Source organism: Melitaea cinxia, chromosome 9 (assembly GCF_905220565.1).
Source record: "Melitaea cinxia chromosome 9, ilMelCinx1.1, whole genome shotgun sequence".
Lineage (NCBI taxonomy): Eukaryota > Metazoa > Arthropoda > Insecta > Lepidoptera > Nymphalidae > Melitaea > Melitaea cinxia.
In genome coordinates this window covers 5,095,330-5,239,508 of record NC_059402.1, presented here as the reverse complement: position 1 = coordinate 5,239,508, position 144,179 = coordinate 5,095,330, and the positions used below count along the sequence as shown (strand labels likewise).

Genomic DNA, 144,179 nt, shown 5'->3' with positions numbered 1-144,179 from the left:
ACGTTTTATTGCGCCACGGTGTACATCAACAGATTGTTAGCAATCGAGAGGTCACCTTCATACATTGTCAGTTCTTTAGCACTCGATAAGTCCCTGAAATCGGCAAAACTTTCCGCGAGAACGAGCGTCTGTCACTTATTCACAAGCTCAATTACTGGTAACAAGCGAGTTGCATGCATTGAACAATGAATTAAGTTTGAAATATATAATAATAAAAATCACGTGACTTGTGGCTTATTTAAACTGTTAAAATTTTTATTATATTAGTATTGCGCGAAAGCCTTTCATAGTGTTAAAGTTGTTTAAAAAACATGCATATTTCTAATATATTTCTTAAGGTTATACAATTACAAATACAATAAAACTTCCAATGTTGAAAGAAAGAAAGCGTTGATAAAGCAAAGTTATGAACAAAGTCTCGTTTAGTTAGAATAATGTCAAGATGTCATAAACAAAGTATATTTTAATACCTGATCGATGAGCTGTGCCAAGACCGATGATTCGTGGCGTGCCGAAAGAGAATTCGTAAGAGACAAAAATTGCATGTAAAATGAGTTACAATAAAAGTAGTTTTTTTTAATAATAATAATAAGTAGTAGTTTACATATGTTTGCGAATATTCTGCTCTTCAAAAATTAAATTACATACATGTTTGTTTTGTGTTCAATAAATGCACTTTTTACATCGCTATCTAATAAACTAGTTTAATAAGCTTTTTAAATATAAAACTATATCTATATAAAAAACGATTTGATAATATAATTTTTCTTCAAACTCAAGAATAAACAAGTAATTTATAATTATAATGTATATATGTGTTTACATGTATATGTAAATACGAAAGACACTGCGAATATTAAAGTTTTTCAGTAAACATCTCGATAATTTCAACTTCATGCTCTTACAGTGCCCAAGACAGGACGTATGTCGAGTAAATTGAGTTAAAGAAATCTCAATGATAGGTTGATTTTTCAATCTAGATCAAATGAATGAACTGACCTAGAAATAGACAGATAGGTATATAGATAGACAAGAAAAACTTAGTAAGAATGCAATCATATTCGTAGTAGAAAATGGTAATTTATGAATAAAAAGGTGAATGTATATATGTAATTGAAAATAACCAAAATTTTTGTTAATAACATTTAAACTACACTGGACCGCAAAGTAAAAGGTTCGGTTAGAAAATGTTGAAAAGCACCTGACCTAGCTTCAAATACTAAAGACTAAATTAAAGAATATTTAATGCCACAAAAATAATATATACCTTTTTACTTTATCCTTTTTATTTCATTTTGATAGTTGTACAAAAAATTGAAAATGTAAAATAATGGTCGTTTTTTAATTTAGTACCAATAATTCAAATCAATTGTTTCGCGTTTCTTTTAGTCTTGTAATAAAAAATTATAAATATGGTGTTTCTACCTTACAAATTTTATTATTCTGAAATCATCGTGTCGTTAACCACTGAAAAATGTACTGGGATCCTGACAACGATTGAAGATGGGTACAGTCAGCGAAATACAGCGATAAAATTTGGTGTGGATGTTTCTATAGTTCAGCTAGTACTCTAGCGTCCCATGAAACTGGATCCCATCTTCGAGGACCAGGAAAATCGCTTCCTTAGGGCTTTCAAAGTAAAGAATCATCATTTAGAAGCTAGAAGAAATAATCTGAGTACGGATACAGTAAGGCGTCGTCTGGTTGAAGCAAATTTAAAGCCATTAAGACCTGCAAATGGCCCAAAACTAGAAAGAAATTACAGAAACTCAAGGTTGAGTAATGGTACAGAGCACAAGAATTGTACTCTGAATGAGTGGCTGTGGAGTGGGGCTATCCTCAATCCCCCCGACTCAGCAACGCGCTTGTAATGCTTCGGCTATTGCAGACGTCTATAAGCTACAGTAATCGTTTATCATCAGGTGAGTCGTACGCTTGTCTGCCGACCTAGTTATATAAAGAAAATAATCGGAAGTCTCAAAATAACTTGAAATCGTTCATAAGATTTCGAAACGTTGTTTTCGTCTTAGTTGTTTATTATTAATTTATTTTTTATTTATAGCTGGAAAATGTTACGTGCATTTAGTAATTCAAATTTATTTTATCAGTCAAATGAACAATTCGATGTAGTTTTAAATTTTACGGTTGCCTTATAAAGCTACAAGAATCTTTTCAACTTATATCTAAATTGAATTCCCGCGCCAGAAACTTGCTGAAATACTTCGTTTATCGGGAATGGGAAAATTGTAAGATAACTTGTTTGTGTGTTGTAATAAAAAGTTTTGCCGATAAAGTTTTTAATTCAATCTCATATATAAAATTCTCGTGTCACAATATTAGTTACAATACTCTTCCGAAACGGTTGGGCCGGTTTTTATGAAACTTTGTGTGCATATTGGGTACGTATGAGAATCGGTCAACATTATTTTTCATACCCCTAAGCTATAAGGGGGGATTAAGGGGGTTAATAACATATATGGCAAAACAACGTTTGCGGGGTCAGTTAGTATTATTATAAATATATATAATCTTTAATCGTTATTTAAAAAAATGTACACTTACATATTACGAATGTTACATAAACTCAATAAAATCTTAAGCAAAATAAACGAAATTAAAACTTTGTTTTGTTTAACATAACAGCAGATACAGTAATATTTATAAACTGAAGTGGTTCAATTTTTTTCTGAAAAATTATCAGGTAACAATCCGGAAACAGTAAACAAGTTTTTGTTAAAAACATTCGATTTGTTACCAACGCAACATCATACAGGTCTGATAGCTTCTACCGTCGATCGTTTTATTTCTAGTCATGAAGCCATAAATCTAAAAAATAATTTGACGCACAAATTCACACAGGCAGGTAATGCGAAGGAGCTATTTTATAGCGTATTTTTATGATATTTTCAATAACCGGCCACAATTAACGTGTCGGCAGGAAACAGTAAATCAATCAATACTTACTCATTAATATCGTCTGAAGGTCGAACCGTAAATAGCCTTTATCGATAAAGCTACCAAAATAAAAACCGTTTATGAATTGCGTGACCGTGAAACGATTTCTGTTGAACTACTGAAATTCTCCTTCAAATTTACATGGAAATGCACCGACAGTAAAAATCGAATAATCGAAATCAATCGAATCACTACATCGACTTATAACACTGACTGACTGACAAAAGACACAAAAACTCACGTCACTCTCATAAGTTTGTTTGTTATGTAGTAGACGCATTCAGAAATTTGTTTAGAAGGTGCAGAGTCTAGTCTCTCTAGTCTAAAATTTTTTCAATCGAAGATGATGAAATTAATAATGATGATAAAAAAAATAGCTGAATTGATTCAACCTGTAACATCATATATCATCAATAATAGAATTAAAGTCTAGTTTATAAACGTATTCCAAAAAAATTTTATATTTAAAACATTTTATTACTAATTGATTCATTCGAATTTTATTAGAATCGTAAAAATACTGTCTTCAAATATTCACAACAGACTTAGAGGCTTCAAAACTATTCAATTAATGGTCTTTCGATACCATTTATCTGTATTCAAATGGTGTAAGGAAATTTCTTTTTCACTTCACTTTTCGAAAATTCATAGCCATTAAATAAAACATCTGCAGTGACGCGTATTGACGGACGATACAAAGAATTTTATGTACACATTAACAAACACACCGAAATATTATACGCATTTTTCTTCCTCTTTTTCTCTAAGTATTTTTAGATCATACACATGCAATTTGGTAGTCATAAGAAGATCCTTAAGAGAGAACAACTGTAACTTAGAATGGTAGTAGCATTAAATCTGCATCCCTCAAGGGAGATTTTTAGACACCTGTCCGTTAGTTCACAATAGAACAGCTACTATAATATTAAGCTGTATAAGGAAAAAGGTATTTGGAATGCAGTGTAATATTTACAAAATCCAATACAATTAATGGATGAGCAAAATTTGTATTACAAAATTATTCGATTCATCAGAGCATATTATTTTACAAAAAGTTTAAAATTTTAAATGAATTAGTAGGTACGTGGTAAAATTATGATAACAACATATGTATATTTATCGAATGAGGTTGTTGTCAAAGGTTTTTAGAATAAGAACAGTTAAAAATAAGAGTTTCAAATCTACACCAATCTACATCTATATGTCTATATGCATCCATCTACACCTGTCTCCATCTACACACATAGTTCTCTAATTGGAGTTTATGAGTTTGATATTAGGGCTAATCTTCCAAACTATTTATCTGACTCTGATAATTCGTTTACGAATCAAGTTGGAGGAAAATTGGTTCCCTCGAAGCTTTATCGAGTTATAATACCTTAATCATTCTATGTAGGTGTTTGAGTGTGTGAGGTATAATAATTTGATTAGACCTTCAAAAAATTAAAAAAAAAATCATTAATAAATAAAATTTAAAAAAAAAAGTCTTTTCAAGTGTTTTGCCAATAGCTTTGTCGAACCGAAGACGCTGCTGCCCGTCTTCAGCCTGTGTATTTCTTAGCCAGCAGTTAGATGGTTATCCCGCCATCGGTCGGCTTTTTAAGTTCCAATATGGTAGTGGAACTGTGTTATCCCTTAGTCGCCTCTTACGACAATCACGGGAAGATAGGGGGTGGCTATATTCTTTACTGCCGTAACCACACAGCAATTATATTTAGGTAGCACTAACTTTATTTTGTCGCTATTTAAGTTAAAAATGTCAAAACCTTGAATATCAAGCCAGCTCTTTCCGCTTTCATGGCCTATGAAAACACGCGCCCATTTTATTAAGTGAGCATCGTTTTGTGGTAAACTTTCGGCACGCAACGATCGGGAAGTTAATAATGATTGATACTTTTGATATATTGTCTTTATTTTAACGTATAGTAGTTTTATACATGGCTAGATATATTTTTTATGGTTTTACTTGCTTTCAATTTCGACTCAAATCAATTTAGTGTACATTTATGATAATTTTCGACATGATAACGTCTTATAAATCGATGAACACCTACACGCACGAAAAAGTATCTCGTTCCGCCTGAGCTTGAGCGTGCAAGCGAGAGCGCGGACATTCGGAGGCATGAAATTGATGGATGAGTCAAATTCTCTCTTTGTATGTCTCCGAGTGCTGCATGTTATGTGCGATGTTGCATAAAATTTCGAAGTACTACCGTATTGATATTTTTAAGTGTACAGGTCATAATCTTTGATATTATTTCGATTTATTTCGCTGACTGTGTATTTATTGAATTTTTATCTTGTTTTAGCCTTTTCAGTTAATTTACTATTTTTCTATTACACGACTAGAAAAAAGGTCAGGCTCAACCAGATCATGTATCTGGACCGGACCAGGATAGAAATGAGGTATGCCAGATCCGGCAAACTCTATCAGGACCCGGTCCGGTCCAGATAAGGACAGCCTAATGAAAAATATAATCAAGTATGGTACGGCATACTGGACCAGGACCTGGTCCGGTCCAGATAAGGACAGCCTGATGTAAAATATAATCAAGTATGGTAAGGCATACTGGATCAGGACCCGGTCCGGTCCAGATCAGGATAGCCTGATGCAAAATATAATTAAGTTTGGTAAGGCATACTGGATCAGGACCCGGTCCGGTCCAGATCAGGATAGCCTGATGTAAAATATAATCAAGTATGGTAAGGCATACTGGATCAGGACCTGGTCCGGCTCAGATCAAGATAGCCTGAAAGGAATTACGCGAACTTCGAATAATCTTATTAAATGTTTTATAATAAAAAACTTAAATATATTTCTGGTATCCTAGATACAAAAATAGAGATTAGAGTAAATGTAAACAGGATAGTTAGATAATATATTCATACTCTCATTGTAATTAAAGTTATAAACTGTAGTGTTAAGATCGGTAAAAATTTCTTACCGTTGCGTTGATACGATGTGGTTACAGATAATGTTCAACTGTCAGCGATCACACTGCGCATCGCCGGATAGAGCTCGGTCGGAGACGGATGCCCTTGTAGGTAGTATGTAGGTTAATATAGACATGCAGTAGCAGTTTTGTAACTTTGATATAACTTATTTTGTATTTTTAAGCGATGCCTCTGATGTCTTTGTTAATCACATACTAAAATATTTTTTTTACTAAAGTATGCAAGTTAATTCGTTTTACTAACAGCTGGAAGTAGAATATTAGGACTTGGTTTATTTTATAACTTAGAGGCTTATAGATAAAGCATTGTTTGAAATTCGATCGCGGTTACCCCGACTATAAAAAAGGTCAGTCTCAACCAGATCATGTATATGGACCGGTTCAGGATAGAATGAGGCATGCCAGATCCGGCAAGCTCTATCAGGACCCGGTCCGGTCCAGATCAGGATAGCCTGATGTAAAATATAATCAAGTATGGTAAGGCATACTGGATCAGGACCTGGTCCGGCTCAGATCAAGATAGCCTGAAAGGAATTACGCGAACTGAGCCTGAATCGCGCTATCAATGTTTTTAAGCGCACTTAGTATATCAGGCCTGTCTAGCAGGGAGTCCATTTCTACACAGTGGAGCAATCGTAAGTAGTAGGAAGTAGTTAACTAGTAATTATTATTAGAAGTTAATAAATAAAATTAATAATTTATTAATAATGTAAAAATGTTGTGTGGCTACGGCACTAAAGAATTTAGCCACCCCCTCTCTTCCCGTGGGTGTCGTAAGAGGCGACTAAGGGATAACAAGGTTCCACAACCACCTTGGAACTTAAGAAGCCGACCGATGGCGGGATAACCATCCAACTGCTGGCTTTGAAATACACAGGCCGAAGACGGGCAGCAGCGTCTTCGGTGCGACAAAGCCAGTACTGCGGTCACCAACCCGCCTGCCCAGCGTGGTGACTATGGGCAAAACACACGAGTTCACGTTATTTTTGGCGTAAACTTGTGGAGGCCTATGTCCAGCAGTGGACTGTATAGGCTGTTATGATGATGATGATATGATGAATGTAAAAATAATTAATATTTAAAATAAAAACATAAATAAATAATACATTGGAAAAAATAAACGGAAATTAATATCATAATAATTATGTTAAGTAACATATTTATAATATCAATTCGCTTTTTTTATTAAACATTTTTTTCAAGAATATATATACATTCGTGTTTTTTAAAAGCACCGGACCGAACCGACTGATCAGGATGAGATGAGATTTCCTGATCTGGACCCGATCAGGAAATCTCATCTCATCCTGATCAGGTCCAGACATATCTTCTGCGATACATACCTTATCCGGTCCAGATCAGGCATGCCCGGTCCGGTCCTTCTAAGGATAACGAAAAAATTTCTACGCGGGTAGTTGTATTTCACGCAGGGGGGTTTTTTAAAAATTATTATTATACTTTTACTTACTTAAACGTAATGTAGACGTAATATGATGTTACATACCTAGTAAAATTCTTCTTCGTTTTCTTTATCTGTTGGTTAATTTAGCGAAAATACTTTTATTACTCAATTCATTCATACTTATATTATTGACTTCCATTTGTACCTAAAAAGTAGTGATGATTTTAACAATTTCATATATGAAAAGATACAAACAAGATTAATCTGGCGGTTGAGATAATAATCTCAGTTAAATTTTGTAGAAAGTATCTTTTTATTACAGATAATATCATACAATGCATACATTTAACTACATTCTTTCATTTATTCATTCAGCGTATGAAACTAGTGTAGATAAAAAAAAACTGTCAAATAATTTTCATAAAAGATACTTCTAGTGGGTATAACAATTTATTGGATTTGATATATTTTTAATATACTTCAATTTATATTCCGGTTTCCGTACTTGAAAAGAATGGACTATATTTGAAATATATCACTTATAACAATTGATTGAAACAATTGAATGTCCTTAGAATCGTCCTTATTATTAAAGAGTTTTATACACAATTGTGTAGTCAAAGCAATATTTTTACAGTTGTGTTTGCTTTCAAACGAAAAAACTACCCGAATCAACTTCAATTATATCAAATAATACAACGTAGGTAGTCGAAAAAATAGTCAAAAAATACACTTTTTAAAGATTACTCAAAAAGTACTCATCAGATCTCAATTAAATTCAAATGGGACCACATGACACGCACTAGCTTTCGAATAAAAAATAAGTTATCGAAGTCGATTAACCCAGTAAATATTTATGCGGTATAATACAACGTGGATCGACGGAAATAGTCAAGTAAATACACATTATTAGTGTTAGCTCAAAAAGCACTTGTTATATGTATATGTTGCAGTCAAAACTCTTAACCAGTCAAAAGCACTATTGACTAGCAAAATCAGTCAGAAGTACTTTTGACCGTTTGCTTTAGTCAATAATACTTTTGACTAAAATAACAGTTAAAAGTACTTTTGCCCAATGGAGCTGGTTAAAAGTACTTTTGACTAAATGATTCCGTCAAAAGTGGTTTTGACTGGTTGTATCAGTCAAAACTCTTAAAAAGTAAGGTGGTCGATAAAAATAACGACGAACGCACATATAAACTTTTATATTACTCATTATTAGTGGAGAACGTGCTGATATTAGAACAAAAATGAGTGACTACGAAAAGAAAGAAGGCTTTTTGCAAAGAATTTTAGCGATGGAAGATATGAAAGATAGTCATTTCAATGTGATGACAAAAGAAAAATTTGAAAAGTTTGCAATGGATGTGGAAGACGCGAAATTTAATGAAAAGGAAACACCATTACTGCACACTGAAATGAACAGCCGCTGCCAAGTCGATCTAATTGACATGCAGTCGCAAGAAGATCGCGGGCATAAATTTATTATGGTTTATCAGGATCATTTGATTAAATTTATTCACATCTAACGAGTTAATAGTGCTTTTGACTGACGCATTTTTGCAGTTAAAACTATTTTTGACGGAGAGCGTCAGTCAAAAGTATTTTTAACCGCGAATTTGCAGTCAAAAGTCCTAATAACCAATAATTTTCAGTCAAAACCACTTTTGACCAACTTGTCCAGTCAAAAGTACTTTTGACTGATTTCGCTAGTCAATAGTACTTTTGACTGGTTAAGAGTTCTGACTGCAACATATACATCTATACAAATAAATAAAATTGGAGGGTATGTTTTTAATATTAAAATAACCGCTTTTTACCAAATGCATTTGGGTGTATACACGGTACATATACCAAAATAACATTTTTTTAAATTTTTGTCTGTATGTCTGTCTGCTTATTCCGGCTAATCTCTGAAACGGCTGGACTAATTTTGACGGGACTTTCACTGACAAATAGCTGATGTAATAAGGAGTAACTTAATCTACTTTCATTTTAGAAATTTATTTATTTTATAACTCTGCGAACTGAACAATATTTTTTTTGTTCCACGCGGACGAAGTCGCGGGCCCAGCTGGTACATGGGACCACGTAACACGCACTAGCTTTTTATAAAAACCATCGAAATCGATCTAACCAGTCAAACATTTTAAGGTAACATATAAAAAAGTACATTAAATCTCTGGGAACCTCCTCCTTTTTTAAAAAATCGTTAAAATTTATAATTATTTATTGTTTATCCACTGTTTTGTTTGAAAAATAATAAAATCTATTTTACCATGCTGAATTAATTTGTTTGTTATCGTTAAAAAGTTTATATAATATAAATGAATATTGAAAATAATTAATTAAAGTCGACGTTTAAGCTTCCTTATCGGCAGATGGTCTGGTTTTAGGTGTGTCTTACTAATTGAAGTTTTATAATAAATTGCCATAAAGTTAGAATGCTATAAATTATATTATAGGCAGGACTTATATTAGTTATATTACATTAAAAATCTGTGTGTGTGTGTCTATTCTATTTATTTATGTTTTTACTCTAAATATTAATTATTTTTATTTATTTTTATGTTAGTAATTAATTATTATTATTATTAATTAAAAAAATGAAAACTATCTATAAATATTTAGTTCTTAAGTTGTGAATTGTAAATATGTATAATGTTTAATAAACTATTGTTATCCACATTAAATTTTATTTATTAATTTCTGATAATTAACTACTAATTAACTATTTCCTATTACTTACGACTGCTCCACTATGTAGAAATGGACTCCCTGCTAAACTGGCCTGATAACTGTATATATACTAGTGCGCTTAAAAACATTAATAGCGCGATTCAGGCTCAGTTCGCGTAATTTCTTTCAGGCTATCCTGATCTGGACTGGACCGGGTCCTGATCCAGTATGCCTTACCATACTTGATTATATTTTACATCAGGCTATCCTTGTCTGGACCAGACCTGGTCCTGATAGAGCTTGCCGGATCTGGCATGCCTCATTCTATCCTGAACCGGTCCATATACATGATCTGGTTGAGACTGACCTTTTTTATAGTCGGGGTAACCGCGATCGAATTTCAAACAATGCTTTATCTATAAGCCTCTAAGTTATAAAATAAACCAAGTCCTAATATTCTACTTCCAGCTGTTAGTAAAACGAATTAACTTGCATACTTTAGTAAAAAAATATTTTAGTATGTGATTAACAAAGACATCAGAGGCATCGCTTAAAAATACAAAATAAGTTATATCAAAGTTACAAAACTGCTACTGCATGTCTATATTAACCTACATACTATCTACAAGGGCATCCATCTCCGACCGAGCTCTATCCGGCGATGCGCAGTGTGATCGCTGACAGTTGAACATTATCTCTAACCACATCGTATCAACGCAACGGTAAGAAATTTTTACCGATCTTAACACTTCCTACAATTTATAACTTTAATTAGAATGGGAGTTAATATATTATTCAACTATCCTGTTTAAATTTACTTATCTCTATTTTTATATCTAGGATACCAGAAATATATTTAAGATTTTTATTATAAAACATTTAATAAGATTATTCGAAAGATTTTCTACTAACTTAAGATAATTAGAGAAGAGAAGCTTCTATATTTCCTTATAATGTTCATAAAATCGGAATTAAGCTATAGTGTCAATGTATGGGCTCACAAGCTAGGTCTTTGTCATTTCACCAGTGCAGCTCAAACAAAGATCTTTTTCCATTAAGTTTGCGTGGTGGGTGTGTACGTACGAAGGGATAGATTTTTTTTCCAAACCATTAGATTAAGGGATTTGCTCCACATAATTGTTAAATGTGGATTAGAACCACGAAAACATCAAGATGAAGCTTCTGTAGAACATAATCTGACGCGCTCGAGTTATCCTACCAATCGATTATTTTTACAAATCTGATTTATACAAAGGACTCATGTATGGTTGGAGTACTTCACTTGTGAAAGAGTTAAAAGAGTATATATGCGTGTGTTTGTCAAATACATGGTAGAGTGTGTATTTTTTTTTTTTATTGATTTAATGTATTTTGACGCATAATTAAAAAAAAAACATATTAGCATTCTGCACTCCTTCTCTATATACTCGTAAACTATAAGTGTGCGAAATTTCATACTCCTCCGTCTGGGCAATTTTCGTAAAAAGGGGTACAAAGTTTATTGCTTCACATATTAATATATAGATTACCCGTCGTTGTTCTGCGCAAAAATATTAACTACATTATTTTGAAACGAATACTATTGTTAGTTTCTCTTCATACGTTCAATAAATATTATTAATTAAGTGAATACAAAGTATTGGAAAATACGTAACAAATGGTATTATTTAAATGCATGAAAATTTATTAATTTTGTATTATACTTTACGTTGAAAATACTGTTGAACAAATAATTCAATTGAAATAACTTATACATTAACAATTTATTTATTTAATTTTCATAAAAGTAATTAATTAATTCTTGGCAAACGCAGTGTGGGACGTCCTCCGGCCCGTTGGACCGACGATCTATGTAAGATTGCCGGTGTAGGCTGGATGAGGATTGCGAAAGACCGGGATGTGTGGCGCGAACTTGAGGAGGCCTATGTCCAGCAGTAGACTGCGATAGGCTGAAGTGTATGTATGTAATTAATATTGGACTAAAGAAGTTTTTGAACGTATTTATGGTCTTACTTATTTATATAAGAATCATGATTCTCATCTATATTAGGGGTTACAGTATGAAATTGCCGATTTGTACTGAAAAATTGAAATTCTTTTTTTTTTAATTTAACATATTTATTTGATCAAAATAGTAACCATTATAATCTATACATTGCTTTTTTGTCCGAAAAAATATTTCATTGCCTTCAGCCTGGCTTGAAATATCAAAAATCAGACACTTGCCAGTCAGTTTGCCAGCAACAACAAATGGGCAGGACGCATGTCAGTTTTTTCGCGACGGTTAAAAAAGATCGTCAACTATGTGCTTCAACCAATTTCGATTTCATTACCTACAGCAGATTGTTCATGTTAAGTAGTTATAGTTTTTTTATAGTTTTGGTCTCTAAGTATTTGAAATTCGTATATTAATATCTATAATTATTATTATTTAGGTTGATCGATTAATTAAAAAGTTCTAGAGATTATAAATAAATTAAATCCAAAGAAAGCTCCTGGACCTGACGGTATTAAAGTATGTAATATTAAAATGATAGGCAAAGAAATTGCAGGTGCTCTAGCTAACCTTGTTAATTTTAGCATTATTTCTGGAACATACCCGGACAGTTTAAAGAATGGATTTGTGAGACCAGTTTACAAAAAAGGTAAACAAAATAATTATTGTAACTACCGCCCTATAACTTTACTATCGTCGGTGGATAAAATAGTGGAGAAATATATTAGTAACCTAATATATGACTTTTACAATAAACATAATGTAATATACGAATTTCAATATGGATTTCAAAAAGGTAAAAGCGCAGAAAGTCTTTTAAGTAATTTTACTGATGAAGTAAATAGTTATTTAGACAAAAAATATCACGTTTTAGTTTTATTTATTGATTTTTCTCGCGCTTTTGACACCCTAAATCACAATAAACTAATAAGCAGGCTTAACAGCTGCGGTATTCGAGGGCCAATTCTTAAATGGTGTGAAAATTACCTTAGTAACCGCACTTTCAACGTGAAAATTGGAAATGACCTGAGTGATACTGTAAATATTACAGAAGGTACAGCCCAGGGATCTGTGTTGGGGCCGCTCCACTTTTTATCCTACGTTAATGGTATGCACAAGAGCATAAAAAATTGTATTTGTTATCAATTTGCGGATGATACTTGTCTAATTGCTGCTGATAAAAACCCTCAGACTGCCCTTAGCTTACTGCAATCGGACTTCGACTGTTTAACAAAGTGGTGTCATGATTCTGGTATTATAATAAATCCAAATAAAACAAAACTATTACATATAAAATCTCCATATTTTCGTCCAGTTCCCATAAAACATATCATCGCTCACACCCATAGCTGCCTACATATTTCTAGCTCTACCACATGTCAAAGCTACTGCAACTGCCCAAATGTTGAAGAGGTGAGCACTTATAAGTACCTCGGATTGATAATAGATAACAGCTTTAATTGGAAGTGGCACATTGAATACGTCTGCAACAAACTCCGCCAGTTTTTAGCTAATATTTTGACACTAAAAAAAAGAATACCGCTTAAAATCAAAATTTTATTGTACAACGCAATTGCTGGATCTCACATTAGATACGGTCTAAGCAGCTACGGACGGACTTATAAAACATACACTGAAAGAATCTTGAAACTTCAAATAAAAATAATTAAAGCTATTTTAAATTTTAAGGATAGACATAAACACTGTGATGATGACCTAAATTTTTTTAAACATTGTAATATCTTACCAGTTAATATTCAATTTAAGTATATAATCTTAAAGGAAAATTATTCAAATCAAAAATTCTGGCAACATATTAAACACCCTACTTACACCCGTGCTATCGCAAAAAACCGATTATGGACTACTAGGCGCATACACAATACATATGGTGAGCGAACTACCGCTTATTTAGTGCCTAGACTAATAAATGACTTACCATCAAAATTGATTGAAAGTATTACACCAATTAACTTAAAAAATAAACTTAAAAATTACTTTCTTGATACTATTGTGACTTGACATATTTAGTGGTGTGCATCTTTTTATTTGAGTTTGCCAGCTTGCTTCTAATAGGAGGGTGGATAATTATGTAATTATTTTATATATATATTTAGTTCATTGGTTACTAAATAGCATTGTCATAAACCTGCGTGGTTTTTAATGCTATTTATATTAAATATGTACAATATTGTTTATTTGATAAATAAATTAAAAAAAAAAAAAAAAAATTGCCGAGTAAAATCAAAAACAGCTTTGAAAATTCTTTACCCTCACTTTCATTACCATCGATTACCTTCAGCTATGAAGGTGACTGTAATGCAATACAAATGAAGGTAATGAATTTTTCATTTATTTCTATGTGATATTATATTTATCCCTTCATATGTTTTAAGGTTCTATACGATAAAAAGAGGTCCTTAAAACCTTGCGCGATCTAAAGGTGAATAAAACCTGATTCCCCCTCCCCCTACCATCATCCACATCCACAGTTTTCATTACCATCAGCAGTACAGATTTTCATTAGTCGATATCTATTTATCTAATGCGTATAATTTTGTATAAATCACGTAAATAGTTTATATTCTTGGTAAAGATTATTGTGAGTGTTGAAAAAAAGCTTTTGAAAATTTTCTCACAAATCTGTCCGAATTGCACCAAATCATAGAAATAGCCTAGAACTCTGGTGATCTAGATTCGACAAACTGTGTGAAAGCATTTTGTACTGCCTCCTGAGAAGAAAACTTTTTATAACGTAGAAAATTGTCCAAATCACGAAAAAAATGGTAGTCCGTTGGAGCAAGGTCTGGCAAATACGGAGAGTGACGAATGGTTTCTAATTGCAGTTCCTGTAGAGTTAAAACAGTTTCTTGTGCTTTATGAGGTCTCGCGTTATCATGGAGCAATAAAGGTGAAGATCGATTCATGAGTCGGGGCTGTTTCACTGCTAGTTTTGCTTTGCTAGTTTGCGTTCGGAGTTCAGCACAGCAGACATCTGCTGTTATTGCGTGACCAGATTGGAGAAGGCTATAGTGAATAACACCATACTGAGACCACCAAACAGTTACCATTGCCTTTTCATTGGTAAACGTTGCTTTAGGACACTGTTGCGGCGTTTGACCTAGGGTCAGCCATTGCATTTTGAAGTTTCAACACGCGTTTCTTTCTGCAGATCAGTCAAATCATGAGGCACGCATTTTTCATATTTTTTTATTTTATTGATTTGACGCAAATGAGTCAATATTGTTGGTAAGGTAACGTTAAACCATGCCGCTAATTTTTGTGTAGTTTGGCTCGGATCGGCTTCCACCATCTCTTTCAATTCATTGTTATTCACCTGTGTTGGCGGTCTTCCACGTGGTTCATTCTTTAAATCAAAGTTTCCATCACAAAAGCGTTTAAACCAAAATCGCACGGTGCGTTCATTAGCAGTCCCCTCTCCAAATGCAACATTGATATTGCGAGCTGCCTCTGCCGCGTTAGCTCCGCGTCGGAACTCGAATTCAAAAATCACTCGAATTTTCGAAGTATCCATCTTTCTTATCTAGCTGAATAGAAAAACAACTGAAAGTTGATAATCGAATGTTGCACATAGCTACATAATTACATAGGTACCATGTGAAAAAAGTTTCACTCAAAAATCTCAAACCATGAAGGTTATATGTCAATTCGAAGTACCTATTACATTAAAACGGCAATTTCATACTTTAACCCCTATTATTATTTACACTAGCCGTATCTTCCATTTCCGCCACAGTAACATGCCAGTGCATAGTAGTAACAATTTGTAAGTAATTGTGTAATAATAGCTTTAATTTGCCTTAAACTCTCTCTCAAACCTAGAAAAAAAAAACAAATTCCATATTTATAATATTAAAACGACAATTTCCCTTTACTTTCTTCCGTATTTTAACTACCTAAATCCTGATTTTTCAAAAAATTCTGGCGCTTATCAAACTGACGTCCATCTCTGCTTAATAATACTAGATTTTGACAATTATCAAAATCCGGATGACAAGTAACATAAATTGGGTCAATTAAAAAAGTACATATAAAATGAACACAGACATAAAAATCAAATTTCCGAACAAACATTTTACATAAAGAGACAAACCGGACCCGACTGTCGCATGTATATTACTCGTAAAATATACACAATTTAAACAACTGAAACAACTGAACTGTTTTTTAATACTATTCAAAACTGTATGCGAATAAAATAAATTTTTATGCAACTGGTTATAAGACCGTTATTCCTTTAGCACGCCTGCTTTCTATATGATATTTACTCACTGAATTCTTTAGTCTTTGTTTAGTATATAGAGCATGTAACTTACCAGCGCATGTATGATAAATTATGTAAAATCTTGAATAAAACTAGTCCAGAAAATAAATGATTACATCTTACCTAATTAACTCTTCGTTTTAAAAAACGTTGAAATAAATATTAAATGGTAGCTCTGTTTAAACAACTGAATATGAGATAGATGACGCGTTGGAGCATTAGTAACTGCAATTGAGTGTGAAGTTTTTATTTGTTTGTATAAAATCTAAGAAGCCAGTATAAGTATCTAAGTTATTTTTTTTTATGTCACTAGGTCGGCAAACAAGCGTACGGCTCACCTGATGGTAAGCGATTACCGTAGCTTATAGACGCCTGCAACACCAGAAGCATCGCAAGCGCGTTGCTGACCCTTTCCCCAATCCCCCCAGGAGCTCTGGTCACCTTAATCACCAACAGGAACACAATACTGCTTGAAAGCAGTATTATTTTGCTGTGATCTTCTGTAAGGTCGAGGTACTACCCCAGTCGGGCTGCTCCATATTTTGAGCAGGAAATTCCTGGTAGGGCACACCTCAGTTGAATCTAAATAAAATCTAATCTAAGTGCTCATTTACAAGTTTTGTGTTTGATAGGTTTCACTTATGAACTGGAGATGAGATAAATAATATAAAAGAGTACTTTTTCTTGTGTATATGTTATGTTCTTGCCAATTGGCAATGAATATGTGATTGGAACATTTTACAGTTTAAATAATTGTTACATCATATTTAAAATTTAATACTATTATAGTAGATTTTACTCAATGTTGTCTAATATAACAGTATTACTTAATACGTAAAAGAAAGATATTTTCTGTCAATACAATAAACCAAAACATTATTAACTTTTATTCATATACATATGTAATAAAATTAGTATTTTTAGAAATTGGCGGCGCTGAAAAATATTAACCAAATATTAAAACGCTTAAGTATTTTACCGTCTACTGAATTCATTAACATCATCATCATCACTTCAGCCTACCGCAGTCCACTGCTGGACATAGGCCTCCACAAGTTCGCGCCAAAAATGGCGTGAACTCATGTGTGTTGCCCATAGTCACCACGCTGGGCAGGTAGGTTGGTGACCGCCGGACTGCCTTTGTCACACCGGAGACGCTGCTGCCCGTCTTCGGCGTGTGTATTTCAAAGCCAGCAGTTGGATGGTTATCCCGTCATCGGTCGGCTTTTTAAGTTCCAAGATGGTAGTGGAACTGTGTTATCCCTAAGTTGCCTCTTACGACACCCACGGGAAGATCGGGGGTGGCTATATTCTTTACTGGCGTAACCACACAGCTACTGAATTAAAAACCAATATTTCCTTACATTCAGTTTGTGTTATTTGGGCTTATATTAAAATAATTTTGAAATAAATATAGTATTTTTCTCGCTGACCTTAGTTTAATTGAGCCTGTGCCAAATGCTTATCACATTTGCAACTATCATAGTCACAATATTGAATCAAGGTTTTCTTTTCGTACACAAAAATGTCGTACATTTAAAACTTTTCTAAGGTTACTATTACGACGAAATTATATATATTAATAACTAGTTGTACCGCTTTCAGTGAGAATAAAGACTAAACTTCAGCAGTGACACTTTGACAGATAAATACAGTACAGAATATATGAGGCTCAGTAAAAATTAATACTTTGATTTAAACGGTAATGTTCACAATATTTATATGCTACTAGCTTAGCCCGCGACTTCGTCCACGTGGAATTTAACAAAAAGTTATTGTTCAGTTCGCAGAGATATTCAAAAAAATTCTAAAATACCTGACTCCTTATTATGTCAGCTTATCTGCCAGTGAAAGTCCCGTCGAAATCGGTCCAGCCATTTAAGAGATTAGCCGGAACAAACAGACAGACAGACAAACAGACAAGAATTATAAAAAAAATGTTATTTTAGTATATGTGCCGTGTATACATCCATAAGCATTTATTTTAATATTGCAAACAGACACTACACTTTTATTTATTTGTATAGATGTATAAATAACTGAAAGTTTGAAAGCATTATAAAACATATTTTTTCAGTGTTTACTTTTAAATTAACTTCTTGAAATTTACCGAAATAAAAATAAAAAGTTGTTTACTATTGTTTCGCATATATTTTTTGCAACAGACAAATGAAATTATTTCGTGATAGTAATTTAAGAACGTAGATAGTATTTTGATTTGTTTATTTATTTTCGACTAGCTGGGCCCACGACTTCGTCCGCGTGGAATAGTGACTTTGGACACCATTTTTTGGTTTATTTTGGATTATAAGCACCGTCGTTTGGGTATTTACATGTTCAACGTGATTCTTTAAATTGTCGTAACTTTTCTAAAATTCTATTATAAAATCATGTTTTTATTTTAAATTTAATAATAATCTTAGCACCTTCGGTAATTTAATCATAAGTAACATATATCTTAGACATGATATAACTTAGTTTCTGCAAGTACAACAAGGAATATATGCTTGTATAAACTTATTATATATTTTGACTAGCCCGTTGGCGCAGTTTGTAGTGACACTGCTTTCTGCTCCGGAGGTTTTGGGTTCGATTCCCACCCCAATTTTGAGTGTAATATATATTTATTAATATGTGTATTATTTATATGTATGTTTATCGAAAAAAATATGTAGCTATACAAGTCGGCTGTTACCTATTTAGGGACAGATAACCGTGTGTATAAAAAAATATATAATAATAATTGGCGACTCCTCTTGTAGATAAACAATTATCTTGTTTGGAGTAAAGTTCTTTTAAGACAACAAACGTTAAAAAAGAAATTTATATAGACTTAAGTTTGGCACTAGTATACAATTTGATTGCCTTCGTGGATAGATAAAGTAACAATAAATACGAACAATAAATTTTATCGCAGATTTTTTATAATATGTATTATAGTTATATGCAAAACTAAATTTTTTCATGCAGAAAAAGAAACATAAAAATAAATACATATCAAACTTACGAAACCAAGGAGGCCAACAAAAAGAACTATTTTACAACTAGGTATATTATTGTTGTTTTTTTCAATAGATTACATTATAACTAGCAATAAATTGTTGTAGAAAATACAAACACTAAACTAACCGTAAGGTAAAATGTATGTGAAGTCAACATAATTTATTTTTATTTTAAGTTAATTATATATACGTATTGTTATAAAAAATAATTAAAATAGTATTTTAATAACATTATAATTGAGTATTATTACCTTTATAAATTATTATGTATAATTCCTGTTAATTCTCCAACAGCTTTAAACGCACTTTACACGATTATCACAAAAATAATCAGTTATATCTTACACGAAGTTACTTCTGTTCTACATAGTCGGAATACGTAACAGCAGGCGAAAGCGAAGGGCGGGCGGGCGTGCACCTTCGTAGATACACGGCGACTGACTGAAGCTATTCGAATAGCAATAGTAACTAGACATGTACTATACAGTTTTTAATTCATTCATTTTTTTTTCAATTTACAGATTCTTATCGGAAAACGTAAACAATTGATGACAATTACGTGGGAATTCTTGGCAGTTATACAAATATCATAGGATGATTTCTAAACGCATTATGCAATATTCGTTTAATATTTATACTATGTGATGGGTGCTAATTCATTTCGTATATACTTTTTTTAACAAAAAAAAATAATAATGAACTCTAAATACGTAAACATTTAGTTTTATTAAGAAACTAATTAAAAAAAAAAACACTTTTATCGCAATATCCTATAATTAAAAGCTCATTCCACACCATCCACATTTTACTAATTTCAAATAAAAAAAGATGTCTATCTAATAATTTTTTTATTTGTGTGACTCTAACTCACATTATAAAGTTGTAACTATATAAGAAGAAAAGAGCATACTTTAGAAGATTAGTTAAAGATAATCGAAAGAAATACGAGGAATATTGGGGTTTAACTATAAACAATAAAACTCCCATTGTGTATATATGGAAAAAGATACAACAACTTAAAAACAGTAAAACTAGATTTAATAGAATAGATCCCCGCTAAAACGATCTGTTTTTTTGATATGATATAAAAAAAAGTGTAGAATAGTTCTTGAAAAATCTAACGGAACAAATGAAAACTATCAGCTGAAACGTTTGCTAGAAAATTCGAATTCTAATAATTATGAAGACCGTTTTATTGAATATAAAGTAATACAAGAAGTAAATTTAATATTCGATTTAAAGAATAACTCTAATCATATATCTAAATGAAAAATGTCACTTCGTGAATTGATGTTAATTCTTTCTCAACAGGTAACTCGTGTAAGTCCAGGACCAGACAATATAATTATCTAACGTCAAGATTAAGCATTTACCCGCTAGAGCAATTAAATGTGTACCAAAATTATATAATTACATATTTGTAAAGCGTTTCCTGATAGTTGGAGAGAGGCTACAGTTATTCCAATATTAAAATTAGAAAAAATGACAAGTGATCAAACGAATTATAGACCCATTTCATTAATATGTAACTTTTGAAAATTACTGGAAAAAACTGGACACTAATTAGTAAAACGATCAGGTGGTTCGTAGAAACAAATAAACACATTTCACCATTTCAGTATAGGTTCCGTCTATTCAGATCAACAACGGACCATTTGATGAACAAATTTGAATTAATATGGATTCCAAGTCATCAAGGATAGTTGGTAATGAAAAAGCCTAGAGTGAAGCAAGAAGTGCAACAAATGGAAATCAATGTAACCTTTTAAATAAAATAACTCCAGTTAAATTACGATAATACGGCAAATCAAAAATTAAAATAAATTAAAATCATTACTGGAAAGTAGAGACGAAATTATTAGATGTTAGAAAATCGATCTATGACAAATCTCCTTCTTCCTAGTACTTATCACTAGAATATGTATAGAACACACAACCATGACACATATTCATCTTATTACTAAGACTGAAAGAAATAAATATAAATGTAGACTAGATCTTACAGTTTTACGCTTATTAATGGTATGTACGGTATTTACCAATGAGAAAGAAACTTGTGAGATTCCTGACAACTTAAGAGACTGTTTAAATTAGGAAGGCTTTAAAAAATATAATATGTATAAATCAATTTAATGTGATTAAATGAAAAGAAACATTTATATTGGCCATACAGGTGTTTGCCGTGGTCTGGGTGTTTGTGCAGTCCTTGTGGGTCTCCCCACCGTGCCTCGGAGAGCACGTTAAGCCGTCGGTCCCGGTTGTTATCATGTACACCTGATAGCGATCGTTACTCATAGTAGGGAATATATCCGCCAACCCGCATTGGCGCAGCGTGGTGGATTAAGCTCTGATCCTTCTCCTACATGGGGAAAGAGGCCTATGCCCAGTAGTGGGATATTACAGGCTGAAGCGTAAATGTAAAGTGTTTACCGTTGTCGTTAAACGACCTAAAATAAATAAATAAATAATAAATTCTGTCTTAAATCCTGTATTAATTTTTGTGAAATATTTGAATTAAAAATTTGTTTCTTTTCATAGAATATGTTTGTTTTTGTTTTTTAAGGAATTTCTAGAAATATCTCTAAGTCTAAAGTTTATTTTGCGGTTTCCTTGTTTTTTCTCTTCCTGCAATAGTTTGAAGTTTAAGTAAATAAAGGTTTCTTTAAATTAAAAATAAATATTTATTGTAAGTGAAACACCGTTCAATATATAATTACTAATTATGTTTAATATGTAACTTTTTTCTTTATATAATTATGAAACTGCAAAAAGAAGGAAAAGAGATCACACACAAACACACACAGAGGAAAAAAAGTGTTAGACTTATTTCGCTGCTGATGTAGTAAATTTCTTACCCTTATATATTAGACCGACTTTTTAAAGAAACAATGTAAAAACTCTATATGAAACCTAAGGTAGGTAGTAAGTATATCAGTAAAAACAAACTATTTCATATTTATATTTTAAAAAATACATGAAATAGCCAAGACTTTTGTACCTAGAGGTAGAGCACAGCAGAATACTGGAGCAGCCCGTATGGGAAAATACCCTACACATTGTTGTAGGGCACAGCAGAAATTATCCTGCTCAAAATTTGAAGTACCACAACATTACAGAAGATCACAGCTAAATAATATAGCACTCAAGTAGTGTTATGTTCCTGTGTTGAGGAAGTGGTCAGAACACCTTGCTTCTTGTGTTGCAGGCGTTTATAGGTTGGCCGAACGCTTGTTTGTTGATTGTAAAAGATAGCTATGAAAGCTACATCATACACAAAATTACAACTACAAGACATAATACCACATGAAATAAACCACCAAAGTTTGTGTTATATTTTTTAGAACAAAACAAACTTCAAAACAAGTTAGTTTGCAACCACAAATATTTATTTAACGCGTACAAAACGTTATTTTATGTTGGTCTCGACGATGAACTAAAACGTCACAAATGTTTCAATACTCATTCATGTTTTTAATCAAAATAAATTTCATTGTTTTAGTTCACGCTCCTATTGTTCGAATCGCTACATTTTTTCTATGCTAAGCCTGGCTAGGTTGCTATTGTATAACTTAAATATTTATATATTTAATTTAAATATTTTTTCTATGCTTTTTGAAAGTAATTTATTAACAATGAAAATTGTAAGTATATTATGTGAATGATACCTTAAATAAATAAAATATGAAACTGAATTTGTTAAACGTAAATATTTTTTTTCGAAATAAATCGTAGCTAAACTATAGATTAGATGTAAATAGAATTTTATTTTATATTTACTCGTCGTCTAAAGGAAACGCTACAATTTATTGTCTCGACAAGTCAGTCAATGCAAGAAAATAAATTGTAACCTCTTAGTAAAGTGTTAACGGTTTTAAAATTGATGTTTATTTTTATGGCACTACGAATCGCTACGACGCCTACGAAAATTTAATTCTTACGCTTTAACCTTAGATGAAACAAATGTACGACATAAGTGTCAGATGTTGTATGCTTGTGTGCTGCTGTGTGGTTACGGCAGTAAAGAATATAGCCACCCCTTCTCTTTCCATGGGTGTCGTAAGAGGCGACTGAGGGATAACACAGTTCCACTACCACCTTGGAACTTAAAAAGGCAACCAATGACGGGATAACCATCCAACTGCTGGCTTTCAAATACACATGCCGAAGATGGGCAGTAGCATTTTCGGTGTGACAAAGTCAGCCCTGCGGTCACCAACCCGCCTGCCCAGCGTGGTGACTAAGGGCAACACAAATGAGTTCACGCCATTTTTGGCGTGAACTTGCGGAGGCCTATGTTCAGCAGTGGACTGTGATGGGCTGAAGTTTGTTGTATGCTTAAATATCCGATATAACTTTTCTTAAGCGGTACTTGACATATTTAAATACTATTTAGATTAGCAATAGAACTTCGGGTGAATATCGGTATATTCGATTGTATTCAAATAATTTGTAACATTTTGTTATAACTGAAGATGCTCGTTTGATTTTTATTGTTAACGTTTATTATTGTTAATTTAAGATTTATTTCATTTGATGCAGTCGTTCGGAACGTATTTGCGAGTTTTTTTATGTATATTTCACTGAGGGCAACCAAGCGTACGGTTCTCCTGCTGGTAAGCGGATACCGTATCTTATAATATTGTTTTATAAATGTGCATACATACGTTCTAACAAGCCATTTTTATAAATAAAGACAAAAATGATCTCTATCTGTCGGACCCAGATAAAACTTAGGGTTGTATAATAATGGCCATTAGTTTATGGTTAACAGATTAAAAATCAGTGAGTGAACAATTAATCTTTCCTTACATCCTTCCTACAAAAGATAAAAAATGTCGTCTATAATTAAGAACCTTCTTATTTTTCGTTGCGTTATCTATTTAATGATACCCTTAAATGCTTTTAAACCTCTTTAAATGTTTTTAATTCTTCATTTAGAAAATAATAGTTTTTTCTTAATTAATTTAATTTTGTAAGTAAAAACGTAAAATGACATACGAGTACATATTAAATATACTCGTAACAATGACAGCTCACGGTACTTTAAAATTAACTTTAATTAAACGTTTTACTTTGTTATTTCTATTACTATATTTAGGGCGTGCTAATTAAATACAAAATAACTTTTGTATATTGTCAGTGGCGTAGCGAGGGGGGGGGGGGCATCACACCTCGGGCGCTACTCACAAAAAGGCGCCAAATGTTCCGCAAAACAAATGATTGCTGGACATATTATATGGTTTTCGAATGGGGGGCATTAAAAAGGTATTTTTGCCCCGGGCGCGTGTCAAGCTCGCCACTGTATATGGTTTTTGTGCATTTTTTCAGGTTGTGTATGTTTCAACATGTCTATATTATATGTGTTAATTTATTTTTCTTCTACTTCAACTTCTTTTGGTTTAACAGAATAATTTATTCAATATTAATAATTATCCTCTAAATTATATTATTTATATTGGCTTCCAATAGTACCAGAATACCAAGGGTAATTCTTCAAGGATTTTCGCCAATGTCACGCAGAACAGACAACAAGAAGACACGAAGAATATTTTTCAGTACGGTCCAGATTAAAACCTTTATTTAATTTTAAAATAATTTCCTCTATTTGCATTGGATTTACTGTCTACTATACTCGTATTATTGTTTGGTATTATTAAGTACTGCGTGGCTACGGTACTAAAGAATTTAGCCACCCCCTCTCTTCCCGTGGGTGTCGTAAGAGGCGACTAAGGGATATCACAGTTTCACTACCACCTTGGAACTTAAAAAGCCGACTGGTGGCGGGATAGCCATCCAACTGCTGGCTTTGAAATACACAGGCCGAAAACGGGCAGCAGCGTCTTCGGTGCGACAAAGCCAGTACTGCGGTCACCAACCCGCCTGCCCAGCGTGGTGACTATGGGCAAAACACATGAGTTCACGTTATTTTTGGCGTAAACTTGTGGAGACCTATGTCCAGCAGTGGACTGTATAGGCTGTAATAATGATAAAAATTATTAAGAAATGTGACATTTGTATAAGTAATGTAACGTAAGTGCCAAAAATATTCAAGAAGTTAATATTAATAAAAAAATATTTAAACACACCCTCTGCTGGTCCCCTTAATCCATCATCCCATAATCTTATCTCCTTGTAGTTTTCTTTATTTAATTTTCAATTAAACACAATTTATATAAAGTCATATTTACAAGCGGAAAAACCCACTAAGGTTTGTACAATGCTACGAAGAACTCGTATAGCTTACATTTGATAAATATAAAAACAATTCTAATAACAGTTTTAATTTGTACATTAATAATTATGCAATTTACTATTGTGTATTTATTTGTCATTATTAATTTTAAGTTTTCTCGAAAGGTTTTTTTTGGAAAGATAGAACTTTTTAAGTTTTTGATTATTTTAAAACGTCATAGGACGAATCTTAAAATTTCTATACTACTATGACCCTGATAATCTGTCAAAATAAAAATGCAACAGAATAAAATGCAATTAGTGCATTCTTCTATAAAAAAGTGTTTAATTTCAGATTTATTCTGATTAAATTATACGATTGTAGTAGTGGTAGGGTTGCGAGTCCGTCTCACACTTAGCGGTTTTTTTTTTCTAAATCACCTCTCATATCGTCTCATATATCAGCCTCTATAGATTTTCGAAAAAATCAACCAGTCTCCTTTCTACCTTCTCGTAAATTGTATTAGAAAAAAAAATAATTTCTGTCAAACTGGCAGAACTAAATGCCATTACTCCAAAGAGTAGGAATTAATTTTGACGTTTACGTTTGCTTTGGTTTGATTTTAATTTTTCCGCAGCTTATTAACTTGATATTTTTGTTAGGATTTGAATGATAGGTGTGTTGATAATAATAATTTAATTTAAAAAGTGAATCACGTGCTATATTTTCACAACCAGGCATTCGAGTTCATGTCGTGTACAATACTCATAAACATAAACCTATAAGATTGTATTACAAACATTTTTCTTTAATAAAATATTTTTAACAGTAATTCTAAAATCTAAAACAGTGGTTTCCTTATCTTTCATAATGATATGTAACAGAAATACACGTTCTCGATAAATAATTTTGTTTCAATAAACAATAGTCAGAAAAACTTATCACATTATATTCATATAGGATCTAAATATTATCACGTTTACAATAGAATGTCATTTTGTTTGTTTTTATTTAGGAGACAAGCAGTACAGCAACAACAAAAAAATATAATAACAGACGACTCAAAAACAATTCAAGTTTCCTCTAATTACTAAAATAAACAAGTAACAGAAAATAACAATTGGGATATCTTTGTACCTTTGAAAATTGACGCAATAGTTTCGATATATTTCGAACTTATCTCACGTCCTCTTTCACAACTACATTAACCAACAAGTTTATAAGTACTAAAACTTCAAAATAAACATAAACACGCAATTATAACTCGAAATAAAATAGCAAAAGGCTAAGGCTAATAGCAAAAGGTTTATAAAAAAAAAAAAATATTTGTACTCAAACAAAAACACCCACTACAATTTTGTCGAAAACTAATAAAATGAGATCATCATCAACGCCAACCCGCACTGAATTAGCGTAGTGAATTAAGCTCTGATCCATGTGTCCTAGGTGGATAGAGGTCTATGTCCAGCAGTGGGATATTACAGGCTGAAGCGATCATCAACGTACTGGAAGGCATTGTTAGTGATAACTAAAAAAGTACTCGTCAAATTTCATCAGTTGAGGAGTGCCACGCTAAACTAGGCTTATATCTCCTCACCATATCATAAAATAGATATATCGAGTTTTCTTATTTTAGCTAAACCATCGATGAATCAACCATGATCATGTGAACCACTCGGTGATTTAATAGCGAACATACGAGTACATTGTTGGCAAAGCGAGGTTATGTGTTCCATTTGTAGCTGTTTTGCTTGGACTTTGGATCTATTTCAAAGGTAAGATATGTATTTTATTTCAAAGACTAGCTTTATCTGTGAATTTGTTCGGTTTTCGTAGAGATTCTATCAAAATACTCTTTATTTTTTTAACGGCGTGTTCCCGATACCATGGGAATTATGGGATAAAAAGCAAATGTTGCCATGAGACCTGCTTTATTTTATTTTAGCCGTTCCAGAGAGAGATATACAGATATATGTCTATATAAAATTGTAAAATTGTTTTTAATTTGTCATGTATTTAAATCGATTTTTTTTTGGTATGTAGAATGTAATATTTTATTTATTTTTTTATTATTTTTATATTTTAAATATTTATTTTTATAATTTAAACCTTTCGTGATTTGAATTGTTTTTGCTAGCAAAATCTGTCGTATTTGTTTAATAGTTTAGTATTTATATAATTGTTTGGTTGTTTCATATCTATCTGGGCGGTAGGCTCGGTTTCGCGAGAATTTCGAGGTAAAAAGTAGCCTATATGTGGCACCACAACCTCCTTCATCTTCCAGTAACAGTCCTATAAAAATCAGTTCAACCGTTCCAAAAATTAGCCTGGAGAAACAGAAAAAAAAGACAGACTACCGAATTTTTGAAATCCATTGATTGTGTTTTAGTATCGTGTAAATAATTAGGACCTGTGTGTTCTTGAAAATCACAGTTATTTAGTAATCACGGAAGACACTTCAATTCTATTTATATATATAGATGTATAAATAAAATACTTAATTTCAAATGTATAGTATAGTTATACTCATAACTCCTATCGATGCATTAAAAAATTAAAGATCAAAGATATGTCAAGGGTAGAGAAAACAATTTGAAATTTGTTTTTAATCGACTTCAAAAAAAGAAACCGACTTCAAAAGAAGATATCCCTAGTTTGTTACCATGATAAGAAAACCAGGATCTGATGATGGGATCTTGAGGTTAACTCTCAAAAAACCGCATAACTTTTTACTGGGTCTACCAATTTTGATGATTTTTAATTTAATCGAAAGTCGATATTTATCATGTGGTCATATTTAAATTTCATCGAGATCTAATTACAACTTTTGGAGTAATCTTTGATAATGCGTATTTACTTGACTATTTTTTCGTCTACCTACGTTGTATTACTTGTCGATATAATTGAAGTCGGTTTTTCTTCGTTTACTTGCAAACACAATTATTACATAACTGGATTGATGATAAGATTTAAATAGAAACAAAGAATAAGAGATATTAGTAACATTTGGCAATAAACTCGTGTATTCTGTAAATCAAGTTATTATTGAATTATTATATTATTGTTATTGCAAAAGCATATATTAAATATTTATCGTCAATAGCAGTTAAAAATTTTCGGTGATAAGTATATTTGTAATTTAAAAAAAAATCCTTTAAAGTCTATACGTTTCCTAGGTAATATGCACATTTATGAACAGTAGAAACTGTACTGTATATATGACTTAGACGAAGTCGTCGTTTTATACAGAAAACTTCAAGTATATTAACTTAGAAATGATTACAACTTCGAAATATTCCCATTTTGTATTATAAAACTTAAGTTATAGTAACATCTGCTGTATACGATAAATCAGGGCGTTGACTTTTTGTCTTTCGTGCTGGTTGGCTTTCGCTGTATGCTGCGGACTGCTTATTGCTGTAATTGCTGGTATCGCTTACGGCTACAACTACTGCCTAGCGGAATTCGTCACACTTACCAGTACGTATTTTTTTAAGTTTTATTTAACTGTACTTTTCATTTAGCCTGTAAGATATAGTATGTGGCATACATAACCTTAATATGAAACATAACTTTTTGTACATATTTATATGTAATAAATGCTTATAGCTGATTGTGAGCTACAGTATCTTTCAAAATAACATCTTTAAGATTATATAACTATTGCAAATAACTTTGTTATTAACGTTCAAGATGATTACCTAATAATGCAAATGTTTAAATTAGGGTCCGACATACGAGTCTACATGCGGCGAGGTCAGTTTTACGACAGGCCGGACTTAGCTCACATTAAAAGAAGAATGGATGATGATGAAGAAGGTTAGCCATTAGTTGTTGATAGTTGAAGACATAGTCATAAATAAGTTTTATATTAATATATATATGCACACAAAATTTCATAAAATCGGTCCAGCCATTTCGGAGGAGCATTGTAATTAACATTGTGACACGAGAATTTTATATATAAGCTATATGTCTACACATATCGACAAACAAGCGTACTGCCCACCTGATGATAGGCGGTTAACGTAGCTTATAGACGCTTGCAACACCAGAAGCATCGCAGGCGCGCTATTCTACCCCTGACTCTTCCCAGAAGCACTAACCACCTCATTTACCACAGGAACACAACACAACTTGAGTGCAGTGCTATTTAGCTGTGATCTTCTGAAAGTCCTTCCCCAGACTGGCATCTCGAAATTTTAAGCAGGACATATCCTGCTGTACCCTACCTCAATAAAACTTTCTAAGTATCTGTAATAGTAATACAAAATAGATATTTTTATTATATTGCATCAATATTTTTATAAATGTGTGACAAAATATTTCAGTCGTTCCATTCAATTTGACTGACGATTACCAACAAGAAGAAAAATTTAGTGACGAAACAGCGCTAATAAATAAATGGATGAAAGATCAAGATACACGAAAATATGCCGAAAAACTTACTAAGTACTCAGAGAATCGTAAAACACTTGACGATCGAGTTGAACAATCCAAGGTTATCAGAATACGCCACAATGGCTTTACATACTCGTATATTTGAATATAGATATTTTCATTGAAATTTACATCTAATTACTAAAAACTCCTTAATAAGTCTATAGCGATTCTCATAATACAGTAAAAACCTCTATTTTTATAACCTTAAAAAACTTTTTTAGGAATCATTTTACAAGTTCAGAACACTATCAGCTTCACATTCAATTGCTAATTCGACAATTTCCACATCGCTATGGCATAGAGATACTTCTGACTTCATAACAAGAACATTTGAGACATTTTCGGAAACAGAAGAAAGTGATTCTGTTCAAAATGACCATAACGACGCCAAAGTGAATAGAGTTCTCGATAAAGCTCTTGCGAAGACACTACACGATGAGGAAGAAAATATTTTTATACCATCAACCGATATACAAATTCCGCAGAGACCAAAAAGGTTAGATATGCTTAAGTCTTCAGTTCACTCTTCATGTAAGTACTCGTATTTAACCTCCTAAGGCCCAAGGACCTAATTTAAAGACAAAACTTGTCGATGTTGCGGCCCAATACAGTTTTGAAAATCACGAAATAACGACCCAGCGACCTTAATTATGACAAGACAGAACTCAACATTTATAACTTCTATTATAAAATATTATCAATCTTTAACACATCTTTAATGTTAACAATTTCAACTTTCTATTTTGAAACCAAAGATCGTTGTGTTCACAGTGGTAGGTGACCGACGAAATTTTAGTACATTGGGCCGTAATGCATTGATACTTAAATTAAGGTTGGACCTTACGAGGTTAATTAGTTAATAGCATGCTTACATCATCGATTTACAAATTATCAATTTCTGTGTTTGTATATTTTTATATAGTTGTCCTCTTTATTAAAGTTTTATATATATATTTACAATGATACAAGTTATAACTAAACAAGTAGATGTTAATAACTTTTATAATAGTGATTTAGTGAAAATGAGATCATGGAGAACAACACTACAGCCCGTCATTGAAGACCGCTCTCCAGACATCGAAGATAATATTACCTACACATCAATTTAAAGTAAGGATTATAAAATATCTATTTTGTTTTATTGTTTTTCTATAATTGTAATAAATATTTACACTTTCTATACTTTCTATTTTAATGAACATATTTGCTTATCAATAAAAACTATTTTTTTTTATTATTTGATCTTTATTTGAACAATATTATTGCAAAAAAAATCAACTCATACGTATACAATAGTTATTTATACAAATTAAATTAAATAGCTTATCTCATTTTTTTTTCATTTAAAATAAACTAATTTTATTATTATTTTTCCTATCGCAACAAATATTACATCATTGTATTATTATTATATATAGCAGAATGCCTATTTATTTATTTTTATTTATTTATACTTTATTGCACATTTACAATAAGAAAATTAAAAAGAAGAGAAAAAAACATACTGAATAAAGTGCAAAGGCGGTCTTATCACTGACAGAGATTTCTAACAGGCAACCCGTCTATAAAGGAAATATTTGTAACATATAACAGGCACACGGTGCAATTTAAAACAATATACTATGTATAAGACAATACACCGAAAACTATATCCACATATACATAAACGTAGACATACATATATTTACATAATAATATGCACAAAAAATACATTATTACATATATATAATACATTAATTACTAATAATTATAATTGTGTTTGCTCGCAAACGAAAAAAACTGACTTCAATTACATCGACAAGTAATACAACGTAAGTAAACGAAAAAATTAACAAACGCACTTGTCGTCACTACAATTTTCGAAGGTTTCCTGCGATTTCTTTGAAATTCCATCATCAGATCCTGGTTTCCTTATCATGATACTACACCTGCGATATCTCCTTTCCAACGAAAAAAGAATTATCAAAATGGTTCATAAATGACGAAGTTATCCCCGAACATACATAAATAAAGAAAAAAAAAATGTATATACGGTCGAATAGAGTAACCTCCTCCTTTTTTGAAGTAGGTTAAAAATAATAGCTAAAGATTTATAAAGTGTCAAAACTGAAGTGTTTCATTTTTTATAAGTATTGATTAATATTTAACAATTGTATGCAGTTAATACATATTACAGTCTGATTCATCTGATCTGAATATAATAAATTCACAATTACTCACTTATTATTTATTATTATTAATTACTTAACTACTTTCTTTTACTTATTTACTTACTTTCCCTGTTCAACGAACTTGAAACTCAAGTCGGTGTCACCTGTATTTACCAAATATCATACAAATAAATGTCTATGCCTATATTTATAAAATTTGTCTAACTAATTGTTAAATGTAATCCTAAACATTTTCATAAGAAAAAAGGAATATCTGAATAATATTTCATAAGTAACCGATGATTACTTTTAGTATTTTTCAGGCATTGCTTATAATAAGATTATTTCGATGGCTCCTAAGTATACTGAGTCAACTCTACTTTTAATAACTTTATTTTTTTGTTACATAGGTAGATAGGAAATGAAGTAAATGTTATTAATATCTTAAAAAATTAAATTGTCAAAAGTCTCAGTATACTTAGGAGCCATCGATTTTTTAACACTGATATATGGTTTTTTTTTTCAAATTAACCATCTATGACTCATTTTTAATATTTTTTTTGCTAGGATGATAATTGGTCAATGGTAATGTCAGCACAAGCTAGCAAATAAAAGACAATAACAATGTAACAGCCAAACTTATTTGTAATATTGTTTTATTTACGAAAATAATTATATATATAATACAATTTACTAAATTTACGAACGACATTAAATATTTTGCCTAAAACACGCAAAGGGTAGAAAAAGAATTGACAAAAACTTTGGATGTTAGTTGTAAATAAATATGGATCATCACTTTCTTAATTGAATATTAAACTGGTCTAATGAAATTCAAATTTACACTTATAAAAGCAGAAAAATAAATTTATTGCTTTTAACAATAGATTTCGTGGTCCTAAACTCTGTGAATGTATTGTATTCAAATGTTTTTCCAGAGCAATTGGCAGTTTGTTCAGTAAATAGCCACTAACAAATGCTGTGTGTGCTTCACTATTCCTTAAACGATTTTCTACCTCGACTACTGAAATTTCCATTTTTCTGAAAGCGTAGATTCAATTAAGCATTATTTATGTTTTATCTTATGATTTTGGATAACCTATACGCTGATAACTGCTCTGGTGTGGAGTTATGTGTGCCGTGTCGGCGCCATTGGTTTGCGGGTTCGATTCCCCCTCGAGATGGATATTTGTATTTAAAAATATTTCTTTCGGTTTGGATAGATATCCAGACGGAAGGACAGATGTCCTTGTGGGTGTCCTTGTGGTCCCCACCGTACCTAGGAGAGCACGTTAAGCTATCGTTCCCGGTTTTTTACCTGATAGCGATCGTTACTCATAGTAGGGATAATATCCGACAGCCCGCATTGGAGCAGTTTAATGAAATAAGCCCCCAATCCTCTCCTGTATGGAAAAAGAGGCCTATACCCAGCAATGAGATGTTGCAGTCTCCATCCAATTTTTAAGCCTATATGATAAATATCCATCAATATACATTTTTATACGAGTATTGTGGCAAACAAACGTACGGCCTACTTAATCTTTTCTAATGTTATTTTGGTATATATACCGTGTACAAATCCATTGGCATTTAGAAAAAAAAGTGGTTATTTTATTATTACAAACGGACACTCCAATTTTATTTATTAGTTTAGAGTATAGATTTGTGCTGATGCGAAATGATTGACTGTTAAACTTTACTAACGAATCCAGAAATAATTTTAATTTAACTTTCCGATTCATTTGCTAATTTCACATTACCTCCATTTCGAAAACGTGAAGAGTACTCTTAATTTACTCTTGTCAATTTCAATACTGTACCCAACGTCTTTCAATTCTGCCACGAAAGTGTATTCTTCTTTTACAGTTTCATTTCTAAAACGTATACTTCCTCTAATCTGTAAACAGGTTGTATATCTATTGTATTTAAATATTATTAATACTAGCTGCCCGGACAGACTTCGTTCTGTTGAAAGTTAATAGTAAAAATTATTATTATTATTATTATTATTTTTATTAGTGTTAAAACCTTCCGTGGGCCTTAAGGAATATCTAAAAAAAAATTAGCCGAATTTTTCTAGCCATTCTCGATTTATGCGCTTAGCAACATTCATTTTTATTTATATAGATAACTTAGATTTGCCAATTATAAAACATAATTATTACCATAATGGAGTCAAATCTTAAGGCTTCCGCTATCAACTCAGACTGCAATTTGAAAGCACCGCCATTATGTGACGAGTATAGTGTATCCAAACCATGTAAAGTTACACTATGTATTAAAAAAGAATTCCAACACGATCCCTGTTGACACTAAAATAAAACAGATTTAGTTACAATCTCTGTATGTGTATGTTGATTATTTATTAAATTATCAAAAGTTTTGCTAACAGATGATACACAAATATTACAATACAATATACAAAAAATACTATTTCACTGAGATCATCCATTTATAGGCAACCACAACTAGCAAAAATTACAATCGAATATAAATACATAAATTAATAACAAGGTCTACGAGACAAATTAAAAGGTTGCATTTAACATCCAGACACAGCAGTGTTTTCCTTTTAAAAATATACAAATCATCATTGAAAATATCCAAATGAAATGGTTTAAATATATCATTATAATATACATAGATTATATATATCTGCTGTGTGACTACGGCAATAAAGAATATAGCCACCCCCTCTCTTCCTGTGGGTGTCTTAAGAGGCGACTAAGGGATAACACAGTTCCGCTACCACCTTGGAACTTATAAAGCCGACCGATGGCGGGATAGCCATCCAACTGCTGGCTTTGAAATACACAAGCCGAAGACGGGCAGCAGCGTCTTCAGTGCGACAAAGCCTACCTGCGGTCACCAACCTGCCTGCCCAGCGTGGTGACTATGGGCAACACACATGAGTTCATGCCATTTTTGGCGCGAACTTGTGGAGGCCTATGTCCAGCAGTGCACTGCAATAGGCTGTAGTGATTATGATATAAAATGTTCTACTTAATGCACAATTTAAGCCAAGGTTGATCTTGTGTGGTGGGACATAGAACAGCCTGTAGACTTATACGGGTAATATTAAGGCTAACTGACTTCAGACAGATTATATAATGAAGACATACGGAAATGCTTTAATCGATCAAAAAATGAACTCAAAGAGCATACACGGTGTTATTTAAATGTAAGTATACTAAGAAACCTCTGCTGTACGAGTTCGATTCAGGTTATATGTACCTCACAGGAAGGTGCCCAAACCTGGTAGCAATATTTAAGGTTGCTCTGAACCAAGTTGTTATAAAGTGGCAATGAAGATTTTAGTATATATTGGATCTCATTTTGCCTCATAACCCGTCTACCAGTCCATCAGTAGGTCACGAATAACGATAGAGATATTGATGGATAAATACAAATACATTTTCTTTACGCATACATTTTTAAAGTATATTTTTTTTATTTCCATGATTCTACGTTCTTCCATATTATATATTTCATTATTACGATATGCTTTCGAGAACTTCACTGTCTACGGTTAGGCAAAGATTTTTATCAATACTGCAGAAGTAAAATGGTCTTTTGTTATAATCGTCTTATATATAATAATTAAATATACTATTCATTAGTAACATAGTTTACCGGTATATTCCATGATACTTCTAAAGGATCTACGTCGATTGTTTCCTGTTCAGATGTCGTAGTTAAATTGTTCAGAAAGCTAACTAGGTCTGTCATATTTTTAGATACTTCTTCCAATATATTATCTTGATATTCACTATAAATAGAACCATTAATCCTTTTTTTATTGTAACCTTTAAACCAATATAATAAAAGTAAAAAAACTTACCTAAACTTTGATAAATGTTCGCCAAATATAACTGAGGTGTTTACATAACTGAATACGGCTGCTTGTAATTTTGACATCAACTCCTCATGTACCGGTTTTGTCAACAACAATTCTAGATGCGCACCTTGAAACATTATTAAGTATATTAGCGTGATGTAAGAATATCTCTTACCTAGTACTTAAAACGTACCTTGCTGTTTTGAAAAATATGGTGCAAAGACTGGTGAAAAGCCAGGACGATACGAGGATATCTGAAAATTATGCACATTCAATGTAACATGATACTGATACTGATAATATTATTTTTCTATCAGTTGTATGTTACGTTATGCACTTCCAGGATTAATTGTTAATGTACCCGTACATTGATATCTAAAAATGCTAACTTTAACATCACGATTCAGCCTGTAACATCCCACTGCTGGGCATAAACCTCTTTCTTCATGTAGGAGAAGGGTCGGAACTTAATCCACTAGGCTGCTCCACTTGCCACATATTCCCTGCTATGAGTAATGATCACTATCAGGTACCTATGATAATAACATGATAACAATATCATATAACGACTGCTTTACGTGCTCTCTGATGCACGACAAACAGACAAGAAACAACAGAAACTAAGAAATATTTGTACAAATACAAATATCAATCAAGAGCGGAAATTGAACCCGATATCGCCGGTTTGTGGGTGCCAGAGCGATTTCAGCAGTATAATGCATGTCATGTATCATTTATAGAAGTCGTAGTAGTAGTAACATGGTGATATATTATATGGCTATAAAATTTAATTTTCCTTTTTATTTTGATTCGAAATATATCTCAGTTTTTATAAGCAAACTACTTAGTAATTTAAAGTTACGTACTATACTCGTACCTCAATACTGAATTTGCAGTTTTGTACTTGAAAAGTGTCATGACCCAAGTTCACAGAGTGATCGCTCAGTTTCGCTAACGTATAGCCGACTAACATACAATTCTCGGCAACGATGCTGTTATATAAGAAATAATTAATTTATACTAATATAAATGTGCTGTGTGGTTACGGCCGTAAAGAATATAGCCACACCCTCTCTCCGTGGGTGTCGTAAGAGGCGACTAAGGGATAATACAGTTTAACTACCACCTTGGAACTTAAAAAGCCGACCGATGGCGGGATAACAATCCAACGGCTGACTTTGAAATGCACAGGTCTAAGACGGGCAGCAGCGTCTTCGGTGCGACAAAGCCAGCCCTGCGGTCACCAACCCGCCTGCCCAGCGTGGTGACTATGGGCAACCCACATGAATTTACGCCATTTTTGGCGTGAAGTTGTGGAGGCCCATGTCCAGCAGTGGACTGCGATAGGCTGAAGTGATGACTAATATAAATAAAACATAACTTAAATTTTATTTGAATTTATGTTAGGTACATTATTTAAAGCCAAGATGTAGAATTTTAATAAAACAAATAATTGTTAAAACAAAATTGCATAGATTGAGTACGAAAGTGTCAAATTCTGATTTTTCACGTTTCTGAAAACATTGCCCTTCTTAATTAGGTTATTCATTTAAGACCCCTTAGCAGAGTACATTGCGTTTCTGTCCTCATCAGTTGGAGCATTTTTTACTGACATCATTTTAAGGCACTAGCAGTTTTATATTTTTGATTTAAATGTAAGTCAGATCAAAAAATTAAAACCAATAAGTCTACATCAACTATATATTATTATATATAAATTTTTTTTTAATTGTGATAAACATTAACGCATCAGCAACTTCTAGTTTTGATTCATGTACATGAAAATTTATTTGAAATTTGCAAGCTTTACTTGCACATAAAAAAGTCCATATATGCTAGACTTATTTTAGACCATGAATTTTTAGTTTTAATTTGCGAGTTCTACCTTTATATGGCGATATCAGTAAAAACTTATTTATGCAAATGTTATATAAGCAATTTTTTAGATTTGATATTAACTATATTTATAATATAAAAATATATACATAAAACTAAGGAAGTACTATACTTAGCTTATAAAACATTCCGCAATGTCTTTTAGTTACGATTCAGCTGTAACATCCCACTGCTGGGCATAGGCCTTTTTCTCCATTTAAGAGAAGGCTATGTACTTTAAGGTATATACTTTTAATATAGGAATAGTAATTATAAATGTTACAGAAGATTCCGTGAAAGTATTCTTTCTAATCATTAATATATTGCAAAGAAAATACTCGGAATTCAATTATAGATACAGGTATAACTTACGCCAAGTGTCCAACTGGTTCTACGTGTTGGAAACTGAAGGGCGAATGCTCATACGGATCTTGAGCTGAAGAGTACTGGATATCGGATTGATTCCTGAACAACAGGTATCCGGCCTCCACTATCATTTTACTGAGGCCGGCTTCTACTGTAAGAACATTCGACGCAAGTGCAAATGCGACCTTCGGAGCGGTGAGGTGTGGTAGACTCGTAAGAGTCATGTCGAGTAACATTCTGCAAGAAAAATTAATTATGATTCCATAATTTCTTGATAAATTTACGCTATTGTTGTGCATCTCTTTCAATTTCACGAGTACTTCATATTTACCGAACATGTAATACCCCTATTAATATTACTCGACCAAATGAAATAGAGCGCTTACTGTTTAATTTTCGTTTATTGAAACTTTGGCAGAGCTCACACTTCATAGGCGAAATATATTTCTAATAAAATAAAGTTGATTTTGATAAAGCCTTGTTTTACTTTTAAATATTTATTATTCCCTATTTATTACCATTTAGCTCTTTTCCATATTATATCATACAGCATTTGGAAAAAAATTAAATTTTAGAAACATTTCGCACGTATTTTACCAAGCTATTTTTACAATAAACAACGTAGGTTTGTAATGGTAAACTATATTTGTACCGAGATTATAAATTATTATGAGTTGAATTCTGATGAAATAATTATAAAATATACTTACAGGTCAACGACGTTGTCTGTCAGGTAGAAACCATCTGCTATATGAAGCGAATCATCAGATCGCCGCATATATATGTTCATACCTTTATGCCCATAGGAATCTCTTAGCGCCTATTATTAAAAAGTCGTTAATATGAAATAGATAAATAACATCAATGATTTTTTACAAATATTAAATTGGCAACTAACCAAAACAATAGCATTTTCGAAGGATTTCCTATATAACTGCCAGTGTTTTTGAAAAGACCTAAATACATCTGTAAATAAAATCCAGTAAATTAAGCGCACACGCAAACAAAGAATCAATAATAAAGTTATTTTTAAATTTCTTACGGACACGGAGACAGAAGTGTCTAATCACATTTTTTTTAATAAATGGTAATATGAATTGCTTAAAAATATAGTGTATTCAAATAACTATCGAATTTATCTAAAATTAATTTACAAAGAAAGCTATAAATTATGTCTTTGTGTCGAACAAGAATGTCTGATTTGCATATTTTTGAACTAAAAAAAATCTTTGTTGTTGGTTATTGATCTAAGTATATGCTATTTCTTATTCTTTTATTTTATCTATCATTTTTTCCTGCATTGAGAGAGATTATAATATATATGTCAATTATATATATTTTAATATATATAATTGACTTTTTAGATTATGCTCTTGAAGGTTCTAACAAAATTTAAGATTGATTAGAAAAATATACACATGACCGAGACGAAATTTTAAACGGCCTAAAAATAGTTTAGATAAAAATTCTTATTTTAATTAATTACTGATAAAAAACCAAAATTGCCATTGTATTAAAAAGTATAAGATAAATTAATTAAAATTAAATAAAAGATTTTAAAGTCGGTAGAAACCTCAGTTCTATAAATATTTCTAAACTCTTCGAAAACAGTACGTGTGACTCTTGAGAAAAATAATTGTGTATGCTCGGAAAAGAAAAAAACTGACTTCATTTTAAATCGACTAGTAATGTAACGTAGATCAGAAAAATAATCAATTAATCAAATAATTTAAACGGGCCGTGACAAATACCAGCATTCGATTGAAAAAAGAATAATCAAAATCTGTACACCCAATAAAAAGTTATAAGGTTGCATACATTCAAAATACCGTCGAATTGAGAACCTTTTTTGTTTTTGAAGTCAGTTAAAAATATAACAACCTTACCACTTTTAAAGTGATTTGATATTTTTTCCTCTATCGACGTAGACTCCACGCTTAATATAAAGCCTATGATTATGAAGTTGAATATTCCGTACATTTGTGTACTTGATATAAAAATTACTTAGATTTAACAAAACCTCTAGAGAATTTTAATTAAAAAATTGAGTACAAAAGTTATTGATATCATAAAATTACCTTTTTGTAATTAGTAGAAATAGTAAGGTATAAAATATTTTTATACATTGGTTTTAAAACCACATGAAATTAAATGTTTATAGTAAAATGTATATTAAACCAATCTGGTAAATAAACATCCCACTATCATCGGAAGCGTATCTATTTAAAAGATAGTTAAACAATGCGAAATCAAAGTTATTTGACAGATAAAAATAAATGAAATTAATATCAATTACAAAACAAACTTACAAAAAAATGTTATAAACAAATAGACCGGACTAAGAAGCGTGAGGTTCTCATGTTATTTAGGTACACGTTATTAGCTTGCGTAGTACAAAAGCGTTTTTGAGCGATAGCAGGAAATTGGGAAATATTTTAAGAAAGTAATAAGAAAATTTAATTTAAATTTAAATTCTGTAGGAATTTTTCAAAGTACCTATATAGGCGACTCGCAATGTCGGAACTTTTCAAGATCATTCAATCAATCATCGATTTTGATTAGGGTCTAATGGGACTGACATTTTCCGCCTTGATGTAAAAAGTCCTAAAATCAAAATAAAAGATAAAAAAAATAATATGAAATTTTAATCATCCTTACATTTACATTTTACAACTACGGTTACAAGCACCATATTTTTCAATTGTTTAAAGTTTATGAATCTTTTACAAGTAGGTAAATGTTAAACATACAATCATAGCTACTGAGCCAGTATTCGACATTTGGCCCTGTAAAAGATGTAACATGATTTTAGTTTTGAAAGTAATACGATTATTTACTTAGTATTAAATTTTTGAACTAGCCAAGAATTGTCCGAGTTTGTTCCACACAAGAAAAAAAAACCTAAAGCCCCAGTTGAACCTGCTATCAATTTCAAAATCAAAAATAACTTTATTCGAGTAGGCTTTAAAATCATGTTGAAATCGTAATTTTATAAATTAGAAATTAATGAACAAATTATTAAAAAGTGCTGTGTGTCTACGGCACCAAAGAATATAGCCACCTCCTCTCTTCCCGTGGGGGTCGTAAGAGGCGACTAAGGGATAATAAGGTTCCACTGCCACCTTGGAACTTAAGAAGCCGATCGATGGCGGGATAACCATCTAACCGCTGGCTTTGAAATACACAGGCCGAAGACGGGCAGCAGCGTCTTAGGTGCGACAAAGCCAGCCCTGCGGTCACCAACCCTCCTGCCCAGCGTGGTGACTATGGGCAACACACATGAGTTCACGCATTTTTGACGCGAACTTGTGGAGGCCTATGTCCAGCAGTTGCAATAGGCTGAAATGATGATGATGATTAAAAATTAAAATTTTTAATACTTTTTATGCACCAAACATTATACACATGAGTGACTTTGGCTAAGAACGAAGGGATTGATAGAGGAAAACGTTAAAAAAAATATGCTAAGTGAAAGTGAACCACGATTTAATGTTACGACATTACAATATTGCATATACAAAAAGACAACAAAACATCAATATACATATGTTTTGAAAGAGAAAAAAAACGGTTATTCGGTGAATATTTCAAACATATCGAAGCAAAAATGTCATATATATATTGACGTTTTTGCCCTTTTTTTGTTCGTACAGAATTCCACAGAAAAAACTAAATTATGTATATCTATTTACGGCTAATATTTTTATTACTATTATTTCATATGAACTTTAATTAAAAGAACGTAATAACAATGTTATGGCTTCAATCAATGGCGAAATCAATTTATAAATTTCATTGACTTATGAAATTAATAAGTAGGAAAAAAAAATAAAGAAATATAACGACACTTAATATAAAATGTTGCGGAAAAGATTTATCCCTGACAAAAATACTATAATTATTGGACTTTTACTCGTCGTTAGTAAAATTAACTGTCAAAGAAACTGCTGGACCACTTTTGACGCTACAGAACACTACAAGATAGCGAAAGAACTCGATGGTAACTATTTGACTTTTAAAATTCACCAAATCAATAAAGCATTTTGTAACATTAATTATAATGGATTTATATTAACATAATATAAAATATAATAATAAAGAATATTATAATAATAAATATATTATAATATTTTCTATAAATAAAAATGAATGTTGCTAAGCGCATAACTAGATAATGGCCCACCAATTGGGCTAATTTATTTTTTCGTATATGAAAGCTTTATTATAAAAAAAAATTAAAAATTAATTTTTACTATTAAATTTTGACAGAACGAAATCTGTACGGGCAGCTAGTATTATTATAATTTTTATATAAGATATAAAATAAACTATGTTAATTTATTTTGATATTTTCATTTTAAATAGTAAATTACATGATCAAAAATAAACTAACAAACGCTTCAAATTCAACCATCATTTTCATATATCATTAAAAGCAAAAAAGCGTATGTTTGCTTAGGTCGCGTACTTGTGATAAGTCTAGGTAGAATTGTAATTGGGAGCACAAAAATTAAAACAGTTTGGCCCTTGGAGCATGCTGAAAAAATCATTATGGCCCTGTAGTGGCAATTAAGTCTTGATATTATTTATCGATTAAATAAAAATCTTATATAAATCCACTATCTTTTATTCTTCAGTAAGTTAAGAAAATTACAGAATGACAATTAAATTAAATAATTCTAGTGACATGTCAAATTACTTCTTCCATATAAAATAATTATATAAATCAACATGAAGGTTTTAATTTAAAGACTGTATATAAAAATAAAGTTTGTGTGTACGCCACACCACCCCCCTCCAGAGACCGTTATGGGCGATACTTAGGTATAAATACTTAGATACTTAGGTATGCGCACTGTTCTTCCTGAACGTGATTTCACGTTTTGGCATTTATCCTCTTCACTGTTTTTTATCTGAGGTGGAGTAGGAATGGGCTGTTTATCGTCTCTGTGCTCGAAATCTTCTGTTAAAATATAAGCAGGTTTGAGTCTTTCGATTGATACAGTAACTGGTCTATCTTTTATGACGATCTTAAAAACTTTGCTGCTTCTTTCTAATACTTCGTGTGGTCCGGTATAAGCAGGTTGAAGAGCTCCCTTTGTGCCTTCTTCTCTAAGATAAACATGACTCGTCCGAAAAAGGTCTTTGAAAATGAAGATAGACTTGTTACAATGTCTGGAAGCTGGTTGAGGTCTGACGCTTTTAGTGATGGATTTTAATCGTGTTATAAATTCCGTTACGTCTTGAGTGTTATTTGTAGAAGATTGAAATAGCTCTCCTGGAAGTCTAAGACTTTCGCCATATAGTAATTCGGCAGAGGATGCTCCGATATCTTCTTTAAGTGCACTTCGAATACCAAGCAGTACTAATGGTAGTGATTCCGTCCAACTAGCATTGGAATGGCAAATAATAGCTGTTTTTAACTGTCGATGAAATCTTTCAACCATGCCGTTACATGCAGGGTGATATGCAGTTGTATGTTTGTGTTCAAAACCAGCCATGTCAGATAGATGCTTAAAAAGAGCTGATTCAAATTGTCTTCCTCTATCTGTTATAATAGTGGTAGGGCAACCGAAACGAGATATCCAGCCAGATATAAAGGCTTTTGCCACCGTCTCTGCTGTAATGTCCATTATAGGTAAAGCTTCTGGCCATCTTGTGAAACGGTCCACAGCTGTAAGGCAGTATTTGTAGCCGTTAGAAATAGGCATGGGTCCTATCAGGTCTAAATGGACTGTCGTAAATCGCGAACGTGGTAAGGAAAATGTCCCAGGGGTTGTTGTTACATGACGGGTTATTTTTGACCGCTGGCAAGCCTGACAAGATTTTGCCCATTTACGACAATCTCTTCTTATTCCGGGCCATACAAAACGTTGTGAAACCAGCTTGGCTGTCGCATTCGTTCCTGGGTGACTTAGGGAATGTAAACTTTTGAATACGTCGTAACGAAACAACTTTGTAACGAAAGGTCTTAGTGTGTTGTTATGATCATCACAGTATAATTGCAGCTGGGTTCCAGGAATATCTATTTTCCGTAAGTTCAACGATGTTTTGCCTTGAATCAATTGCTTCAATTCTAAATCGTTCTTCTGTGACTGCGCCAGAAGTGTTAAGTCGATTGGTTGTGAGATTTCCTCAATGCGTGACAGCGTGTCTGCAACAACATTGTCCTTTCCAGAAATGTGTCGTATATCTGTAGTAAACTGAGCAATATAATCAAGATGGCGAAATTGTCGTGGTGAACATTTTTCTTTCTGCGTAGCAAACGCGTAGCATAGTGGTTTATGATCCGTGAAAACGGTGAAATGTCGAGCTTCTAACATGTAGCGAAAATAACGGATTCCTTCGTAAATCGCTAGAAGCTCTCTATCATATGGAGAGTATTTACATTGAGATGGACTAAGTTTTCGTGAAAAAAAACCAAGAGGTTCCCAATAATCTCCCCTGCGCTGGTGTATCGCTGCGCCAATTGCGTTTTCAGAGGCATCAGTTACCATTGCGATTTTTGCATTGAAGTCTGGATGCGCTAAAAGAGCGGCGCGGCACAAACTTTCTTTACAATTTTGGAATGCCTTTAATGACTTGCCTGATATATCTATAGGTTTTGCGCCTTTCACATTGTCAGTAAGTAAGGCATGAAGTGGTGCTTGAATAGATGCTGCATTAGGAAGAAATTTACGGTAAAAATTTACCATGCCTAAAAACCTACGCAGCTCTTTAACGTTTTTTGGCACAGGAAATTGTTTAATTGCATCTACTTTTGATTCCAGAGGCTTGATTCCCTTCGACGAGACGTGGTATCCTAGAAATGATAGTTCTGTTGCTCCGAAGATACATTTGGAAGTATTTATAACTATTCCATAATCTCGAAATTTGTTAAAAATATCTCGTAAGTGTTTCTTGTGAGTTGTTTCGTCAGGTGAAAATATAAGAAAATCGTCTAAATATGCAAAAACGAAGTCCATACCTCTGGTCATTTCATCGACAAAACGTTGAAAGGTTTGACCGGCATTTCTGAGTCCAAATGTCATATATGGAAACTCAAATAGGCCGAAAGGAGTAGTTATAGCAGTTTTCGCAACGTCCTCAGTATATACTGGTATTTGGTTATATGCTTTTACTAAATCGATTTTGGAGAAGATATGGCAACCAGATATGTTGTGCGTGAAATCGTGTATGTTGCGGATCGGGTACCGGTCAGGAATGGTTCTTGCATTTAACATTCTATAATCACCACATGGCCGCCAACCGTTATCTTTCTTTGGTGCTAGATGTAGCGGTGACGCCCATGGGCTCTTTGAAGGTTGCGCTGTTCCATTCTTGATCATGGCTTCAAACTCTTTCTTAGCGATGAGTAGTTTGTCTGGAGCCAAGCGACGTGGTGAACTAGAAACTGGCGGTCCGGAAGTAGTTTTAATATAATGAACAGTGTTATGCTTAGGAACACGTTCGATTCCCGCTGGCTTGGTGATGTCAAGAAACTCATGTAGTAGTTCATGGTATTGCGAGTTACCCAGAAAAATCTTGACTGATGAAATCGTGCTTGATGATACCGAATGAGCTTGTGTTGTCAACGTCGTAGTGCTATCGATGAGACGCTGGTTACGACAGTCGACTATAAGACCATAATGTGATAAGAAATCCACTCCAATTATAGCTTTGGTTACATCCGCCACGATAAAACGCCAGCTGTAGTCTCGACGAAGCCCTAAGTTTAATTCCAGGTGAGCAAAACCATATGTAGCTATTGTTGATCCATTGGCAGCATATAGTTGGTAATTTGTTGGCGAGCGTCGTTCTTTAAGACACGTACGAGGAAAAACGCATAGATCACTACCAGTATCGACAAGAAATTGCATTTTTGTGCGTTGATCTGTGACAAAAAGGCGACCTGGAATGTTATTTTGGCTGTCGGATGTCGCCATTACCGACTGCCCTTGCAGTTTTCCGACTTAAAGTCGCATAGTTTAATACATTTATTCGCATTTTTTCCAAAAGTGTAATGATACCAACAAACTGGAAACTTCTGATGGTTGGATTGTGATCTGGTACTGCTTGTATCGCGAGTTTGACTACGATGACGTCTAGGTCCTGATCTTGTTGTATAACTATATGTATTAAGTGCGTTAACTTGCATGGACAGCTCATCGATCTGTTTAGCCATGGATTCTAATACGGATTGAGACGTAGACGTCGACGCAACTTGTGGTGTACGTGGTACTATCTCATGCAAACTGTCAGCCAAATCAGCGAGAGATTGTAGATCTAATGTTTTCTGGGCCGCAATAATGGGTTGAAGTGCTATAGGTAGGCGACTAATCCAAATCGTTTTTGTAAAGTCGTCTGGAATTGAAGGTCCTGCTAAGCGCTGTAGATGACGTAAGAAATTTCTAGGTCGACGGTCACCCAGTTCCTCATGAATGAGTAGCTGCTTGACTTCTTTCTCGCGAGACGCAGATAGTCGTTTAATTAATTCGGATTTTAATAATTCGTACTTGCCTGTTTTTGGGGGTGATACAATTATATCTTTAACTTCAGCAGCATATCTTTGTTCCAAAGTAGAAACAACATAGTAAAATTTAGTATCGTCATCTTTGATACCAGATAATGTGAAATTTCCTTCCAGCTGTGAGAACCAAACTGTAGGTTCTTCGGCCCAAAATGGAGGTGGTTTTACGCCGATACGAAAAACGTCAGTTTCTGTAGGTTCGACATTTTTTCTTTCCATTTTGTATAATGCTTACTTTTTAGTCCGTTCCTATTTTTCAATACGGGGTCACCAGTGTAGTGGCAATTAAGTCTTGATATTATTTATCGATTAAATAAAAATCTTATATAAATCCACTATCTTTTATTCTTCAGTAAGTTAAGAAAATTACAGAATGACAATTAAATTAAATAATTCTAGTGACATGTCAAATTTCTTCTTCCATATAAAATAATTATATAAATCAACATGAAGGTTTTAATTTAAAGACTGTATATAAAAATAAAGTTTGTGTGTACGCCACAGCCCTAAGGCTACAAAGTTCGGAGATCCCTCATTTATGGCATACTTTATTAATAATATTTTTTAAACAATACAAAAAAATTTGGTAACATTTCAGTTCAGCATTTTTATTTATTTAATTAGGTATATTATTCCACTTATCAGAACTAATTAAGTGGATAATAATTTGACATGGAGAGTTAACTATTAAATTTATATAATTACATTTATTGATATTTTCATAAATATGTGTTATTTTTTGTGAAATTCAGTTCTATTTAAGTATAAAGATATTTGCATTTTTTATTTTGTCAAAACAAACAAAAAATTGACAGTAATAAGTAACTAAGTAAAAAAGATAAAAATTGATATAACAACACGAATTTTCAACAGATCGTTACGCAAATGTCAGACAAAATTTTCACCAAGCTATGGCAGAAGACGACTTTGACAAAAAAATGCTTATGGTAAGTATAATCGCTCATTTTGAGTGAACAAAACTTTTATACACCTCAAGATATATGGACGGCTCTAGGCCATTATGCAATTTTTAAAGTAACGCCCTTTAATAGAAAGAAGAAAATATAAAAGGCGGTTTAAATTTGTGCATAAAAAATATTATAGAACGACAATCAGAAATAAACAAATATCAACGACATATATCGATTTGCGTCTTTGCGCCCTTGCGAACAGTTCTCATCCGGGTGCACAGCACACTCTGCAGTATACATAGGTAAGGCCACCGCTGACTACAAGCGTACGATCCTCTTGATGGTAAGCGGTTAACATAGACTATGGGCGATAGGAGTATTGTAATAACGTTGCCGACCTTACGCATAATCCTTCACAGGAAATCTGGTAACCTAACTCACCACAAGAAGAGCCTATTGTGAGTCAGTAATAATAAATTTAATATATCAAAATCATTTCGGTTCTTAACCATTTTTAGTGCATGACACACACTTTAGAGCCTATATATACTACTATAATAGTACTATAAAAATAGTTTTATTTACGGTACGCGTTTGTATAAGTAGATACCGATAGAAACGATCGTTACTCATGGAAAGCTATCCATCAGTTCACAGTGGTTGATTATCCTTTATTCTATACAGAAAAGTGACCTTTGCGCAGCAGTAGGACCGCTAAAATTTGATTCAAAACTCTTTAAAAAATGAGTCACAAAATTTTTAGTGCGAAATAACCATTGAAACATTAAAAAATTTACCCATTTAAAATTAACCATTGAAAAATTTGAACAATGCTATTTGCATTGTTCAATTTGAATATCATAAAAAATCCGATCTCAGCGTTGCCGACGACGACGTTCAGTATTTACTAAAATATATCAAACAGCTATAAGATTACTACGTTGGCAATAAATCGTAATACGATTTATGACACAATTTCATATCTTAAATTGGTGTGTGTAAAACTACTACGAAGAAAGTGCAAGTTTTTCGTCAATTACAAACAGTTTATGTAGTCGGTTTGAAATACTTTTCTTAGTAGCTATATGATCTGACCATAAAGCTTTTCCTATTATATTATATGGAAACCAAGCGTTTGGTACGTCTGATTGTAAGCGGTCACTGTAGGCTATGGTAGCCTACAACGACATCAGGGTTCAGGCTCAGAGAGCCCTGATCGATTGGTGGATGGAGGATCTGGAGTCTCCAGCGACGGGTCTAGCGACGGTGGATGTAATACGGGGTGCTATCCTTTAGACTGACACAGGTACTTACCGGGCACGGATGCTTCGGTAAGTACCTGCATCAGACCGCGGGAAGGAGGGCCACCCCTGCCTGTCACGCGTGTGATGAGCCAAGTGATACAGCGCGTCACACTCTCGAGAACTGTGTCGCTTGATGACTCCAGCGCTGCGCCCTGGTGGCCGTAATAGGCGAAGATCTGTCGCTGCCGAGCGTGGTCCGCAGCATGGTCGGCAGCGAGACCTCATTAATTTTTCAGACTTTAGGCATCATCATGTGACTGATCATCTGTAAACAATACTTTAAGGACATTTATCTTGTGTAAACTTCTTCCTTTCGGTGTGAACTGGGGTGAAGTCAAACGTATTGTAGTCTTATCGTAGGTGACAAAGGCAATGAATCTAGTTTGATGATTAGCTAACGTAATTCAGGTATAATTTCTATATAGAAAAATGACTCATTGTCCCTCGATATACAGGTACGAAATTGTCCAAAACTGGTCGTCACTGCTTAAATATATATCCGATTAATTTTTTTTCATGTTATGCTTTAAATAACAAAGCAGTTTTAACCGAGTAGGGGAGGTAGAAATAAATCTATAGTAAAAGTAGAAATAGCGTGTTGGAATCTTAAAACAAAAGCTTATTCGTCATTTCAGCCTATCGCAGTCCACTGCTGGACATAGGCCTCTACAAGTTCGCGCCAAAAATGGCGTGAACTCATATGTGTTTCCCATAGTCGCCACGCTGGGCAAGCGGGTTGGTGACCGAAAAGCTTATGAGTTCTTTAAAAAAATTAACCTTCTTTTTAATTATAGTCTAACTAAAATCAGAGCTATTTTAAATCTTCCTTTCCTGCGGTGCATATATATTACACAGGCATTTCTGAAAAGCCGTGGAATCGCCAAACGTGCTCTTCACGAGGCGGATGGAGACTGGACAGTGATCCCCGCCGGAATCAACCTCGGTGGATACTGTATGATGAAATTGCCTAAACATATGTTGTAAGTTAATTATTTTAGTGTAATAAAATTAACTGTGGACGTATCAAAAAAACAATAGCTTCACGACTCAGCCTGTAACATCCCACTGCTCGGCATAGGCCTCTTTGTCCATGTAGGAGAAGGATCGGAGCTTAATCTAGTAAGCTGGTCCACTGTGGGTTGGTGGATATATTTATTTACCTTCTAAATAAAAGCAAAGACGGATCAAAGTTTTTATTTGATTTGTGTATATTAAATTATTTAATTGCTCTGATTATTGATTTGTAATAAATTAAATTTCCTTAAGGTTCTTTCATCGAATGAAGCTTCGTAACAACACAATATTCCGGATAACCGAATTGAAAAATGATTTCACAAAGCTCGCACTCAACGCCCGTATTCTTCTTAATGACCTCTATCTCTTCGGTTCTTACGACGTCACAGCTGCTAAGAAACCAGGAGTCCTTGACTATGAACCTTCATTCGGACAAGTAGAGTAAGTCTAAAAGCGGTTATTTAATACAAAATACTTCTTTATAATCCGCAACCACATCATTTACCAACGTTGATGATACGTCTAAGCTAAAAAAGTATGGAAAAAATTGAGGACACCCAAGATTTAGTTGTATTACGCCAATTCAATATCAGTCAACTGATGACACCCTGTGATACGAACTGACCTATCACACTAGTTGCTTATCTTAAAAAAGATAACCGGGTGCTTATGTTACACATATTTATTTTATTTATTATTTATTGAATGATGTCGATTTATTAATTACTAATTATAAACTTACGTACAAAAAGCTATTTTTCTTAACCATTTTAAGACTATAAAAAGATACAATTTTTAATTTGTTAAATTTCAGGATTTTATTAAATAATGTTAAATACACAATAGAGGGACGATACCGCCTCTTAAAAAATAGATTCAACATTGAAATGGTTATTTCAAAACTGCAAATTCCCGAGATAACTATGAAGGTACTTTTTTATTTATTAATTCAAAATCATGTTTATTGTATTATTAATAACTCGGGATAAAAGTGTTTTCGTATTTTTTAGTAAAAAATTGCAATAAAATCGTTTTGATTGTATTGTTTTGATACCATGAAAAGGTGATATTTCAAAAATGAAAAATAAAAAAGAATTTCCCGCCACTTTCACTTTGTTTTTCTGACTATCAAAAAGGGTGAATCCAACGAAGAAATCCGTAAATATTTGTTTTACTTTAAAAAAGTAAAAGATGCACTCAAGCCGTGAAAAAACTTTATAACGTTTATGGACCTAAGTCAGTAAGAATAGCACAAAATTTGTTTTAATCGTTTTCAGTCAAAATTTTTGCCAAAGATGCATTTCGTTCTGGTCGACCAGTTATGGATAAAAGTAAAGATGTTTTTTGAAAGAAATCTAATCCACCGTGTACTCATTTGCCATTCTCTCTTAAGACGTAATGATGTCGAACCATTTTTGAAGGGATTGATCATGTGTGACGAAAAGTGAACCTACCACCTACGATAAGAATGTACGAAAGAGATGGTAGTAAAAGGTCGATCAAGCTGCACAGACTATCACAAAACCCGAGTTGACACGAAATAAGGTGAAGTTGAGTGAATGGTAAGGTATTGGTGCGCTTTTGTCGCCGGGCGAAACCATCGATTCGGGTTTCTAATGTCAACAGCTGATGAGACTTAAGCGAGAAATTGAGAATAAGCAGCTATAATTTGATCAAGAGAAAAGGTATAGACTTTCATCGCTAAAACGTCTACGTATACGACTTTAGCACATCAACCAAAATTGAGAGAGTGTGACTGGGAAGTCTTAATGCATCCACCATATAGCCCTCATCTTGCACTCTCAGATTTCCATCTGTGTCTGTTTCTTTAGAATTCTTTAAACAGTGTAAAGTTAACATCAAGAGAGAACTATTAAACTACTTGTCGTGGTTTTTTAATGGAACGACTCAAAAAGTCTACAGTAATGGAATCCTGTTATTAGATGTTGGCAAGATATCGAATAAAATGGTACATATAAGTTATAATTCATGTAATTCAATTTTGTAAAATCTTACCTTGAATTTCTATATAAAATACGAAGAAACTTTTTCCCCGACCTACTTTAACATATAATTTTAAAAAAATAAACGAACTTTTAAACAATTATTAAGTACGACAAAATATTCACTTTATATCCTACGTGAATTTCTTTAAAAGCCTAGTTAAGATACGAGGACACAAAATTATAGACGAAGTAATTGTTTTATGTTGCAATAAAACATTTTAAGACTACATAAAATACTAAAGAGATTAAATCCACCCTAGATTAATGAGACTCACACATGTGCAGTTGTATATTGTTAGTAATTACTTATTTAAAACAAGATGTTTTTAATTTCATTAAAAACATTGAGATAAATTTTTACCTGTGCGTTTTGAACTTAATATCATTTTTATCTTTAGTCATTAAAGCAGTCATTTTAGTATATTCTATAAAAAATTCAAGCATTTGTTGCTGAATTCGAAATTGGCCGTCAATCCATATTAATTTAATTTAGCAAAATGAACATTTAATTGCAGTACAGAAATAAAAATTCAACAGTATCAGTGCAGCTAAAAGAGAAAAACATAGGTAATTTAATTGTCATTTATTAATAGCAATTTTTCATATTTTCCACTGGTATCTTAAGGTATTAGTACAATTACACTGAAACAAAAAAGGTCAAATGCCATACGTCTATATCGCTTGTAACTGTAAAGAAAAAGAGAGATGTATCCAGCTCGAACAGATAAATTATATACTCAGAGTAAAAATGATTTTTTGTTGAATGTTGTTTGTTCTATTCCATGAGAAAAAATTGACTCTAAGTAATTAATAGGAAATAACAAGTGGCGGAAATAAAGAATATAGTCACCTCTTCCCATGGGTGTCGTGAGAGGCGACTAAGGGATAACACAGTTCCACTACCACCTTGGAACTTAAAAAGCCGACCGATAACGGGATAACCATCCAACTGCTGACTTTAAAATACACAGGCCGAAGACGGGCAGCAGCCTCTTCAGCGCGACAAAGTCAGCCCTGCGGTCACCAACCCGCCTGCCCAGCGTGGTAACTATGGACAACACACATGACCTCACACCATTTTTTGCGTTAACTTGTGGGGAGGCCTATGTCCAGCAGTGAACTGCAATAGGCTGTAGTGATGATAATGATGATGACATATAAAATTGTACATTATCATGTACGGGGATCGAACCCACTACTGCTAGCATATCACTCAGTCAGTTGCTGTAACCGCTGGATCATCTTACAAAAATGTGAGATGTGAATGTATCTTATAGATAATCATACATGCTAGGTATTTTTGTGTTGTACCTTTCCGAAATATTACTCTTGAAAATATACATAAATCTTTATCATAAAATCTATTTGATATATTTCGAGAAAGTTAATCTTCGATGCGTAAATGATAATCATAAACCATATACACGCCTCACAATTTATAATTTAGTTCAAAATATGTAATAAAATTATTTTGGCAGCTGAATTCAGTCGGAGACTAAAAGCGGACTTGGACAAATGGCTGAAGGACTATTTCAACGACTACCTTATGCATTACGTTGCAGCAGAAAATAAAGATTTTGAGTAAGCACTTTCATTATATAATTAAAAATTGTAATAACCATAAATGTTGCTGCGAATAACTTAATATTTCGTTATGTGATAATAACAATGAGTAAATACTAAATCGTAGCACTGTTTTAACCGACTTCAAAAAGGAAGGAGGTTATTCAATTCGACCGTATATATATATATATATATATATATATATATATATATATATATATATATATATGCTGTGTGGCTACGGCACTAAAGAATTTAGCCACCCCCTCTCTTCCCGTGGGTGTCGTAAGAGGCGACTAAGAGATAACACAGTTCCACTACCACCTTGGAACTTAAAATGTCGACCGATGGCGGGATAACAATCCAATAGCTGGCTTTGAAATACACAAGTCGAAGACGGGCAGCAGCGTCTTCGGTGCGACAAAGCCAGTACTGCGGTCACCAACCCGCCTGCCCAGCGTGGTGACTATGGGCAAAACACATGAGTTCACGTTATTTTTGGCGTAAACTTGTGGAGGCCTATGTCCAGCAGTGGACTATATAGGCTGTAATGAATGAATGAAATATATATATATATATATATATATATATATATATATATTAATGTATGTTCGGGGATAACTTCGTTTATGAACCGATTTTGATGATTATTTTTTGTTGTAAAGGAGATATCATAAGTGTGGTACCATGATAATGGAACCAGAATCTGATGATGGGATCCCAAAGAAATTGAGGAAAACCCTCGAAAAGTCGTATAACTTTTTACTGGGTGTACTGATTTTGATGATTTTTAATTTAATCGAAAGCCGATGTTTTTCATGTGGTCACATTAAATTTTATCGAGATCTGATTACAAATTTTGGAGTAATCTTTGATAATGCGTATTTACTTGACTATTTTTTCGTCTACCTACGTTGTATGACTTGTCGATGTAATTGAAGTCGGTTTTTTTTTTCGTTTACTGGCAAGCACAATTAGCTTTTATTATTTTATTTTTGTGTGACGTCAAAATTTTTCTTCTTCTAGTGAATTATAAGCTAAAACAACTAGTTAAGTAATAAATTAAATTGTTTTACTTAATGTTAACTAATCGATTATTAAGAGTGTTTATTTTCAGAAATTACAATCGGGAGAAGACTCAGGTCCTCAATAACTTTGCAGACAAAGCAATAGACAAAGTAGTAAGCCGAATACACGAAATAAAAGCGAATGCTGTACGACTACCCTCATTCGTGATACACATCGCACATTATAAGGTCAGTAATTTTTTTTTTAAACAGTGGGAATGCCTTAATGCACCTCGCTGACGAGGCTGGCAGTAATGTTGGAATTTCGGTGCGGACAGAATAATCCCTTAAACCCTGCGGTACCCTCTTTATCATAGCGAGGCACCACGGGACCGCTTTCCTATGATAACGTGACGACCCGACGGTTGGCCCGTCTGTAGGCGGACGCTCTATAAGTGAATATCGGTGTCTCCATCCCTCTGGTCGTCTCCTGCGGAGCAGATTAGCGTGGGCGTTGGCCTCGCACTATCACTCCTCGGCCTTTTTTAGAGCCATGAGCTCATCACAGAAGAAGGCCTCGGCCGACCAGCACCTCTCGACAGGTAATCGCCTGTTTCGACGATCAGGTCGCAGCGCTTGGGTCGCCAAGTAGCACAATCCTCGAGAATGTGACGCGCCGTATCTAGCGGCTCGCCTCACTCGTGTCAGTAATACACAAAAGGTAACCTATGTTAAGCCTTGGCATAAACGTCAGCTGTATCTTAAAGTGAGCTTTTATCGATAAACCACATTTGCATTTTTTTTTAGGAGTCACAAAATTAATACCTCGCTTAACTTACACACGTACATATACAATATAATATAACTTCTTGTAATAAATTAAGCTCCTTTCTTTACTGTAAGGACTTTTTCCACTGGGAAGAAATTCCGCGCTGGACAGCAGGGCACGGCAAATGTTTATATAAGATTTTACTTGTCTGTAAGATGCCTACAATAAAGTTAATAAATAGCATTTCACCGTTACTTAAATAATATAACGTGTAAAATAAACATCTTTCCATAGTGAAATAAGTCTCGCACTTTAATATATCTTGAGTATAAAACAATTCATAGCATGCAGTACATTAAGAGCTTTACATCATCATTAAAACAGGGCAATATAGTAGACTTGTAGAGTTAGATACATACACGGCTTTCCAAGATGATCTATTTTACACTTAAAGTTTGTTATCGCGTTTTATTTATTTCGGTACGCCAGTTCGTTTTGTTTTACTTATACATAATAGGAGTTATTATGTAATAAAACACAATGATACACTCTACTCCTATTTTTGCCAATTTTCCTTATTTGCTTGTTGTTTGCAACAAGCGATGCTAATCTAACTTACAAATATATTCATTTCATAGGACTTGGGGGGGAATAAACATTACAACCAAATGAATACATTTCATGAATTTCACAAATATAGAAGTGAAACAAATAAATAAACTTATTTTATAACTTTAGATACTATCAACGTATTAACACAAGAAATTGGCCTGTAGTTGACACATTAGCTCAGTCTTTTATGTCATAGAGGCCGAAGCCGAGACTAATATAAAATAATTTAATAAACATTGACAAAAAAAAAATCATTTCAAAATATTTGAACAATTTAACTAAAAATTTCTGAATTGTCGACAAGCACACCATCAACCTACCTCGGGTCAGGGGCGAATTATATCTACTACAAACCAAAGTTTAACTTACTTTTAAACACAAAAAACAAAATCTTTAAATATGTACTCTATACTTTAATGTATACAGGAAATAAGATTGAGAGATGGAGTACTTCGAGGCTTGGATAATATTTATAGACGGGCCATAACTACAGCGAATACAGAAAAAAATTGTACATTTTGGAATATGGACACTGTGGTTGGTTTCAGCGATTTAAAGGTCTGTTACTAGCAAAATCCTTAAACAAAAACTAGACAAAATTCTCCTATATTCTTAAAAGAAGAAGAATATCGGCATACGTTTGTTCTCTTTTTAATTGCCATGATCTTGATGGTTCAAGATATAACATTCTCTATTGATATTATATTCTCTATTGCTCCCGTGTTCGTAAAGTCTAGAGCTCTAATATTTTAGCTATTAGAAAGAATAAGAAAAATTCGAAGTATATTCTCCTTATTTTGAATCTGTGAACTCAATATTCTAAAGTCTTACAAAAAGAATAACCTAATATAAAACTGAATAACAGAATTGACTTTAATTACTATATATGATTGACATACCTACTATATATGGTTGACATATCCACTATACACACTATATGGTTGACATACTCACTATATACGCACTAACCGATTCGCTTGTACATTCTTGATATGTACGTCTAAAGAGTGGAACTCTCTACCAGCGTCTGTATTTACGGATACTATCTATTTATAAATAAATAATAAAATAAAAAATCTTTCAAAATCGCGTTTGTTATCATTATATCTGATGGGCCGATGCGTACTTGATCCTTAATCTCTATTGCTCCCGTGTTCGTAAAGTCTAGAGCTCTAATATTTTAGCTATTAGAAAGAATAAGAAAAATTTGAAGTATATTCTCTTTATTTTGAATCTGTAAACTCAATGTTCTAAGTCTTACAAAAAGAATAACCTAATATAAAACGGAATAACAGAATTAACTTTAATATTAATATTACATAATGTAATAATACACACAACATAAAAAATCTAGCAGAAGGTTGTCTAATTGACTATTTCATCTTTATATTTTAGATTGTATATAGGTATGATGCGATCCTTAAATCTGGGCCCCCCGTAACTGGTTCTTTGATCGTCACAGCAGACGAACTGACTGCCCACATGAGACTTACTACAGTGATAGATACAGGTGACACCGACTTGAGTTTCGAGTTCTTTGAACAGGGAAAGTAAGTAAATAAGTAAAAGAAAGTAGTTAAGTTGATCGTGAATTTATTCAGATCAGATGAATCAGACTCTGTAATATATATTAACTACACATACAATTGTTAAATATGAATCAAAGTATAATAATATAATAATCTTATAAATAGTAGAAAAATTTCAGTTTTGACACTTTAAAAATCCTTAGCTATTATTTTATTTTATTAGGATAGCTTAGAGCTTGTAGTAAACTAATATTATTGTATTATATCAATAATAAAACAAAACAATTATTTTTAGACCAGAGTCGTTAATAGTTGAAGGTCCAGCAAATAGGATGATATCCAACTTCAAATTAATACTTGAACACCACATCGTCGCCATCATGAGCAATGCTCTAATGCATAATATAAATATGCTTAGCACTTTAAGCAAATGCGGTATGATTTTATATTTTATTTATCATATTCTTAGTATATAGGGAGATGGTCAGCCATACAATGCACGACTCATAAGTAAGTTGACAAGGAAGAAAATTGCTTAGCTATTCTGGTAATATTAGTCTTATTATTTTTTAAATTTCCGGAACTCGCATTTTAAATCTATGCAATCGAATAAAAAGTCTAGACTATATTTTAGTATTAATATTTCGCCAATTGAACTTTGGGTTAAAAATTAAGATTTTTCCAGTGCCCTTACTCACGGCGTATACAGGACCAAAAGATCTTGATAACAACAAAAACATTGATGAAAATGATAACAACATTGATGACGATGATATAAATAGCAAAGATATGAATCAAGAAGATGAAGAGCTTCAGAGAAGTTCAGCGCAAGAGACTCAACCTGAAAAAATTTTAACAGCTAGTAACTCGTCTGAACTGATTCGTCAAAACTGCGCTAAAATGAAAACGATGCGTGCTTCAAACGCTGATTTCAATATAAAGTAATATAATTAAATAAAATACGAATTAAATATTTTAAAATGTTTTTTTATTTATTATCTGTCGCCCGCTCTCTAAAATAACTGAATTACTCAAACAAATGCGAAAAAAAGAAAAAATAATAATATAAAAAATGAGTCCTTTAGATACCTAAACTTAATGACGTAATAAGCCTAGGTTTATATGTGCCAGAACCAACAGAGAAATCCTTTTTTCTAGAATAGGCCAATGAAAACATAACGAAATCTCACGCAAAGTTTTGAGCATCGAAGGCCCTGTGTAAATCCAAAAGACAAACTTAAACTGAAAAGACTAAAAAGCGCAAATATTTACATATTTATCCTATCCCTTATTTCAAATTGGGTAAGCATTTCTTTGTACCGTTTGTAGTAAAAAAGTGTAGTCACTAGAGGGACAGTGAAAAAAGTGTATTGAATGCGGTTAGCATTACTCATGGCCTCCACTGATGATTAGAGGAACAGTATAATTTTGGCTCAGAGCATACATATATTTGTTGTGATTCAACGATTAAATTCTTTCATCTTTCATGGTACTATTCCACTTGGACATGAAATATACAAATAAATAATCAGTTTTTCAGTTTTGCACTAAATATGAATTAGATTTATTATTTATTTATGAAATATTATATTATAAATTTGTCGATACGCGCTGTCATACGCAATTAGCAAGGAATTTATAAACAATAGATGCACATCGTTCGATAGTCAACTACCCTCACTCATTATATTACTCGAGTTATTCTGACGTGTATAAAACGAACGGTGCAACCGCCGCTAAGGCAGTCTTGGCTCTGGCTTGGCACGATACACTTGATGTATCCTGCTTAACTATTGTATCTAGCTTAACCCAGACTCATTCAATAATTATTTGTGCAAACGAATTAATTTTTATCTATTACGATTAATTTGGCTAGGCGGGACGTATAACTCGAGCAGTGAAGGTGGCGTTGATACGTATCTCAAAGGGGGCCTCCTTAAACCTACACCTGGGTCGCAAGTCCTAGGCACTGCTCTGAGTTACTCCCCGTGCCACACGATGGACTCGGCACCCGCATGGTGAAACCATCGAATACTAAGAAGTTCGGCCCCCTTCCTGTTAACTTATAACTATCTTTTGTTACCTCATATTATAATTAACCAGTCTGTCTACTTCCTACTACTTCTGACAAATTTATTAATATTGTTTGTCTTGATGAACACAGTTTGGGACGTCCTCCGGCCTGTTGGACCGATGATCTACATAAGATTGCTAGTGTAGGCTGAATGAGGATTGCGGAAACTGGGATGTCTGGCGTGAACTTGGGGAAACCTATGTCCAGCAGTGGAGTGCAATAGGCTGAGCTGACTGACTAACTGACACTAGTGATGTAATTTTTAGTTGATATTTTCTAAAAGTACAGTGCAGTAGGCTGAACTGACTGACTGACTTACTACAATCGTTGCGGTCGTAATGGAACGCACCCATTAACTCTGACACAACTTTCATTAGTGTCAGCCTGTTATCATCAGTGTCAACTGTCAAAATGGAAGTAATATCACTTGTGGCTGTCATACTGTAGGTGTTGTGGCATCCGATGTCAATATGTTTCGGTATTACAGATAGTTTTTTATTGTAATTTATATTTTAAAAATTGTTATTTATTTGTAAGAAAGTAAGTAATGTTTCTATTAAAATGACGGAAGAAGAAAGTATTGATATAGAAAAAGAGCTCGACGAACTCTTGACGAAAGTCCAGCCAGACCTTCAGGATGTTATCAAAAGAGTATATATAAACTTTTCTTAAATAATTATCAAAGCTTAGTTAATTCATTTAGATAATTCAATGGTTTTTTTAACAGAGTTTCACGAATGTTGCTCTGCAACAAACTAAAAATGGGGAACAAATTAAGCCAGATATTTTGGAAGACGTTTCTTATTTTGCCAAGAATACGCAAGTGTAAGTCATATTCTATTTTTTAATGTATTTTTAAGGAAACATCATATATAGCGAATATTGAAAAAAATCGTTATCAAAATAATTTCCAATGCTTAAAGTTGCATAAAAAGCTTTAAGATAATTATCAAAGTAAAACAATAATACTTTTACTAATTAAAATAGAGTTTTTATGATTAATATAAATTTTACATAAATGTTTGACAATCATTAAAAGCAAATGTTTACTTATATTTAAATTATTTGTAGAAACTTAACAAGAATAGAATTATTAAGACCACCAACATTCCACATGCAAGCTGTATCATTGGATCTGAAGTCAATGGGACTGACATTAAGATGTTCCCTGGGAGAAGTCAATATAAAAGGACTGTATAGTGCATTTAATGAAAACCTATATAATCTCATACCAGTCATGGCTGAAGGGCATGTTGTGTAAGTTTTAAAATATATTTTTAATAATGCCAAAGACAATGTTTAAAGGTGTACTAAAAACTTTAAAGTTATCGTTTGTATATTCTAGGTCTTGCTTTTGAGTGATAAAGGTAAAAAGTATAACTACTAAAATAATCCTAATGATAAAATTTCAAACACAAATTGTAGCATACTGATATACTACTACTCTGTTACTTATAAAAAGTAAAAGGTAAAAAGTAAAGTTTTTATACCATTGTGCTTTAGAGCTTGTATAAATATCTAGTGTTTCAACCTAATATTGTATCTAGTATCATATATAGGACAACTATGGCTCACAGTACCTACCTATTTCTATGCATGCAATCATAGCAAAGTGCAAAGGAACATGTCTAGGGAAACTTGAAAATTGTCAATCACCCACCCGTTGCCACTATAGCCGTAGCATATTGAATAGTCTATCTATCTCTGGTTTTGCCTCCTAGCAATAGTTTTGACACAATGGAGCTTATGTCAAAATTCTATTTCTAGTAAACAAATTCATAGATAAATAGAATATTGAAACTAGCCATTAGTAAATGATTTTTTTCAAAATTTACTTTTTGAAACAAACACGGACAAAACATGGACTTCATGCTAAAATCAATCTCTATCAAGACATTTGTAGGTGTGCAAAAGGGTAAATTGAGCAAAATTATATTTCATTAGATTTAATATGTTTTTTTTTTTGTTAATTAACATCCACGGGCTCAAAATACCCATGGCTTTTGTTAAACATGCATTATATATTAATACCACAGGCGATTTATCTACAAATCGACAGTCCTGTGACTGCCTTGGTCTTTTTTTGTACCTTAGAATAATTATCATTACTTACTTTCAAGTGTAAATATAATCTATATTTATATTTACACTTATTTGCTTGTTGTAGTTAACATATATGTACACTTTTTTCCTAGTTACCATGTATGTACACTTATGTTCTACTTACATTATACACTTAACGATTTAATTGTAGTACCTGGGTGACCTATGAGCTATGCTCGGTATTTTTTTTTTTGGTAATCATGTTTTTTGGAAATTATATATATAATATATAAAACTCTCGTGTTGCGGTGTTTGTAGTTAAACTCCTCTGAAACGTCTTGACCAATTCTCATGAAATTTTGTGTGCATATTGGGTAGGTCTGAAAATCGAACAATATTTATTTTTCATCCCCCCAAATGTTAAGGGTAGTCCACCCCTAATTTTTTTTTTTAATTTTTTGATAATTTTTTTATTTTATTATGATTTGGCGTTGAAAAATACATACAACCCTAAATTTTCACTCTTCTACCACCAACACCTATTTTTAAATAACGTTTAGCGGCAAGACAACATTTGCCGAGTCAGCCAGTATATATAATATAATTATAATGACAAAAATCTCCTCCTATTACTTTTCCACCGAAAGGTAGATCCGAATTTCCAATGGATCGCAAAATTTGATCAATGTTCTGCAAACCAAATTTGGAAGCATCGGAGCTTCATCCATAAGAAAAATATCAATTTCTGCTAATTGTCTCGCTTTAGAAGAGTTGGGTTTAATACTTGAGACTGAATCTGGTGTCAATGGTACTTTTAGTCCAAAAGTCTTATGAAAAGTACGTCTAATAAGTAATAATATGGAAGCAATACCGGTAAAACCCATACATTTTACTCTGTACCGTTTTCCAGTCAGCATATACTATAAAGTTTTATATACAAATGTCTTCCCAGTACCCCCCGACCATCAATGAAGAAACACTTCGTTTCAGAAGCTGTATTGTGGTACATCTTGAAGAATGGAATTAACAACTTCTATCTGTTTTCCTTTTAGTAACTGGTAAATTTGCTCTCCTATTGAAGCTGATTCATTCATGTTGAAATTCTCTTGATTATCTTCAAAATTGTAACTATGAATATCCTCAAAGCCAAAAGTTTGTACCCAGTATTGGAAATTTCGGCCGTCTGTTGATTTGGTGTTTAATTTTTTTGCAATAATTCTGTAACAGTGATTAATTCCATTTTCTATAAGCTGTCCGTTATGCCGGGCTGCATGTCTAAAATCTTCTGACAAATTTTCTTTAAATATTTCCCACAGACGCTTAGGATTTTCAGGATCCGTAATTCCGATCCGATTCAGATCTGTAAATTAAAATTTGTACAAAAAGGCTTCTCATCGCTAAAGGCATTTTAGATAATGCAGATTCTCGTAATCCTTGTATTCATTATTGAGCATCATAAGTCAATCCTCGTGCTAAGCAGGCTTGTTTATACGTCTGATATTGGATCTCAGTTACGGTTCGAAGGTCTTTAAAACTTGTTGCACCTTTTACATGAAATAGTAGCAATGCAAGTAAGCTCCGGTTGGGCAATGAAATTCACATTGTGAAACCTACCAATGACTCGCAAACGGCGAACTCTTTGCATCCATTGGCTAGACCTTCCGATCCACTTAAAGTTTTCAGGCATCTGCCAATAAAAACGATATTGATGTAAGATATTAGTGCTTGTCTGATTATGTCTTTTAATATTTGCATTGTACTTAAAATAAGCCTCCAGACTAGAACCTCTTTTGCCAATGTCAGCTAAATATTCATGGATTTGATCCAAGTTTGAAATCCGATATTGTCCTGGTAAGTGGATATCCATTCGTTGGACACTGTGACTTTTTTTTTTTTTATTTCATAAGCAAATAATTGCCAGCATGCTTCTGGTGGCGTGACACAACGTCCTTCAATGTATGTATTATATTTACTTCATTATAAATCAGCGTCCTCTGTTCTTCTACAACTTTGATTGATGCACAGTCGTGTCCATTATAAATGTATTTTACAGCCAAAATACTCCCTGCGTACTCAACATTAATATGACAATTAAATATTTCAACAAATATGCGTTGTAGGAGGATACATGACGATTTGACGATTATCTCGTGCTATACGACGACCGCTTATGTCTTTGCGATAAACCGTTTGTGTTGCGATAAAATGTTTGTGTGAAAATTGGGTACTATGAGGGTCCAACTGCGGATTGTAACGTCGTCGGTAATTTGGTTTACCATCATCTACTAAAGATGTAACTTCCTAGTACGATTTTGGAAAGTCGAATCGACATTTTGTTCTTCCGTTTTTATGAACCATACACGTTGCATTGGGATTTAAATCGCCACATGGGTTATGAATCATCCATTTAAGTGCCAATTCTCTTAATTCTGAGTCATAATTTCCGGGTATTTCGGATGAAATCAAGTCATCGAGTTCTTCTGGTTGATGAATCCTATCATCAGATGCTATAATTATAAGTAGATGCATGTATGGTAATCCTCGTTTCTAAAATTCTATAGTGTATATAAAAGGAGATACCTTTCCAAAGATTTGTTTTTTATCTAAATCTTCTATTATTTGGTCAAATTTTAACTTAGCAGCTCGAGCGACGATATCAGGACGATCCTGTGGAAGCTTTTGCAACATAGTTCCATCTTCTAAATTTATTTACAATGCCTGTTTTATTTCCGGCCAGTTAGGGTTCGATGTCATGGTGATAAAGAAATCAGGCGATCCTAACCGTCGAACAATAGCCATTGCATCTTCAAAATTTTCCATGTAATAAATACCTTGTCGAACCAGGAAAAGGGGATGGTAAAATAATCTATTCACCAACTGTGGCATTTTTTTTTTTTCGGCAAGTTGATTAATAAAACTGGTTACTCCCGTACATTGTTCAGCTAGAATCTTATTTTGGTTATATTTTATCCATTGAATACGGTCACGCTCTACACGAATGTAAGTATCCACTAAATATTGTTGAAATAATCGGCCCCCAAAATGCAGTGCATTAAATAGAAATTACCGTACATTGTGTCCTTCTGTTGCTGGAGATTCTGTTAAAAATTTAACAAACTCTGGTCGAACGAAAGTCTGTATTGTGCCAGTTCAAGCCGAGTTAAATTACAGCGACTGGCATAAGGCGTTTTTAACTGCAAATCTGGGCTAAAACCATCCGTACCGGAAGGGTAAAATAATGGGTAAGTAAATGATTCGACTCGCTTATCAACATTCTTTAAAGAGACAATGTTTTTATTGCGCTGGTGAACAATCATTTCATTGTCTGGCAAGCTTTGATAAGCATTTAGTGTAAAAACTGTACAAACGACATTACACGCCGGTATATTAAACCTTCTGCAATCAGCTTGATTTGGAAGTCTAAGTAAAAGCTTTACGTTTGGTGGGGGTAGCCCTTGAGCAGAAGTTAACCGATTTATTTCGTCATCTACTTCTCGCATCATTATATATCCCTGTACATAACAATTTTGCGTTCGAAAGATGAACTCCAATTACATCATCATTGAGGTAGTAATTCCAGAATTAAGTGGATGGTTAACTCTTTCATTAACGCCTTTATCAGGATCTAAAAATATAGTTGCCCGTACAGTGGCCGTTCAGAAACACCAACATCATTTTGCTTCGGGTGAGCTGTCATATTCATTTTATGATATACTTGTCCGCAAACGATAAAACTATAAATGCCATGGCTATTTATTATTCTGTCATATTCTGCATTAAAGGATGCTAGAGCAAAAGATGCATTTATCTTTCTTATTTTTTATGAAATTCTTCCGAATGTGGGTGATGATTTAAAAAGAGACTTACTAATTCATTTAAAAATTTTGGTTCTATTAAAATTCGTTAGTGCAGACAACAGTCACCAAAAGAATTTCTATTAACACTATTAGAGATGCGTCCCTGAGGGAAATGCAATGCACCACAATGAAAACATAAAATTTCAAATAGTTCTAAGGCATGATATTGCATAGCTGCATTAACGGCACAATTATATGTCGGTAAATAATTGTGCAGTTCTAAAGCCCTACGACGTCTTTCGTCTCGATGTCTTTGTTCTTCTAATCGGTATTCTCTTTGTTCGTCATTTTCGGTAGCTACACGCTGTGCCGCACGCTGCCACAAATCTTGTAGACGTTGTTCCCGTTGTTCCTTATTTTCAGTAGCTACATATTGTGGTGCACGCTGCCGCAAATCTTTGAGACGTTGTTCCCGCTGTTCCTCATTTTCAGTAGCTACACATTGTGCCGCACGCTGCCACAAATCTTGTAGACGTTGTTCCCGTTGTTCCTCATTTTCAGTAGCTACACATTGTGGTGCACGCTGCCGCAAATCTTTTAGACGTTGTTCCGTTGTTCCTCATTTTCAGTAGCTACACATTGTGGCGCACGCTGTCTCAAATCTTGTAGACGTTGTTCCCGTTGTTCCTCATCTTCAGTAGCTACACATTGTGGCGCACGCTGTCTCAAATCTTGTAGACGTTGTTCCCGTTGTTCCTCATCTTCAGTAGCTACACATTGTGGCGCACGCTGTCTCAAATCTTGTAGACGTTGTTCCCGTTGTTCCTCATTTTCAGTAGCTACACATTGTGGCGCACGCTGCCGCAAATCTTGTAGACGTTGTTCCCGTTGTTCCTCATCTTCAGCAGCTACACGTTGTGCTGCACGCTGCCGCAAATCTTGTAGACGTTGTTCCCGGGTTTCATCATTTTCAGCGGCCACACGCTGTGATGCACGCTCTCGTGAAACATCTAAATCATAAGACCTCTCTGCTTGTATAATGTTAGTCAAGTTTTGCAAGTATCTTACTTTAGCAGTACGTCTGGGACGAGCGGCAACCTGATTGTTTTCATGAAGGTTTTCTTGAAATGAGTATTCACTGTGTGAAGTTTGAGAAATCTGATTTGTTTGTGATTGATGACGATTTTCTTCAAGGTGTTCTTGAGATGAGTCGCGGTTTCGTGAAGTTAGATTATTTATAAGTGATGTTTTCAAAGATCTATTAGGCATTTTTAAGTAAACGTCAGTTAAAAAGACATGTCAAACCACGCATTGGCTTAGTGTTGCTTACCAACAGCATCTATTGCAGTAGCGTTAAAAAGTTGCGTTAAAAATTGTGTCGTAATAATAGTATTACTACTTGCCAATAGATGTCAGGAAAAGTCATATTTTTCAGTTTATATTTAAGTTGATTAGATAAAGAGTTATTTATTTGCTTTTTATTTTTGTACCGAAACATCGTCAATAGGATAAAGATATTTGCTTTAACTGAGGTAGGGCACAGCAGGAATTTCCTGCTCAAAATATGGAGCAGCCCGACTGGGGTAGTACCTCGACCTTACAGAAGATCACAGCTAAATAATACTGTTTTCAAGCAGTATTGTGTTCCTGTTGGTGAGTAAGATGACCAGAGCTCCTGGGGGGTTGGGGATTGGGTCGGCAACGCGCTTGCGATGCTTCTGGTGTTGCAGGCTATAAGCTATCTATAAGCTACGGTAATCGCTTACCATCAGGTGAGCCGTACGCTTGTTTGCCGACCTAGTGACATAAAAAAAAAAAAAATTTGCACAATGACGCCTTCTTAACTAATTTAATTACTACCGTATTCTTTTTGTTTATTCTTAATTTGCTCTCAATCATGGTTTTTATCACAAAAGAAGAAATTTAAGAAAAAATGGAATAAAAAAAACTGAAGAAATCTGTATACGAACCCAGGTATTCTCGTCTTGGGACCGCCCAATATCTCACCTGAACTATTAAAACTTAGTGGACAATTTTGAAATTTACCTTCGTATACTAATAACATTGTAACAATTTTTTCATTGCCTAAAAACAGGGATAAAATGACATTTTCTAAAAATGAGTCCTAGCTAGATCGAATGATCGCCCTCGAAACCTCCTACGTACTAAATTCCATGAAAATCTTTGGAACCTTGTTCTTGTTTCCGAGATTCAGATTATATTGTGGAAATCATATTCAAATACGAATTACATAATTATTGATAAAATATGAATAATATTTTTCGATTTTACCGATGTAATAATAAAAAATATGAACTGGTTATTTAAATAAAAAATCATGAGTGCAATTAGAAAAAAAAAGGAAAAAATAATTGATCAGGGACATGGGGATTTGAACCACGATCTTCTCGGTTGATCCCGACCGGCCGATTTCCCACCGAGCTATTATAACTTTATTGACAGTTGCGAAATTATCTTCGTATTCTAACGATATTTTAGCTATTTTTTTCACTTCCTAAAAACAGGGATAAAACGACATTTTCTAAAAATGAATCCTAGCTAAATGGATTTATCTCCCCAGAAACCTCCTATATACTAAATTTTATGAAAATCGTTGGAGCCGTTTCCGAGATTCAGATTCTATATATATACAAGAATTGCTCGTTTAATAGTATTAGATTTAGCCAATGGTTTCTTAGTAAACCTTAAACAATAATATTTTTCTTTTTGTAATTATTTTTGTAATTGATTAGTGTAGCACATGATTAATGCATTTAAAAAAATGCTTTACTACCGCATTACTAGTGTTTGTTTTATTATATTTGCCGTAATTAAAAACTCAAATGGTAATATATATAAATTTCATAGAAAATAATTCACTCTAGGCTTAAAATTAACTTCCAATTTCAGCATATCATTATCAAATGTAACTGCCGATGTTAATGTGGGATTGGTGATAGAAGACGATGCATACTCGTTTATAAATCCTGGAGTAGAGTTCACCCATGATGAAGTCCTAGTTAAGGTAAGAATTTTGATATTTTGTTATATATAAATGCTAATATATCTTGACAAGTAGTATGTTGTTTCAAACTTGTGAAGCTTACAACATGTATCTACATGTATAATACTGCAAATAATTGTATATAAAATATATATGTAAAATATAATTGTATATAAGTATTTTAACAGTATGTTTAAAGAATCTAATTAAAAATCATTTAATGAAGTAAGTAGTGATATGATTAACAAATTAATATGATTATGAATTAGAATGTTAACTAAAAAATTGTGTATCATTTCTTAAAATGATAACATTCACTTTAAATTCTAATATATGTATAATATAAAATTTCGATTGTTTTATATAATAATGTTGCCTAATTTTTACTCATTAGTTATCTTGGCCATCGCCGCAGAGAAATGGAGGATACGAATTTGTAACCACAGAACAATTAGCGAAGCATATAGGTATGTATTTTAAGTAACATAATTCATGCAACAAGTTTCAAGAATAAAACATGTTGAGGAAAACATTCCGTTGAAGTTTCTAATTGGTCTTTACATAATATATAATATATAATATAATATAAACGGTTTGAGTTATTTAGAATATATTTTATTTTATTATACACATATTTTAGCAACTATTATGTAATTACTGCATAATTATTCTAAAAAAGGAAGGTGATTCTTGAAAATAAACATAATAATCACTTTGATTTTTTTTTTGTTAAAAATGTTATGGCATATTTTACTACACTATATAAAAATACCTATTTAGTAACGTCTCCAGCAGAACAATTGACAATAGTTTTTAGTAAAATTGGTTATTGATTGATTGATTTAATGGCTTTCAGTTGTGCCAGTGGAGCACGGTTGATTCCTTCCTGCTCTCTTTTAATGTTGACTTTTTTTGTTAAAAATGTTATGGCATATTTTACTACACTATATAAAAATACCTATTTAGTAACGTCTCCAGCAGAACAATTGACAATAGTTTTTAGTAAAATTGGTTATTGATTGATTGATTTAATGGCTTTCAGTTGTGCCAGTGGAGCACGGTTGATTCCTTCCTGCTCTCTTTTAATGTTGACTTTTTTTGTTAAAAATGTTATAGCATATTTTACTACACTATATAAAAATACCTATTTAGTAACGTCTCCAGCAGAACAATTGACAATAGTTTTTAGTAAAATTGGTTATTGATTGATTGATTTAATGGCTTTCAGTTGTGCCAGTGGAGCACGGTTGATTCCTTCCTCCTCTCTTTTAATGTTGACTTTTTCATGGTAATCAAATTTGTTCTAAATTATTCCTTAACAAAAAATACATTATTTGCGACGGTGGTTTTATAAATATGTTATAAATCCTTATCCAAATAAATATGTTATTCATTTCAAGTATTTATTTTTGAACAAAATTGTCACTGACATCATTTCATTTCAATGATTCTAAAATATTTATCTTAGTTTTGAAATAACTCTGCAACAAGTTAATGATCAAATTACGAAAAAGTTTTATTGCATTATTATTAACCAGGCATATGAATCCAAAACACTTCATCGACAAAGTAAATTTATGAAGATAAACTTTGTCTTTTATAGCATTTAATTTTGACCCATAATTTAGGAGATAGTGTAAAATCAAATGAAACTACGACGACGCGTCGCACCACATCTGTTCAAGTCGCCCGGGTTGCGCACTAACTGTTTAAACAATATTTTAGTACGATTTTTCCTCAAATACAGCTGTATATATATGAAACCTATGTCAATTAATCCATAAATCGAGAACTACTTTAATCATTTCCTCGATCTTTTTTTTACCTTTTACCATACGTTACGATATGAAAGTTTAATAAAATTTTATTTGCGCATAAAATTTGAAAATTAGAAGAAAAGTTAACAACTATTTAAACTTCGCACATATGATGACAGTTCTTGCATTTTGACTGGACAATGTCTGTTAGGTTTTATTTATGATTGTTACATTGGTAACAAACAACGTTACTTTAGGTTATTATTTTTGGCATAGTCTCGTTCAGAATCGTATACCCAGTCGTCGGACTTTTTGTATACCTAAAACTAATTTATGTCATCATCCATGTGTAAGCCAATCGCATCTGAACTGTACTAACTGTAACAAAAGTCGAATTGAATGATTTAATAAGAAAATTTAGTACAATTAACCATCCCATCTCCCGAGATTGTAATATCTTTAAAGTACTTCTTATAATAAATTTAATGTAAATCAAGTTTCACTTTTATTTTACCTCTACTTTTAAAATATTTTAAAATATGTAATTTTACGTTGCTGTAATAAAACGATACAAAAACACGCATAACTTATCAGTAACGAATGTAACACCGTTCATTAATACTGATAAGAAATTAATGTACTTTAACTAAAACACGATTTAATATTACTTTATATTTTTATTTTATTTCTATATAACCTGAGTGATTTTACCTTTGTTTATTACTGCTTCATTTCCACGAATCATAGAATTATATAATTTTTTTTTCCTGCCTCTTTACACGAGCTTTTCAATGTATGAAGGTTTTTGTGTTCAGTGTAATATATTAATATTCCGATATTTCCGAGTCTGTTGTAAAAGCCATTTAAAGTAAGAGTATTAAATTTAGCAATCTAAATAATTTTGCAAAAATTAAATCAATCATTTCAAACAACTTTTGTTAAAAAGTAATGTCTGATCCGCCAACCCGCAGTGGGAGCAGCATGGTGGATTAAGCTCAGATTATTCTCCTACATGGGAAAGAGGACTGTGACCAGTAATAGGATGTAACAGGCTGAATCGTGTTGTAAAAAATATATTTAAATTATTTACAGATGATCTGCCGCTCACAGCAGCGATATCTCTACCACTATTCGCTTTACTTCAACATAAACTGGAACGACATTTAAGACAAGTCTTACGACAAGCCACCAGCGTCTCAGACGTAATGTGCTGTAATCCTAGTATGCTAGAGGCTTACAGGTAAAGAAACCAATTTGCTACTAAATATTTTTTGCGAATTCTCCCTATTTACACTTGAAAAACAATTATTATCCACCCCCTCTCTTCATTTCTCTCTCTCTTTCTCTCTCTCTCTCTCTCTCTCTCTCTCTTTCTTTCTCTCTTTCTCCTTCTCTCTCTTTATCTCCCCCTCTCTATCTCTCTCTTTCTCTGTCGTCTCTCCCACTTTGGTCTGTCTGTTTTTTGTTTCCTATCAAAAACGATTCGGTATATCAAAAAATGGACAATTTATGTATTGTTTCACTAGCTTATAGTTTTTATATATTTCTGTAGTTCCAACAGTTATATGATGTAACAAAAAATGCTCATTTTGGATAAAATATGTTTTTTTGAATCCAAATTATAATATAATAATATTCTGCCTCCTTGTTACCAGCTCGATGGTGGACAGATTAGCTGAAAATGGCAACAGAGTAGTTGATCTAGTATTGATCAATATGAGAAGAACTCTACTGCAGACATGTAGAGAAGTTCTCGAGCTGCCACCATTACATGCTACTTTTTTGCATAAGGTACGTAATCAATACATATAATAAAAATATAACGGGTCACTGTCTGTTAATGGAAGATGTATGAGAAAAAATATTATTGGGACCTTTATCAAAGCGAATACCCAAAACAATAATAGTCAGAATTTATGTCTGTTCTTCTGCACGTTTGTGCACGCTAATCTCAGAAACGACGTATCCGATTTAGATGTGGTTTTCACTAATATATTGTAGTAAGCTTAACTTAATATTTAGTGTTTGTTTCATGTCAATTGGTTCATAAATAAAAATATTATGCCAATTTGAAGAATCACGTTGAACATGTAAATACTAAATACCCAAACACCATCGCTTATAATCCAAAATAAACCAAAAGATATATCCAAAAATGCTGTCCAAAGTCACTATTCCACGCGGTTGAAGTCACGGGCACAGCTAGCTAACGATATATCTAGAAAATAATTAAATCTTGTTATTATCATAGAACTCGACTTACTCTACTGTCAAACAATAAATGAACTTTCCTATAGTTATTCTACATGAGACGTCACTTAATTTCAAGTACTACTTCGAGGGTTATTGGGTATTACATTCAATTTAAATTATATAGAATATCAATAAATTTTAGATAAATATCACAAAAGTAACTTATTATCTTGCTTGAAATTATATAACAACGTAATTGTTCTTTCTTTCTTGAGTAAAAAATTACAAAATGAGTATTATTTTATAGGCTTAACCTTCCTTGATAAATAGACATTCTAATGCAATACAAATTTGTAAACCAGGATTGCTAAACCGTATTTTAGCTCAGCTTTCTCACAGAAGATTTTTGTTTTTAGATAGGGTCTGTATCATTTATCGGTAAATTGGAGACAGACACTGGCTGGGTGAAAAACTTGGCGACCGTCAACCGCATCAATGACGTCAGCGTCTCGCGACCTGACCCCATGCAGACCAGCTTCCAAGTCACACTTAGTATAAAGGACTTACAAGTAAGATTTTAACATAATTTAGTCATAATTTAAAATTTTTGTGAAAAAAATACTTGCCCCTGTCAACTTCCATTCACCTCGCCAGATCCCACTTTTCATAACGCTCTCGTCACGCATCACCAGCTTGCTCCCCAAGTCAAGCGTGCGTAAGGAAGTTTTACTTCAAAAATATAAAAAGCATTTGAAATATATTTTAGGATTAAAAAAATAATATAAAAAATATTTGTAAACTTTATAGCCAAAGGACGTGTCTCTGTTTTTCAATAGAGATAGTTAAAAAATTGATAGTAATGTTGGAACGTAACAAGCTAGAAATTGCATCTTAAAATATCTGGTAGACCGATTTCCATATAAGGTCATGGGGCTTGATAAAATATAGATGAACTTTTGTCGAGTCATTTAGTTTTCAATAAAAGGATGTCATCTCTACAAAATTTATAATGTGTTTTTTATCGAGTAGGTAACTCTTGTGTTGCTTGCCGGTTCCTTTGTCTATGATCAACATTCCAAATTGATGATAGCTTGATATTAAACCCAATATTATTAAACGGTTTTATTTAGCTCACCCCGTTTGTTTTATTTTTTATTATTCTTGGGTCAAATTTAGTAATTCAAATTTCACCCTCTTCCTGTCAACCGATTAATCTGAAATTTTGTATACACTTTGGATTTTGGTGACAATAGAATTATGTTTATTCATTATCATTATAAATTCAAGATGGCCGCCGCTACAAAATGGCGGATAATTTATGTTTTATTAATCCCATCAATATGGGTATCAAATGAAAGGGCTCAACAAGCAGAATACAATATACTATAAAAAATTGAAATCCAAGATGGCGGCTGCTACAAAATGGCGGATAACGTAGGTTTTATCAATCCCATCAATATGGGTATCAAATGAAAGGGCTCAACAAGCAGAATACAATATACTATAAAAAATTGAAATACAAGATGGCGGCCGCTACAAAATGGCGGATAACGTAGGTTTTATCGATCCCATCAATATGGGTATCAAATGAAAGTGCTCAACCAGTATAATCAATGTACTATATAAAATTAAAATCCAAGATGGCGGCCTCTACAAAATGGCGGATAACTTAGGTTTTATCAATCCAATCAACATGGGTATCAAATGAAAGGTCTCAACAAGTAGAATACAATTTACTATGCAAAATTGAAATCTAAGCTGGCCGCCGCTACCAAATGTCTGATAACAATTTTTTATCAATCCCACCAATATGGGTATCAAATAAAAGGGCTTGACAAGAAGAATACAGTGCACTATAACAACCTCAATATTTAAGATGGGCCTTGCAATAATGAAGCACTAAATGAATTAAACAGAATGCGAATTAAAAACTAAAAACTAGAAAATAAAAATAGGTAAAAAAACTTTTTAAGTTAAACGGTTTTATGTTAAACATACATTGCAATGTTTAAGATAAATGTACTAAAAACCAAAAAATAATAAAATAGATACAGTCGTGGGAATTATAAACATATGCATAGACTAGACTAAAATAAAACCGTGGGGCACGTTAATTGTCTACAAATTATCGACTTAATGTGCGATAGAAGAATCGTTTAATTCGTCGTTAAAATAGGCAGTTGGCCCGCAGACGATGAGGAAATTACTTACTATTTTCTTGCTCATGGAAATTCCAATAGTTATACACTCCATGTAAATAAAAGAGATGTTTCAACTAGTTTATCGTTGGACATTCACACTGCTGGCTGGCGAGGAATCGTTTCACTGCTCGTAGTTTGTCTTTAATCGACAAAACATATGATAAAAGTACTACTCGCTCACCACTATGAAACCCTAAAACTCGCTTATAATCGAGCTTGCTAGCTTGTTTCCACATTCTAGCCCTACTTATCACACGTCCATCGTTGTCGGTTGAACAACTGCCTAATTATAGTGTAACATTACAAAACAAACATTTTAATCAACGATTGTAGACAATTGACGTGCCCCACGGTTTTATTTTAGTCTAGTCTATGCATATGTTTATAATTCCCACGACTGTATCTATTTTATTATTTTTTGGTTTTTAGTACATTTATCTTAAACATTGCAATGTATGTTTAACATAAAACCGTTTAACTTAAAAAGTTTTTTTACCTATTTTTTTTTTTTTAAATTAATTTGATTATACATATAATAGTAATACTAGCTGGGACTCGCGACTTCATCTGTGCAGGATTAGTAAGTACTTCGAGTAACTTATATCTTCTACATATCTATCTTTATACCAAAATTCCTCAAAATCGGTTCTGTGACATAAAAATCAATTTGTTACTACCAAATGTGCATTAGAAATATATTATCAATTTTTATTGTATTTATGGTTCATTATGGTGTTTTTGCGATAATGGCTTACTCATAAAAGATAGATATATGCTGTCGTGGACTTTGTTGTAGGACTAATTAAGATAAACATTTCTCTTATACATTATATATGCGTAAACTGTAGTTTTTGCAGCGTATGCCAAAACAGCTCGCAGATGGCAGATTTTTTTCCGATTTACTTTACAATTATCGTTATATTTTGGACAATTCACACACTATTTTAAAAAATTATAGCCTATCTATTATTCTAATGTATAAGGTATTGTAAACTTTCATTAACATCCATTTGGTAGTGTTTGCGTGAAAGAGGAACAATACATCCATACATACAAACTTTCGCGTTTATAATATTAGTAGGGTTACGTTTGAAAAACGCTTTTGAAGCCTACTTGAATAAATAGATATTCATTGAGGTAGGGCATAGTATGAAATATTCTGCTCAAAATAGAGAAACCCGACTGGAAGTACCTGAACCTTACAGAAGATAGTCACAGCCAAGTAAGTCTTTCAGGTAGTATTATGTTCCGATGTTAAGTAAGGTAACCAGAGCTCTAGCGGTTGGTCGGCAACACGTTTCCAATGCCTCTGGTATTGCTGGCATCCATGGGCTAAAGTAACCTCTTAACATTACGTGGTTGTACGCTTGTTGGCCGACATAGTTATTGTATGTAAAAACCTCATATCTCCCAAACCGCTGAACGGATTATATAATTAAGATATCGTTAGATTCGTCTTGAAAAATTTGGATACTGCAAGACGAGTATCAAATTAAAGGCCTCATTATGAGAACTTTAAAATCGTGTATCATAGAGATATTTAAAAGAAAATAGTTTTTCTTTTCAGTTTTAATTATTATTACTACTTATTACTGCTACTATAAGTAGTAGTATAAAATAGTAAGCACTTTCTTACGTAGTCGGTTAAAGGTTTTTTTTTTACCTGCATTATATGTACCTATATGCACTCTGTATAAGTGTTATATGCACTATGTATGTAATATGTATCTATGTTTGTCAGGGTGGAATCTTGCAACCCAACTTTGAACCATATATCTTTCGATCGATCGATTTGTTTGAGCTGAAGTTTGTAGACGCGTTTTGGTTGTATGACAATGCATGGTTAGCTGTGCGACGTCATTGTAAATCCAACTTGGCGAAACATTAAAAATGGCGAAGTAGGTAGTTATTTTTAATGCACTCCTACGATAGGGGTACCAAATAAAATGACTTCCTAAGAGTAACTCGAAAAACAAATTGACGTTACTCTAATTCCAATATGGCGGACTTGTAAAGACGCAATGACTTTCCTGTGGTTCAGATCGGCTACGACGAGTACCGCATCAAAGCGATGGGCGTGTCGTGCTCGGGGCGCGCGGAGGCGTCGTTCCGCGACAACGCGCTGCGCCTCGCGCTCCGCGTGGGGCTGGCGCGCTGGGAGCCCTACGCGCAGCTCGACGACCTGCGCCTCTCGCGCCTCGGGTTAGTGCACGGTCAGGCTTATCACCTCTGGTCACCGCACTCGCCAACAGGAACCCAACACTGCTTGAAATCAGTATTATTTAGCTTTGATCTTCTGTAAGGTCGAGGCACTTCCCCAGTCGGGCTGCTCCAGGCATATAAGCAGGATACTTCCTACCCTATCACACCAAATGTATACGAAATTTCTGCGCCCCTTTCCGCTCACCCTACGTTAGTTGTCTACCCATAAGTTACCTGTAAAAAATCGCTGTGTTAGCAATACAGTCACCTGTTGCAACTGATGCAACTGGAATTTTCCCTAATGCACATGTCACAAATACAATTTTTTTATTGATGTGAGATACACTTCTGCCTGTAATATCCCACTGCTGGGCATAGGCATCTTTTCCGATGTAGGAGAAGGATCAGAGCTTAATTTACCACGCTGCTCGAATGCGGGTTGGCGGATATATTCACTACTATGAGTAACGATCGCTAAGTGTACATGATAACAACCGGGACGAACTGCTTAACATGCTCTCCGAGGCAAGGTGGGGAGACCCACAAGGACTAACAACCAGACCAGAAATAAATATTTGTATAAACACAAATTTCAACTCCGAGTGAGAATCGAACTCGCGAACGTCGATGCTAAGGTGCCGCCGATACGGTACAGCATTATACCAGAGCGGTCGTCATATTAGTGTAAACAAATAGTATATTTCACTACAAGTGTGGAAAGGCTGTCATTGCAAAGAGATCCGACAATCAGTCGGAACAAGTTGACTATTTTTAATACAGTTGCGAAAAAATAAAGCAATTTAATAAAATAATAAAAAGAAAATTTCTGAAAAATGGAGCCAACCGTAGAATATAAGCAGAGTTTTTTTTCTTCACCCATTCTGGTAGGGAAAGGGAGTTAATTATGCCCATACAGCTAAGTTTTCAGTAGAAGTTTTTTATTGATATGAAATGAAAATGAAATTTAATGAGATGAAATGAAATGAAGCCTAACCAAAGTCATTCAATCAAATCATTAAATCTGATATTGAAACAAATTAGTAACAACTTTTTAGAAATATACGTATTTGCATGAATCATAAAAACTTCTATGAATTTTTTTAGTAAAAACTTCATGGTTGGTTTTTCTTTTTAATAGACATTATTTTGACAGTTGGGAAAGAGAAAGCACGAGTTCGGGAAAGGTAAAAAAAAACACGAGTAATAGCCCACATCCCGAACGCTATACGTCCCTGCAATACGCCACTTTTTGAGCAACTGTATTAAAAAGAATATTTGGCGCCTGCAGCGGCATGGACCTGCACGCCAGCGGGCTGGGCCCCCTGAGCGGCCTGAGCGCGCCGCTCCGCGCCTGGCTGCGCGCCGCGCCCGTCGCCGCCGCCGTCGCCGCGCAGCTGCAGCACGAGCTGCGCACCGCGCTCGCGGAACTGGCGCTGTGGGACGTCGTGCACGCCAAGAGATAGAGAATGATTTCGGCTAAGATAGGTAAAACCGAATTATGGGGTTTTTGGGTGTGGAGGGTGGAGGGTGTAGGGGAATCTATACAAGGTAAACATGGATATCTCCATAACCATGGGGTTCTGAGGTGTAACAGTGGTACGAGGGGTAGCGTTCCCCCCCCCCCCCCCCCCCCCCCCCTCCCCCCCATGGTCCCGAAATTCGGTTTTACCTAATCTAAAGCTTTACCATGATTTCAAACTTTTAGATATATATAGTATAATTGTGTTTGATCGCAAACGAAAAGAAACCGAATTCAATTTACATCGACAACTAATGCAATGTAGGTAGTCGAAAAATAATCAATTAAATACGCATTATTATACCTCAAAAAGTACTCGTCATATCAAGATCAAATTTTAATTTCATCAATTAAAAAATTATGAGAATTGAGGTCTTCCTAATTTTTTCCAAATTGGTTAATAACTATGAAGGCTACTATAATCGTCTTTCGATCATATGAAAACAGAACCAGCTGATTTTTTACTGTTCTGTTTTCTACGACTGTATACGAAATAATTAAAATATTGCCATTTCTGAGAAATCAAAAAATGCTTCTCAGCACAATTCATTTTGTTTCTCATCTCGCAATAATTTATAATATCAAGAAAAATGTACGATTTTATTTTTGTGTTACCCACACATTATTCGATCTAACGGATACATCGTTCCATAGCTTAATTGGCTAGAACGCCGACACGGTCAGTCGGAGACGTGGGTTCGATCCCCGCTGGAGCGGTCAATTTTTGATATGATATTCAAAAATCAAGAACAATACTCTGTATTGTATAGTTTCAGTCAAATATATTTTTTATATAAATAAGGAAATTAACCAGTTATACTTATATCTTTATACGAAAAATGTTGACTGATTTAATAATAAAATGTTTTTAATCTACTCGACTAGGAATTAACTTTTGTGAACTCATTGAATTGTTGCGATAAAGTTGTATCACACAAAATTAATTTGCCTAATAATGTAAGTTAACATCTGAAGATGACACATTTTTATTAGCAAGTGATATTGTAGTGTTAAATAATGAAAGCAATAATGTTGATATTAATCATTACTATAATTTCTAAATAATTTATTAAAAATTGTTAGAGCACATAAAAAAGGGCACATGATTGTTAAATTTTTCTTATATTTTATTTTGCGTAAGTTTCTGAAAGAAGAACTAGTGGCCAAAAAATTACATCCATTACACAGCACTTTTAATTTTAAAACAAACAGACTATATTTGTTAAATCTATATTACTTGATTATTAATAAAAACATCTATAATTATTAGGTTAAAACTAAACCGCTCCCTATCAATTGTTGAGACTACATAATGCTCATACAAAAAGCCAAAATAAAATAAATCCTATTATTTCTTGTCATACGTAATAACGTAATTTTTGTCATATCAATTCGGCTTGTAATTATTTTATATGTATATTTATGACATTATGTCATCTTAAATAAGTAACAGAGTTTAAGTTATAACTTAGTTGACTATAGCCTATTGTTTTAAAGTTTTGTGTCAAGATTACTCATAATAATAAAATAAACACATCAATATAGTGGTCAAGTAATAGATAATTACTTCCCTAATTGCATCTATCTCAGATTGCTGACTTGTATTTTTTAAAAAAACGTAGCTGAATTTAGATTATTATTTTTAATATAATTAATAGTCCCAAATTTATAATTCTTTTATATTTTGCATTGTATAAACAGAAATTGATTACTCATTTTTGTATACATACACACATTTTTGTATAATTATATATTTCTCTAATTTTTTTTTTAATTGAGTATTATGTACAAATTGGAAATTACGTCCCACAGGTTGTGTCTTTAATCTTGAGACTGTTGTAATGTGTATTAAATTATACAGTTGTTTAATAAAAAATAACATCCCTGTTATATTTTGTTTTATTGTTTTTCATTAAATACGAACATATAAAACATTAATGAATAAAACTGACACACTACAGCTGATGAGTATAATTTCAACAGATTGTAATATTACTTATTACAATCTTTTAAATTCGTGTCTGTTTCTGTTCTGTGTTGTCCAAATTGTTAACCATCCAAACGAAATGAAACGAATCAACCAATTGGTAAGAAGCTAAATTTAAAAAAATAATTACAGAAATTGGAATAGAAATATTTTGAACAAAGAGATAATGATAAAACAATATACAGATACTTTTACAGACACTAAAAATTGTTTCGTCATTACATACACGTTGAATAATAATGTTTGTAGTAGATACCGAAAGTACTGTAGTTTTTTCGCTTTAACAAAATATTGACTCATCACTGTCAGCTTGGCTAAATAAATCGTTGTAAATTAGATTTAAAACGCCTGTCTGAGTGGCTTTTTTTATGCGACTAGCCACTACAGGTCGGCAACAAGCGTATGGCCCGATGGTACCTGATGGTAAGTACCGTAGCCCCTACCAACGTACCCTACTATAAATTTCAAATAATAATTGTGTTTGCTCGCAAACGAAAGAAAAACCGACTTCAATTATATCGAAGAGTAATACAACGTAGATCGACGAAAAAATAGTCAAGTAACAACGCGTTATCAGAGATTACTCAAAAAGTAGTTATCAGATCTTGATAAAATTTATATGTGACCACATGATGTTTACATCAGCTTTCGATTAAATTAAAAATTATCAAAATCGATACACCCAGTAAAAAGTTATTGCGGATTTTCGAGAGTTTCCCTCGATTTCTCTGGGATCCCATCATCAGATCCTGATTTCCTTATCATGATACCAAACTAGGGATATCCCCTTTCCAACAAAAAAAGAATTATCAAAATCGGTACATCCAGTAGAAAGTTATGTGGTATAATACAACGTAGGTCGACGAAAAAAGCGTCAAGTAAAAACGCATTATTAGATATAACTTCTCTTTCTATTAGGTAAGCTCAATCTCTACTCTGTTTTAAAAAATATCTAAAGGCTCATTTTTTGTCCCTAAATAACTGTTAAATATCATCTTCGCAATATATTATGTAGTATTTGTGTATGTAGTATATATGGTGTATGTATGAAGTAATGTATATGTAGTGTTTATATAAATGTATAATTATGTGTATATATATATATATATATATATATATGTATTATATGTGTATATATATGTATTATATGTAGTATATTTACTTATTTTTATATCATATAGCTTGTAAACTCCATGCCAATTCTATATCAACTATTTGTACACTTCCCTACCGCTTCTCATTTTATATGCCCTGTCCTATACCTGGTTGTCTGGAAGAAATCGCTCTTAGCGATAAGACCGCCTTTGTACATCTTTCTTCGTATGTATCCCTTTTTGTAACATTTCTTTGTAGTGTACAATAAAGAGTATTTATTATTATTATTATTATAACTCGAAAAGTAGTTGTTAGATCTCAAATAAATTTAAATGGGACCAATTAACACACACCACCTTTCGATTAAAAAAATTTGTCGAAATCAGTCCACCCGGTCAAAAGTTCTGATGTAACATACATTAAAAAAAATACAGTCGAATTGAGAACCTCCTCCTTTTTTGGAAGTTGGTTAAAAAACAATGATTTGTATGGTAAGTTATTGTAAACTATTGTGTGTTTGAATTCCAAAAATTTAATACAATTTTTATCTGGGCTATTTGGATTCCAGATAGATCGAAAATTTTGGAATCCGTGTTTCAAACTCACAATAGTTTACAATCAATCCAATACAAATCCTCGTTTTTTATTTGGAATTTTCAGCAGACGACTGCGACAGCAGATGCATCACAAGCGCTTTATCGACCCTGCCACCGTTCCTCCCCAGGAGCTCTGGTCAGCTTACTTACCACAGGAACATAACACTACTTGTAGAGTACTATTATTTACCTGTAATCTTTTGTATGATTTAGGCGAGCTGCACCAAATATTGAGTAGAATATACCCTGCTATGCACTACTTCAATAGCTTATTACTTCAACTCTAGGGCGGATCCACCGTTGTGGGTACGAACAGCATGCCCGACCAACCTTTAGCTAAAACATATTTTCCCTTGACTCTATTCCTTTTAACTATTTTATGGAATTATGGAATAATGGAAAATGGCCTAAAAAATCCGCTGAAAAATTTCATGAGAAATAATGGATTGTTTATTAATCCTGGTGGAAATATTTGTTGAAGATTTATTCAGGTAAGTCCGAAATTTCAGAGAATATATGACTTTTTCAGAATTTTACAGAGTCATAAGGACTTATTTTTTTTAATTCTTATGCAGAGTTATAATAGTTTTTATGATTTTCTTCAAACAAATATTTCCACCACGGAGCAAATCCCTAATACATATACTACTTTTATCACTATCCCTTAAAGGACAGCAAATTAAAATAGCCCGGGGCGCTGAATCTTAAAATACGCCAGTGCCCACAACCTTACATCAAGTCTGACTTTCCCCAATGATTATTTCCATACCTAAGTCCACTACGTGTGCTCCGACTAGCACTTCGACGTTTTTAGGTGGATATGACCAGAACTTTTTTTTAAAGGACTAGATCCGCGCCTACTTTAAATGGTCAATTTAAATAAGATGAAGATAACTTATCATTTACGTCGACAGGGATTATACAGATTCTTTAAAACCTGTTGTCACTGGCAAGAAGTAAAATTTATCCTCTATAATCATCTTTACAATATAATGAAGCAAGTCTTACCACAAATGACATTGGCACATTTGATAATAATGCAACTTAGTAGTTTTTGAAGAATAGTTGTTTATAATTTGTACAAATTGAATATAGCATAACAAGTTTAATATCTGTAACTAAAAAGTTACAACAATAGTAGATACTTAAAACCACATTATTTAAAAGGGAATATTTTAAATTCTGTATCCTTTGGGATATACGTGTTACTTCTGTGGTCTGTTGTATTATAGAATAAAATATCATATAAATTAGACAAAGGAACTTTTTATTTTCAGAAATCAAAGGTAAGTCAGTAAGCAAGTTCATAAAACAGCCCTTCTGTAGTTAAAAATATTTAAAACATATTATGTAACAGTTCACATATATGATCATTTCTTAACGTTCTTTATTCATAATACTTACTTTCTATTACATATTGAATTATTTTTTTAGTTTCGATACAATATTAAGAAATGGGCCTAATACAGTCAGTGTTTTGTTCCATGATTTTCTGTGTGGAGAGGTAATCTTTCTTCTTTTAAACTACCTCTTATTTATTTTAACTACCTATCATTGTTAAACACGACAGCACAATTAAATAATTATGTGTTACAATAAAATGCACTAATTGTCTATTAATTTTTAAGTATACTTTTTCTTGATACAGAGTACTAACATGGACGTGTTGCGCTTTCGTTCTGATGCTGCTGATGTTCGGCGTCATTGTTTTAATGGTGTATGGTATATCAGTGGGTTACCACTATGCTCAAAAAGAACTGGCTTCTTTTGCAAGTAAAAATAAGTATATCCTTCCTTCTGAAATTTTAATCTTAATTTAACCCTACGTCCAACTATTAAGAAGAAAGTAACTTGTATTGCTGTAGCGTATAATAAGTTTTTAAGTGTTTTATTTTTAATTTAAAGATTTATTTTATAAAGAATTAGCTTCTGCGCGCGATTTCGCCCGCGTGGAACAGAGGCGCGCGCAATATTTGATCATTATTTTGCTGCGATGTTATTTTAAAACTACGATATCTCCTGAGATACTCATTGAAATCGAATTATGTAAAAGGCTATTTTGTTTTATATTAAATACTTTAATGAATAACGTATTTATTTAGATAAGGATTAATGTCATGTTTATAAAAACATCTTCGATAATTGTGTTTGCAGACAAACGAAAAAAAACCGACTTCAATTACATCGACAAGTAATACACCGTAGATCGACGAAAAAATAGTCAAGTAACTACGCGTTATCAAAGATTACTCAAAAAGTAGTTATCAGATCTCGATAAAATTTAAATGTGACCACATGATGAACATCGGCTTTTCATTAAATTAAAAATTATCAAAATCGAAACACCCAGTAAAAAGTTATTGCGGATTTTCGAGAGTTTCCCTCGATTTCTCTGGGATACCATCATCAGATCCTCGGATCCATCCGTCGGTTTCCTTATCATGGTACTAAACTAGAGATATCCCCTTTCTACCAAAAAAAGAATTATCCAAATCGGTATATCCAGTAGAAAGTTATGCGGTATAATACAACGTAGGTCGACGAAAAAAGCGTCAAGTAAAAACGCATTATTAGATATAATAAATTTAAATAGGACCAATTGGCACACACCACCTTTCGATTAAAATAAAATTTGTCAAAATCGGTCTACCCGGTCAAAAGTTTATATTTATTTATTTATATTTTTTATATTTATTTATTTATTTATTTATTCCATCATACATCTAACATTACAGGATATTATCCTAATGCGTTAGTGTCGTTGTCATATTAAATACATGTCATATGAAGATACAAATATAAAAATTGACATCACATTCAATTCCATTATTTCATTTAACAAAATAAAACTAAGTTATTATTAAAAATTCACAATACATAGTCAAATTTCATAATCTATATTAATAAAGTTCTGATGTAACATACATAAAAAAAAAAAAAAATACAGTCGAATTGAGAACCTCCTCCTTTTTTGGAAGTCGGTTAAAAATAATGCATTATTTTAGAACAAACTTAGTTTGCATAAAAAAGGTTATTAGTAAGCTAACCTAAAAAGATAGATATATGCTGTAACGGACTTTTTTTTTAGAACTTTTAAAGAGGATCAATTCCGTTATCCATGATGTTTGCGAAACTAACTGTTTTCACAGCGCACGCAGCGGAAGCTCTCGAAAGGAAAAAAGAACCCCCGATTTTGAAACATTCTGCATTGGTGCTCCTCTCATTTTGGTCTTAGCATGATGATATATAGCCTACAACCTTCATCGATAAATAGGCTATCTAACACAAAAAGAATTTTTCAAATCGGACCAGTAGTTTCTGAAATTAGCGCGTTCAAACAAACAAACAAACAAACTTCAGCTTTATAATATTAGTATAGATTAGATTTAAAATCCTTGTTGCTGATATTAAATAGCAATAAATTTAGCATTGTATTCGAAAATATTCACAAAATATGTTTTGTTTAACTTCCTCCTTTTGATTCCTCCTTCTGTTTAATTTTGTTATTTAAACAATAAAAAATGTATAGTTTGTTGCACAATAATACTACATATTTATATTTTATTTCCTTAGTGTCATCGAGATCAACAACAGAGCCTACTCTTATGCGACGTTCAGGCCAGGAAGGTCGATCAGTTGTGCGACTAGTCGCCGTCAACAAAACGGAAGTGGAACACGCACCGGAACCTATACTTGGTGGGATATAACTTATTACTGTTGCCTTTCAGTTAGTATTTTATTTTAGGAAGGGAAGATGAGGAAGAAAATAAGGGATACATATTTTATATGAGCTTATTACAAATGTAACAAACACAATCGTACATAACTTACTGATTGGCAAAATAATAATAGAATCTGTATTATGAATATCCAATCATTTCTATTTTTATATTATTACTAGCTGACCCGGCGAACTTCGTATCGCCTAACACAAACTTTATCGTATGGTATTAAAGTTCAAATTGACTTTTAAGTATTATCACAAATCTTTTGTATGGGAGTATAGAAAAGTGTTGTTTTTAGACTTTTTCAGGAATTTTTTTTTTGGAATTTTTCTCTCCGTAAGAACCATCCTCGTACTTCAAGGAATATTTTAAAAAAAAATTTAGCGAAATCGGTCCAACCGTTCTCGAGTTTTGCGCTTAGCAACACATTCAGCGACTCATTTTTATATTATAGATTTAGTTTATATAGCGTGATATTAATACATGTATAACATAGTACTCTTGTTACTTTCTTATTTAAAAAAATGGAAATGTAATCTACTTATTAACATTTTTAAGCAGTAATTAATTTTCCTCTAATTTCCCCAGAGGTTTATCAAACAAAGAGACCTGGAGAAAACGTTTACTTAGAGACATCTGAAACTCCTTATGTAGTTCTTGAAACAGAAAGGTACTTACTACTTATAATAAACGCTTAAATAATAATAAATGCTTTACACTCAACGGCCCCCAGTAGAATTTTCTGCTGTGTTGGGGGTCCGAAAACACACACAATACACAAGTACAAACGCCCAGACCACGACAAACATCTATATAGCCAATACAAATTTCTGTCATGAGGGAATCGAACCAGCGACCACCAGCGAAATAGACAGACCGTTGTGCCAACATAACGCGCGTCGTATATAAAACATTAGTATCTACGTTCATTTTTAAAGAGTTTTAATTTTACTATAGTAACAATTAATATACTCATACTGACATAGACCTAATTTTATTTATTAAAAATTAATCATAGTTTTTTTTTTTTAATATTAGCCCCCCGAAGGAACCAAAACTCTCACAACAGGAACGAGAGTTAGCGCGAACACTAATCGGTAGATTTCGTCGATCAAGAAACAATACTTCTATAAAGACACCATTTTTAAGACCACTAAATGCAACGGAGCCGGCTTTACTAAAAAGCGCGTCTAAACTGCTTCATTTTTAGTATTATTTTTTGTATAATTATTATATTACCGTTTAAATAAACTATTAAAACATTTTATATATTTTATTATCTTCTCAATAGGCGTGACGAAAGATTTTGAAAACCTCTTTCGAAAAGTGGGTACACATTTACTATTTACGATAATTGTTTGCAGGCAAACGAAGGAAAATCGACTTTAATTATATTGAAAAGTAATACAACGTAGGTAGACGAAAAAATAGTCAAGTAAATACGCATTATCAAAGATTACTCTAAAAGTTGTAATCAGATCTCGATGAAATTTAAATGGAACCAAATGATAAACATCGGCTTTCGATTAAATTAAAAATCATTAAAATCGGTAAACCCAGTAAAAAGTTACGCGGATTTTCGAGAATTTCCTTGGATTTCTCTGGGATTTTATCATCAGATCCTGGTTTCCTTATCATGGTACCAAACTAGGGATATCTCCTTTACAACAAAAAAATAATTATCAAAATCGGTTCATAAACGACGGAGTTATCCCCGAACATACATAATATAAATATATATATATATATATATATATATATATATACATACAGGGTGTCCCAAAAAGTAGTGATAAGCGGAATTCCAGAGATAGGGCACCCCTTGGGGTATCCGAATCACCCCTATGTATGTTGAGCGATTTTGCATAGTTTTCGAGTTATGAATTTTTTTATATGTTTTTGAGAATTTTCCACCTTAAAAATTTCTAAAAAAAATAACTGAAGACTTTTTAGAATTTTTGTTTTTGTATCTAAATAGTCATGAGCTGTAGCTTCCCGCTTAAAAGATTCAGCTTCTTAACTTTGATGGAAATTGTGAAAATCTAAGTGTAAAGTGAAAATTTTACGTTTTGAGAACTATGACTTCAATTTTCAACTTAGAATTAAAAATCTTAACAGGTGATTTTATGGTTTCTAATTAAGCTTAAAAACTTCTCCAAAGTCTCAGCTTTCATAATCATAAATAAAAAGTTGTACTTAATGGGGCTACTTTTGCTAAAATTTGCCTTCAAAGACACCAAGGTGGAAAATTCTTAAAATTACCAATTTGAATAAAAAAATTTTTTTTGTTCAATTTATTATTCCTTTAAGGTTAAATAGTTTTGTCGGCGCTCTAGCTGGGTCATACGTATAGGATTCGTGCGGAGGAAAATGATAAATCCGTAGACTGAGTGATATGGTTCCAAAACGATGGTGCTCCATGCCACTTTGCAAGAATAGTCAGACAACATTTAACAGAAAGATTTAGAGACAGATGGATCGGCCGTGGAGGGCCCATTGCATGGCCGCGCGGTCCCCAGACTTGAATCCAATCGATTTCTTTGTCTGGGGATATTATAAAGAAATAGTTTACGCTAAAAACATTAGCAACGTAGTGGAGTTAAGACGAAAATTGAGACAGGCAGAAGAAACAATTAAAAACAAAAGAATAGCATTCGTAAGAGTTAATTAGTCTGTTAACCAACCAAAAGATTGTAAGAAAACTAAGATCGAAGATTTATAAATATTTGGAGGTTATTTAGGTTTAATTAATAAAACGAAAAGTAATCTTCTTAAAATTATTTATTATAAAAAGTTTTCAATATGTCGACCTTCGTGCTCGATACATGTTCTACATCGTCTTAAAAAGTTTTCTTTGAGTCTTATATATATACTCTATATAATATACTCTGTTTAAATGCTATAAAGTTGCGTTTCAATAATCATTCTCAATGGCAAGCGTAGCCCGTAAGAATAATAATAAGACCTGAGCGCCACTGTGTACTACCTACTGCACTCAGGTCTCCAGTTAACTCTTGTGGGTTATCAAAATCAAAAACAGCTTTATTCAATGTTCAGAAATACAAAATATATGAATTTTATGTCAAATAATAATTCTATTTCATGCTCCTTGCCACCTATGCCCTGTATATTTTGATGAATTATATTTATAATAATAATAATAATAATAATAATTTTATTTCAGACAAAGTCCATACAATCAAACAGCATTATACAAACATAATTAATGAAGAAACAAAAGAAAACAAAAATAAACATAGGAAAATAATAACATAGGATATTTATATCAAATTACACACACATATATAATATTATTTATGTGACAGGGCTTAGGTTTTGTCTGTTTAGTTAGTTTAAATTTGCATTTTTTATATCAATAGAGATATTATTTAAATTAGAATTTGTTTTACAATTATTATAATTAAATAAATGATTTATATTATATGTTAATGAGTCTGCTATTTGCTTTTTACATTTTAATGACAAGTACATTACATTATTTGTTAATTTAAATCTAGAGTTGAATTTACATTAAATTATATTGATTGATGTTGAATTTATATTAAATTTAGAGTTGAATTAGAGGTTACTATGCCAACGAGTCAGGTTATAAAAATATAAATTCAATGTGTATATGTAACTAGCTGACCCGGCGAACTACGTATCGCCTAACAGTCGATTCTTTAATTTTATATTTTTTTTTTTAGAATTTTTCTCTCCGTAAGAACCATCCTCGTACTTCAAGGAATATTTAAAAAAAGAATTAGCGAAATCGGTCCAACCGTTCTCGAGTTTTGCGCATAGCAACACATTCAGCGACTCATTTTTATATTATAGATTAATCTGTTCATCTGTCAATGCATATGTATTATAGTAAAAGTCTCGTTTAGAATTAATTTTTAATGTCCACTAATATAGCCCGCAATAATTAATTTAATTTGAAGTTATAGTGGTTTTTAAGTTGGCGAAAAAATGGGGGCATTATAAAATAATTTATTCTCAAAGTGGGCAGTAGACAAAATAAGTTTGGGAACTCCTGCACTAGTGTTTAAACAAAAAGACTTAGAACGTAACTGTTTTTGAGACGTTTCGTAATAATTAGAAATTGCATGCTACTATAAAGTAAGCGCGAAAAGAATACTGCCAATATATTCTATCATATTATTTAACGCGCCAAAAAATGTACGTATATTTTAAAAACACTTTATGTAATTAGTAATTCTTTTATAGTTTCTTACAGTTTCGCACCAAGTTACATTCTAGAGTATTTATCAAATGTCCAAACGGGCCTCTTATTTTGTGACGACTATAATTGGCTATATTTTAAAACATAAATGCGTGACGTGTGATAGAAAAAGACACAGAATGCTATTCTGTCTTCGTTGCATAGCACCACGGTCTTATGCACTAGGAGATCGCAATGTCATTCATGCCTCTGGCGGTTTTTAACCATTAACCTAATGTACCCCCACCACTGTATATAGTTTCCAGACCTGTGTATTAAGACCGCAGCTGTACTTTGTGTTTCAATCAAAATGGCCGATTGCAGTATTTTAATGTTTTATTTTATTGAAAATCATAATAATCTTATTATTTAAAAAAAACTAAACCAGTATTTTGAATTTTTTAATATGAGTGTTCCCCTAAAATCATTAAACTGACGATTTTTTGATACTGTTGCCATGCCTATTATAACGCCAAACTTTCTTTGGCAATATATATTAAGTGGACATTAAAAAAGTAAAAAATTAATTAATTCAAGAATAGAAAGTTTGAGCTGAAAATGTACTTTATTCTCTTAAAACATATTCGAGTCTCCGCCATGCATAATTGTCAAGTTACAGTAAAATTAGTTAGTGTTGTAATATTTTTTAATGCAGTGTTTTCCTTAGAATTTGAATGTGGTGGATCGTCGACGTCCCTGCGCGCGACCCTATGTGCGAATCCACGTTGGACCGCCTTGTCCACAGAGCGCAACACGTGACCGCTATGAGGTTTCGGAGGACCCGAGCGCAACGCACCCGCCGCCTCAGCAGCTTTTGCTGTAAACAAATTGTAAAATCGTCTTAGAGATTATTATTATTAAAATAATGTATATTTCACCTCTCTGGTGTAATGGTGTGTGTGCGGGCGGTGTCGGCGGCGCCTAAACATCAACGGTCGCGAGTTCGATCCCACTCGTAGTGAATATTTTTGTATACAAATATTTATTTCCGGTCTGATTGTTTGTCCTTCTGGGTCTCCTCACCGTGCCTCGGAGGGCGCGTTAAGCTGTCGGTCCCGGTTGTTATCATGTACACCTGATAGCGATCGTTACTTGTAGTAGTGAATATATACGCCAATCCGCATTGGAGCAGCGTGGTGGATTAATGTCTGATCTTTCTACATGGGAAAAGAGGCATATGCCCAGCAATGGGATATTACAGACTGGCGCGTATATTTCATGTTTAAAAAGTGGAAGCGTTTGGATTAAAAACAAATTTTTCTAATTTAAAAAGTCTATTATCGGTTATGGCATAAGCACGCACAACACTGCGGCTAAAAATAAGCAGGCCACATATATTAATAGGTAAATGTAATAATTTATAGTATACACATCCGCCAACCCGCAGTGGAGCAGCGTGGTAGATTAAGCTCTAATCCTTCTGCTCGGAGAAAAAGGCCTATGCCCAGCAGTGGGATTTTACGGGCTGAATGCGTTATACATACCCATAGATTCCACCGAATTTTGTACAAAACAGTAGTGATATCCTATTCCAACTCCCAAGACCATTACAGTGATTATTGTAATCATTAGGCAACATGTTAACATTGCACAAACTGTGCATAATGATATTCTGTAATAAAAATATTAAACATTGTCTCAATTTAAACACTTACAAAAGTAGGGCTAGGCCTTAAGAGCCATTTCACAATTTTACGTTCTGCAAGTTTAGGTAAATTTGGTCGCATCGCGCGAGTCGTACGAGCCGCGCGATCTTTGTGCTAGTACGTATAGTGTGACAACCAAAAGACCATCGTGATCATTTTCTGATGTATAATAAAAATTATAACTATGGTATAAAATGTTTTTTACATAATTAATTTGTTAAAAATTTCAAGTATGTTATATAACAACAGTCAATAAATTTAAAATAAAATTAATAAAATCAATTTTATGAAACAATTTTTTTAAATTGATTTAGTTTTTTCAGTTTACGAATGAATCTAATATTTACGATATGAATAAAAAAGCATTTAATGACATCGACACCGACAAACATATTAATTAACAAATAACAAGACAAACAGATTGAAATGCCTATTTGTATTGATAGTGTGAGAAAAGAAAATTAAATTATACATTTGTTTACAGAAATTATCATTATATTATTTTACAGTCATTTTCGTAATATGTTTATTTTATTTATATTTTATTAAGAAAGTATCAAATGCGTTTTATCCGCTATAACAACAGGCGCTTGGCGCGTGTGAGCGAAAGAGACGGCTGCGCAGAATTTGGCGTGGACCTTACCTCTAAGAGCGCTAGCGCTCGACTGATTTACCGGGCTTGATGCGTGGCAATATATACTATCTTTTTATTATTTAATATAAAATGCATTAAAAATAATTACATCTTTTAATTATTATTTTTTTTGTATTCCTTAATGATGTAAGTTTACTTTGATGAAGATAGTTCGTTAAAATTTCTTAGTTTTATAAGAGAAATATCGCTTTTAAAATTGTACTTATTTGGAAAATATTCGTAACTTTAAATTTTTTTATCGTTTAATAGAGATACAAATGGAATAAAAATCTATGATAGTGGACAACAAAATTATATTCCACATATTATGATATTTTTTTTAAATGGTTTCAACGTAGAGGTTATTGAAAAGTAGGATTTCAAAGTATACATTGCGACCGTTTACCCAGGGAGGAGGCTGATGAAAAGGTTAATAATTTTATACACATAATATAAATCAAAATTCTGATCGGACTATGGACTACAACAAAGGTTGCTCTATTATATTTCAAGAATATAAATTACATTATTGCATCCAACACTGAGATTAACGACGTCAAAATATTACAATTTCGCGGATTGTTACCGATTTTTGTGAAATGGCTCTTAAATTAAGAACCGTCATTTTGAAGTCAGATAGGTTAGGGTGATTTTTTTTATAACGAAATTATGTCGATAAACGTTCTAATTTGGAAGTTAGATAGGTAAGGGTTATTTTTTTTGTAGCGAAATTATACCGATAAACGGTCAAATTTTGAGCTTAGATAATTCGACGGTTCTTAATCTAAAACCTTACTAAAAGTAGTCTTGCAAAGCATAGAGATACAAATTTATAGTCAATATTTACCTTTCGAGTGCATCTAACACAATAGATACAAATGAACTTAAAGAACAACACACACAACCCATATTGCAAATTTACATCTTTTACTCGAAGTAAGGATTTTTGGTTATTCTTTATTTATTATAAAATCATTATATTACTTAATAATTTGTAAGATTACACAGGTTCATTCTCATGTCACAAATTTGTAAAATATGTCTGTCAGAAATTAACAGTGCTATCAAACCTTTAAGGACTATAGTCTATTAAATGTTTAACGAATTTAAAAATAAAATAAAACTACTGCTAATAGCTAATAGCACACGAAAACACTAGATTCTTCCCCAGTATATAAAATAAGTGCATTACGATTTAATAATCATATTGAAGGAATATGTAGTAAAGGTTTCAAAAATCTGGGATTTATAGTGCGGAATAGTAGCGAGTTCACCAACCCCCAAACTACTATAGCTTTATATAACGCATTCGTTCGCAGTGGGCTCAGAAACGTTTTATGTGGCACCTTACTTTTAAATTGGGCTTAGCTAATGAAATACCGCATTATCGCGATAGATTGAGTCACTTTAATATGAACACTCTCGAAAGTCGAAGATGCTTGCTTGACAACCTGCTTCTGCATAAACTAATTAATGGTGTACATACTGGATTGACCTATTTTGCTTAGTTACAATACATATGTCTGTCGCGGGCGGGAATCAAACTCGCAATCGCCAACGCAACAGCCAGTGCTGTGACAGCTGCGCCAATGCTATGCAAACGAAAAAAAACCGACTTCAATTACATCGACAAGTAATTCAACGTAAGTAGATGAAAAAAAATACAAACGTAAAAATCAATAAAGTTGTGAAAAAAAATTCATTTACCAATATTTTCAACTACGTAGTTGAATTGAGCTATTGAAAATCTATCGATTAGTATCTTTTTTTAACCGACTTCCAAAAAAGGAGGAGGTTCTCAATTCGACTGTATTTTTTTTTTATGTATGTTACATCAGAACTTTTGACCGTGTTGACCGATTTCGACAATTTTTTTTTTTAATCGAAAGGTGGTGTGTGCCAATTGGTTCCATTTAAATTTATTTGAGATCTAACAACTACTTTTCGAGTTATATCTAATAATGCGTTTTTACTTGACGCTTTTTTCGTCGACCTACGTTGTATTGTACCGCATAACTTTCTACTGGATGTACCGATTTTGATAATTCTTTTTTTGTTAGAAAGGAGATATCCCTAGTTTAGTACCATGATAAGCAAACTAGGATCTGATGATGGGATCCCAAAGAAATCGAGGGAAACTCTTGAAAATCCGCAATAACTTTTTACTGCGTGTACCGGTTTTGATAATTCTTTTTTTGTTAGAAAGAAGATATCCCTAGTTTAGTAACATGATAAAGAAACCAGAATCTCATGATGGAATCCCAGAGAAATCGAGGAAAACTCTTGAAAATCCGCAATAACTTTTTACTGGGTATACCGATTTTAATAATTTTTAATTTAATCGAAAGCTGATGTTTGTCATGTGGTCACATATAAATTTTATTGAGATCTGATAACTACTTTTTGAGTAATGTTGGATAACGCGCAGTTACTTGACTATTTTTTCGTCGATATACGTTGTATTACTCGTCGATGTAATTGAAGTCGGTTTTTTTCGTTTGTGAGCAAACACAATTATATTACGAATATCCGCAATTTTTTTACTTCACATCATTGTCTATGCGCATGCGCAGCGCTCACTTGTCTTTGATATAAACGTTAAATTTGTTCGAACTATACATATTTATTTAAAAATTAAGGAAAGTGGAGCTGTTCCAAACTGTACTGGAGCAATTATAAATGCAGCTTGAACAGTTCCTTAAGACTTTGAGCAATTTAAAATATTGTATACATCAAAAGATATAGGAGTTAGTAGTTTAATTGAGCTATTGAAAATCTATCGATTAATATTTTTTTTTTATTACACATATCATTATTTTGCAGGCGGGGTAGGTGTATACGAAGCCCTGGATCGTAGATACATTAACGCCGAGTTGCACAAAACAATTTCATACAATTCTTGCGATTAAATTAGTTTAATCACTACTTAAATTTTAATTTTGTTTCGTGCAACTCGGCGTAAGTGTCATTAATCTGTGCGATTTGTGTAATGTGTAGTAAGCACAGGGCTGCCAGATGTACGATTTAAATCGTACTCATACGATTTTTTTTTGCATTTTTACTCATGTACGATTGCTAGACCAAGATCGTACACAAAATGTACAATTTTTATATTCCAACTAGTTGACCCGGCGAACTTCGTATCGCCTAACAGTGACTTTTAAGTATTATCACAAATCTTTTGTATGGGAGTATAGAAAAGTGTTGTTTTTAGACTTTTTCAGGAAAATTAAATTTTTTTTTTTTTAGCATTTTTCTCTCCGTAAGAACCATCCTCGTACTTCAAGGAACATTTTAAAAAAAGAATTAGCGAAATCGGTCCAACCGTTCTCGTATTTGCGCTTAGCAATACATTTTGCGATTCATTTTTATATATAAGATTACCTGGAAGCATTTCATAATTAAAAAAACGTCATCCACCGGCAAGCATGAATTAAGGAGAACTACCCCAACTACCTAACGCGTGTCTAGATCTTTTACTTGAATGAAGTCTCTTTGAATAATCATATAAGAGCTGTATTTGTTTGCTTTCTAACAAAACTAATATATATATATATATATAATATAGATTTCTAAACATTTTTGAATATCATATCAAAAATTGACCGCTCCAGCGGGATTTTCAATCAATCAATTTTTGATATGATATTCAAAAATGTTTAGAATTCCTAATTGTGGGTAACACAAAAATAAAAATCGTACATATAATATAGATATTTTCTCTATCGGTATTAATTCCGACTTGAAAAAAAACACATTTTGAAATAAAAAACAATTTGAAAATTATAAAACACTGGTTCAATTTGCTTTAAATTTGTTATGTTTTCCCCATTACTGTGCAGATTGTGAACGAGCATTCAGCGAAGTTTATTTAATCAAAACAAAACTTAGAAACAGTTTATCCAATGATACACGTAAGTGCATATTATTAGCTAAGCAATCAAATTAAAAAGAAACTAAAATTTTACGAAGTTTAACCCAACAAATTCTTTTATTAAAAAATATGACCACAGAAAATTTTATATGAGTGTAACAAATAGTTTTATTACATTTATTTTCTAAAACTAAACGAATTTTGATAATTTATAGTAAAAAATTAGTATTTAGTCTTAAAGGGCTGTACGATCTTTTTATTTCAAAATTTCCTTGGCATACGATTTTTTTTGTAGTTGGCGTACGATCACACTTTTTGTGCACCTGGCAGCCCTGAGTAAGCATGTAGTAAGCAAAGAATATAGTACTCTCTGTGGAAGTAAGGTAGGTTGTACCAGTATATAAGTGTATAATCTATGGTAGGTTGTACGTACCTACGTTTGCTTATTGTTATTTGTACGTGTGGTAACACAGAACTGATGTCAGAAATTATGGCAGATGAAAATATTGTGAAAAAGAAACAGGATCATAAAAATCCGAAACGTTTTCCAAATAAAAAACATGCTATAAAGAAGCGATTGCCAGTTAGACCTATAGAAGGCGACAATGTAATATATGTAACTAAAAAGACTAATTTTAAGGTACCTAACCAATTTGTTTAACAGTAACTAAAAAAAATTGAGAACTTCATTGATAAATCTTTATATGACCTGTTTCAGGCGCAACTAGATAAATGCTGCGATCTACTTACTAAGGGTGAAAACGAGATAATACTACACGGATTAGGCGCTGCTATTCAACGATGTTGCAATCTAGCGCTACAGCTGGAGATATTGTTCTCAGGAACCTGTCAAATTGAAGTTAATACGGGAACCGTGGATGTAATCGGTAAGTTTTTTTTTTTTTTTTGATACTAAACAGTAATTTTGTACTTCTTTGCCGTAAATAATATCAAAATATCTTTGGCAGATGATCTGGAACCGTTAACAGATGATGTAGATTTTGGGGCTCAAGTCAGACACACATCCTCTATCCACATTAGAATATTCAGGACAGCATTACTTGGTGCCAACAAGTAAAATGTTCTTCACATTAAATGAAATTGTTCAATGGATTGGATTGACAGTTTTTGAAATATGGATTAACTTGATTACAATCACAATATTTTCTGCATTGCTTGCTCTTAAGATTGATGGTGTGGTGAACAGTGCATGGTGGACTATATTTGCTCCATTATTTGTGAGTGATGCCATGAATGCATACTTTTGTTGCATAGTGTGTATCCGTATGACATTAGAAAACTCTTATAAAGCATCAATACATAGAGCGTCATGGAGCTGTATATTTCTAGGCTTAACATTTGTATTTAAGTTCTTGTTATGTAGAAAGCTTCAAGGTGATTCAGCCATAGAATACAGTGAGGTATTTGCACCGTTGTTTATTCTATTACAATTAATTGCTGTGAGAGCATGTCAGTTACATCAATGAAAGTTTATATACTTTTTGGTATAATAAATGTCTAAATTAAAACAGGTGTTTTCATAATCAAAAATTTATTGAATCTAGAGTAATTAAACTGTAGCATAACATGAAAATGAAATAACAAGTATTGCATTAAAAATTATACCCCGACTTATGTAAATTTGATGTCTAGGTTAATTTTTATTACACATGTTCATTATAAATTATTGTTTATAGTATACTAAAGAAATTTCTAAAGTAATAATGGGTACATTTAATAAATTTATACATAGAAAATCTGTATCATCATACATGAGTTCTTATTACACAGTTAAGTCTTGGTCCACTGATATTTAACATTTTGGGTAGTTGTGAACAGAAAAAGAATATATTATTTTAATGAAACATACTGAAGAAACCACCTCTATTTTTCTTCTCATTTCCTCCAAAAGAGAAAGTGAAATTACTGTTTTGATTTTGTTCAGAAGTGTCAGATCTATTATCAGATGATGGTTTTTCAAAAAACGAAAAGCCAGTCTTTCGCATACCTTAAACATTGTATAACATATTTTAAAACTCAAAATGAAATTAATTTATATTTTATGAATAATAAATATACATATATATAATATACCTGACAAAAAGTTAGGCACATCTTGCGAGAGTACTTGTTGATTATTATTATTATTATTTGTATCAGGCAATTGAATATCTGCTTTAGGAGACAAAAGAAGGCTGGAATCTAAAATTAGAAATACATAGTATATTATCTCATGATCTGTATGTATCGAAATTTTTAATTTTGTTTTAAAATATAATTTAATAGATATATATGGTTTTATTTTGTTACCAATACAGTGAGGATAGTCAGCATCAGTATCCTCAAAGCCAGTAGTACTAGTTGAAATATTTAACGAGTCTGGTATTCCTTGGGGACCATGAGTAAATAAAAACCCAGCTACTGGAATATCTTTTTGTGCAGTATCATTGACCTAAAACAAAAATAAATAAATACAATATCTATACAAATAAATAAAATTGGAGTGTCTGTTTGTAATATTAAAATAACTGCTTTTTACTAAATTCATATCTATGTAATTATGTATACATGGTACATATACCAAAATAACATTTTTTATAATTTTTGCCTGTCTATCTCTCTGTTTGTTCCGACAAATCTCTGAAACGACTGAACCGATTTTGACAGGACTCAATGGCAGATAGCTAATGTAATAAGGAGTACCTTAGGCTACTTTTATTTCGGTTTTTTTTTATAACTGCGAACTGTACAATAACTACTTTGTTCAATTTCACGCGGATCAAGTAGTGGGCACAGCTAATTATATGATAAATTGAATAATTTCAAATACGCTTATAGGAAGAGGTGTACATTTTGATTATCCATGTTGTTTTTAACTTCATTGGTTTTTACTTGATCTTCAAGATGCGGACTGTCTATTTTTTCATCAGGGTGATCTTCGATTTCCATAACCTGCACCTTTTGTGAATTATCAAAAACATCAGACTTCCCAAGGAAAAACTTCGATGTAACAGCATGTGTATCTGGCCTCTAAAAATACCAATTAAATAATTTTTGATTTTGTAAACAAATCATACATTTGTATGGATACACCAAATTTTTACCATTGATATGGAAGAGTTTTTAGTATATGTAAATTGTGGTGATAGATCCAAATTGTGTTTCTTAAATATGATCTCTTTAATTTTTATGTAACTGTCCTCACTAGCCGTACTAATATTCATTTGATTATTTTGAATATCTTTTGAATAATTATCATCATCTTTACTTTTTTCCATGTCGATAACAATATTTGCACTTCGAATTGATACAAGTGAATCGAATGTGTCTTTTCTTTCTTGAGAATTCTACATATACAAAATAATTAGAATTAAATTTATACACAGGTGTACAAAAATATGGGAAATACTTTTTACCTCAGATAGATCCAAAAATTGTGTAGGTGGTATTATTATGGTTTGAGACTGGTTTTTAGTTATATCTATAACTTCGATATTTTCATTTTCTTTTGGAGTGTCATCCTACAATTTAATTTTAATTTTTTTTTTTTTGGAATTACTGTAACACAAATTTACAAATTTTATTTTAAATAATTATCGATAATTTGACATACCTTTTCCTGGTCACATTTTTTGGAGTTTATTGGTTCTTTCTGAACTTCAGAATTGATAACATCCACATCTTTTAAAGAACTTGACTTTATATTAGAAACGATGCTATAAGTCTCTGCACTGTCTAACTTTATATCTTCCAGAATGTGTATCAATTTCTTCTCTGAATAGCTTTTTCGTTGACATTCATTTGTTCCAGTATCATTAGCACTTTTCTTAGGAGATTCGAAATATGAAGATACATATACATCTTTAACCGTTTCATCAGATCTAATTTTTTTTGTAGGAATTAAGTCTAGTGCTAATTTTTCAGATTCAGTTCTTTTAAATGCGCTTTGAGAATCAACTTTCTTAATCTATAAACATTAGATTAATAGCTGTGTAAAGTTGTTTTCTTTAAAAGTAGGTACATATAAGTTCGCAAAAAAAGACAAGTAGGTACCTGATCTAATTTAATGGAAAGAATATCTAAATCTATATTACGAAGCTGTAATTTTGGCAGCTGAAAAAAAATGTATACTAGTGTTAGTACATATTTTTAGGTTTTTTATTACAAACGTTTCTTTTTGGTGTTTTATTTTGTTTTATTATTTACTGCCCTAACTGAGGCACAGCAGAAAATAACCTGTTCAAAATATGGGACAGTCCGACAGAGGAAGTACCTCGACCGTACAGAAGATCACAGCTATATAACACTGCTTTCAAGCAGTGTTGTGTTGCTGTGGTGAGTAAGGTGACCAGAACTCCTGGGGAGAATTTGGGATTGAGGTCAGCAATCAGCAAAGCGTCTATAGCTTACGATAATTGCTTACCATCAGGTGAGCCGTACGCTTGTTTGCCGACCTAGTTGTACAAATAAAAGAAAAAAAGCAATGTGCAGGTAGACAAACGGACGGCCAAGGGTTTTGCCGTTACGAAACTCAAAAAATAATTTCTAAATATCACCATTGCATTGTCAATGCCTGTAGTCAAATTAGGCCAAGAATCTTCTATGTGTATGTCAATTCCTGTAGTATTTTGTATTGATGTATTAGGCGTTGATATAGCTGTTTTATTTGAGATCGGATTAAATTCCTTAGTTATGTTTTTAATATCATTAAGTAATTCCACAACTTTGCTGTTCTTTTCCTGTATTCTTTGTAAGATTTGTGGTCGCTCATGTATTATGAAATTGGCTAACTCTATTATGTATTTTCTATCTAAATTCGCTAGTTCCCTTTTTCTTATGTTGATATCATTTCTCAATTTTTGTGTTTCGTTTGTCAGGCTTAATATATTGTCTTGTAAGGTTTTACTCTTCTCCTTAGTTTGAAGGTAATTTTGGATAAATGGGATACTTTCGTAACGTTTCTTTGAGACTATCCAAAGTTCATTATATTTTTTGATACCATTATTTACTCTCTCAATAACGGCTACCTTTCTTTCTTTAGCAATTAGCAATTCTTTTTTAAGCTCTACATTTGCTGTTTTAATAGTATCAAGAGCATATTGCAAACTGAAATTAATAATAAAAAAAAAAAACTATCAATTACGAGACAATGACGAGTCTATGTACTTACGTTGTTTTTTTTTTCAAATATATAAATAAAAATAAAACTATATTCTTAAATATAAACTGATACTTGTGCTGAATAAATATACTCTTTATTCAACGTTGAAGAGGTAAAGATACAATAGATAAATAACAAGTTTTCAAATTTAGTTAAATCCAATGTTTCGTCTAAAACTTTAATTAAGACCGTGTAATATAAGTTGTAGTCGTAGTACTACGTATTTAGTTGTAAGTAAGATAGTTGAATTTAATTTCATTATGTACAAGAAACGAGGCGAAAGTGAAACTGAATCTTTGAATATAGCTTAAATGAACACTAACACTTATCTCAGTAGATATATACCTACTTTAAAGAGTGATAGAGTTATAGAAAACAAAAGGCAATACTCGAAACCTAGAAGAGACAACTAAACAAGAAGGATATGATACTAGAAAAAACATCTATCGGGCTTAAGAAATTCGATAATAAATTATTTTGTGCTTGTTTTAAAATTTTGTTATCCGTCAACAAATTTTTAACGTATTTGGATCATGACACGACAAAATGGACGAAGGAAAAAATCTCAATCAAAATATCTAACCCAACAATTTCGATTCCAATTTTGCTTCATTTTCAATTGAATTTTGTAAAAATGTGTAACTTTCTATTATTATAAGTCTAAATTGTTATTGCCAATTTAAATTAATACAATACAATATGTAGAATTGGTAATAGAATGAAAGTCGCAATCTTATAATTTTTAAGTCAAACAGGCGCCGTTAGCTAAAAGTAAAAAAGCTTTTATTCGACATATTGGTAGATAAAAACATTTGTTGTTTCAAACATTTAGATGCATTTTAGGTAGAAAACATTTTGGAAGAAAATTACCAGCGCCACATTATTTTGCAAGACTTTTGTGTTATCTATAATTATAAATAAACGGATTAATGTAGTAATTTATTTATTTATTTATTTATTTTTTGGGAGGAACAACAGCTGAGAAATGCAATGTACAAAATTATAGAAATAAAAAGCTACCAATAGTTCCCCACTGGTAGGTAATAAACTAATTGCTCAAAATAGGTCTGTCAGCTACATTGTATTGTCTGAATATTAACTGTAATACCTATATATCATATATTAACATGATCGTTCATTTCATCCTTGTAACAATTCCACATAAGTTGCAGACATGGTAAATTTCGATACATTTGAAGATGCAATACCCCGAAGGTACGAGTCGTGTTCTAGTTCAGTCGACTCAAGAAGTAGAAATTAAGAAAATATTAAGTTTTAACCGACTTCCAAAAAAGGAGGAGGTTCTCAATTCGACTGTATTTTTTTTTTATGTATGTTACATCAGAACTTTTGACCTGGTAGACCGATTTCGACAAATTTTGTTTTAATCGAAAGGTGGTGTGTGCCAATTGGTCCCATTTAAATTTATTTGAGATCTAACAACTACTTTCGAGTTATATCTAATAATGCGTTTTTACTTGACGCTTTTTTCGTCGACCTACGTTATACCGCATAACTTTCTACTCCATGTACCGATTTTGATAATTCTTTTTTTGTTAGAAAGGGGATATCCCTAGTTTGGTACCGTGATAAGGAAACTAGGATCTGATGATGGGATCCCAGAGAAATCGAGGGAAACTCTCGAAAATCCGTAATAACTTTTTACTGGGTGTACCGATTTTAATGATTTTTAATTTAATCGAAAGCTGATGTTTATCATATGGTCACATATAAATTTTATCGAGATCTGATAACTACTTTTTGAGTAATCTTTGATAACGCGTAGTTACTTGACTATTTTTTCGTCGATCTACGTTGTATTACTTGTCGATGTAATTGAAGTCGGTTTTTTTTTTCGTTTGCGAGCAAACATAATTATTCCTATCCACGTATCAACGACAATATCGCTTTAGTGGTCCCTTAAAAATATTATAATCCCATGATGAACCAATATGGTAGAGGTAATTAGTTAGATTGTTAGTAAATCAGTTAATACGTAAAGGCGGGACCTTAAGAGAGGGGGATTGGAAAAATCTACATATCCTTACTTTAGAGGGAGTCAAACTGATTCTTACGCAATATTATATTTTAAAATAAAAAAATAGGGGGGAATGATTTGAATAAGTACATTTATGTTATATATATTATACATACTATAAGGTACGCTTCAACCTGTAATATCCCACTACTGGGCATAGGCCTCTTTCCCCATGTAGGAGAAGGATCAGAGCTTAATCCACCAAGCTGCTCCAATGCGGGTTGGCGGATATATTCCCTACTATGAGTAACGATCGCTATCAGATGTACATAATAACAACCGGGACTGACGGCTTAACGTGCTCTCCGAGGCACGGTGGGGAGTCCCACAAGGACTGCACAAACACCCAGACCACGGCAAACACCTGTATGGCCAATACAAATGTTTGTCATGTGCGGGGATCGAACCCGCAACCGTCAGCGCAACAGATACAATCCATGGCTGTAACCGTTGCGCCAACGCGGCGTCATCAGGTATTTAAGGGTAATACATATAAGGTATACTGTAATGTATACATATAATAGTACTCCCTTACGTAGGGGGTAAAAAATTGCCAAAATAATCTTTACGTAATGAATAATGACCCTCACAGTTGTACATAATTTGGAAAATTATGACTGATGCCGTAAAAATAATTTAAGATATTATTTATTACGTATGTGATTTCATACTAGAAAAATATATTATTCTTTCAAGTATTATTTTTTGAATCTCTTAGGTTTTATTGAATATCATTTTACCAACCTTTGAACTTCTTGCTCAGCAATTTTAATTTCCGTCTCTAATTTCAAATTTCCGTTGCTAATGAAGTTACATACTTGTTTCTGTTGTTCTGATTGCTTTCGTAATTTATCAACTAAATAGGCCTGAGCTATAAAATTATTGAATGGCAAGTTATTACTATAATAATGCCGTAACTTTATACAGGATAATATCCCTTACAATAGAAATAACGTGTACCTAACTTATTAGACGAATTTTATTTTGTTTTGTACATAGTACCTTCTTCAATAGGTTTTGTGTTACCTAATACTTTCAAATATTGTTTTTTAAAGATTTTTATACTGGAAATATAATATATATAATAATTTACCTTTAATGCATTGGCTAGATAAAATAATTTTAAATTGAGACTCGTCCACTTCGGTAGATATTTTTTCTAATGTTTGAACATCGTTAGATTCTGCCATTTTATTGTCCTATAATTTTAGTAACTCGTTTATTAAATAATTAATGTATTAACGTTAAATAAGTAATTTGCTAAACAACTATTTTAACATTAAAATTATTTTGACAGTACTAATGGCGGGAAAATGTTTTTTTTTCTTCTTTGTATATAATACCAATAAAAGGGACGAATAAAACGAGTATAGGTAAGTCCTAATTTAAAATTCGTAATTAAAAGTATGAACTGTTTGTATCACAATTACGACATTACGACACAGTTGTCAACATCAAATGAAAAAAAAAACACGTTTAGTATGGTTACTTAATAACACTGAAATCAACTCTTTTGAAACATTTGCACAATGAATTTTTCTCTTCGATTGTGTTTGAGTCATTAGACATATCGTGACTGTAGAGAATTGAATTCTATTTGATATACTTTTCGTACTCATCTTCTCTATAATATAAAAATGAGTCGCTGAATGTGATTTTTCTCTTCGATTGTGTTTGAGTCATTAGACATATCGTGACTGTAGAGAATTGAATTCTATTTGATATACTTTTCGTACTCATCTTCTCTATAATATAAAAATGAGTCGCTGAATGTGTTGCTAAGCGCAAAACTCGAGAACGGTTGGTCCGATTTCGCTAATTCTTTTTTTAAAATATTCCTTGAAGTACGAGGATGGTTCTTACGGAGAGAAAAATTCTAAAAAAAAAAATAATAAAATTAAAGAATCGACTGTTAGGCGATACGAAGTTCGCCGGGTCAGCTAGTTACATATAAGAGTGTAAATTATATTTTTTTATTCATTATTATATTACTAAAACATTAATTACGTAGTATTGTTATGATGGTAATGCTTATCTTATATATAAAAATGAATCGCAAAATGTGTTGCTAAGCGCAAAACTCGAGAACGGTTGGACCGATTTCGCTAATTCTTTTTTTAAAATGTTCCTTGAAGTACGAGGATGGTTCTTACGGAGAGAAAAATTCAAAAAAAAATTTAAATTTCCTGAAAAAGTCTAAAAACAACACTTTTCTATACTCCCATACAAAAGATTTGTGATAATACTTAAAAGTCAATTTGAACTTTAATACCATACGATAAAGTTTGTGTTAGGCGATACGAAGTTCGCCGGGTCAGCTAGTTACTAAATAAAACAAGTAAAATTGAATACCTAAAATTTATTTAACAAAATAGTGTCATACAGTTATTTAAAATAACAGACATAAATGATAATATATAATACAGCCTAGCATCCTAAATAAACCAGGTACTTTTTATAAATTTATTCCACAAAGTAAAAAAAAACAAACATCGACGAATGCAGCACGAAGGAATGTTGGCTAACACTAATGGTCAATCATATTCACTAAATCGTGTGCGACCTCATTTATTTGTTTACACTTACCATAGATGTTGAGATCTCAACTGAACAATTCATTTTTCTTTACAAAAAAAAATCCATTTATTTTAGACAGAAAAATTGTAGTCTGTCAAACATTGGGCATGTCTGATCTGTTGCTGATAAATCTTATATCTTCATCAGTTACTGAGAAGCAAAAGCCTGTCAGTAACTAATGACGATATAAGATAAAAATCTATAAGAGGTAAATTATAGCCCATATGGCCTGTTGATCTTACCCATAAACTACAACTTGATTCACTGGTTAAGAATATATTTCTAGCAGATAAAGTGGATTTTGATGATAAAAAAGAAAAATATAGAAGATGGTGTCAAACATTTAAGACAAGTTGTCTTGTTCAATTCAGGTCTCAACGTCTAAGCACTGGTTATCCGTGTGAAAACTATGCACTTATAGTTAAGTGTCCATGTCACTCATTCACTTTGGCAGTGTAATTTATATTCTAGCACCTATGCCAAACAACTGAAATCCAAACCAAACTGACTCATTCTTGTTCTTGTCCTAATAATACTGTTTGTTTCACAAATAATATTTATGTAATACATAAATATCGTTTCTTTTTTTTAATAACTATCTACTAACAAATATTACCCTTTACAATTTTTTTATTCACAAGTAGAGCATGTCATAATAAGATAAATAAAATATTATATAATTATTTAAGATAATTGAAAATTATGTTAGGGTCGAACAGATACACAACAATAGACTATTGTTGGTAAATAGTGAGACGTAATTTTAACTTTTAAATGACGTTTTAATAACAAATGCTCGAATATAGAATCAAAATGCAAAACATTCGAGAAAGTTCGCAAAAAGTTTCAGTTTTTAGCTACCTAACATTGACAGGGAATGTCTACACATCTGAGCTAAGTATGTATTCCATAAGTTTGTCCATCACACGAAAACCAAAGACTTAATCGATCCGAAGGATACACAACGATCTGGAAATATTGTAATAATAATACTTAAAAATACACTTTAGAATAGCTACTGGGTCCCTTCAAATTATAATATTTTTTAATATTAATTAAATAATATTTGTACCGCCAACATTCACTAGGTGCAACGACCGCTTTGCGGCCACACGGGGTGAGAGAGTCATATACGTACGAGGAACGGCGGACGAAGCGAAAATACCCTGCTTTCGACCGCTCGACGTGATCGCCCGGCGGATTATTAAATATCAAGTAAATTCACTGGGAGCGATATCAGTCAAATATTTTATAATTTTAAGGAAAATAGTCTCTTTCCAAAGTATCTCACGTCGAATCTCGAGGCGAGCGTACTCCGCGAAGATCTCCGGGACCGGCCGGGCCGGGTCCAGGGGTTACGTTATTGCGAATTTTGTCTAGAGAGCGCCGACGCGGCGCGGACGGGGTCTCATTAACTGTAGGCCTGCGGGTGGAGGATCTCCGTGAGCAGGCGCTTGAGCGAGTCGACGCCGGTGAGGAACCCGCAGTCGGGCCCGTGGTGCGGCGTGGCCGTCGCCAGCGGGGACTCGGCCGCCGCGCCCGCGAACGCCGTGTGCGCGAAGTCGATCATGCGGATGTCGACGCGCTCGTCGGGCGGCGCGGGAGGTGCGGGCGGCGCGGGGGGCGCGGGCGCGGGCGCGGGGGGCGAGGGCCGCGTGCGCGCGCGCTTGCCGAACTCGTCCTCCTCCCCCGCCTCCGTCTCGGCTGCGTGGCGCCACGACTCGCCGCTGGCGGACGAGTACGCCATCCAGCTGTCGGCGGAGTCGGGGCTGGGCGGCTGGCGCGCCGCGCGGGCCTCGCCCGGCTCGCCCTCCTCGTACCCGCCCATGGTCTCCTCCGAGTGCGGCACGAAGGGCTCGCGCGCGTCGCCGTAGATCTCGTCGTGCAGCGTCGACATGTCGAAGTGGCCCGGCGAGGGAACGGACTCCGATGAGCCGGCCGAGGCGTCGCCCTCGTACTCCGACGAGACGGCGGTCGTCTCGTCCGGGACGAGCTCGCTCACCACGTCGCCCTCGTAAACTATGAGCAGCGAGCTGGAAGGTAGCAATCGAGTTATGTAGACGACCGCTCCGGAGTGGTGCGTGTGCCGCGTACGTGCCGAAACACCGGCGGTCTGCGGGTTCGATTCCAGCTCGGAATGGACACTTGTATTTGTACAAATATTTTTCCCACTGTAGGTTATGGAAGCGCGGGGCGGTGCTCACCAGGAGTAGAACCGGTACGAGGTCTGCTTGGCGACGGCGCGGCGCAGCGCGTCCAGGTGGCGCAGCACGCAGCGCACGACGCGCGCGCGCACGGCGCCGGCGCCGGCCGCGAAGAAGTCGCGCAGCGCCTCGCGCAGCCCCGCCTCCGTGAGCGAGCGGCCCCAGTACTTGTCGCGCCGCAGGCACGCGCCCGTCTCCGGCACGTATATCTGCGGAGGAACCGGAATTCAGTTAGGGATCTAAAATTAATACGAGCGGGCATTAGCCCGCTGGAACAAATCCAGGATCAATTATAATTTAGGCGTTGTAATTAAAGGCGTAATAGAACCTTGTTTACTTATGAGAAGCATAAAATGTCTTAACTGCATTGTAGTTGGAAGTGAACTGTCTTCTAGACAATTATATCGACAACTGATGAAATTTGCGAAGGACGATAACCGTACTCAAGTGTCCCGTTCTGTACTTTGTCCGCAGATAGACATCATTTTTTTTTTTGTACAACTAGGTCAGCAAACAAGCCGTAAGGCTCACCTAATGGAAAGTGTATATATTTATCGGGCGATACGAGTAGGGATTGACAATGCGACCCAAGGTGCTCAAACTCACCATGATCACAACACTTTTTGAGAGCAGTGTTATTTAGCTGTGATCTTCTGTAAGGTTGAGATACTTCCCCAGTCGGGCCGCTACAGATTTCGAGTAGGATATTGCCCACTGCACCCTACCTCAGTTAGTACTCAGTGTAAGTAACAATACGTCGAGTCGTGTGCTACACAGTACCTGCATGCCGCAGAGTCGCACCCCCAGCGTGCCGGAGGTGCTGGCCTGGCACTTCGCAATCTGCTTGGTGCGCTTCTCGGCGCTGGCGTCGTCGCCGTGTTGCCGCGTGCCCATCTTGAGGTCCAGCACGCACGGCCGCCGGTACGACGACGTTATGTTCTCCATCATCAGAAAGTCTGACGAAAGATACGATTTTATATTGACTCCACATTAGTTTTGGGTAGGCTCAAGTAATAAGTAAGATCGTCCATTAAGAGCCATTTCACAATTTTACGCTCTGCAAGTTTAGGTAAATTTGGTCGCATCGCGCGAGTCGTACGAGCCGCGCGATCTTTGTGCTAGTACGTATAGTGTGACAACCAAAAGACCATCGTGATCATTTTCTGATGTATAATAAAAATTATAACTATGGTATAAAATGTTTTTTACATAATTAATTTGTTAAAAATTTCAAGTATGTTATATAACAACAGTCAATAAATTTAAAATAAAATAAAAAAAATCAATTTTATGAAACAATTTTTTTAAATTGATTTAGTTTTTTCAGTTTACGAATGAATCTAATATTTACGATATGAATAAAAAAGCATTTAATGACATCGACACCGACAAACATATTAATTAACAAATAACAAGACAAACAGATTGAAATGCCTATTTGTATTGATAGTGTGAGAAAAAAAAATTAAATTATACATTTGTTTACAGAAATTATCATTATATTATTTTACAGTCATTTTCGTAATATGTTTATTTTATTTATATTTTATTATGAAAGTATCAAATGCGTTTTATCCGCTATAACAACAGGCGCTTGGCGCGTGTGAGCGAAAGAGACGGCTGCGCAGAATTTGGCGTGGACCTTACCTCTAAGAGCGCTAGCGCTCGACTGATTTACCGGGCTCGATGCGTGGCAATATATACTATCTTTTTATTATTTAATATAAAATGTATTAAAAATAATTACATCTTTTAATTTTTTTTTTTTTTTTTGTATTCCTTAATGATGTAAGTTTACTTTGATGAAGATAGTTCGTTAAAATTTCTTAGTTTTCTAAGAGAAATATCGCTTTTAAAATTGTACTTATTTGGAAAATATTCGTAACTTTAAATTTTTTTTATCGTTTAATAGAGATACAAATGGAATAAAAATCTATGATAGTGGACAACAAAATTATATTCCACATATTATGATATTTTTTTAAAATGGTTTCAACGTAGAGGTTATTGAAAAGTAGGACTTCAAAGTATACATTGCGACCGTTTACCCAGGGAGGAGGCTGATGAAAAGGATAATAATTTTATACACATAATATAAATCAAAATTCTGATCCGACTATGGACTACAACAAAGGTTGCTCTATTATATTTCAAGAATGTAAATTACATTATTGCATCCAACACTGAGATTAACGACGTCAAAATATTACAATTTCGCGGATTGTTACTGATTTTTGTGAAATGGCTCTTAATCACGCAATGTTTTTAGCAACTTTTTAACACCTTCCAGGGATAGGTGATAGGACCCTCGATGATATGTGGTGAAGTTTTAGAATAAATTACCCAAAAATTACGTGAATTTTTTCGTGCACAGTCTATTAAAATATTCAGAATGTTATCCTATTTTTCTTTGAATACCTGGTATAATTAATTTAATTTTTGAAAATTAAATATAAAATAAAATATATATACAAATTTTCAGACGGATATCAAATCGGCAGGGGGTTAGTTGGTTGTTTTTTTAGTTTAGTAATTGCAAGTTCATCGAAAAATAAACACACGTGTCATCTCATTATAGTCCTTGTGATATTTCGTAAAAAAATTCGCATCCCTGCCCCCCCCCCCCCCCTGCCTTTCGAGCCTCATGTGATTAATGGACGACCCCTAATAACTGTTTGGCAATAGTAAAAAACTGTAACTAAACTTAAGGCAAATTTTTATGCCTTACATTTTTTGTACTTACATTGCTTATTAGAGTTGTCCATGTGTGCAATGCTCTTAAGTACTTCGCTCGCATTGCCGTTTCGATGAACTTTAAATCTGTAAAAAGAAAAGCATCGAGTAAAGTAACGCCGCGACAGTCTCCGAGCTACGTCGTCAGTAGGAGCTAATTGAAACACAGAGCTGGCGTTATCTGTTATATTGTTACATTTCAATCAAACTGTATAAATTACCACGACTCCACGACGCAAGTCACAATCGGAGGCTCGCCGTGTGAGTGGTTCGTGCATCGCTCACGCGTTAGTGGGATAGTTAAGTATTGCGATGATATGAATTAATGGCGACGTCGGGTGCCGGTCCGGCGTACGTCATAGTTTCTGAAATATGATAAAGGACACATGACAAGTGTCGAGGAGTGTACGGCTCGAGTGCGAGCGGGCACGCTCGGATACGCACTTGAATACGTCGTCGCGCTTGCGCTTCCCGCTCAGCGACTGCTTGCGCCCGTTCTCGTCGCGGAAACATGGCGAGTACCGCTTGTCCAATTTCGTTCCTCCCGTATGTGAGGCCTGCATCACGCCTGCAACAAACGGCCAACAGATCATTTCTTGTTTCCGTATTCACTCAAATCATGTAAAATACTATTACACATTTTTACTTTTACAAAACTATACAATGTCTAGAATTATGCACACTATATTAAAATAGACAAAAATATGATGCTTGCAAAGGGAAAATCAAAATATTACGTTAAATATTTCTTTAATTTAACGCCATTTATTTAAACTTTGCATTTAATGAATACATAAATTCTAGTTCCTACACTTTAATATAGTATGTATTTTACTTACTATTTTTGCTAAATCCAGCTTTAATATGAATAAAAGTGAAAAATTATCGTTTAGGTACGTAATTTTATAAAGGGTTTGTATATCTTTTGTTATGTATAACTGCAATCGAGTGTGTGTAAAGTTAATGTTCATAACGTGTATGTGTCGTATCGTGTGATGTTTATCGGCGGTGTGTGGTGTCTTGTTTGTAAGTGTGGTGAATGTAGGTTTAAGTAAAGGTTTACAAACCCATAATGTAAAATTACCGCTAGGGCGCTATTAGGGGCGGTTGTGTGATGAGCCGCCGGCGTCGCTCCGCCCGCCGCAGCGCCGCAACCCTTGCGACAACAAGGAAACTAATATTGTGTTCCTGACCCCAGACCCGCTCCCGCTCTCGCGCTCAAACCCGCCATCCGCCCGCCCGCGAGCACACGGCTCGGCCCTAACAAAAGCACGCTACTGAGCTTGTGCAATATAAATTACTGAATTTTCGATCGACTTTTAAATGTTAAAATGTTTTATTCCTTTTTCTAACTAATTGTAAATAATTAATGTGATATTATAATAACCTAGGCCTTTGTTCCGATTTCTACGAGAAATTTAACAAAAAATTTAATGCCTTACGTAAAAGATAATTATGAAGATTTTTTTAATATATTAATATAGTTAGAAAATTATGTTTCATAAAATTAAGTTATTTTAAAAGTTTACTTTCCTTTATTTCATATTACATTAGTATTTTTAACATAAGCGGGAAGAAAAGTAGTATAATTTTGTAATTAATTTTGAAAGTGTATCTCAATTCAAACATGCAATAACAAGCTCTGTAACAAAAGTATTTTTTCACTCTCAAACGTTTTCTCTTTTTTAACTCAGGTCTTCCTCGGCGCTACATAATTCAAATAATAATAACTCATAAGTTAATGACGTAATAATGACAGTAAAGAATATTTTTATATATAATAACCCAGTATATGATTTGATTTTTTGATGCGTTCCTAAGGATGATAGACATTGTTTAAAATATTTTAGATCGTAGCTTAGAAAAACTTTACAATAATAAACCTGCGATCCGCTCAAATGCAATTATCTTAAAAGCTTATATGAGAAGCCAATGACTACACTGCTTATCCTACGTTAATAGCAGTCTTAACAGTAAAACTCACGGAAAGCAGGCTTAAGCATTCCGTGTGTTTTCACGCATAACAGTTAACCGTTACTTTCACAATAACGTTCAAGTTTCTTATGTTTACTTGGAGATAATATTCGTAAACATAGTTGATATTTATATTATAAAATGAATGATCGCGGTCGGCGGGTTTGTGTCATCGGCCACGCGTCTCTCTCGCACGCACAACTCACATCGTTATGTCACGATTCAAGTCAAGTGAGCAGCAAGGGGAGTTAAATCCAATTACATATTAATCACATTATCCCCTCATCCACGGTTTACGCATCGATTCATAATCGAATGCGTAGACAAGATCGTTAACGGCTCTATTGCGATATGACGCAAATCATTAATGAATCGATAAATACTTCTAAACGAGTATGTACCATACGTGTAACATTCAAACAATAAATACAATAGCATCGGAGGTGAAAACGAAAATAAAAAAGCAATAACTCCCTTAGTGCTCGAAAATGCAATATCAACAAACAATTATTTGAAGACTAAATCAAAACGAGACATCGAATAAATATATAGTGGTATAAAAATTGAAAAAAATAATTAAATGTTTGATGCAATGAATGATAACGATAAATGATACATTCAGCGAAATCATAAAAGCGAACCGAGCAAACGCTTAACTCCAACGGGTATCGAGTGTCGATGCTCACCTTTGTATCGCGGCACAAAGCTCTGGATGTCTTCGGGAATGTTCTGGTAGAAATGCAGCTCGCGGATGTTGAGCGGCTTGATCACCGTGCTGTCGTTCAACACCAGCAGCCTGGTGTGCCCGCCAACCTGCACGCCACATATAGATAAATATCTTTGACTTGGAAATATTGCAATGTCCCGACTAACATTAATATGTTACACCCAGCCTAAACTACTACAATTAAAGCGTACAGTATAAAATCAATATCCTCTCAAAATGAATGAAATTTTGAAAGGATATTGATTTCATACTGTATGTGATTAAGAAAAGGATTTTTAAAATTTTATCATATAGTCATTAACGAAACTACTTGGAATTTTGTATGTTTGCGTGCTTTCAGGCACAAGTTTTCAACAGTTAGTCATTTATGAACACGAAACTAACTGAAGTGGACTAACTAACTAATGCACTTAACTGAGGTAGGTACAGCAGGAAATATTATGCTCAAAATCTGGAGCAGCTCGACTGAGGAAGTACCTAGACCTTACAGAAGATCACAGCTAAATAATATTGGTTTTAAGCAATGTTGTATTTCTGTGGTGAGTAAGGTGACCAGAGCTCCTGGGGGGGGGGGGATTAGGGGTAGGTCAGCAACGCTTTTGCGGTGCTTCTTGTGTTGCAGCCGTCTATAAGCTACAGTAATCGCTTTCCATCGGGTGAACCGTACACAAATTGAGAAGTAGTAATATATTTAGCATTTTTCTCAACACTTATGTAAACCATAACTGAATTCAATAAATAGTAAAACCAACTCGAAAACATAACTTGTTTATTAGCACCATACCAACGGAGCACATCAAGATTTTTTTGCAATCTAAAGATGATGTCATTCTCAGCCTGTTGTTATCAAACAAAGACTTATATAAGTTTTTTCGTTTGTATCCATTATCATAATTAACATTATCGATAAGAAATTGAATAACTCTACGAAGTTTGTTCAAAATCAAGCATTACCAGAATTCAGAGAAGAAAACAATATTTAGAAACCTACAGAAAAATTAAAAAATACAACCTATTTTTGTTTACTTTATCAATCAATACATACAATAAAAAGGTAAATGTAAATGCGGTTTTCACTAATATGTTGTGGTAAGCATGAATTAACATTTAATGTTTGTTTCAGTAAAAATAAAAAAGTTATGCCAATTTAAACAATCGCGCTGTACATGTAAATACCCAAACGACGATGTTTCTAATGCAAAATAAACCAAAAGATATATCCAAAAAATTCTTTTCAAAGTCACTAACTATTTCACCCGGACGGATTCGTGGGCACAGCTAGGAAGATATAAAACACATTATTTTTGACAAATATGAATATAAAATGATTTTAGCCGAAATCTCTTGAGATAAGACGACGTAAACATTTAAGGATTTGTGAATGACTTATTCGCCTCCTACATATTTACTAACATACCTACATATTTACTAATACTATAAAGCTGAAAAGTTTATTTGATTAAACGCGCTAATCCTAGGAGCTACTGGTTCGAATTGAAAAACTATTTTTGTGCTGGATGGCCCATTTACCAAGGAATACTAATTAACGCGAGTGAAACTGCGGCTCACGGCTAGTTAATAATATTAAAGAGCAGGCTACACGTTTAAATAAAAAAGATATGCTGACCTAAAAGTCAGCGGTCGAGAACGAGTAACGCACACACGGGATGCAGTGCAGTGGAATCACACTCTACTTGTGATGTGTTGTACGATCGAATTACAAATGACCGTGAAAAAAGTTAGCTGATGCCGTTGACCCGAGCGAGCGCCAACACCTGAATGGTCCTCACTGATCCGGCTTATAAAATCCCTTTTAAGAACGTCCCTTCATTTTAACATTATAAATGATATTTGTTAGTTTATTCCAAGACTTATCATACGCGTTTAAAGTCCAGGGTATCAAGCCAGAATCAATGTTTGTTTACGACTTAAATTTGTCTTAGTATTTATGTCATAAGTGGTTCCCACACAAAATTTCTTGCCAATTAATTTGTTCCCGCTGTGAAATGGTTAATTAGAAATGTAATACGTAAGTAGTACGTATTTTAATCCAATGTACAAATTAATGTAGCATAAACGAAAAAAAAAGTTAAGAGGAAACTACGACAACAATGGCCGTTCTCATATTTGGTCGCGAGCCAATTAATTTGTAGTGTTAATTAACGTTTAAACTTTTAACCACAAATTACTTTTTTGACATCACGTTGACAACTGTCGATATACATAAGTATCCAACGACGTCTCTGTATCTCTACATACGTGTATGTTAATATTAACTCTATTATATAAATATTATTTACTTCGCACTAATTTAACTTTTGAATAGTTTTTAAACTTTCGTGGTCACTAACACTGTTATTTATATGCAAAAATATCGGGAACACAAAATGATGAACATGGTAAGTTTTACAATCACAATCAAATCGTACCTTGAATTGGTAAAAAAAAGAAACGAAGTTCAATTGAAAGCCGTAATAGTTAAATTAATGAATACGCCATCTTTTTTACAAACCAAATACGAATAATGTTTAAAACGGAAAACAATGAAAAAAAAATTAAAATAACAATCGGAAAGTTATTATTTACAGAAAACCAGAAAACGTTACTCAAATATGTATTATGGACAATGTCTATTGTGTTTCCGTGTAAGAAAAAAAAAACTATATAATGTATTGTCTATCCATTCCATGTGTGTATAAAAAACAACATACTGCAAATACCACTCAATGATTATTGTAATAGCAATTAAAAATTCACCATAAAGAACTTTTTATCTAAACAAAGGATTAGAACGTGCGTACTTGCTACGTAACGAGCAGTAGGTATAAGTAGAGATTCAATCACTTACGACGTAACCCTTTGAGTGTATTACTTTAAAATACTGATAAAATCATTAAGAGCTTAATTTACGAAGTGTTTACCTACCACTCGATAGACTATGAAAACAACGGTGCTCTTAAAATCAATGTAAGTAAAAATAGAACTTTACCATCTGTAAATCGAAGCGTAAAAAGTTTTATTTTGGTATAATCTCGATTTAGTTCGACGTCTGTTTCCATAACTCTTATTTACATCGAGGTCAGAGGAAAATTCTGCACCACTGCAATAAATTAGACAAGAGACTAACAAACACTTAAGAATAACTTTTATATTTATACCTCCATCAGTCTAGGAAATAAAAATTATCACATCGGATTTTTTTTTACTGTAAATAACTGTAGCGAAACGATTGTTATACATGTATATACGTTATAATAGGACAAATAAGGAAGGAAAATTTCGTAAGTGTTCGCTTACTTCATCACTCCATAAGACATAATGGTCCCAGAGGGAAAAATGTGTGTGTTAGTGTGACTATTAGTAACAAAAGGCCTTGTCTAAATAATTATAAATTACATCCCTTTTTTAGCCTTCTTTAAATTAAACCATTGTTTTACATGTTTAATTGAAAGTTGTAATTAGTTAACAAAACAGACTTAAAATTATCTAAATAGGTAGGTATAAATGAAGTGAAACGAAAAACGAAAAGAAATTTGTAATATCAATAACGTCGAATGAACTTTGAATAATATTCGCAATACCAGCAACCAATGAAAACAAGCAAACAAAAAATCAAAACTAATTTATAAAAAAACCTTTTTAACAGTATATGAAAATATATCTATTAAAAATTTTGATAAATAGGTAGTGACTTTTTGGGATGAAACCTGAGTAGAAGATATTTTTAAAATTTCGGTTAATATATAATATATATAAAAGCGAAAGGTCACTCACTCATCACGAAATCTCCGAAACTATAACACCTACAAACTTGAAATTTGGCAGGTAGGCTCCTTATAGGACGTAGACATCCGCTAAGAACGGATTTTACGAAACTCGACCCCTAAGGGGGTGAAACGGGGGTTGGAAGTTTGTATGAAAGTCCTATGTTTTAGAAGTAAAAGACTTGAAATTTAAAATGTATGCTCTATAGATGATGAGAAGGCGTCCAAATAATGTATCTTTAGAAATCAACCCCTTTTTGGGGTTAAAACGGGGATGGTAGGTTGACTCACTGATCACGAAATCTCCGAAACTATAACACCTATAAACTTGAAATTTGGCAGGTAGGCTCCTTATAGGACGTAGACATCCGCTAAGAACGGATTTTACGAAACTCGACCCCTAAGGGGGTAAAACGGGGGTTGGAAGTTTGTATGAAAGTCCTATGTTTTTGAAGTAAGAGACCTGAAATTTAAAATGTATGCTCTATAGATGGTGAGAAAGTGTCCAAATAATGTATCTTTAGAAATCAACCCCTTTTTGGGGTTGAAACGGGGGATGGTACGTTGACTCACTGATCACGAAATCTCCGAAACTATAACACCTACAAACTTGAAATTTGGCAGGAAAGCTCCTTATAGGACGTAAACATCCGCTAAGAACGAATTTTACGAAAATCGACCCCTAAGGGGGTAAAACGGTGGTTGGAAGTTTGTATAAAAGTCCTATGTTTTTGAAATAAGAGACCTGAAATTTAAAATATATGCTCTATAGATGGTGAGAAAGTGTCCAAATAATGTATCTTTAGAAATCAACCCCTTTTTGGGGTTGAAACGGGGGATGGTACGTTGACTCACTGATCACGAAATCTCCGAAACTATAACACCTACAAACTTGAAATTTGGCAGGAAGGCTCTTATAGGGCGTAGAGATCCGCTAAGAACGGATTTTACGAAACTCGACCCCTAAGGGGGTAAAACGGGGGTTGGAAGTTTGTATAAAAGTCCTATGTTTTTGAAGTAAGAGACATGAAATTTAAAATGTATGCTCTATAGATGGTAAGAAAGTGTCCAAATAATGTATCTTTAGAAATCAACCCCTTTTTGGGGTTGAAACGGGGGATGGTACGTTGACTCACTCATCACGAAATCTCCGAAACTATAATACCTACAAACTTGAAATTTGGCAGGTACGTTTCTTATAGGGCGTATAAATTTGCTAAGAACGAATTTTATGAAACTCTACCCCTAAGGGGATAAAACGGAGGTTGGAAGTTTGTATGAAAGTCCTATGTTTTTGGAGGAAGAGACTTGAAATTTAAAATGTATGTTCTATAGATAATGAGAAGGTGTTCAAATAATGTATCTTTAGAAATCAACTCCCTTTTGGGGTTAAAACGGGGGATGGTAGGTTGACTTACTCATCACGAAATCTCCGAAACTATAACAGTTACAAACTTGAAATTTGGCAGAAAGGCTCCTTATAGGGCGTAGACATCCGCTAAGAACGAATTTTACAAAATTCAACCCTTAAGGGGGTAAAAAGGGGGTTGGAAGTTTGTATGAAAGTCCCATGTTTTTGAAGTAAGAGACTTGAAATTTAAAATGTATACCATATAGATGATGAGAAGGTGTTCAAATAATGAATCTTTAGAAATCAACTCCCTTTTGGGGTTAAAACGGGGGATGGTAGGTTTACTCACACATCACGAAATCTCCGAAACTATAACACCTACAAACTTGAAATTTGGCAGATAGGCTTCTTATAGGGCGTAGACATTTGCTAAGAACGGGTTTTACAAAACTCGACCCCTAAGGGGGTAAAACGGGGTTTGGAAGTTTGTATGAAAGTCCTATGTTTTTGAAGTAAGAGACTTGAAATTTAAAATGTATGCTCTATAGATGGTGAGAAGGTGTCTAAATAATGTATATTTAGAAATCAACTCCCTTTTGGGGTTAAAACGGGGGATGGTAGGTTGATTCACTCATCACGAAATCTCCGAAACTATAATACCTACAAACTTGAAATTTGGCAGGTACGTTTCTTATAGGGCGTATAAATTTGCTAAGAACGAATTTTATGAAACTCTACCCCTAAGGGGATAAAACGGAGGTTGGAAGTTTGTATGAAAGTCCTATGTTTTTGGAGGAAGAGACTTGAAATTTAAAATGTATGTTCTATAGATAATGAGAAGGTGTTCAAATAATGTATCTTTAGAAATCAACTCCCTTTTGGGGTTAAAACGGGGGATGGTAGGTTGACTTACTCATCACGAAATCTCCGAAACTATAACAGTTACAAACTTGAAATTTGGCAGAAAGGCTCCTTATAGGGCGTAGACATCCGCTAAGAACGAATTTTACAAAATTCAACCCTTAAGGGGGTAAAAAGGGGGTTGGAAGTTTGTATGAAAGTCCCATGTTTTTGAAGTAAGAGACTTGAAATTTAAAATGTATACCATATAGATGATGAGAAGGTGTTCAAATAATGAATCTTTAGAAATCAACTCCCTTTTGGGGTTAAAACGGGGGATGGTAGGTTTACTCACTCATCACAAATCTCCGAAACTATAACACTCACAAACTTGAAATTTGGCAAATAGGCTCCTTATAAGACGTAGGCATCTGTTAAGAACGGATTTTATGAAACTCGACCCCTGAGGGGGTAAAACGGGGGTTTGAAGTTTGTATGAAAGTCCTATGTTTTTGAAGTAAGAGACTTGAAATTTAAAATGTAAGCTCCATAGATGGTAAAAAGGTGTCCAAATAATGTATCTTTAGAAATCAACTCTTTTTTGGGGTTAAAACGGGGGATCGTTGGTTGACTCACTGATCACGAGATCTCCGAAACTATAACACCTAAAAACTTGAAATTTAGCAGGTAGGCTCCTTATAGGGCGTACACTACTGCTAAGAATGGATTTTACGAAACTCGACCGCTAAAGGGGTAAAACGGGGTTTGGAAGTTTGTATGAAAGTCCTATGTTTTTGAAGTAAGAGACTTGAAATTTAAAACGTATGCTCTATGGATATCGAGAAGTGTACAAATAATGTATGTTTAGAAATTAACTCCATTTTGGGGTCAAAACGGGGGATGTTAGGTCGACTCACTCATCACAAAATCTCCGAAACTATAATAGCTAAAAACTTGAAATTAGGTAGGTAGTTTCCTTATAAGACATCCGTTAAGAACGGATTTTACAAAACTCGACCCCTAAGTAGATAAAACGGGGGTTGGAAGTTTGTATGAAAGCCCTATGTTTTTGAAGTAAGAGACTTGAAATTTAAAATGTATGCTCTATAGATAGCGAAAAGGTGTCCAAATAATGTATCTTTAGAAATTAACTATGGTGAGGTGTCTAAATAATGCATCGTAATCTATATATATAAAAGAGAAAGGTTACTGACTCACTCATCACGAGAACTCAAAAACCGTTGGATGGTCCATCCATCCAGGATGGACAAAGATGAAATTTGGCAGGGAGGTAGATTATAGTTAGTAAATGTCCGCTAAGAACGGATTTTGCGATATTCCACCACTAAGGGGGGTTAATTGGGGTCGATAGTTTGTATAAAACATATACAGCAGCTATAAGTTCGCCTGATAAGTTATTTATACTGCAGCCTGAAAATAACAATAGTGGTGTATAGAGAGGTTTTATAAAAATAACTATTAAATTATACTAAATTGTGCCTTTTAAAAAGTTACTCAGTTTGATAAGTATTTCAAGTGGCTGAAATAAAGAATAGTTTGCGTTAAACATCTTAATAGTAATGCATATCTTCATAACCACGCGGACGTAGACGCGGGCGACAGTTAGTGTATTATAAAACAAAATTCCCAAAAGCGTATGTGATCGATTCCCTTTAAAATCTACTGAACGGATTTTCATGCGGTTTCCAACCAATGGAGAGAGGGCTTCAAGAGGAAGGTTTACGGAACGGCTAAGCCGAATTTGATGAGAGTTTCACTGGAAGTTTGCCGGGAAAACTTTGTGACACACTGATTTCTACGCGGGCGAAGCCGCGGGCACAGCTAGTTTTTTTATAAATGTTGTTCGAGAAAGATGTGGAGGTTCGATACTCTTTTTTGTTTTATAAAACTTATTTCCAAAGTATTTCTAAACTTGTTTCAAAGTAACTTTTAAAAAAGTTTACACCAAATAATAAAGTTAATTAATTTGTACATAAACAATGAATTTCTTTCTTTTACTTTTCTTTATTTTATCCATACCTCGGACCTCGTACAAAACTAAAAGTTAACTATACGAACTTGAGATATGATTTACAGGTAGCTGCTTACTTAATTTTCTTCTTACCCTTTTCTAGCTTTAGCCAGAAACGCATTTGTGGCTCTAGTATGACTTATGTGTACGAGCTCTAACGCTTTACAATTAGAGGACCGATTCTAGTGTTACATTTGTATCTAAAATTCAGATCATGGGCGTCATTGTTGTTCGCAAGGTCGTTGACCTCAATAACGTTTTTATTTTAGGAATAATACACACGAATTCAACTCGTTAAGATAAAAACACAAAATAAAACAAACTTATTTCTGTTGTAATTGAGTATCTGTCCCCGTATAAATAATATGAAAATAAAATATCATCAATTCAAAGTTTTAAAATAAATAAAATGTTTATTTCATCATTGTTTTGTACGTTACTTATGTTTCTGTTATTTTTTTTATTTTTATTGTGCTCTTAATACATAAATATTTTATCACATGTTGATAAATTAATTTGGCACTCTAGGATCAGCCTATTATATAAAAAAAATCAGATCATTAAGTAATAAATATAGATAAAAAATATCTAATTTGAAAGTGATTTTATCAAAGCTTATTAAATAAATTTCAACACCATCATAGTATTTATCAAATTAATTAAATAAAGAAATAAGTGCACTTTATTCAGATTTATTATCCGCACATAACACATTCGTAAATATTATAGGAAACGGCCATCAATGTCAAAAAAACAACCTGGAACTATTGCAAAGCGACTTTGTGATACATATAAAGTAGAATACGAAATCAAATAGCCGGCACGCTAATTTACGAGCTATTTCACCGCAACTTATTATTATTTATAGCACAAATTTTGTTTTGAAAACCAAACAAATCGTGCCCAATGTCTTGAACCTTTTTTTGCTGCTTATTTCACATAAAGTACCTGCACTTTTTGTTGAACACCTGCAGTTCAACAAGTATTATATTGTGTTTGCTAAGCCAGGAGATGAATATAGGTAAAACTGCCCGCTTAATTGCCGTTTAGGCCAACATCTAATACACTGGAATAGACAGTGATAAAAGCCGATGTAAACAATGCAATCTGAGTTTAGTTTGCATCATCAAGACTTCATCGTTCAAGATGTAACAAAAGAATTATATTATTTCAAAACTTTAAAAATTACCAAGCAATAATATGGTGGGATTTGTGAAGTAGGGAACCTATACGTACTGTACCTCAGATTTTTTACCACGCGCTTAACTTTCACTCTCTGCATTAAAGACCCAAGAAGCTGTTTATGCCACTTAGCGGGTGTCAACATTTACATGAACTTACAGCTCAATCTCTATATTCAGAAAACGATTCGTTTTGCAGACGAGCTTTTAAATTTCGATTATGTTTGAAAATTCAACGGTCCGTCACTAACAGCAATACAAATCGTTATGTGACTAAGGCAACTGAACATAAAACGATATTATTAACAATTCTTTAAAGACCAGCAGTAAATACAACACTGAATATATATATATATATATATAGGTTTCAATTATTAAATATTAAATTACAGTGCACAGCTTTTTAAGCCACAACAATTGTTGTATCAGCTTAATCAATTATGACGAAAGTATAAGCAGTGTAAGCAGTAGTGGAATAGTAACCTGGTTGTGGAGAGGTAGCACATCGACCTCGTGTCCGTCATCGGGCGAGAGCGTGTGCGCGACGGGCTGGGCACGCTTGCGGTCCAGCGCGCGCCGCTCCGGCTCTCCCATGCCCCAGCCGAGCGAGTACACCATTACTTCGGCCGAGCCACCGCCGCCGTTGTCCACCTAAAACAGAGAAAAAATTTGAAATTACTGGCTTAATTTTCGATCGGATTGAAACCATTAGGTTAAAACGAGTGTGTTCATACTGAAATCTTAAAAACGATTCGTATTACTTTCGTCCGTTTGTTAGTAAACCAAAAGTTTTTTAAAGCCGGGATTACGAGGACTATCCGGATTTCTAAATATATCTGTTACTAAAACTGAGTTTTAAAAAAAAATATATATATATATATATATATATATATATATATATATATATATATATATATATATATATATATATATATATATATATATATATATATATATATATTCCGGAAATAATAGTATATATTTACATGATTACATTTTTTGGACGCGATTACCATGATTTACAGTTTTTGGACGCGTGCCGAACCGCGCCCTACCGTAATAACGGCTTTAAAATAGATGAAAACATTGATTAATTGACAAGCATGCCTTATCGTGATATATAAAGATGATCTGATTGAACATTATGTAAGACTGATCGCAACTGCATATGTGATAAAATGTCAGAGCCAGCCAGAACCTTACAGAATATTATTTGATAATTTAAAACATGCATTAATATACAAACTACAACTATTTTGTACTAAAACATTTTACGGTACAGGGTTGTAGATAATATGTTCAGACCTACAATAATAACAAACCAAAAATTCAATAAATTTTACAATGGTTTGCCAAACATGTTTAAAAAAATATGTGATGTCATTGGACACCAGGTAGAAACGAAGTTTCTTCGGATAGTATAGAAGCAACACAATTTGAAAAAAAAATGTTAAATTTTATATATATTTTCTAGTTCTTGATTTTTTTTAATTTTGTGATTGGTTTTTAATTAAGTACATAAAAGTATTTAGGAAATTTAGTATTTTAGAAAATAACAAATACCATATAAATAATAAAAATAAAATAAATCAAAAAAATAATAATAATTTAAACTATTAAGTGAAATAAAGAAACATATGTCTTTATTTATTTTTGTCGACAGTATAAAATTACATAAATAATTTAAAAAAAAGTTTACTAGTAATATTTTAGTTTTACAAACGTCATATTATACAGTCGTGTGACTGATATTACGTCACTTCCGTTATATATATTTTTTTACGGTTTTAGTATCACATTTTTTTCAGTTCGGTCGCCCAGCGAAATGTCAAGCCTGCCGTAAGGAACTTCGTTCCAATTAAACAATACAACATTAGTACAACCTTCAAACTTTCAGGTTTCAAGATGCGTTGACTGACCTGACTTGAACTGATAGTAAAGTCTTTGTCCTACAGCGAATCTAGATAAAGAAAACACCAATCAAAACACTCTAGTTTGTTCAACTGGTGAATATAAACAAAACCTGACATGGCGCCAATCGTCATTATCAGTATTATTTGTCGTCAGACGACTTTAATCAATATTTGAGCAATCTAAAAACGCAAGCAAAGATAAGTAGAATTATATTACAAGTGCATGTTCGTGTAAGCCTCATGCTGTATGTCTGCCATTGTCTAACATAAGCAAGTTGCATTAGCTGATAGACGCAGTAATAAAAACGCTTAACTTTGAAATAAGTTACATGCCATCTTAAGTTGATATAATTTTACACGTGTCATAATTTAAATTTTCATTATTAACGATGTATATTCTCAGAAAGTAATAAGTGCTTGGTTAATTTAAACTGCAAGTTGCGTAAGACAATTAAAAATTAACCAATAGGTTTCGAGGAAAGTAACCATTTATAAAAAATAAAATGACGAAATATTACATTCAGTTGCAAGACACTTCATTATAGGTCAAAGTACCTATCTATTAACCTTTGTCGACTTTTAAAATACAAAAAGTTTTACAGTTCTCGCAAAACAGATTCAGCCTATAACTAGTTTCATTCAACCGTAAGTCAGGTCAGAGAACCGGGCGCGCTGGATGATGACCGGAGCGCACCGGCGGAGCGCCCGCCGGCCATCAACAAGCTCACCAGTAAGTGACCGACGAGTATTATAAAAAGGATAATTTATTTCTACCCGAGGCAGTTGCGTCTGCACGCAGGCTGTTATGGTATATCACTAAATGAATCCTGACCTTGATAAATGTTGACAACACCACGAATTTAGTTTTTCCATTCAGTTCGGTTTCAATGACCAATAGATTTACGTATTTAGGAACGACGGGTGTTCTTACATAAATACAAGGTGTCCAACTCCTGACCACGTTCCTTTAAATATAGGGATTTGTAGGTGTATAGATCGCGTTTTGCGTGATAATAAATTCCTGCATGATACCTTTCGTGAGCACGTAAGCACGCCTAAACTAAAGAACTGCGTATTGAAAAGAATTCTTTTCCTCGTAGAATGTTATTTATTCTATATTATATTATAGTCATGGTTACGTGCTCATTGGACGGTTATACAGATGTACCTTGCCAGAGTTGTTTTTATATTAAGACAAAGTAAAATTTAAGGGCTGGAAATATTTTTTCACGTGGAACGTGATTTATAACACCTACAACCCCCCCCCCCCCCCCCCCATTTGAAGGAACGTAGTTAGGAGTCAAACGCTCTATATATTGTTTACTATCAGGCGACGTAAATAACTGAGGTGCTATTTTAAACTGTCTATAAAAAGCAAGAAATACAATAATAAGGTTATTGCAATAACACCCACTTATGCCGATTGACGTTTCAGATCTATCAACATACGCCTGTGACGTATGGAGACGTTTACATGCACGGATGTTACGTCACGAGAGCGTCGCGACTCGCGAGACTGGGCCGTAGCGTCACCAAATTAGAAGCGAACCAGCGAACGGATCTCGTCTCCAAAGATTTATTTGCGTGATCCGAAGCTCCGCCTTTTACTATTATTTACCATCAACGCAGCAAACCAAATACCACCACGAAGTCGATGCATCAAGTTTATACTGCACTGCCAATAACATAACTTGCCAACTAAAAACATTGTTCTTAAAAAAGTACAAACTTAAATCGACGCTATAATATATTTTTAATATATTAGAAGTCTTTTGCCAGAAGTTATTTCAGTAACTTGTCTATAAATAATCCACTAAAGTGTAAACCACGAAAACCTATGCGGATGATAAATTATACAATTTTTAACATTATGAATACAAAGTTTCAAGTTGTCTGAGAACACGCAAATGTTCAAATATTCTTTCAAATGTTCAATGTTCTTTCTTCAAAAGCGGGCAATGGGTCATGTTTGCATATGTGCATAACCGACAGGAACCGGTTTCATTTAGACCATCAAATGAAGTTTCGTCGAGCTTTTATCGAAACACATGTGAAATGATTAACAATTACATTCTATTCACCTCTTCAAAAAGATTATTATAATGCATAGTAGAAAACGTGAGCACTGCGGTCACTACTCCTATTAATGTATGTAAAGTCAAATCCGAATTATTTGCTATTGACATTGCGTTCATATTCTTACAGTAAATAAATAAAATTGTACTTAACAATATGTAACACACAATATGTAATAGGTAAAGTGACAAATTAATAATACTGGCTTTCCATTACGTTTCTATATATTGTAGTAATAGGTATATCGTTATACATTAAGCTTCATTTAATAAAACTGTTTATACCTACGTATGTACATATTATAATAACTTTTTATAGAATGGACTCATTTAAAAATTACACAATTTAAATATTATTTTAGGAGAATATTTGTTGCTTGTGACTACAAATGTACATGTATTAATGGCTACTGCATCTATTACAGGAGTTCCCAACCAGGGAAGCACGCGTCTCTAGGGAGGCGTAGAAAGATGTCAAGGGGGGCGGAATGCGTTTGTAATTTCTTTTTTTATACCACTGAGGTGGCAAACAGGCAAGAAAAAACAAAACATCATAATATGTGCAATCCACACGTGGTAGAAGTGAAACCTTCAAAAATAGATAATGAGACGAATGTAAAATTTCGGGAAGGGGATAATTGTAGGTTTTAGTAATGATCATAATGATACAGCGTTTGATGATAATTTTACATTTTATTCGTATGTATTCGTATTCCAATGTGGCACATGACAAGAAACCCATTTGTTGTCGATGTGTTACAGTTACCAAAAGAAGTTCAGGAAAAATTTCTAGAAATGAAGGCTGATTCGTCCATGAAAGATGACTTCCATCTTTTGACATTGGAGCAATTTTGGATCAAAAGATTGCCTGTTAATTCGAAACTTGCCTCTCTTGCTTTACGAGTACTAGTTCGTTTTTCTTCAACTTACTTGTGTGAGACAAGCTTTTCTGCTCTAGTATTAATTAAAACTAAACAGCGAACTCGTCTTGATGTCGATAGCGACCTGACGATAGATATGACAAAAACAGAACCTAGAATTAACCAACTGGTTCTGAACACGCAATCTCAAGTGTCTCATTAGTAACCTACTTATTTTATTATTATTTTTGATAAAACATTTATTATCTTAATATCAAATTTTAAAAATTGTTTACTAGAATTAAAATAAAAGGCTTTAAGTACATAATGTGCGTTTTTTATTATTTATTGAAAATGTTAAGGGAGGGCATGAAAAAATTATTAAGTCTGGAGAGTCTCAACAAAACGAAGGTTGGGAAACCCTGATCTATTAAGAATTCAAAATTTCATGTCGCTTCAAACGGATATATCTTTACATGACGTTTTACTGTTTTTTATGTAAAAGTATAGTTGTAGTTATAAAATTTTATTACTGCTCAGTGATAAGAAAACATGAGTATTTTTTAAACATCTAGAAAACAATGTCAATTACTACGTATAAGTTAATAACTTTAACCAATCGAAAGCATTTGCGTCTGAGCAACAGATAGAGGCGCAATAAATAAACAAAGATAACGAAACAAAGGATTTAAATAAACGATACACCGCAAGGATATAGACCACTGCATCGTTTAATGTACATGTTATTTTGCAACGTAGCACGAATGCTCTTTGAAATATTTTTCGTGTTATATTTTCGCGTTAAAAATATCATTTAATCTTATCCAAAGATCATTTGAGTCATTTTCTTGGAACTTTAATTAAAATTGTCATCCTCAAATGATTCTGATCATAGCGGCGTTTACGAATGATTGCTCAAATTGGTACCATTTCTTGGCGTCAGATCAAATGTAACTGGATCATCGCAATATGAATATTAGCACATTCCAAGGTGTTGAAGTTCCATGAAGAACGGTATTTCGTATCACCTAATAATAAAATATACATACCGTAATACTTTAAAACAGTTGGAATTATGTTTAATAATATTTAGTTACTACATATATTAAATTTTAGCAAATAAATATTATGTAGATAAGAGATATATAACATTTGCCGTGTAAACTTTTCTGTCTTTAAAGTCTGAGCGACCAAGGACATCGGTATTGAGTAATAACATAGGTAAAGGCGTTAGTTGATCTCATTGACATATTGTGTGCTAAACAGTTGATTTACGATTTGTGCGCAAATTGAGACTAATCTAAACGCTTTTAAAACATGCGTGCTTTAACGTTGATATTTTTAAGACAAATTTTATAGTTACACAAAAATACTATTTATGTAATGCTCGCAACTTAATACCCTGACCTATTTTACACTGTGCGTGAGGTGTAAGAAAACATATTTATAATTTACAGTTTTTCATTACTATCCGAATTAAAGTGCTAAACAATATACATAGTAGCATAATTATATCACATGTATAATATTTCTAGCACTTAACTATTAATTCACAAAAATGTTAACGACTCCGTAGCCCCAAATTACTAAATTAGGGCTGAACAATAACTAAGTGCAAACTAAATGTTAAAACTGAATTGTGTAAACCTGAAAATAGGTTATTATTAGGTCATTAGGTCGAAAGCGCTGACAACTCCCGTGAACACATGAAACCATAGCTGAATAAAGTTATAAAAATACAAGTTAATTAGCAAAAACATATAACTACTACTGTATTATTCAAATGACTACAGACCACATCTTTAGTAATATCATAATACATAAATAAATACATACATACATACATACATACAATCAAATTGTTTATAAAAAAAAAAAACTGTGCTAATGACAGCAGTACAAGCTAAACAATTTCATTTAATTATTATTGTCTGTCCGTCTGTGTGTTTATCCGAGCATCACACAAAATCTTTGAGGTCTAATTTAAAATCGATCTTAAATTTCATCTTAATACGCCATGTACCTAGTAGCGGAGTTTTTATGTATTGTTCACCACGTATAAAATTAAAAAAAGGTGAAGTCGCCGGCATTAGCTAGAATATTATAATAACATAACTTACAATGATTAATTTTGTCTAGAATACTAATGTAACGCGGTAAGTCACACCTTTATATAGCTTTTCTTGTAGATATGTTAATGGCTACGATATACGCAGTAGGCAATGTATTTCCTCCATATAACTACGCGCCGATAAATGTATTAATATAAATAGTATATTTTTATAACGACTTGCCTTCAAAAATAATGTTAGCCCATCGCGACTGAAAATTGATAACGTTTACTCAAGAGACTAAGTGATTTCTGCTATCGAGATATTTCGTTAATGAAAAAAGAAAAAAATGCTAAATTTTCTATAAGTAAGATAGTTACTTACATTATTACATTACACATTGCTGTTGATTTTCTTTTAAGACAATTATATAGATCTATGATCGATATTATGAAGATCGATCGATATTATGAAGATGAAGTTTGCTTGATTAAACGTTGATTAATCAGAGGAACCAACTTCAAATTAAAAAACCATTTAGTGTTGGGAAGCCCATTTATCGAGAAAGACTATAGACTACATAGCGTCACGCTACGACCAATACGGAACATAAATGAAATACGTTACAAAAACCAGGAAAATAGATGTTCTTTATATAGTAAGTATAACATCAGGTTACTGACCTGATAACATAAGGGATTTGATAATATCTAAGCGAATGAAGTTGCCGAGCCTACGAGTATTTTGGACAGAGTGAAAGTGGAAAAGCTACAAGAAAAGGAAAAGAAAGACGAGTTTTAAAAGCATAGAAGAAATAGGTGTGATTGAAGATTTGTGGGATACATTTTGAAAAAGGGGACGTGAATGTTGCTATTAAGGAAAGCGGGGTAGCTAAAAGAAGGAAAGGAAGAAAGAACTATAATGTGTGGATGGATAAAGATATACAAAAGGCTGTGCAAGAAAAGAAAAAAGCGTGGTTGGATTGGTTAGCGACAAAGGCTAACCAAAAAGTTCAAAAGGCAACGGATGACGAGATAAAGGAAGCAAGAACGAAGTCTCAAAGATTGAAATTAGCGGCGAAAGAAGTTGTATCTAGAAACAAAGAAGAACGAAAGGATGATTCTGATAGAACTCTCACTGAAGATTTCCAGTCAAACATCAAGTTTTTCTGAAAATCCATCAAAACTGCTAGAGGAAAAACCACTACCTCGGAACTGAGTACAATCAGGAGTCAAGATGGGAGCATTATAAAAGGAGAAGAATGTGTGTTAAAGAGATGGAAAAAGTATTTTGAAAATTTGTTCGAAAGAGATTTAGTGCAGTTACAACATACGGCACCTTCCATGTAAGAGAGTATAAATGGTGATGAAAGTGAGATAAGCATGGATGAAATAAAAGCGTTGATAAAAAGCGTTGAAAAGTATGAGATTAGGTAAGGCTGCTGGGTATGACAGGATTACCATCGAAATGTTGAAAGCTGGACATGGCATAGTGGCTAGCCAGCTGTACCGTCTTCTCAATTTGTGCCTGAGAAATGGGCAAGTACCGGGAGACTGGTGCAAAGCCGTGTTCGTCCGATTGTACAAGGGAAAAGGGTCACGGCAGGAGTGCATAAATTACCGCGGTATAAGCCTCCTCATCGTCGTCGGTGAACTGTATGCAAAAGTGTTGATTGAGAGGGTTGTGAATGAAACAGACGAAAAAGTACGGGATGCAAAAGCGGGATTTAGAAAGGGAATAGGATGTACGGATCAGGTCTTTTCTTTGCGGTGCATAGCCGAAGTGTTTGGCTAAAAACAAAAAAGTCTATTGCGCGTTCGTGGATTTAGAAAAGGCATATGATAGAGTGATGAGGAATGAATTGTGGTCAGCATTGTCCGTGAATGGTGTGAGCAGTGTCCTCATACGAGCATTGCAATCTCTTTATAGGGATTCTAGTGCCTGTGTGAGGATAAATGGGGCAAACACTGAATGTTTTAATATCGATAAAGGTGTTAGACAGGGATGTGTAGCGTCACCGTGGCTATTTAATCTGTTCATGGACAATTGTTTGACAGATTTAAAAGAGAATGAAAGTGGGTTGAGAATGAATGAGTTACTCGTCAAATGTCTTCTTTATGCTGATGACCAAGTTATTACTTGCGTCTTCGGCCGAGGAGTTGCAGGAGATGGTAACTGATATGAGTGAAGCTTTTGTAAGAAAGGGAATGAAGATGAAGTTAAAGAAGACGAAAGTGATGGTGATTGAAAGAGATGAGGCAGTGACAGACTGCAATATCGTGATTGGAGATGAACAAATTGAACAGGTGAATGAGTTTGTGTATCTGGGTTCAAAGTTTACAAGAGATGGAAAGTGTGAGAGTGATATTGAAAGAAGAGTGAATGCAGGAAACAGGGTGAATGGGGCTTTTCACTCCTTTATGAGCAGTCGGACGTTGTCTAACAAGGCTCGTTTGTCTGTGCATGAGGGGGTGTTGGTTCCGACACTCATGTACGGAAGTGAAAGTTGGGTATGGCAGAAGAAACATGAAAGCAGAATAAATGCAGTTGAGATGAGAGCGTTAAGAAGTATGATAGGAGTTAAACTGAGTGACGGGATAAGAAATAGTGAGATAAGGAAACGTTGTGGTCTGAAAGGTGAAGTGACAAAAATTGAGAAAGGTATGCTCAGATGGTTTGGTCGTGTCGAGAGAACGAGTGAAGAACGACTGACGAAAAAAGTGTATAAGGCGAGTGTGAATGGAAGGGTTGGAAGGGGTAGACCTAGGCGGACGTTCCGAGACCAAATAAGGGACGTCTTGAAAAAAGGTCAGGTCAAGAGTACCCTAAACCGAAGAGCATGTATGAAGGGAATAATGAAAGTGGACAAAGCGAAAGAAGTATGTAAGGATCGTAGCAAGTGGAAAGAAGTGGTCTCTTCTTACCCCTACGGAAAAGAGGCGTGATTATATGTATGTATGAAGTTGCGGGCAACAGCTACAATCTACATAACTAAAGCTGATATAAATAAGAATTTTTGGTGCAATATGGCTATCGAAGAAAGGTTCATATAGGTAAAAAATGAAGATTCATAGAGGTGAATTAGTAGTAATAATATTGAAATAATCTAACCAATAGCGAAAATGAAACAAAATTGCGGAGGTGTTTAGTATTTTACGATTATGTTGAAAAAATATTTTTGAAACCCTATGATCAAAACGTATGCCAAGTACTGAGTCATCGCTTTCATTCATATTAACTATTTAATCAATTCAATAGTATTTTTGAACTGATTTTAAAAACAAGGGATAAATTATAAACCTACACCGATCCAGAGAACTTCTGTAAACATTTCATTCTTTACGATATAAATATTATAATATAAAAATGAGTCGCTGAATGTGTTGCTAAGCGCAAAACTCGAGAACGGTTGGACCGATTTCGCTAATTCTTTTTTTAAAATATTCCTTGAAGTACGAGGATGGTTCTTACGGAGAGAAAAATTCTAAAAAAAAAAATTAAATTTCCTGAAAAAGTCTAAAAACAACACTTTTCTATACTCCCATACAAAAGATTTGTGATAATACTTAAAAGTCAATTTGAACTTTAATACCATACGATAAAGTTTGTGTTAGGCGATACGAAGTTCGCCGGGTCAGCTAGTATGTAAATAAAAATGCATAATTATTATTAATTATAAAGATGCATATGCTATCGAATTGTACTTTTGTATATCAATAATTCTACTTTAAATATTAATTCAAAAGTCAATAACTTACAATCTATATTGATTACGTACATATTTATAGACTTTAATGCGTAAACATGTATACAGGATGTCCGGTAATCAATGGATAGCCCCGCAGGTGCTTATAGAGGGGCACCAAGCCAACCCAGAAAAAAATAAAAAATAAATCTATCTGCAACGGTCTAGGATTTATTTTAAAAAAAAAAAGTTAAGTACGAAATTCGATACCTTTGTTTAAACTTTTGGGCACTACAGCTGCAAATTTAATAATAACGAATTGATTTTCTCTGGAAATAGCCGTGGATAATCGGCCTTGCTAACGCGCATTACAAAATATTTCTAGCCACAACTATTTCTTTTTTTTTAAATACTAAAAAATGAAAAATAGTGTATTCGAATTTTTTATGATAAAGTTGGAGCACCTGTGGTATAAAAAAAAATGTAGGGGGACCTTGGTGGCCCATAGTTTAAAAAACATGAAGTTCATGAAGTTTCTTAAATGGTATTTTACTCAATTTTTTTATTGTCAAATTACCGAGGTATTGCTAACAGGTAGCAATAGCTCGTAGTAGCCGTTTCTCTCGCCCTATTTTTCTTATAACCAACCCAAATAATAAAATAAGAATTTTATTTCAAAAATCAGTTAAAGTGTATTTTAGGGTAGTTAGGGTGTTGTTAATAATTTAAACAACAATTTCAAATACGTAGTTTTATAATAAACGGTCAAATTGTTTTTTTTTTTTTTACGTGGGGAAAATCCATCATGGATACCCTCCAACGCGGGGGCGCCAGAGGGTTATGTCAGACTCCTACTGACTAAAAAACCACCACGTGTGAGCAGTCGTCCGCCTGGGTGGGGCAAGATGGGGTCGCGCTAGCATTCGCCACCTAATATAATCTAACCTACCCAACCATTCACACATATAGCACCAGCTTATTCTAATCAGTACATAGCAACTACAAGCCTATAGATAACAGAGTCTGTTTCAAGGCAGGTTGATGAATAAGTCAGCCTTCAGTAAGCTCCACTGCTACTTGATACGAAAACCGGCTCTAGCCTAGTTTAAATAATTTGTACACATAGAGTCAATTATGCAACATCTTGGAGGAGACTCTTTAAAATAACCAAATTAACTTTGTGCGAGGAATCCTACTAATGTGAGAACTATTTATATGTGGTTAAAATATGTCAAACACACTTACATACATACATAAATAAAAATATTTGAAATACTCTTAACATTGACCTTGACAATAAATCACACGAGAAAGTTTTTAATAAAGATAGCAAGTTTATATTCGTTTCTAATTCGAATGCCTATGCACATAAACAGTAAATAACCAAAATACATAACTTTTACATCACGCGATATAATATAACACGTGGTTTTTGACGTTGCCAAATATATCACAACCCTAATTATAGTAATAAATATATTAGAACGGATTTTATCGGCGACAGTCCATATAATTTGATACCAAACCTTGCGTTGAGCATATTTCATCGACGTGTGAACAATTTTACCTTGTAATATTAAGTACATTTACTACAATTGTGCTTCTAAAGTGAGAGTAGAACGATAAAATGAGTTATATGACCACCAGGAAATAGGCTTGTAATCCATGGTTACGGAAACATGGCGGAACAAGCCCGTTAACAATGGAATAATCCGCAAAGCTTTCTAGAACTCCTCGGACCATCATACTCTTGCGACACAGCGCAATATTTTGCACGACCACATAACGTAGGTCAGTCTTCCATCGCCACTTTCACTACATGAGTAAAATATTACAGCAGTCCAAAACAAATGGGATCTTACGCTTTCACATTCAGGTTACTTTAACATTACTTCTAATTTCAATATAATTATACTAAATTTACATTTTGGAATGATAGTAATCTAGACATTAATTTGTGTGCAAAAAATAAAAATACACAGGAACTAAACTATCAATTTTGCATATCATATGGGCGTAAAATAACCTTCAACGGGTCAATAAGTTCAATATGTAACAAATTTTATCACAGTCACCTTCCAACTTCCGCGGCTGGCATCAGGGTTGCTATAAGGTAAAATAAGTACTCGAGTGTCTACGTAACAGCGACCAACCAGTTACAATAAATTTAGCGCTCTACCACTGTGCCGGAAACCAATTGTCATTTGGCACAAAAGATGAAATTAAAAATAAGAATATCGTTTATTAATGGATTTTCCGAAGTCATTCTAGCAGTTACGTTCGACGTTTTACGTATAAACAGCTGATTTCTCTAAAACAAAATACATGCTATGCTAAGTAAGCAACTTTGACTAAAATGTAAGTGCTTAGAAAATGTATGATATTACCGTTACCGTCACAGAAGTCGTCGTCGGAGGACTTAGAATAGTTTTAGAGATTTATTACAACTATAATTTAAACTTAATCCTACAAACTAAAGAAACCTAATGTTAACGATGTCTCATGGATCCTGATGACCTCTGTTTGAAAGTTATTCGTTAGTAACAAAGAGGACGCGACGAGCTAGAAACAAGCCGTCTGATCGTGTTATGAGCAATTGAAGACATAAAAGGATGAGTAAACAGGTTTACGTAAACTGTGACCTTGTTGTATACGTATTATGTTAACATAACAAATCATTAGAGATTAAAAAGTTTGCTATATTTTCACGAGTGACCACGTCGTTCGTAAATTTGATAAACAACATAAAAAAGCTACTTTAAATCATTCTTATGATATTGTTTTTAAATATTTGGAGCTTGATTAGCATGTATTGATAATATATGATTATTTTAAAGCATGAAGTATTTTTTACATGTTTTCAATATTATTGAATCTTTATTACTCAGAAAAGTGTAGTTGAATTCCTAATTTCGGTTTATATTTTCATGATAATTTCAAGTTGAAAGTCATTAAATGCTTTATCTTATTGAAGTTTGATAAGCAATAAAATTCAAACAATAGTTGCAACACAATAATAAATATATGTGATTATTACATGAGTCATATTCATACTTACAACGAGCTATATTTATTTATAATTTTATTGCGTACAATAAAACAACCATAAAAATTTAATCGATAAAATACAAAGTAAAATATAATACACGATATTCGCCTTTTTATATCATAATACTCCAAAAAATATTTAAAACGACGACTAAGCGCACGTGTACAAAGAAATTAATGTGTATTTTAAAATTAATGTAGATAAGAGCTGCCCAGTCAGCGGTGCGTGTGACGTGATAGTAGAAGACTCAAAATCATACGATATTATCAGCAATCAAATGCTAAAACCAGTCGCACATACACACACATATAGACCTTGTAAACAATATACTAAGAATTTTTCGCTACCATTATGAATCAAATTAAGATTAAAATGAAATGATGTTAATTAATTACAATATTTATAAAAAAAGATTGTAGCACAATATAAATATCGGCAATAGTAGTAGGTAATGTTTATATCATGATAGCACGACTCACTTGACTATAAACTTCCTTGAGCCCGGTCGTGGTGAAATCCCAAACTGGAACACGTACGCAACGAAATTGTCCGTTTCTATCAAAAGCACAAGCACTGCAACTAACAGAATATTGCTCAATACAGGAATCAAACTAGATTGTATCGTGCCGAACAATTCACTCCGATTCTACAGTGGTACAAAACGTTCACGTTCACAAGATAACACACCATCGATTTAGAACGAGTTTCTCTTTTAAAACCAAAATTTGCATGAAATAAAAGAACTTAAAAAATAAAAGTTCCTACGCGCAACAAAGAGCACTTGTTTCCCTTGGCGTTGCGCACTAGTGACTGAGACGAGTTGCGAACTACGAATCAATGTCGTTGCAGCTGTGTGGAGTGCGGCGTATCCGTGAGCCGCGGACGCACACAGGCGAGCGTGTACCGCACACACTTGCTCGCACCGGGGCAAACCAGCGATGTATTCGAGCGTGTCCTGGACGGTCACGCTTTTTAATTCAAATTGTAAAGTTTAGACAATGTCGATGAACCCCATAAATTATCTTACATCATATCATCTAAAGATCTAATATCTACATAATAAAAAACAGAAATCTTATTAGTCACCGAATGTCAAAAATATAGAGACAATCAAATTTTAGAACAACAATACATTGTTGGATATAACATCGCAACAGGCACTACAAATGTCACTAAGCGGATAAAATAATGTTCGAGAACATGACCTCAAAAGGTATTGTGACTACATTTCACTAAACCAAGCTTCCAATTCACCTACAAAACGTGCTATTTTATAATAACAAGTTTCTTAAACTTTGTATATAGACGTTTCCTTTGAACATTGTGTGTATATATAAATAAATTGCGATAAATATTATTATAATACATTATTATAATACATTATCATAATATTATCGTTTTATCCAATGTGTTTTTATTTCGAACATAACAAAAACAACCCAATGCATAGAGCAATAAAAAAACACGTAGAGAAAAATAAACGTAATTATTTCATTGATTTAATGAAAAACTTGAAGTAATAAATGTTTTATTAGACGAATCTTAAAATATTTTGAAGATTAGATTTAGAAAATTATTTTATGTAGTATCAAAACTATTTCATTTTTAAACATTTTTGAAATCACTTTTAACTGAGGTATGCAGGATATGGTACCTCGAACTTACAGAAAATCACAGCTAAATAATACTGTTTACAAGTAGTGTTGTGTTCCTTTTGGTGAGTAAGGTGACCAGAGCTCCTGAAGGGAATTGGGGATAAAGTCAGTAACGCGCTTGCGATGCTTCTGGTGTTGCAGGTGTCTATAAGCTACGGTAATCGCTTACCATCAGGTGAGCCGTACGCTTGTGTGCCGACTAAGTTGTATAAAAAAAATCAACGTCAATGACTTTTGTGGTTACGACAGTAAGGAATATAGCCACTTCCTCTCTTCCCGTAGGTGTCGTAAGAGGCGACTAAGAGATAAGGTTCCGTTACCACCTAAGCCGACCGATGGCGGGATAACCATCCAACTGCTGGCTTTGAAATACACAGGCCGAACGACGGGCAGTCAGTCTTCGGTGCGACAAAGTCAACCCTGCGGTCACCAACCCGCCTTCCCAGCGTGGTGACTATGGGCAAAACACATGAGTTCGCGTCATTTTTGACGCGAGCTTGGGAAATTCCAGCAGTGGACTGCGACAGGCGTCAGTGATAAATGACTTTTGAGTAAAATTAAATATACAAATTAAAAAAAAGTCGGACAAATGTATGTCGAGCAATTATTAGCAAAGATTAGGTTTACTCACAAAAACAATATTGAACATTACATTCCTTAATAATCAGCTAAAAACATAGAAAAGCCCTTCTGGATTCCAGATTCAGAATCGTTTTAAGCTTTGCTTTATTACTATTTTTGTCATAATACCCACTAAAAAAATGTGACAAAATTTCAGAAAAGGTTCTCAATTGGACTATTTTTTTTTAGGGTAGACTTCGATGATTGTTTTTTGATCGAAAGGTGGTTGTTGTCATGTGGTCCCATTTAAATTTAATCAAGATCTGACAAGTACTTTTAGAGTTATATTTAATCACGCGTATTTACTTAAATATTTATTTGTCGACCTACGTTGGGTTTATACCTCATAACTTTTTACTGTGTAGCTAATGTTCTGATTCTTGTTTTAAACGAAAGCAGGTGTTTGCTTTGTAATATCATTTAAATTTGATGGAGATCTGATTACAACTTTTTGAGTAATATTTGACAACGCGTATTTAGTTGACTATTTTTTTGGTGCTTATGGTGTATTTATGTCGATGTAATTGAAGTCGTTTTTTATTTCGTTTGCGAGCAAAGACAATTGACGCCTATACCTGTAATATCCCACTGCTGGACATAGGCCTCTTTCCCCGTGTAGGAGAAGGATCAGAGCTTAGTCCACCACGCTGCTCCAATGCGACTTGGCGGATATATTCCCGACTATGAGTAACGATGGCTATCAGGTGTGCATAATGACAACCGGGATCGACAACTTAATGTGCTCTGCGAGGCACAGTGGGGAGCCCCACGAGGACTGATCAGTCATCAATAGATCAATCTAAACACATCAATTTTAGAGATCTAAACACATTCACAGCATAAATAAATACTATATTATGTAGAACAGTAATCTTAATAATAAGGAATCATCCTTTAACTGCATAGCTAAGGTCTGTTTTTTTGGAATTGTCCTAATTGGTAAACAAATATGGCGTACTTATGACCACAGACAATTAGAGTATAGTGTAGCTTAGTGAAGTGACACAAAGAGCAAATGAATGAACAATATCAATAAGCCATAGACAAAGTAAAATTAATTTTACATCGAAATATTTAATGATACCATATTGCTAAAATTATTTCAAAACCTAATAATATATTGAATATTTTTGCTAAGAATTAGTAGAGGTACAGAATTACGAAAAAAATATTAATCGAGCATCGAGCATAAAAGGCAACAAAGGGGACTGTCTATTTTGGCCCAAGGTGAACAGAATTCATACAAAAAAACAAATATACCAATAATTTTCATAAATTAAATCATGTTTATTCGTGAATTGCAGTTTTATCAATATAAACTGATAAAAAGTTTATTTAATAAGTATTTTAATTCATTAATTATATACTTCTAGTTTATTTTTGGTTGGTGATTTGATTACAACACGTTGCCAGTCTTAAAAAAACAATTATTATTAACGAACAATCGATTTTAAAATATTTTTAAATCAATTATTTGTTAAAATCGATTAAAAGTATTGTTAAATCGAATTAATAAGAAAAAATTCTAAAAAAAGTCTATAAAAGTGTATTTAGTAAAAAAACATTTAACTTTGGTGAAAAATAAACTATTTTAGAAACATTGTTATTGACTAAATAAAAAGCAAGCAATTAATTATATTAAATTCGATTATCGATTTAATCGATCTATTTGTTTATTGAAAATATTATTTATTATGGCAACCCTAAACTACAGACTTTTGCTTCATACATTCATTTGACTTCGATGTTGCTTTCATGGTGATATAGCAACCTACTGTAAGGTTTTCCGTCAACCGAGAATTCATCACTACTGCGACGTAAAATACACAGTAGGCATATTCATAAGTAGGAAAATATATTTTGTATTTATTTTATATGTAAACAATAAAGGTCAGGCAGAGAAGCCATAAAAAAATATTATTGCAACTGCATGGTTGGTCGACGGACAGTAGTAGGTTGTTGTGGCCATGTCATGAAATTATTTGGTTTTTGGGCTGAAAAAGGTTTCAAGATTTTATAAATCTACCTGCCTAGTTTTTAGATAACATTCTGTTAACGTACGAATCCGATTAGTAAAACAAAAATAACAAAACAATGATTTTTTATTTCAGAAACCTTCTTGTAATTATCCACAAAAAAACAAAAAATGAAACACCTGGATACAAAACTATATCATTTTTGTAATTCATAATTGTTAGTACTACTAACTTAATATATAATTATTATTCTCAGTGACTGTCCACTCGGGGCCGAAACCCCCATACAAAGTGGACAGTCCCCTATATATTTCGTTTATGTGATATGGTCGGTAAAAAAAAAGCCAAAAATAAAATTTACAACAAAATAAAGGGGCCGCCTGTGTCTAAAATAAGTCGACCCTATTAATATTATTGTTTTTTGTCACATTATTTACTATGAATAAAAAACCTTGCGCCGGCGGCACACTCTCTCTAACATCTAAAAAAAGGACTAATAACATTGTACTCCACGATGCTCTCATTGGGTAATCTTCAGTCTCATCCTAAAGTCTCAAAATTTTTTCCTGTGAACTACAGTAAACGTTTATGCCGTTGCTATGTGGTATACTTTAATATTATATGGGATAGCATCAAAAATGTTCAGGATGAAATTGATATTCAGAAATATTCATAATATAAAATAAAACCTTTACAATGAACACTTTACCATAAATGATTGACATTTGCAATATTTTGTAAGCATTTTTTTTGTGCGCTCAACATAAAAAAAAGAAGAAAAAAAAACAATTAATAACAAAATACAAATAAATAACAAATCGCTTTACTGTAATATTATTTAACAAGTTATAATTCGTGAAATTTTAAAATATAGTTAAAGAACATGGCCTATTTTATCGCTCATGCTGTTCATTCACTTATACTCATTCACTTCTAAAAATATTATGACCACATCCCTATTTGCCTTATAAAAAAAGATATTGAAATGTCATATTCGAAAATATTAGTTATCTGTACTCTCGGAATTCGTATTTTGTAGTTTTTATGTGTTTAAAATGATAAATTGATATTTGTTTTTAGTGAAATAAATAGTAAATGGAGTTTTACATATGTCCGTAAGCTAATATTTTGTGAAAGTGAGTGATAAATGCGGAAAAAACGTGAATTACGATTGACAGCGGTTTGTTTACCAATTAGGACAATTCCAAAAAAACAAGATATAGTGTAAAAATATCAACAAAAACAACAACATTCTCAACACATTTTTATCACAAGATTCAACAACAAGTAATAAAAACTACACTGCTATAAAAGAACCTACTATAAAATAACAAAATTATAATTAATATGTACATATATTTATGATATTTATATACCGTGTAGTAAATGACGCAGAACAAACTGTAAACAGATATGAATTAGGGATTGAGTGATTATTTCGATTGAATGAAAACAGAAATGATATATCAAATTATACGATAATACACCAAGAGTTTCCATCGGAACGATAACATGAATCAGCTCAGTTATCTTTTGATTTTAATTATAAAATAGCAAATATCAAATTGAAAAATAACATTGATATACTCCTTTTGTCATTTAAATTATGGAATATTTATTATAAAATATTATTATAATGTAATAGAAGTACTTCTAGACAGTTAAATTATAGCTCAGTATATTGGATTTAAACAAAGAATACTAATTACTTACTACTTAATAAACCGCAACAAAATCCGAAAAATTTGTTTTATTAATTATGAGTGAAATTTGCGTAAAACAGAGCTTTTATGTAAGGAATACGCTACATAAATCTTAAATATCATACCTTATCCAAATTCGTGTCGAGTGTTTCGGTCGAAAAGCAAACCTCACGCAGAGGTAGAGACGTGCGCTGCGCACCTGAGAGCAACATCGTTTAATATCACCCTAGCTCCGGGCGCTATGCAATGTTCAGGCACATTGATAAGATAAGCCGAACGATTATTCAAAACTTCAATTAACCGCCGATATTCCTTAATCTTCTTCATAAACGAGATATTAATTGAATGCAAATGTTCAATGGTACAAAGTTTGCGAATAAGGGACTTTCTTTCTTTTCATGGCCATATATAAAAATTCCGGTTTTTCACAGGTTACACTCAGCACCATGACTCCATTAGTAGTTCTCACATCTATACAAATAAATAAAATTGGACTATCTGTTTGTAATATGAAAATAACCGCTTTTTACTACATTCACATGGATATATATACGGTACATATACCAAAATAACATGTTTTACAAGTCTGTCTGTCTGTCTGTCTGTTTGTTCCGGCTAATCTCTGAAACGGCTGGACTGATTTTGACGCGACTTTCACTGGCAGATAGCTGATGTAATCAGGACTAACTTAGGCCATTTTTATTTTAGAAGTTTTATTTTGTAACTCTGCGAACTGGACAATCATTTTTTTTAAATGTCACGCGGACAAATTCCCGGGCACAGCTAGTAATAAAATAAGTATGGTGACAGACTTTGCTTAGGTCTGAATTAGGAATGCTCAATGTTTGATTTTAATAAAAAAGCAAATTTTTAGTTGCTACAATTAGAAGAAAAGCAAGATGCTTATAAAATTTCACGTACCTACTTTGAGCGCTACCAATTTAATATTAAATGGACCAGTGTAATGCGACGAAAAATTGAGTACTACTATCATATAACCCGTGAAAAATACTTATTATACCTGAATAGTAGAGATGTGCCAAATATTAGTTTATTTCGTCGACACAGTAGTCGATTACAGTCGGGCCAGCTTTTTTTTTTAATTTTGAACTTCAGTTCAGTCATTTTAGTTCAATTTCGAACTTCATGTGAGTACTGACTCGGAATAACCATATCTTTTTCGTAATTTTAATGACTTCAATGTTAAATCAAGAGTGTGATAATAACAAACAGTCACGAAGTTTAACTACGTATTTCTCACGTATTTACGAATAACAATCATTACCAATAGTTGTGGATAATGATAGAACCATCTTTACAAGGCATTAAATGATCTGTACCCACGTAGCTACAGATATACATATCTACCAAAACTACCTTGGCATAGTGTTGCCACTAGAATAACGTGAGTTCGAATACGAATGTATCTTCTTTCCCGCTTTAAGTTAACAATGCAATATGATAATTATTAAAGATATTTTCAAAGTAAACAATATAATAATAATCATTATCATCATCATCATTTCAACCTATCGCAGCCCACTGCTGGACATAGGTCTCCACAAGTTCGCACCCGACTTTATGACACGAACTCGTGTTTTTCCAATAGTCACCACGCTGTGCAGGCGGATTGGTGACCGCGAGGCTGGCTTTGTCGCACCCGAGACGCTGCTGCTCGTCTTCGGCTTGTGTATTTCAAAGCCAGCAGTTGGATGATTATCTCACCATCGGTCGGCTTTATAAGTTCCAAGGTGGTAGTGGAACTGTGTTATAACCCTTAGTTGCCTCATACGACACCCACGGGAAGTGAGAGGGTGGCTATATTCTTTAACGCCGTAGCCACACAGCGAAAACAATATAATAACATAACTGAGGTAAGGCACAGCAGGAATTTCGTGCTCAAAATCTGGAGCAGCCCGACTGGGGTAGTACCTCGACCTTACAGAAGATCACAGCTAAATAATACTGTTTTCAAGCAGTATTGTGTTTCTGTTGGTGAGTTAGGTGGTCAGAGCTCCTGAGGGGGTTTGGGGATTGGGTCGGCAACGCGCTTGCGATGCTTCTGGTGTTGCAGGCGTCTATAGGCTACGGTAATC

At 33.3% G+C, this 144,179-nt stretch overlaps 12 protein-coding genes across 13 annotated transcripts; 6 read left to right on the top strand and 6 right to left on the bottom strand.

Annotated features, from left to right (window-relative positions):
* Positions 1-14,661: 14,661 nt before the first annotated feature.
* Positions 14,662-15,057, bottom strand: LOC123656578 (histone-lysine N-methyltransferase SETMAR-like). The gene has a single exon (XM_045592249.1). The coding sequence runs from the start codon at positions 15,055-15,057 to the stop codon at positions 14,662-14,664; it is 396 nt and encodes a 131-aa protein (XP_045448205.1).
* A 56-nt stretch (positions 15,058-15,113) lies between these two features.
* On the bottom strand, positions 15,114-15,521 carry LOC123656577 (histone-lysine N-methyltransferase SETMAR-like). Its single transcript, XM_045592248.1, has one exon. The coding sequence runs from the start codon at positions 15,519-15,521 to the stop codon at positions 15,114-15,116; it is 408 nt and encodes a 135-aa protein (XP_045448204.1).
* Positions 15,522-46,041: 30,520 nt separating this feature from the next.
* LOC123656575 lies at positions 46,042-46,845 on the bottom strand. Its single transcript, XM_045592245.1, has one exon. The coding sequence runs from the start codon at positions 46,843-46,845 to the stop codon at positions 46,042-46,044; it is 804 nt and encodes a 267-aa protein (XP_045448201.1).
* Positions 46,846-48,707: 1,862 nt separating this feature from the next.
* Positions 48,708-58,286, top strand: LOC123656574. Its single transcript, XM_045592244.1, has 10 exons — positions 48,708-48,809; positions 49,697-49,821; positions 50,108-50,291; positions 52,377-52,428; positions 53,340-53,442; positions 54,542-54,680; positions 56,239-56,370; positions 57,208-57,362; positions 57,637-57,776; positions 58,027-58,286. The coding sequence occupies exons 1-10, from the start codon at positions 48,708-48,710 to the stop codon at positions 58,284-58,286; spliced, it is 1,392 nt and encodes a 463-aa protein (XP_045448200.1).
* A 1,690-nt stretch (positions 58,287-59,976) lies between these two features.
* Positions 59,977-78,075, top strand: LOC123656573. The gene is made up of 10 exons (XM_045592243.1): positions 59,977-60,066; positions 60,143-60,240; positions 60,487-60,672; positions 68,166-68,280; positions 68,654-68,726; positions 71,109-71,256; positions 71,672-71,807; positions 72,626-72,778; positions 76,452-76,612; positions 77,901-78,075. The coding sequence occupies exons 1-10, from the start codon at positions 59,977-59,979 to the stop codon at positions 78,073-78,075; spliced, it is 1,335 nt and encodes a 444-aa protein (XP_045448199.1).
* A 5,110-nt stretch (positions 78,076-83,185) lies between these two features.
* On the top strand, positions 83,186-86,798 carry LOC123656498. The gene is made up of 5 exons (XM_045592171.1): positions 83,186-83,313; positions 83,458-83,582; positions 85,383-85,505; positions 86,123-86,204; positions 86,573-86,798. The coding sequence occupies exons 1-5, from the start codon at positions 83,264-83,266 to the stop codon at positions 86,742-86,744; spliced, it is 552 nt and encodes a 183-aa protein (XP_045448127.1). The 5' UTR covers positions 83,186-83,263; the 3' UTR covers positions 86,745-86,798.
* Positions 86,799-90,305: 3,507 nt separating this feature from the next.
* On the bottom strand, positions 90,306-93,110 carry LOC123656652. The gene is made up of 3 exons (XM_045592315.1): positions 92,887-93,110; positions 91,244-91,371; positions 90,306-90,576 (listed from the first exon to the last, which is right to left on the bottom strand). The coding sequence occupies exons 1-3, from the start codon at positions 92,946-92,948 to the stop codon at positions 90,368-90,370; spliced, it is 399 nt and encodes a 132-aa protein (XP_045448271.1). The 5' UTR covers positions 92,949-93,110; the 3' UTR covers positions 90,306-90,367.
* A 3,239-nt stretch (positions 93,111-96,349) lies between these two features.
* LOC123656329 (ribonuclease P protein subunit p20) lies at positions 96,350-96,991 on the top strand. The gene is made up of 3 exons (XM_045592028.1): positions 96,350-96,553; positions 96,632-96,800; positions 96,882-96,991. The coding sequence occupies exons 1-3, from the start codon at positions 96,392-96,394 to the stop codon at positions 96,989-96,991; spliced, it is 441 nt and encodes a 146-aa protein (XP_045447984.1). The 5' UTR covers positions 96,350-96,391.
* Positions 96,909-97,442, top strand: LOC123656330 (transmembrane protein 203). The gene has a single exon (XM_045592029.1). It carries the CDS (start codon positions 96,993-96,995, stop codon positions 97,398-97,400), a length of 408 nt encoding a protein of 135 aa, XP_045447985.1. The 5' UTR covers positions 96,909-96,992; the 3' UTR covers positions 97,401-97,442.
* A 6-nt stretch (positions 97,443-97,448) lies between these two features.
* Positions 97,449-104,725, bottom strand: LOC123656571. The gene is made up of 11 exons (XM_045592242.1): positions 104,206-104,725; positions 103,857-103,983; positions 100,470-101,019; positions 99,940-100,059; positions 99,527-99,880; positions 99,330-99,434; positions 99,018-99,260; positions 98,764-98,943; positions 98,224-98,365; positions 98,008-98,115; positions 97,449-97,921 (listed from the first exon to the last, which is right to left on the bottom strand). The coding sequence occupies exons 1-11, from the start codon at positions 104,300-104,302 to the stop codon at positions 97,770-97,772; spliced, it is 2,178 nt and encodes a 725-aa protein (XP_045448198.1). The 5' UTR covers positions 104,303-104,725; the 3' UTR covers positions 97,449-97,769.
* Positions 104,726-106,865: 2,140 nt separating this feature from the next.
* On the bottom strand, positions 106,866-123,140 carry LOC123656433 (inositol hexakisphosphate kinase 1). Of its 2 annotated transcripts, XM_045592120.1 has the most exons (7): positions 122,979-123,140; positions 113,287-113,413; positions 111,071-111,194; positions 110,637-110,713; positions 108,674-108,849; positions 107,894-108,102; positions 106,866-107,722 (listed from the first exon to the last, which is right to left on the bottom strand). In XM_045592120.1, the coding sequence occupies exons 1-7, from the start codon at positions 123,111-123,113 to the stop codon at positions 107,101-107,103; spliced, it is 1,470 nt and encodes a 489-aa protein (XP_045448076.1). In that variant the 5' UTR covers positions 123,114-123,140; the 3' UTR covers positions 106,866-107,100. The 2 variants fall into 2 exon arrangements, 1 of the variants encoding a protein (XP_045448076.1); XR_006743537.1 differs by lacking the exons at positions 106,866-107,722; positions 107,894-108,102; positions 108,674-108,849; ... (1 more) ...; positions 113,287-113,413; positions 122,979-123,140 and adding an exon at positions 111,711-111,843 and having other exon boundaries at positions 110,799-111,194.
* Positions 123,141-127,200: 4,060 nt separating this feature from the next.
* On the top strand, positions 127,201-127,566 carry LOC123656570 (protein ZBED8-like). The gene has a single exon (XM_045592241.1). The coding sequence runs from the start codon at positions 127,201-127,203 to the stop codon at positions 127,564-127,566; it is 366 nt and encodes a 121-aa protein (XP_045448197.1).
* Positions 127,567-144,179: the final 16,613 nt, after the last annotated feature.

What these genes read in the sequence shown, in the direction of transcription:
- LOC123656571 (XM_045592242.1), bottom strand. Translation starts at nt 104,302, where the DNA reads ATGGCAGAATCTAACGATGTTCAAACATTAGAAAAAATATCTACCGAA. An exon ending in ACAACATGGATAATCAAAAT is followed by an intron (nt 98,366 to 98,763) that starts GTACACCTCTTC and finishes TTTTTGTTTTAG; the next exon opens with GTCAATGATACTGCACAAAA. An exon ending in TGTGCCTAACTTTTTGTCAG is followed by an intron (nt 97,922 to 98,007) that starts GTATATTATATA and finishes ACAATGTTTAAG; the next exon opens with GTATGCGAAAGACTGGCTTT.
- LOC123656573 (XM_045592243.1), top strand. Translation starts at nt 59,977, where the DNA reads ATGACGGAAGAAGAAAGTATTGATATAGAAAAAGAGCTCGACGAACTC. An exon ending in ATGGCTGAAGGGCATGTTGT is followed by an intron (nt 60,673 to 68,165) that starts GTAAGTTTTAAA and finishes TTCCAATTTCAG; the next exon opens with CATATCATTATCAAATGTAA. An exon ending in ATGATGAAGTCCTAGTTAAG is followed by an intron (nt 68,281 to 68,653) that starts GTAAGAATTTTG and finishes TTTACTCATTAG; the next exon opens with TTATCTTGGCCATCGCCGCA.
- LOC123656570 (XM_045592241.1), top strand. Translation starts at nt 127,201, where the DNA reads ATGTGGCACATGACAAGAAACCCATTTGTTGTCGATGTGTTACAGTTA.
- LOC123656577 (XM_045592248.1), bottom strand. Translation starts at nt 15,521, where the DNA reads ATGGATACTTCGAAAATTCGAGTGATTTTTGAATTCGAGTTCCGACGC.
- LOC123656574 (XM_045592244.1), top strand. Translation starts at nt 48,708, where the DNA reads ATGGTAGCCTACAACGACATCAGGGTTCAGGCTCAGAGAGCCCTGATC. An exon ending in GCTAAAAGAGAAAAACATAG is followed by an intron (nt 52,429 to 53,339) that starts GTAATTTAATTG and finishes TTATTTTGGCAG; the next exon opens with CTGAATTCAGTCGGAGACTA. An exon ending in TTGGTTTCAGCGATTTAAAG is followed by an intron (nt 56,371 to 57,207) that starts GTCTGTTACTAG and finishes TTTATATTTTAG; the next exon opens with ATTGTATATAGGTATGATGC.
- LOC123656433 (XM_045592120.1), bottom strand. Translation starts at nt 123,113, where the DNA reads ATGGTGTACTCGCTCGGCTGGGGCATGGGAGAGCCGGAGCGGCGCGCG. An exon ending in AAGCGCGACGACGTATTCAA is followed by an intron (nt 110,714 to 111,070) that starts GTGCGTATCCGA and finishes TTCTTTTTACAG; the next exon opens with ATTTAAAGTTCATCGAAACG. An exon ending in TCGTACCGGTTCTACTCCTG is followed by an intron (nt 107,723 to 107,893) that starts GTGAGCACCGCC and finishes GCTACCTTCCAG; the next exon opens with CTCGCTGCTCATAGTTTACG.
- LOC123656329 (XM_045592028.1), top strand. Translation starts at nt 96,392, where the DNA reads ATGTCAGAAATTATGGCAGATGAAAATATTGTGAAAAAGAAACAGGAT. An exon ending in CTAAAAAGACTAATTTTAAG is followed by an intron (nt 96,554 to 96,631) that starts GTACCTAACCAA and finishes GACCTGTTTCAG; the next exon opens with GCGCAACTAGATAAATGCTG. An exon ending in GGGAACCGTGGATGTAATCG is followed by an intron (nt 96,801 to 96,881) that starts GTAAGTTTTTTT and finishes TATCTTTGGCAG; the next exon opens with ATGATCTGGAACCGTTAACA.
- LOC123656652 (XM_045592315.1), bottom strand. Translation starts at nt 92,948, where the DNA reads ATGGGTTGTGTGTGTTGTTCTTTAAGTTCATTTGTATCTATTGTGTTA. An exon ending in GTGTTAGATGCACTCGAAAG is followed by an intron (nt 91,372 to 92,886) that starts GTAAATATTGAC and finishes TTTTTATTACAG; the next exon opens with AATATCATTATGCACAGTTT. An exon ending in AAATTCGGTGGAATCTATGG is followed by an intron (nt 90,577 to 91,243) that starts GTATGTATAACG and finishes ATTTGTTTACAG; the next exon opens with CAAAAGCTGCTGAGGCGGCG.
- LOC123656330 (XM_045592029.1), top strand. Translation starts at nt 96,993, where the DNA reads ATGTTCTTCACATTAAATGAAATTGTTCAATGGATTGGATTGACAGTT.
- LOC123656575 (XM_045592245.1), bottom strand. Translation starts at nt 46,845, where the DNA reads ATGGAAAGAAAAAATGTCGAACCTACAGAAACTGACGTTTTTCGTATC.
- LOC123656498 (XM_045592171.1), top strand. Translation starts at nt 83,264, where the DNA reads ATGGGCCTAATACAGTCAGTGTTTTGTTCCATGATTTTCTGTGTGGAG. An exon ending in CGCACCGGAACCTATACTTG is followed by an intron (nt 85,506 to 86,122) that starts GTGGGATATAAC and finishes TAATTTCCCCAG; the next exon opens with AGGTTTATCAAACAAAGAGA. An exon ending in GTAGTTCTTGAAACAGAAAG is followed by an intron (nt 86,205 to 86,572) that starts GTACTTACTACT and finishes TTTTAATATTAG; the next exon opens with CCCCCCGAAGGAACCAAAAC.
- LOC123656578 (XM_045592249.1), bottom strand. Translation starts at nt 15,057, where the DNA reads ATGGTAACTGTTTGGTGGTCTCAGTATGGTGTTATTCACTATAGCCTT.